The sequence below is a fragment of the Gorilla gorilla genome, chromosome 16 (assembly GCF_029281585.2).
Source record: "Gorilla gorilla gorilla isolate KB3781 chromosome 16, NHGRI_mGorGor1-v2.1_pri, whole genome shotgun sequence".
NCBI lineage: Eukaryota > Metazoa > Chordata > Mammalia > Primates > Hominidae > Gorilla > Gorilla gorilla.
Window position 1 is genome coordinate 15,619,216 of NC_073240.2, and position 121,896 is coordinate 15,741,111.

At 49.4% G+C, this 121,896-nt stretch overlaps 1 protein-coding gene and 1 pseudogene across 1 annotated transcript; both read left to right on the plus strand.

Moving 5' to 3' along the window:
• The first annotated feature begins 70,345 nt into the window (after positions 1 to 70,345).
• Positions 70,346 to 73,891, plus strand: LOC129531439 (alpha/beta hydrolase domain-containing protein 17A-like). Its single transcript, XM_063698382.1, has 3 exons — positions 70,346 to 70,926; positions 73,165 to 73,341; positions 73,424 to 73,891. Exons 1-3 carry the CDS (start codon positions 70,400 to 70,402, stop codon positions 73,647 to 73,649), a joined length of 930 nt encoding a protein of 309 aa, XP_063554452.1. The 5' UTR covers positions 70,346 to 70,399; the 3' UTR covers positions 73,650 to 73,891.
• An 11,261-nt stretch (positions 73,892 to 85,152) lies between these two features.
• Positions 85,153 to 121,378, plus strand: LOC134757348 (regulator of G-protein signaling 12-like; annotated as a pseudogene).
• The last annotated feature ends 518 nt before the right edge of the window (positions 121,379 to 121,896 follow it).

Sequence of the window (121,896 nt, forward strand, 5' to 3'; positions counted from 1 at the left end):
CTCATGCCTGTAATCCCAGCACTTTGGGAGGCCGAGGCAGCTGGATCACCTGAGGTCAGGAGTTCGAGACCAGCCTGGCCAACATGGAGAAACCCTGTCTCTACTAAAAATACAAAAATTAGCTGGGAGTGGTGGTGCATTGTATGCCTGTAATCCCAGCTACTCGGAAGGCTGAGGCAGGAGAATCGCTTGAACCTGGGAGGCGGAGGTTGCAGTGAGCCAAGATCGCACCACTGCACTCCAGCCTGGGTGACAGAGGGAGACTCTGTCTCAAAAATAAAATAAAATAAAATAAAATAAAATAAAATAAAATAAAATAAAATAAAATAAAATAAAATAAAATAAAATAAAATAATAAAATAAAATAAAATAAAATAGGACAGATTGAGACTGGAAACAGAAGTGTGTACCATAGCTTAATAAAAGAAGGAAGTAGAATTGTCACTTAGATGTTTGAATAAATGGTGCTGGTTATTCTCATTGTAAAAAATGAAATTTGATCCCAATTCCCACCATATACAAAAATTAATTCAACTTGGATTAAAGGCTAAAATGTGAAAGATAAAGTCACAAATTTTATAAGTCCATACAGGAAAATATTTTACTGCCTGTGGGGTGGGGAGAGATTTCTTAAACAAGACACAAGAGGTACAAATAGGACACAATACACTGATGATTTTAACTACATTAAAATTGAGAAACACTGTTCTGCAACCATGGGGAAAGTGAAAAAAGTATGTTGCAAAGAGAGAGAGAATAATTGCAAAACATATGATTGACAGTAGATTTGTACCAAGAAAGTGCAAACATTCCACATACCAGAAAGAAAAAAGAAAAGAAAGTTCAGTACAAAAACGTCATTCGGGCATTAGCTGGTGCAACTGGACACATTCGTGTCCTATAATCCAGCCTTTCCACCTGTTAATCTATACTCTAGAACATCTGGTATGTGCAACTAGAGACATGTACAAGAATGTACACAGCAGTGTGTTTCATGGGACCAAAAAAACTGAAATCAATGTCTACGCCCAGCAACAGCAGAAAGAATAAGTTGTTTCCTGGAAACACGGCGCTTGCTCTGACATGAAGCAGCCTCAAGGTCTCTCTGACTTTCCTCCCGACTCCCAGGATCTTCTATCTCTCCTGAAGCACAGGATGAGGCTGTTCCCTGAAGTTCTCTTATCTACCTACAAACAGGACCTGCCAAAGGGAAACACAACAGCCTGAGTGTTCATGACCTTGACTCATGTTACAGAAAGACTGACTTTTGTCAACACACCTGATCTGGGGCCCAACAGACTTTGTTCAAGACCATTGTATGCTCTCCAAGCCCATTGAATCTCCCTAAAAATCGTCTATCTTCCCTCTCTTTTTCATCTATGGAGGAAGGTGCGTCACCTTCTGAGTAATCATTCTCCTGCAATTCCTCTGTGCTATGGACATTACAATAAATGTTGCAGGTGTTTTCTCCTACTACTCTGCATTTTGCCAGCTGATTTTCAGGGACCTTTCAGAGGAGAAAGTATAAGTTTTCCCTTGGTCTCTACAGAGTCATGTGTAGCACCTCCATAAAATATAATATTGAAGTAAAATTTAATATATTTTAGCTACAAATATCAAACATTGATGATTCTCAAAAACATGTTAGTGTTATTTGGGGGAAAAACAAGTCATAGAAAAATACACTCAGTATGATTCCATTTATATGAAGTTCAAAACAAGCCAAATGTAAACAATATATTATTTAGGGATAGGAGTTATAGGTGTCAAACAGTTTTGTGTAAAAAAAAAAAAAAGGAGATGACTAACCCAAAATTTAGGATTGTTTTTCTTTCAGGAAAAAAGCAGCAGCTTGTGACCATGGAGGGAAAAAGTGCTGGGAAAAGCCCTCATCTGTGGCCAGGGGAGGCACAGGGATGGCATGGATGGCACTGAAGGGTGGACGAGATGCCTGGTACCATTGTATGGACGGGATGGATGGCACTGGGGTGTGGACAGAATGGATAGAACTGGAGTGTGGACGGGATGGATGGAACTGGAGTGTGGACGGGATGGAATGGATGGAACTGGAGTGTGGACGGGATGGAATTGATGGAACTGGAGTGTGGACGGAATGGGTGGAACTGGGGTGTGGACAGGATGGATGGCACTGGGGTGTGGACGGGATGGATGGCACTGGAGTGTGGACGGAATGGATGGAACTGGAGTGTGGACGGGATGGAATGGATGGAACTGGAGTGTGGACGGGATGGAATGGATGGAACTGGAGTGTGGACGGGATGGAATGGATGGAACTGGAGTGTGGATGGAATGGATGGAACTGGAGTGTGGACGGGATGGATTGCACTGGAGCGTGGACGGAATGGATGGAACTGGAGTGTAGATGGGATGGATGGAACTGGAGTGTGGACGGAATGGATGGAACTGGAGTGTAGATGGGATGGATGGAACTGGAGTGTGGACAGAATGGATGGCACTGGCGTGTGGACGGGATGGATGGAACTGGAATGTGGACGGGATGGATTGCACTGGAGTGTGGACGGAATGGATGGAACTGGAGTGTGGACGGGATGGATGGAACTGGAGTGTGGACGGGATGGATGGCACTGGAGTGTGGACGGGATGGATGGAACTGGAAAGTGGACGGGTTGGATTGCACTGGAGTGTGGATGGAATGGATGGAACTGGAGTGTGGACGGGATGGATGGCACTGGAGTGTGGACGGGATGGGTGGAACTGGAATGTGGATGATTGGATTGCACTGGAGTGTGGACTGAATGGATGGAAATGGAGTGTGGACGGGATGGATGGAACTGGAGTGTGGACAGCATGGATGGCACTGGAGCCTTACCCTGGATGATGAGGAACCTGAGCAGATACAGAGGGTGATTGGATATTGAAGGTGGGGGATACATTCATTCAGCAAGGCTCTTGCTAAACCTGGATTTCGTAAGGAAACGCCCACATAGGCCTAGGAGAAGGTTCAGGAGCATGGCTAACAATGGGGGAAGCAAAGAATTTTCATCACTGCACCTGCTGCTGGATGTTGAGCCATGGTCACTGAAAGGAAGAAGGCACTGAAAATACCATGGGCAGCCAGATGGAGGCTGGTTTTTGGAGTGGAAGCTGGCAGGTGACACTTATCTTGACTGAGAGTGTCTGGAAGACAAAGCCTGGGTGTTACCACTTCATCCCCTGTCCCTGTGCCAAGCTGAGCCTGACCGCAGTTGCCATTGGTGAATATTATCTAATAAACCCTCTTGAGAAAGTCCTCTCTGAACTCAGTCCACTTTCCTTCCATTTGCCCCCACAAATAGGCGATTCTGCCTGCTTGCTTCATGGCCTCCGTGTATCCATTCAGGATGTAGAGCTTAGAACTTCCAGAAAAGCAATTTCAAAGTAGATCAGGATAAAGATGACAGCCTTGACACTTGGCCTGAGATGATAAAAGAGAAGACGACGAGAGAAAGCAAGAGTGGAAACCTCTAGAAACTGAATTAATGGTTCTGTTTGCAGCATTGGTCAGGTTTTTCAAAAAAAAAAATTATGACATATTTCAAACATGTAAAAGAGTACCAAGAAAAAAAAACAAGAACTTCCATGTCCACCACTACATTCAACATGCCAACATTTAGTCATATTTGCATCCAAATCTTTCTAGGAAAGCTCTTTTTAAAGAGTGAGTAATTATGGCAAAGTTGGCTTGCATTCACCAACTCTTGAGTTTTATACTGTGCTACATGTCTATAACAATTTATAGTAGATTATAGTGCTTTACATTTCAAAATCAGTCATAACCTCCTCGGAATTTTGTTTTTTCATTCAACATTATAGGTGTTTATTTAACCATTTATTTTAATAGTGTATGAGTCTATTCTTGCACTGCTATTAAGAAGGACCTGAGGCTAGGTAATTTATAAAGAAAAGAGGTTTAATGAACTCACAGTTCCACAGGCTGTATAGGGAGCATGGCTGGGGAGCCTCAGGAAACTTACAATCATGGCAGAAGGCAAAGCGGAAGCAAGCACATCTTCACATGGCGACAGGAGAGACAGAGAGAGAGAGAGAGAGAAAGAGACAAGGGGGAAGTGCTACACAGTTTCCAACAACCAGACCTTGTGAGAACTCACTCACTATCATAAGAACAGCAAGGGGGAAGTCGGCCCCTATGATCCAGTCAACTTCCACCCAGCCCCTCCTCCAACCCTGCGGATTACAATTCTATATGAGATTTGGGTGGGGGCACAGAGCCAAACCCTATGAAATAGTGATACACAGCATCCCATTATATCAGTATACAGTCTTTTATTTATCCATTCTGTTAGGTTTTCTTTCTCAGTTTTTAAATCACCATCATTTTTGTAAATAGGAATTTTTTTGTAAACAAGAATAAATATTCTTGCATGTGTGTCCTTAGGAGAGTGTTTTAGATTAGTAGCCTTTAAGTATCTTGTTTTTCTTTTCCCAAAAGAGCTTTGGAAAGTGATGAAACCTCACAGTTTCCAAGTTGAAATCCAAACTTGTCATATATTTCATAATTTCCTACAAGGAGTATCTAACAAAAATATGTAAGACGTTTACACTAAAAAGTACAAAATACTGTGAAAGAAATTAAGAAAGATTTAAGTAAATGGAGAAGTATGAAATGTTCATGGATTGGAAGATCAAATGTTGGGAAAATGCAACTTCTTCCCTTCATTAGTCCATGACTCATAGTCAACTCATCCCTGTCAGAATTCAGGCAACATGTCTGTGTGGAAACTGAGCAAACTCTTTCTAAAACTTATGTGGATATGTAAAAGCCAAGAGCAGCCAAAGCAACATAGAAGAGGCAGGTGTTTGAAGGCTCTGTGACCACCTCCTGGTCTGGTGATTTGCTGGAAGGACTAACCCAGCTCAACATAAATCATGGTAAAGGTTGACTCCAGTAACAGGAGTCAGGAACTGGACAGGAGTCCAGTAACAGGAACTGCAGGAAAACGACAGGCTTGGGCGGAAGCTAGAGAGACCCGGGGCGGGTTTCTCAGCCCTCCCTCAGCCAGGGCCATGCTTTTCCCCACAGCAGAGAACCACAGGCGCCTATGTGAGATGCCTCCATCCCAGGAAACCCCTGCAGCAGTGGGACCCAGAGGTCTGCAAGGGCCCCATCATGAAACTTCAAGGCTGGCTGTGGTTCCAACCCTAGCCCAGGCCCTGTGCACAACATAAGTCTTAATGTTTATATTAGATATTCTGACAGCCGAGTCCATTTGACTGAGAACATTCCAGAATTTTAATTCTTGGAGTATGAATGAGAGTCATCAGTAAGGCTGCGAAGATTAACCCAGAACTAAGTAAAGCAGATTGGCTATTGTAAAAGGAAAATCTTGAGGCCTCAAAATTACTACGCTAAGGGAAAAGTCAAGCTGGGAACTGCTCAAGACAATCCTGCCTCCCATTCTATTCCAAGCATGCTTCTCTGCTCACTGAGATAGATGCATATTCTGATTGCCTCCTTGGGAGAGGCTTAGTAGAAACTCAAAAGAATGCAGCCATCTGTCTGTCACCTACCTGTGACCTGGAAGCCCCCTCTCTGCATGGAGTTGTCCCCACCTTTCTGGGTGGGACCAATGTACTTCTTGCATATACTGATTGATGTCTCATGTCTCCTTAAAATGTATAAAACCAAGCTGTGCCCGGACCACCTTGGGCACATGGTGTCAGGACCTCCTGAGTCTGTGTCACAGGCAGGCATCCTCCACCTTGGCAAAATAAACTTTCTAAATTAACTGAGACTTGTCTCAGATATTCTGAGTCCACACTATTCTCACCACCTTCTCTGATATCCAGGCCTACAAGGAAAGTGTGGTATGGAAGGAAGGGCATGCTGAGGTAAGGAAGGAAGGACATGTTGATGCCCTAATAGGTCAGTAGACCACAGAACCCAGGTGGAAAGCTTGGAGCAGGTCCACGTCTGTAGGATCAGACCCACGCCCAGGGTGACAATGCATTGCAACAGGGAATCCGGATGCAGAGGCAATTGACTATTCATATTGAAAGTAAGCTCTCTCACATCATGAACAAAAATCACTTCCAGAAGAAATGCAGAAGAAAAAACATGTCCATGAATTGAACTAGGTGACAATTCCTTACAGGGCTTGAGCCACATATGAAAAGATATTGAACTATGTAAAGACAAATAACTCCTGTGCATCACCTACAAATAAAAGGATACCCACAGAGAGAAGATGTTTGTGATACAAATATCCAACAAAGGCCTCCTAACCAGGATCTATATTTTTTAAATCAACATCTTACACATTGGTAAATGCCATGTAACCTGATAGACAAATGGGCCAAGGACGTGAACAGGTGCTTTCTGAAGGAGGGAACCCAAATGTCCATAGACATATGGACAGGGGTTCATCAGTCACCAGGAAAGACAAAGGACAACCAATATGACACCCCTGCACACGCATCAAAGTGACAAACACACAAAGTGGCTGTTGTGCCTCCTCGCCCTCCTTCCTGGAATGTTTCTCCAGCAGCTCTAGAGAGCCCAGACAGTTCCTCTCACTCTGTGTGCACCAGGGAGCTGCCTGGCACTGAAGCCAGTGTGATTCCTGGAAAAAACCCACACCTTCTCTCCAGTGATTTCTCCAGGAATCTGCTCATGGGACAGATCAGGACACGCTCCCTGTCAGACCTAGATTCTCTGAGCAACGCAGGACGGTGTGTCGCAACCCGTGGGGCTAGGTTCTCAGGACAGGCTCCTTCCCCTGGGAAAGCAGATGCAGCTCCTGAGCACGGCCCCCGCAGGCAGACGCTCTCCAGGACTAAGGAATTCCACAGCTGTGGCCCAGGCCTCCAGGGAGCAAAGAGACACACAGCAATTCCATGTGCACTGCAGGCCGCTGAAAGCGGGCTTGGCTGAGTTTCTCATTTCATCTCTTGTTTAAAATTGTCAATGATGAAAGATAGACTGATTTTCACTTTCCTTTCCTGCTGAGCACCATGAAAACCCCTGGGCATTTTAAGAAAGCAAACTTGGAAAGACCCCGAAAGATGGAAAGGGAAAGGCAGCCTGGTTGAGTGTCTCAGGAGCTGGACTGACTGGGTGGGAGCCCCTTGTGGCTTCTTCCTGTCTCAGGTAACCAGGCTGGGAGCCTAAGAAGCCAGCAGCCCGGAGCGCAGCCCACCACACACCTAGGCCATAAGACACAGCCCACTGCACACCTAGGCTTTATGACACACCCCACTGCACACCTAGGCTGTATGACACAGCCCACCACACACCTAGGCCATAAGATAGGGCCCACCACACACCTAGGCCATAGGACATGGCCCATCGCACACCTGGGCTGTATGACACACCCCACTGCACACCTAGGCCGTAAGACACGGCCACTGCACACCTAGGCAGATGCGCTTCTGTGAGCCCCAGGAAATGGTGGGGAACGAGCATCTTTGGCTCCGTAGAAGAAGCCCTTCCCAGTGTTCAGTGTGTGCCCACCCTGGGCCGCAGCTGCAAAGCTGTGCAACTCCCACAGGACACACAGAAGCTCAGCAAAGGCTCCAGTCGGGGGCTCTGTGTGGGGAAAGGACCTGAGACTTCTGAGTCTGATTCAAACCAAAGGTACCCGTCGTCTGTGCCAGGGATCAAGGGAATTCCAGCTCGAATCACCCACAAGGGATCGTACCATGGGCCCACGAACGAAGCTGGTTTTGCTCAGATCCCTGCAGTAATTGTCCGTTGTTCTTCTGGGGCATCTCACGGGCTGTGCACAACTCCAGCGCCAGGGTCCCTCCGCTCAGGCAATATTTGAGAAACTAATTGAAAAACCTACGTACACGGCGTCTCTGTGAATTTTCATTTTCACCCCTGCTTATCAGAGGTGAGGACTCGGGGCACAGAGCCTCTCTGCATTTATTACGGAGTCTCAGCGAGGAGGACGGTTTCAAGGTCAGGGAGAGCCCGATCTCCGATGATTGCCGCTGCCAGCCAATCTCCGGGCCCCACATTCCCAATCGGGAGCTCTCTCAAGCATGAACTATCAAATTATTGTCAATTCCGGCTGATTTTCTAACAGACAATGGAAAATCTTCGGTGGACTTCATATGTGATTTCTACCTGCTTTCTTCCTTATTCAACAATAACAGTGAAAGGTCACGGGCCTGGCATATGCAGTTAGCTCTTTGCTGTTTATTGAGTTTTTATGCTTGGTTTAAAACTGAATTACTGGGGCATAAAGTGAAAATGCATTTATGCCCTTCAGGAAAATCTGTACATAAAAATTAAATTACATTATGACAAGCAGAGAGAGCCATGTGGGACTCTCAGAAGAACTGATTAGGAGATCAAAGCGCCTGTGAGGCAGTGTGATAATTACTCGGCCTTGTCACCTTGTGTGTGTTTTTGTTATTTGGAGTCATCACCAGGGGCCTCCTCTTTCCCATCTTCCTGAGGATGCATTCCCTGTGGGTGCCCAGAGGGGCTGGCGACCTGCTGGAGGGGTTGGCACACAGGGCATTGTTAATTATGGGATCAGACCAGGCGAGGCAGCCAAAGAGACTCCAGGGAGAGCCCCTGGCCCCATCAGGCAGCTGTTTTTCCATTTACTGACCAGAGCCCTGCCCAGGAGCTCAGAAAAATACAACACCCAGGCCCTGCCCCTGGAGACTCCAATTCCAAAGTTCTGGGAGGGCGCTTGGGTCAGGCAGTGCCCAGAGGTAATGCTGGTGATGTCAGACGGACACTGAAGAACCCTGGGGACTGGGCAGGCTCTTAGGGACACGTGGCTGCAGTGCCAGGGCCCAGGCAGGCTGCACAACCCCCTGAGGCCAGCATCCAGGAACAGGTAAATAAGGTCAGAAGTCATTTTATCATAAGCTCATGTTTCAGAGTGGAGTACGGACCTCACATGGCCTTGAAGATAAGAGGAAGTGAGCTTTCTCCCTGAGGATGTCTGGGCAGGGATAAGGTGAAGGCCTCCAGCCCCAGCCCCAGCCCCAGCCCCTGCCTCAGCCCCAGCCCCTGCCTCTGCCCCAGCCCCTGCCCCAGCCCCTGCCCCGGCCCCTGCTCTGGCCCCGGCCCCTGCTCAGGCCCCTGCCCCTGTCCCGGCCCCGGCCCCTGGCCCGGCCCCAACCCCTGCCCCTGCCCCAGCCCCTGCCCCAGCCCCTGCCCCAGCCCCTGCCTCAGCCCCAGGCCCTGCCCCTGGCCTTTCCCCAGCCCTAGCCCCTGCCCCAGCCCCTGCCTCAGCCCCAGGCCCTGCCCATGCCCCTGCCCCTGCCCCTGCCCCTTCCTGCACAAGGTCATTAGCTTCCAAAGGGCCTCTCAGATGCGAACACCCTACAGGCCTGCAGGCATTTTCAAAAAGCTTTTCATAGGCTTCCTCCCTTCAGCACATACTTGGGAACCCTCTGTCTGTAGGGACCCTGAGCATCTCCACCAGCCCAGAAGGAAGGAGTTACCTTCATCTGTGGATGCCGGGGGCCGAATGTTCAGACCTGCCACCTCCACTTGTGGTTTCTGTGGCCAGAGCACAGAGCCTGAATGATCCAGGGGACATCGGCCCATATTTCCACGGATGGTCACTGGCCTCCTGCTCCACAAGGCACAGAGTTGGCGGACTCCTCCTGCTCCCAGCACATGGAGGGGCCCCTGGTCCCCTTCTCAACTCCTCTTCCACAGTCCCATGAGCAAAGTAGGCAGGAGCCCCTGTCGGTAGCTGTGGGGGCAGGAAATAGCATCTGGAGGGCCTAGCGCCCCATGTGCCGGCCCCGGGGACCGCAGGAAATAGCACCTCCGGGGCCTAGCGCCCCGTGTGCCGGCCCCAGGCACCGCAGGAAACAGCACCTCCGGGGCCTAGCGCCCCATGTGCTGGCCCTGGGGAACGCAGGAAATAGCACCCCCGGGGCTTAGCGCCCCGTGTGCCGGCCCCAGAGACCGCAGGAAATAGCATCTGGAGGGCCTAGCGCCCCATGTGCCGGACCCGGGGACCGCAGGATATAGCACCTCCGGGGCCTAGCGCCCTGTGTGCAGGCCCAGGGGACCATGAGAGGAGTGGCTGATGCTCAGAACCTTCTTCTTCCCTGGGTTATTTGGTCTTGAAGTTTTGTGTCCCTATCACTTTAATCTGTGTTGCGTAAATCTAAATAGGACGCCAAACATTATGCCAGGGCCGCGGGTGCTTAAGACACCTGCAATTTGAAACGTGCATCGAGGTAAGGTCGTTTACAGAAACACGTTAGCAAGGGGCAGTCTCACGGCAGGCAGTGAGAGGAGCGAGAGGAGGCCGGTGACCCTAGCGTTCAGCAGCCGTGCTTTGGGAAACAGGATTTGCCCAGCCTTCTCATTTTATGAATAAAACCAGGCCCGAGAGGAGTGGCCTGAGGCATTGGTCCTGTCTTCCTGCAGACAATAGTTTGGAGACACAGCTACTTCCCGTGTCCTGACTGGGCCGCCCACAGCCCACACAGCCGGGCACGCACACGGGAGGGGAAACTTGCTGAGTCCACGCACATATGTGCCATGCTGCCTCCAGTTGCTTTTCTGAAATGTGAATGACTGTCAGCGATCTAACCCCACTGGCCAGGCCGCCCACTGAGACACCATCTATCGGCCTGGGCCTTGGCCTCCTTCCTCGGCCAGTGAGACCCAACATCAGAGAAAAACCAAATTGCAGGACTTTGCTTTTCCCTCTAAGAAAGGCTGCTGTTTCCCAGTAACAGGATGACTCTGAAAGTGAAGCTCTTTCTTGGCGGACAGAAGACTTTGCTCACTCCCTCGGGTACAGCTGTACAACAGGATTCCACCACCCACGAAGCATGTCAGCTCCATGAGGCTGGCTCGCTCCTGGGGCCTTCGATCGAGGGGGAATATTTCACCCCTTGCCTGGCATATTAACCGATCTCCGCCTGGCCTTTCTGAGGAGTTTATGACTTGGAAATGACTGTGGTGCATTGACTCTGCATTCACTGAAATTAAAGCAGGGCTGTCTGGCTAGAGCTGAGAATTAGTTATGCAGAAGGGTTTATTCCAGGCTTCTTAGAGGTTTACAGGTGACTAACTCCTCACCTGTAACTGGCAAACTTGTTGCAGCAAAAGACAGGTATTAACACCTTGGACAGATTCCCATTTAAATCCTGGCATAGCAAGGATTCACCAGACATTCAAGACACCAGTACAGATGGGAAAACAGGTATACACATGTGCAGAATTCTGGCTCATACTCTGCCCCAGAGCTAGGATGATCATCAGTGTTGACAATGATGACAGTGATGACAGTGATGGTGATGACATCATTTCTGTAGGTCCCGATGTCACTGGTTGGAAGATGTATGCATCTGCCCATGGCTTCTTGCCCATTAAAGCATTATTAAAGCTGGCCTTCCCTTTCTTGTTGAAACTCAGACACACTCAACTGTGATTTACACTCATTTATTTTGATTTTTTTTTTTCCTGAGACAGAGTCTCTCACTGTCACCCGGGCTGGAGTGCAATGGCACGATCTCAGCTCACTGCAACCTATGCCTCCCAGGTTCAAGTGATTCTCCTGCCTCAGCCTCTGGAATAGCTGGGGTTACAGGTGCCCACCACCATACCTGGCTAATTTTTTTTTTGTATTTTTATTAGAGACGGGGTTTCACTATGTTGGCCAGGCTGGTCTTGAACTCCTGACCTCGTGATCCACCCGCCTCGGCCTCCCAAAGTGTTGGGATTACAGGCATGAGCCACTGTGCCCGGCCTACGCTCATTTATTTTAAATAAAAATTAGCATGATTTGATAGCAAAGTCAGACAATGTTGGTGCATAAAAAGAAAGAACTGAGGGCTGATATCTCTCATGAACTTAGATGTGAAAATCTTCAACAAAACATTAGCAAATTGAATCCAATGACATATAGAATTACGCAATGAGGCTAAGCAAAATTTCTTCCAGGTGTGCAAGGCTGGTCCAATGTTCAAAAATAAATCAATGGGGCCACCACATTAGCAAACTGAAGAGACATCCTGCAATGACACCCACTGATGCAGAAAAAGCACCCGATAAGATGCAACAGCCGCATTTATGATGAAAGTTTTTGTCAGGTTAGGAATACAGGGGAATTGACTTGACAAATTGCACCTGTAAAAATCCTACAGTGAACACAGTGAGAAACATGGGAACTTCTCACTTCCCCCCGAGACTGGGAAGGAGGCGAGGTGGTTTTTCCTCACCACATTATCCTAGAAGCTGTCACAAGTGCAACAAGGTAAGAAAAATAAATAAAATTTAAAAACCGCAGAATTGCAGGAAGAGTCTCAAATGAAATGCTGCTACCTGGCCTTTCCCTAATGCTCCCATCCATCACTGGGTCCCCTGCCATGAGTTCCAGGGGGCAGCTTGTGGGGCAGTGGCTCCTGACTGGAGAATGAGGAGGTTTAGGGATAAAGGGAGTCCTAAATGTGGCACACTCAATCTGCTGAAATCACCACTGAAGGCTAATTTTTAATCCTGGGGTTTGGCATCAGCCTGCAGGTGTAAGGATTGAGCTGCAGCCTGTCCTAGAGTGGTCCCTGTCCCTGGAGTCCCACCTGCATCTCAGGGTGTGTGCCAGGGCCTCGGGCATTTCCCTGGATGGAGCCTGGGGTGGGGTTGGCCAGACAAAACTGATGGGACAATCTGGTGTCTTTATCTAGTGGACAGCAGGCTACTGCAGTGCTGGCTTCACCTTGAAGGGGCCATGGGACGCAGACCAGGGCACATGGAGAAGAATAGCATCTGGACAGACACGTGGGTCAGGAGCGGACAGAGAGTGAGGGCTGGTCACTGCCAGTTGTCAGGAAGAATAGAGTCAGCCCGGCCGCAAACTCTTCAGCAGGTGTGTGTGTGTGTGCACAGGTGTGTGTGTGAGCGTGAGTGTGTGGGCTCTAACCTGTGTTTGTGTGCATGTGAGAGCATGTGTGGGTGTGATTGTGTGTGAATATGTGTTAGCATATGTGAGCAGTGTGAGGTGCATGTGTGTTCCCTGTGTGTGTGTGTGAGCGTGTGGAGCAAGCATGTGTAAAGTGTACACACAGCAGCAGGAGAGTGGCCACCCAGAACCCTTCTCTGCTGAAGGGACCTCGTGCCAGGTGGCTGCTGAGATGTCACCAGTGCCAGCCCTGGTGTGAGCCACTCGCCCCAGGCCCGGGTAGCTGAGTCCCCTGTGGTTCTGTGGAGGGCAGGTACAGGGTCCACAGAGGCAAATGTGACCAGTCCAGCCCAGGAGACCTACAGCTGGGGCCAGAGAGACACAGACCCCAACCACTGGGCCCAGTCCATTTGGGCAGAAGCCTGGCGACAGTCGGATTCTCCCAGCGCACTCACAGAGCACAGGGCTGGCTTGAAGGCCCATGTGGCCCCACACCATTCTGTACCAGTTCTGTCCCTCTTCTAGAACATTCTGCTGGTTCCCTGGACCCAGAAATTTCATACCCAAACATCTTCCCTGAGGACGTCCCACCTTCCCACTGCCACTTCCACCTAGATGTTCACCAGGAGGCTTAAGTAGGAGTGTCCAAACCAGCCCCTGACCCCACAGAACCACAACACGTGCAGCACTACATCCAGAATAACACCTGTGTTCTTCCTCTCCAGGGATCAGAACCTTCCAGCCATCTCACCTCCTCTTCTGGCCACACCACACTCTCATCAGTGCCTGCAGACCTGCCTGTGAAATGCATGCAGGGTCTGACCCTTCCACCCGCCCCACTGCCCTGCCCTGGCTCAAGCCCCCTCGGGGCTCCTGATTGTATGGCTGCAGTGGGTTTCATCTTGCTGTGGCCCCTTCAGAAACCAGCCACACCCTCCTCTGCTTAGCACCCTCCCAGGCCTCCGTTTCTCACCACTCCCAGGGCCGAGCAGAAGCGCCAGCCCTCCCCTTGACCCTGCTCAGCCCTGCTTGCTGGAGCTCCCTCACCTTGGTCCTCTCAGTCCTCCTCCTCCTCCATCCTCCCCAATCCCCCTAGCCAGCTGAGTAGCCTTCTCAGTGTCCCCGGCCCCATTCGGCACCCCTTCCTTCAAGGTTCGAGCTCCCTTCCCATCCTCTTCAGTTTTAGGCCAAATGCACCTTTTCAATCCCCCCACCCCATCAAAGACTCCAGCTCAGCCTGCTGTGTTCTCCTGAGAACCTTATGACTATCAGCTGTTTGGTGTGTCACTTTATCAAATGCTTGTTGGACATATGTTGTGTCTGTTTCCACCAGAATCCAAGCTCCTTAAGGGCAGGGATTGTTATGGGTTTGTTCACGACCACATCCTCAGCGCCTGGAAAGGTGATGGGCACGGAGCACACACTCGTGACACGTGCCGGGTGAACAAATATTTGCAAGCATGACTCACCATCCTCCTCCCGTGGCCGGGTATAGTCATGTGCCTTGACGTAAATAACTCAATCCCCAGCACCTGAAGGGCATTTTCTTCTCTTTAAAGATTTCAGTGTCTTCCATATTTCTAAAACAAAAACAAAAACAACACTCCACCTAAAAAGGCTGCTATGAAGCCGAGGGCAGCGGCACACACCTGTAGTCCCAGCTACTCAGGAGCCTGGGACAGGAGGGTCTCTGGAGTCCAGGACTTCGAGGTTGTAGTGTGCTGTGATCGCACCTGGGAACAGCCACTGCACTCCAGCCTGGACAACAGTAAGCCTCTGTTTCTAGAAAGAGAAAAATGTTGTTGTTAGTCTCTTTTTTCTTTTCTTTTTTTTTTTTTTTTTGAGATGGAGTCTCGCTGTCGCTGTGTCACCCAGGCCAGAGTGCAGTGGCGCGATCTCGGCTCACTGCAACCTCTGCCTCCTGGATTCAAGCAATTCTCCTGCCCCAGCCTCCTGAGTAGCTGGGATTACAGTCACCCACCATCACGCCTAGCAAATTTTTGTATTTTTGTAGAGACGGGGTTTCACCATGTTGGCCAGGATGGTCTCGAACTCCTGACCTCAGGTGATCTGCCCACCTCAGTCTCCCAAAGTGCTGGAATTACAGGTGAGAGCCACCGCGCCTGGCCTGTTGTTAGTCTCTTTTGAGCGCTACCTCGGACCAGGGTGATGAGAATGGCTCTGGACTGGATAATTTCTCTCTGGAGGTGTTTGGTGTTTATTCCCCTTGACTGTGGCAGTGGACTTTAATTATGCCAGCATTAACTGTTGTGTCAAGAAGGGAAGAATGAAGAAGCACTCAGGCACCATCCTCCCCAACCTTTCAAAAGCAGTTGACCTCTGCGTGAGCTGACACCTCCAAACAAGCCTGAAATTAGTGGACATCAATTGTGCCAAAAACAAGGGGAGATTGTTTGCGACTCAGGCCTGTTTGCTTTAAAATTCACTTTGGTTCCCTGTCAAACACGCTGCACGGGGCGTGAGCCAGGCCTGAGTCTTTGAAGGACAGGCTGTCATGCCGGGTTCCAAACCATTGACTTTGTCAGCTAGTGACTTGCAGAGGACCTGAATGCACAGGGCCCCTGGTGTCTTTCTTACCCTCTCTGAGACATAACAGGATGCCACAATGGCCAGGTTCAAAGTGGTGTTTCCAATTATTTTCTCTTCTATAGTCTTAGATGTGCTATTAAAGTCTATCTGCTCATCGATCCCCTCTCTCCACTTTCAACATTTCCTAATTGCCTCATCAAAACTCCTCGACGATTCATTTTGTTATTTATTTAGTCACCAGGCTCTGCTTGTGCAGGTCTGATGCATGAGGGATGCCTGTGTGCCTGGGCACTGCAGAGGGGAGAGGGAGGAAGGAATAAGAGAGATAAATCCAGCCTGAACAGAGTCCAGAGACCAGTGAGGAAGGAGCAACACCCACGTGCAAAACTCAGAGTTGTAAAAGGTGAGTCACCCGAACCTGGGCTCGAACCAAGGCCTATAGCAGACACGTGGGGGATCCTACAGTCTCCCTTCCCACTGGGAGCCCAACAAGCTGTGTTGGTGAAATTGGCCGTGTTCATCCAGGTATCACAGAGCCCTGGTTGGCCCAAATCTGTATAACTGGGTTTGGGTGAAGAATTATTAGATAGCCCTGGGAGTTTCTGGGAGAGAGAAAGAAAGCAGATGAAACTTTATGAAAGTTGAGCTGCTGGATCAAACCAGTCCTGAAGCTGTTTATCCTGCCTGCATATTTTACTTATTGAAGATAATACATTCCCAGATTGTCAGTTTTTTTTTCAAGATTTTAGTAAATTGAAATCAGGAGCCCTAACAGGTACACTGATAATCCCAGGAGACTTGAGGAGTCAGGAGCCCTGACAGGTACACTGATAATCCCAGGAGAGTCCTTTTCCCTCTTTGAACCACAGCAGTCCCATCTTAAACTTGGAAATGAAACCTGCTTTGCAGCTTTGGTACAACAGTTATGGAGGAGGTGGTGGGAATTTCTCAGTGACATCTGGTGCATTGCACTTGATGAATGGAACCAGCTCTAGTGATTAAAGCTTCCCTTTACGCCAAAGATGAGTTCCTGAAATGTTTCACATGTCATGGTTTCTCTGTTGTTTTTAAAAATTGGTCAGTCAAATTTTGTCAGCACCACCTCAAGGGAACTGATCTTTATTAAAATGTACTTAAAGGGAGGGTACTATACAGATTACACACAGGTGTGGGCACACAAGCATCTTGTTCCACACAGTCTGTCTTTATTCACTTACTTGTTGTGCATTGTCCTCCATCCTCGCCAGCCAGTGTCAGGAAATCATGTTACTGTTTTAACACACATCTTTAGTCTATTTAAGGGCTCTTGCTAAAATATGTGTTTTTGTTTTCCATATGTGTATTTTATATTTGTAATAATCAGCTTATCTAAAGCTCATGCTTGCAACACTGTCTTTGAGATCTGTGTGCTCCATTACGTCCTGTAAGACCTTTCCCCTGCAACATATCTGAGGAAGTGCCTGTCCACTCTGCAGGGAGAGGTGGTCCAGGTGCCCCGGGACTACAGGGGTGGGGAAGGGATGCCACAGCTCCCAGGACCACAGAGTCCATTCCTGCCAGCTGTCCAAGTGTCCTCCCACCTCTGTCCTCAGCACCACCCACATCACCTAGCTCTATGGCGCCTGCCAGGTGAATGGGACCCTGGAGAATTCCCTGGAGACATCACTCCCATTTCTCCCATAATGAACACGCATCTGGTGTCGGCTTTCTCTCCCTTACAAAGCCTTTTTACATCACTTCCCCCCTTTCTCCATTTAAGCTCCTATTTTTATAAGTTTTCTTTTTCTTTCTCTAGCTATGGATTGTGTATTTATTCTAGATTTTGCAAATAACCTCTCCCAACTTGCCACCTGCCTGGCGGATTTGTCCACAGTGACCTTGGCTGAACCACCCCATCCTTCACTGTCCGGCAAACGGACTCAGAGCAGAACACAGGGCTCCGGGGAGCTCGGACGTGATGGGATGGGTCCTTCACCTAGCAGGTTCTGAAGGGCTGGGTGAATGGATCAAACAGGCCTTGGCTGAGCCCATCCACTGCAGCTGATCCCCATGGGGGACCCGCTCTGCCGCTGGAGCCCCGATGGTGCTGAAAGCCTGAAATGCTGGTGTTGCCCCCGACTGGCTCTCCCGTCCAGCTCCTGACTGGCCTCTGATGCTGACCTGAGTCTGGGAGCACAGTGTTCCCACCCAGGCATCCTGACAGCATGTCAGGCTTGAGCTCGCCCTGCCCAGGTGTCCTGTCTACCTCTGCTGCATTCCCTCCATCTCTGCCCAGTGGTAACAGTGCCACGCCTTGCTATACCTCGGCAGTGCCTAAGGGCAAAGGAAAAATATGATCTCTGCCAGAAAATCCCAACAGATCCTCCAACAGACCCACACGGACAGCACAGAGACACAGGAGCAGCTGCAGATAACCGCTGTATAGACTCTCCAGAGGCAAAGGGAGGTCCCTTGGTGGGAGGCGCAGGTGCAAGTAAGAGAAAGGAGGCCACACCAGCACCACCTGCAATGCGGAGAGACAGAGGCTGGCAGTGGGTGCAAGAGAAGGACCGTGGGGGCCGGGCTGGGGTCCCAGCCAGCATGAGGGTGACATGGCTCTCGCCCCCACCATCTGCACAGAGGTGATCTGCATGGAGAGGCACTGAAGCTGAATGAGACAGTTCGGTTCTTCATTCTCCTTAGGCCTGTGAGAGACTGGATCTGGGAAGTGAGGATGGTGAGTCTTGGCTGAGCTGGTGCTGAGGCCTCACCTGTCAGTCAAAGGAGATAGGGCAGACCCCAGCTCTGCTGAGGGAGGAGGAGCCATTGCCCATGGAGGCGACCAGCCTCGTTCCATGCCCCTCGTGTGAGCTCCAGGAATCAGGTGCGTCATACTTGCTTGTGGGTGAGGGTTGCAAGGCAGGACCCTCAGACCCTGCAATTGAGGCAACAGCTGTTGCACACGGGCTCCGTAGGAGGACTGGGGAGAGGCCCATAGGCAGAGGCACAGGGAGCTGTGCAGGGCCCTGAGGTGGCTTCCACCAACACCTGCCGAGGCAGGGCTGGCACCACTTGAGTGCCGTACTGCACAGTGCATCCTAGGCTCTGGGCATAGGGGCTGGAGCAGGGACAGAGCAGCTGAGACCCTTACCAGGGGAGCTTCGTCCCAATGGAGAAAGGACATAAGATGCACATCCCTGCAGCATCTGTCCAGCGGTGACCCCTGCATTGTGGAAAAGAAGAGAGCCCAGGACAAGCCGAGTGAGGATGCAGGCAGCCTCCAGCCTGAGCAGAGGCCTGGCAGGTGCGGGAAGAAGCTGTGTCAGAGAGAGACTGAGGCAGAAGGGCACAGAGCCCAGAGAGGCCATGGATTTTATTCTGGGACCTATGAGGCACCCTCAGGGGCGGGGGACAGGGAGCTGGGGCATCACTTGTGTTTTAGAACAACCCCTCTCTCCTATTGGGGAGGGAGGACTCCTCGAGTCAGGCAGGCTGGGATGGGTGCACCTGACCCATCCAGGTGAGGGACATCAGGGGCTGCAATGAGGGGTAGAGGCTGAACTTGACAGGAATTGCTGGAGGAGTACGGGTGGGGTGGGAAAGAGAGAAAGTGAAGAAAAATTCGGAGACTGAGCCTGGACAGGGGACAGGGCTTGGAGGATGGAGGTGGCTTTAACTCACGGGGTTTAGGGCAGAATTCAGACCGGATAAACAGTGTTCCAGAGGGTCAAGCTGCATTTCTTTGTCTAAAAACCAAGATTTGTTTGTTGAAGGATGCACGTGTGTCTACACAGTTAAGATACTTCAAGGCGGTTACGCTCAGGATCATTAGGAGCAGAAAGGGCATGTGTAATAACATTCTGAATTGAGAAAAAAACAGCTGGTGAGGTATCCAAGCAATGACAATCACTCCAGGAAATGTTCTTGTCGGATCTAATTCTTGCACCTAGGAGTCCTCAGTGACCTGGTTTTTTGGGAAGATGGATGAATTTTCTTATCTTAAACCCTAGGCCAGCCCAGACAGACATTCCCTAACAGGCTCAGCACTAAACAGGGCCTCGCCACCCTGACTCCAGGGAGAGGCTGCTTGAGAAAGAAGGCTCAGTGGCTGTTTCCAGCCTGAACAGGAGCCCAGTCTCTCCAGGAGGGTCCCAAGGGCTCCCTCGTTCTGTAGGGGATCCCCCTCTTCAGGGCCCAGGGCTGCCATTCTGGAACCTCTACAGCTGCCTGGCCTGTCCCAGAGGCATGTGAGGGAGAAAGGGTGGGAGGCAGGCCCAGGGCAAAGCTACACAGGCCACCTGCGGAGGAGAGAGGTCTGATCTGCTGGGACCCCTGTAGTGCCAAGTTTGGGACTTGCCCCTTTAAGAAAAAAATGACTGTCATGGAACACTTCAGGAGGACCCCGAAAATCTTCCAGGGGCTTGAGCCCTCCCAGCCCAGCAGGATCCCTCATGGGACCCACCGGCTCTACCACCTCCTGCCCCAGCCCACCATCCTCCCACCAGGGACTGCAGCTGGCTCAAGGTCTTGCCCCTTTGGCCATGGACAAACCTGGCCAAATACCGTGGGTCTGCCAGGTTGCCTCCCAGGTCATGCCAGACCCCAGGGTGAGGTGTGTTGACCTACTGATGTAGTTCAGCTCTCAGGCTTTAACCCCTTGGCATTTGGCAAACAAAGAGCTGGACAGAAAGCCTGGGCTTCCTCCAGAGGTCCGTGGTAAGAGGAACACAGTTTGGTTCTGAGAATGTAGCCCCAGGGAGCTGACATGAAGAGCCCGGCCATGCAGGCCCTGGCAGAGTTAATGAGCATCCACCATGGCTCCCTGCCTGTGCTGAAGGCTCCTCACTTCTCAGCAGTAGCAGCAGATGCCTGGGAAAGGATGTCAGGGTCCAGGGAGCTTGATGGCCTAGACTCAGGCTTACAGCGACTCAGGGCTCAGAGCTCGGCGCCTTCCAATGTCCCTGTCCTGCACTCAGGACATTAAACAGAGGCTGCTCCTCCCTGGAAATCAGGAAAGAAGAGTGTCTGGGCAGGCTGACTGCTGGTGCTGGGAGGAAGGAGGGCAATCAGCAGCCCTTGCTCAGGACGGAAGCTCCACCAGCCTGGTTCATTGCCTGACAGTAGATGCAAAAGCTCAGAAAGTGCCAAGTGCAGGTGTGTAAATATCAGGGACATTGTTCAGTGCAATTTAACAAACCTTAATTAAGTGTCTCTCTGCAGACATCCCACTAATCACCGGGTTAAAAAGATGACCAAGGCCCTGCCCCACCATTAAGGTGAGCATAATCTGTCATCAGCCTTCTCATCATGGTGAGAGTTAATATGCATTTACAATGAGCTTTCTCTAAACTTAAGAGATGCCTGATTGATGCTCCTGGGGGAGGCAGATGAGGGAAGCTTACTGGGGACCAAGTTTCCTGCCTCCCTTCCCCGCTGTGCTCTTTGCACATGGGCATGGGAGGTGTCACCTGTACTTCCCTCTCCCACCCCAGGCTGCAAGGGCAGAGGAGGACGTGAGCTCAGTGGTCTCCTGCACTTGTGCCTTCAAGGTCAGCAATGCCTGATGACAGCTCACCTCCCCTTCCTTCGACCATTCCCCTTTCCTGTAGTCTCAACAGTTCCTCCCAGGGTGCTGCACCGAGTCCTGTGCCCAGAAAGCCGAGGACCGGTGGCTTCGTGCAAAGGTGAAACTGTGAGACCACCATGTCCTGCTGTCAGGACCCCCGCCCCTTGGGAGTTTACTTAGGACCCCAGAGCTTCTTAAGGAGATATTTATCCTCTTCGATATTTTAATAAAGAATGTCTTTTGTTACTCAGTGTTTCTTTAACATTATTTCCTCAACAATCTGCTAATTTTTCACTAGGGTCCCACACTTTCCCAACGACTTGCTGTATTGACTCCTCAGATTTTTCAATTGAGTAACCGATGAATTAATAATCCCAAATAATAGATGGCATTACAGAGTGTTAATGCACCTCTGTGGCATAAATGAAAGGCAGTGTCTATTCAGGGAAGGGGAGAGGTCTCCAAGCTTATTAATTTAGCAGTCTAAATGCGAGTCAGAATTTCAGCCTGAATAAACATCGGGAGTTTGTTTAGGTCCCTGAGGTGTTTGAAAAAGTCCGCTCTCGAAAGGCTGGCTTCAAAGCTTTTAACCTCAGCTTAATTACCATCTGGCTCACTACCATTTGACTTCCATTAATCCAGATTTGTAGCAATTTTCCTGCTGTCATTCGTCCAGGTTAAGTGAGTTGTATTTTTTAATAATTGTGCCCTAGTGATATCAGTGCAGATAAAAGAGATATGACGTTGGCTGGGAACCATTCTGTTATAACCAGGCTTTCTCCAGACCCTCCTTCTTCTGGGTCCCTGGACATCATTCCAACATTGTATCACTTTAAAAACAGAGCTTTGCATAGCTAAATAACCACACACACTCACACTCACACACACGCACACACGCACACTCAATCGCACACATGAACACACACACATGAACACACATATACACACAGTCACGCACTCGCACATACATACAGACATGCACACACACAAACACACATGCACACAGACTCAGGCCCATGCACGCACATCCATGCACACACACACACACACACACACACACACACACACTCATCCACGCTTTCACAAGTGCAAGCGAATCTGGGGAAATCTGGTTAAGATCAGTGGATTTTGTCAATATTGACATCCTGGATGTGATGCTGCTATATTATAGATATGACCACTGAGGGAAAGAGGGGGAGTCCCTGGGATCTATCTGTATTACTGATCACAAATACCTGTTGATCTACTATTACCTCAAAATGAAACATTTAATTAAAAATGTTGGTCCTCACACCCTGAAATGTGATCCTGATGAACCCATTGCCTTATAAATTTCCCTTGGAATTCTTCCAAAAGTAATTTCAATAGGTCCTTTGAAGTATAAAGATACACACACACACACATATATATATATGCATACACATATATATATATGCATACACATATATTTTATGTTTATATTTATATTTTACATAAAATATATATAGAAAGATTTGCATTGTAGCTTTTACTCATTTATTTCTGCGTGACGTTGTACAAAAGTAACCAAACAAAAGTCTCTGTTCTTTGAGACATTCCAGATGACTGGAAAATACTTATCGAAGTTTTTTTCTGAACAGTATGTATTCCATATGCAAAAGGAATTCCTGGATCTGTACTCAAATTCAAGTTGGCATTTCTGTTCATTTGCATTAGAAGAGGGGTTGGCAAACTCTAGCTCTCAGACCACATCCAGCCACGGCCACCTTGTAAGGGCTGTTTTCCTGGGACACAGCCCCACACATCTGCTTCTGTATGGCTCTGGCTGCCTTGAGAGACAGAGGAGGAGGAGTTGCTATGGAAACCCTTATGGACTGAGCAGCAGAACATATTTACCATCTGACCCTTCTTAGAAAAAGTTTGTGGATCCCTGCATTAGAACATCAACTCTTACCAGCCTTCTGAAAATTCCCTTTTATAGATTTCCTAATGTTCTGAATAGACGAGACTTTAGCACCTTAGGTTTACCTCCTACCAGTGAAATACAGGATGTGGGGAGGGGCTGGGCTCCCTCACTGCTCACCTGCTCAACATCTGCTGTCGATGCCACCTGGAGCAGGTGCAGAGCCCGGTGCTCATTGCCCTGAACCTGCTCCATCTCCTCCTCTGGACCTCCGAGCATCTGGGCTTCTACACCTGCCTTGGAGGCCTACGTCTCCATCAGGGACTTAGAGGGCGCATGACAGAACAGAAAGGAAGAAGGGAGCAAAACAAAACAACGCTTTCTACTCAAAATGTGGTTTTGTCTCCAAATTCTAAAATACACAAAGAAAACTAATTTTGAGAAAGACGATAAACAAAGAATAAAAAATCAACCCATTAATAGACTGTAGCTGAACGTTTTTGACAGATATTTCAAATAAGTGCATTGGCAATGTTTAAAGAGATGAATGAATGCATAACTTCCACTTAAAAATGACAAATGAAATAGGAATTTTATGAAAATGTTTCAATTAGGAAATGTTAGAAAAGGAATATAGACAGGAATGTGACGTTCCACGGGTCAGATAAGCATAGTCCCCTATGGTCCCACAAGTAAAATAGTGAAGCAAGAGATTCAACGGATGCTTTCCCCCAAGAGGGCATTGCAATAGTAAAGAAAATAGTGCTGAGAGACATGGAGGAGAAGCTCATGGGAGGGATGATGGAGAAGCGGTGGCAGAGCCAATGACTGAGAGCTGTGCCACAGTGAAGACAGGTGTATACCCTCGGATTTAAAGTATGCTTTGAGTATCTACGATTATAAATAAGAATAAACCCACTCCTACAGGCATGAAGTGAAACTACAGAGCATCAAGGATAAAAGGACAACATGAAAATCTACCCAGTAAAAAACAGATCACACTGAAAGAAAGGGAGAGAGACTGACAGCCGAGTTCTCTTCAGAAATCATAGAAGATGTCTGGTTCGAGTTAGTGTTTGAGAAATAAAGAAAAAAAAATCAAGAAAAAAAGAAATAGGCTGGGCGCAGTGGTTCACACCTGTAATCCCAGCACTTTGGGAGGCCGAGGCAGGTGGATCACCTGAGGTCAGACGTTTAAGACCAGCCTGGCCAACATGGTGAAACCCTATCTCTACTAAAAATACAAAAATTAGCCAGGCAAGGTGGCGCGTGCCTGTAGTCCCAGTTATTTGGGAGGCTGAGGCAGGAGAATGGCTTGAACCTGGGAGGTGGAGGTTGCAGTGAGCCGAGATCATGCCACTGCACTCCGGCGTGGGCAATACAGTGAGACTCTGTCTCAAAAATAGCAAAACAAAAGAAAAGAAAGGGAAAGGAAGGAAGAAAAGAAAGGAAAGGGAAAGAAAAGAAAGAAAGAAAAGAAAAAAGAAAGAAAGAGAAAGAAAGAAAGAAAAGAGAAAGGAAAGAAAGGAAAGAGAGAAATCATAGACGATGGAGGAGTTCAAAGCAGCATTTCCAGGGTGCAGAGGGAAGCAACTGTCACCCTAATGTGCACACCAGCCCGAGTCTTCATCTGTGTACGTTTTGGTCATTTAGAATGACAAAATTTATAATCTATATAACATATTTTAAAAAAACTATGAAAAGGATGTACTTTAGTGAGAATACAAGTGAATGCAGAAAAAAAATATACTGTAGAATAAACAAAAATCAAGGAAATATGAAGAACATTAATCAGAAAATACAAAATAAGGTGATGGAAATAAGCACATAGACACCAGTCATAACCAGAAACACAATCAAATTAGACTCTGCTGGGAAGAAATAGACACTGTATGCATGAATAGTTTTTAAAACTTCACAAGAGAAATGAGCAAAACAAAACTACAAAAGGTTTAAAAATAAAGGGATTGGAAAGACATGTCCTGTAAAAATTAAAGTAACAATATTAATGTTAGACTAACCCAGATTCAAGATATGTAAAAACAGGGTTAAGGAGACAGAGTAGGTGATGACAAATGGTGTGAACTATAAGAAGGTATTAGGACTATAAATTCATATTTACTTAATAAAAGCTTCAAAATATATATAAAAACCTCAAGAAACTACAAGAAAAAGTGCATGTACTCACTATCATAAAGGATGAGTTTAATACATGCTATTATTTTAGGTTAAGCAAATAAAAGATAATTGTACTACTGAAAGCTTGAATAAAAAAATCAACAAACCTTCATCAAATAGACAAACAGGGGACACTATCCAGGGTCATACGCATATGTGTGTTTGTGCATGTGGTGTGTGTATCATTCATAGGTCTGAAACATTTATAAAAAAGTAATACTGTAATAAATACTACTAATATTGCAATATTTTAATTGACATGTTTCTCTGATTATTATGCAATACACAAAAGATAAGTATAGAAAAACACACTTTTGGAAACTTAAAAATGTGCTTCTAGATGGCACAGATCATAAAAAGAAAAATAATAATGGGAAATAAATGTAATTACACCTGAGAGATAATGAGTGAACCATCTCAAAACCCTGGTGTTATGTCAGTTACGCAATACTTGGTGGGGGATGCACAGTTTTACATGGATTTATTAATAAAAATAAATAAATGTTCAACTCTAGGATGTAATAAGATCAAAATCATCTGAAGAAAGAAGGGAATAGTAAAGACAATAAACTACCGCACAAGGAACCAATAAGAAGCTTCAACTAATGCAATTTTTAAAAGAAAACAAACTTCTGACAAACATGACTGATACAAAAATAGAAACTAACTTACAATAATAAAAAATTGAATACCACTTAAAGAGGGTAGAGATGTTTAAAACTCAGAAATTACTAGGAGTGACTTTAGGCCAATAAATCTCATTGGCTGAGCATCAGAAAATCAATTAAAATCAGAATAACAAAACTACTCACTCTTCTCAATATACAGGGAAACAAGATACAATTTAGCATTCACACATGATAACACCTAGCAAACTTCTCAGCAATCATAAACATACTGCAAATATCCTATTTAAGGGTGAGACTATAGAAGCATTTATGTTGCTGTTAAGAGCAACAGAAAGCCATTTGCAATGGCTTCTTGAACTTTAACACCAACTGGGAGTGGGGAAGGGAGGTTCTGGCTAAAGGATAAGACAAGAAAAAGAAATATAAAAGCTGGGAGACTTGGAAACATTGAATCATCTATGTTTGTAGGCAATGAATAATGGAAAATCCTAGTGAATCTGCAATTCAAAATAAGAAGTGAATAAAAAAACACTGCTGGATACAAAATCAGTGCACAAAATAAAAACGATTCCTCTGTACCACTGGTACCAAATTGGAAACTGTAATGGAGAAAATTCAGAACATATTAACAGTATCTTTCCCAAAGTAAGACGTGCTGATGCTAGTTGGTGTTTAGTGGAGGAGTATTGCAAGGAATTCGTCATCCGGAAGGTACCTCCTTGTTCCTGCCCAATTCTCTCCACCGTTTCTTAACCTTTTTTAGTACTTATAGTTGTTACTGCACCTGAACTACTCTTAAATATAAAGAATAGTTGCACTTGAACTTCTCTTACATGTAAATTTGTTGCACAGAATAAGATGTTTAGAGCAAAATAAAACCTGAATATTATAGGGCTCTGAAACACGAGCCTATGAAGGGTTCTATGAAATGCTGTTTGCTCCTCTTGCCTGGTGTGTGTTATCGTTATTAACTTAGAATATTTACAGTATCAATAAAGTACCTAGGCCCAGGAATAAACTTAGCAAAAATGTGCATGCCTGCTATGGAAATAATAACAAAATTTATGACCAGCATAAAAGAAGACCAGTTGAAATGGAGAGGTACACATAGTTTGTGGATTAGAAATCTCAGTCTTCTAAAGCTAGAAAACTGAAACATAATTCCAACAGTGTTTTCATGGGACTTGGCGATCTTGTTCCAAAGTCCATGTGATAAAAGTAAAAAGCAAGAATGGGCAAGACCATGGCAAAGGAGATGTGATCATCAGAACTCTGGGCTACAGGGCCTCTTCTGGTCAGATACATGGTCCTGGGGTGGTCTGGGGCAAGAGAAATGGGGGTTTGCAGTGTGTGAGGTTAGGTAGAGGGTGTTTGGGGTGTGGCTTGGTTGGTTTGCCTGTGAAAGGCATGCTCACCAGGCTTTGGTGATCTCAGGCCAACCAGGAAGGCCTCTGAGATGTCAAGCCATCGTAAAATGCAGAAAATGAAAGAGTGAAAGACACGATTCCTACATCTGCCAAGACCAGCCTGAAGCTCAGGGAGGCGGATGGGGAAGACTGGAAGGGATTCCCCATCAGAAAGTTAGAGCAGGTCCCGACAAGGCAAGGGGTGGCTGGTCCAGGGTGAGAGCTGGGCAGGAGGGGAGAAGGGAACACACAGTCTCCATGGACCCTGAGGCCAGGGCTCTCAGCTTCGGCTGAGGGATGGGACATGGAGTGGGACAAAAAGAGGCACCAACATCCACCCTGGTTGTTTGGCCTCTCAACCGAGTAGCCTCTGATTGAGTTCAGAGGAGGTTAAGTTTTGCCTGCACTGGCTTGGAGGAGGCAAGCTGCTATGCTCCTCTGATTAAATATTCCCCCTGCCATGTTCTGATCTTTCAGATGTTGCAGGAAGCCGGAGGTTTATTCCATGGCCAGGCTTCCATGGTCCCTGGTTGTGTTTGTCCGTGGGAAGTGGAGATTTTTCTGTATCATGTCCAGCTCCCAAATGTACCACCCGAATTCCCCTTTCTCCTTTCAACTTGATGTCTGGGGCTGTGGAATCTGCCCTTCTATTCTGAGCTGGAACCATTTTCTGTGAAATGATGACCATATCACTATTTATGGTTATTCCGTTTGAGCCAACTTATTAACAAGCCAAGCAAGTCTCAGGAATAAAATCATGAGAAGAAAATTGCATTTGAAAATTTCCCTGAAGATTTACAGGTCTCTGACACATGGGCCTGAAACTTCCTGGAACTGTCAAGAGATGAGAACTTTAACTCTGCGCTTGGAAAACCTGCCACCATTAGTAAAATGAAGCCAGGCCCAGAGCTAAGCTTCTTGGTGCAGGTGCACCCTCCCTTAACATTTTACCCTCACCTGGGAGAGGCAGAATGAAGTGGACAGCTGTTAGAAATCTGAGGCTACACTCCAGAGAAATGGCTTCATGCATCTGGAAAATCGTGGGGGGTGGGGAGCAACGTGGCCCCCCAGTGTGACTCAGCACAAGGAGTGACCCGCAGCCGTGAGGCGCACATGTTTCACTAACATTCGAACCCACTTCCCCGAGATGGGGGCAAGCCCAGTGAGCAGAAGCTCATGGCCCCAGGCCTGGGCATCAGGGTCCTTGCTTCAGTTGCCTCCTCTTAGCCCCACTGGTGAGTAGGACTTCCTTCTCACGGGTTATGGGGAATGGCCGGACACAGTGCCTGTCATGGAGCAGATGAGATCAGGAGGGGTTCTTAGCCGCAGAAGCTCACAGCCTGGAGGAGGGGGACACTGCCTGCCATGCACGGCTGCTGCTCGAGCAGCTGGGCGGTGTGGGTGATGCTTTGTAGGAGCAAGAGGGTGGAGTAGGCAAGGCGCGGTGGCTCATGCCTATAATCCCAGCACTTTGGGAGGCCCAGGAGGGCAGGTGGCCTGAGGTCAGGAGTTTGAGACCAGCCTGGCCAACATGGCGAAACTGTATCTACTAAAAATACAAAAATTAGCCAGGCATGGTGGAGGACGCCTATAATCCCAGCTACTCAGGAGGCTGAGGCAGGAGAATCACTTGAACCCGGGAGGCGGAGTTTGCAGTGAGCCGAGATCTCGCCACTGCACTCTAGCCTGGGAGACAGGAGAGAAACTCTGTCTCAAACAAACAAAAAAAAGGGTGGAGTGACCTGGTTTGTTCAGCAAAGTGTGTTTGGCTCCCTTGAATAATTCCCCAGGCTGGCCAGGAACTGAAACCCAGGGGTCAGGGATAAGCAGAGACCACGCCTGGTCCTGTGACGAGGAGCCTTGTTTGTGGAGGGGCTTTTCTCCCAGGGAGGAAAGTGAGGAGTGCGGCTGTGAGGCCAATCGAGGCCTCCTGTCTGCCGTGTGGGCCCAACGGACTTTGTCCCAGGCCAGTGTACATTCTTCAAGCCCACTGAATTCCCCTAAAAGTCACGAACTATCCCCTAAAACCATCCGCACTCCCCCACCCTCCTTTCCCCTAGGAAGAGGGGAATGCAACCATCTGCGCCGCATTGCGAAAGGGGCCACGACTCAGGGTTCTCCCCCGTGTATGCCGACAGATGTGTGAATCTGCCTTTCCTCAGCTGACTTTCAGCAAACCTTCAGAAGGCTAAGGGGAAGGTTCGCTTGGCCCCTGCCCCTGGCTGTGTGTCTGCAGTTTTCCTGCATAGAACTTGCCTTCTCTTGCCAGAGCTGCAGCCATGGTGAAACGGACGGCACTGGTAGGCTGTGTGGGGGCTCTCGGACAGCCCGGCCAGGGTGCCAGGATGACACCAGGACACTGGGTGAATGGGCTGAGGCTCTGCTGATCAGCTTAAGTTGGTTCCTGGTGTGCCAGGGCTCACTTAGCTGCTGCATTTCAATGGACTGACCCTGAGGGACCAGCTGGTGGCCTCGCGGAACTCAAGTTACAGGTACTGGCTGTAGAAAGGGTGACGTTGGGGGCAGAGGATGCCTTGGGGAGCTGCTGGCTTTGGAGTTGTCCCCACCGTGTCTGTCCAGAGCCGAGGACTACGAGGCGCAGGGAGGCCGGCAAGCTTATCTAGGCCACAGCTGGCTGCAGGCACCCCTGCAGGGAAGGGGCCAGGAGGAAGCACCCTGTGACCCAGCATGTCTCCTCCTTTGAGCTGAGCCCCTTGAATGATCCTTGGTCCTAGAGTCTGTGTCCAGGGAACTTCCCAGCCCACAGCCGCTCCAGGAAAAGAAGTCTGTCCTGGAGCCTCAAGGGTAGGGGGAGCTGCCAACAGCAACTTCACTCCTTTTCTTCTTTTAGACTCTCCTTGGAGGATGAGCAATTTTCTTTCTTATTTTTTTTCTTATTCTGATTAGAATAAACAAATGTGTCAGCAGACCCCAAAGAAGAAAGGGAAAATGCAAACATCCCCTGACAATGGGCCCTGAGTGTTGTCTGTGGCAGCTGTGAGCACACCTGGCTTCTCAGATTTCACAACGAGAGGTTACCCCCCAAGATCAGGCCACGGGTGTCTGTGAGCACGTTCACTGGCCCCCCCAACCACCTCACTTCAACAGCACCTGCTGAGAGTCCGTGCCACCATCCCGTTCTGCCAAATTCTCCCTCCTCTCCCTCTGACTTGTGTGATAGGTTTGTTCCGGAGCAGAGACATCTCCCTCCTGGAACCGTCTTCTTCTCCACCGCAAGGCCAGACTTGGGTGCAACCCTGTCAAAATTCAGCCTCCAACAGCAGCAGTGCCTTGTGCTAAAGCAGTGCTGAAGTTATAGACAGAGCCTCAGACAAAGAGGGAGAATGCCAAATAACACCATGAAAGAATGTTCTGGAAGGTTTTGCCATTTATCTAAGGGGCTGTTTTCAGTCCCAGGATAATCCCCATGGTGATGCCATCGTGCTCCCTTCTGAATGGCCATAGGGATCTGCACACCAGTGCTGTCTATGGCTCCAGGACGCAGGGCGAGGCCTCACCCAGAGGAGCCACCACCCAGTGTGGAGGAGGGTGCTGCCCATAGGTACGAATTCCCCGTGGCCTGCAGGACACCACCCCATCCTTGTGAAGCTCCCCTTGACCTCCACCGGCCCTCACCCATTACCCTGCCCTGCAGCCCCCGGGGCTGGCCACGCCCTCTCATGGCTGCACAGGCACCTGTGCACTCAGTCACGCTCAACTTCGCTAGGAGGGACAAAGCCTGGGTCCTCACTTCACACAAGGCCCAGGATCCCCCCCTCATGGATGTTTAAGGATGGTGTAGGTTCCTCAGGGTGAGCCAAGAGTGGATGGGGTCAGAGGCAAATCCGCAAGTCCTCAAAGACCCAGGAGAGCCGCTTCCTAAAAGCAGCCAGAACAGTCCAGGGCTCAGAGTGCTGGGTGATTCTCCCCTGCTGGAGGATCTGCAGGGCACCTGGAGGGGGAGAAGCACCTGAATGCAAGAAAGGACCTCAAAAGGGGAGAGAAAAGAAGAGCCCCACTTCGAAGTCACCCAGGAGGGAAAGACTCTTCATTACACCCCAAGTGACAAGTGACAAAGGAGCTTCCTCCTACCGGGTGATTATTCTAGAGAGAACCATAAAATGCATGTTTCAGAATGAATGCAGAGTGTGTGTAAAATGACAGCCCCAATGGCTGGCGCTGTCGGACAAGGCGTCTCTACACTCAGGAAAGAACCTGCATCAGGGCGTGCTGCTCCGTGAACACCTGTGGTCTCTGAGGGAGGCTCCAGGGCATGGGCTCCCCTTGGCCTCTGGGGCGCGAGGGGCATCTTAAACACTCAGCCTCTCTTGGAAGGGAGATGTGCGTGCAAGAGGCTAAGGGCTCTGTGCTCTGAACAGCTTATCCTCCTGCTCTAAATGCTCAGGAAGACACTGAGCCGTCTGAGATCTTGGGATTCAGGATAATCTGGTTTTGCACCTCAGTCATTTAGTTCCATTTATGCAGGGGGTAGACTCATTGCTTGAAAGGAGACTGCCCTGAACTGCAGCCACAACCGTGAAACAGCCCCACCCTGATTCTGGAAATCTCTGCCTTCCAGGATCCTTATCTGGGGCTCGACCTCACTGGACCCCTGTCTGTTGACTGAGTGCCTGCTACGGCAGGTGCAGTGGCCGGAGCTCTTCTGGGGCAGGGGCAAGACTGTTGGCACCCTGCTTTCCGGGAGCCCCCACACTCTCCCTGCAGAAATGCTTAGTGTTGTTCACCATGTTCTAATCAACTCACATTCAAGGACAATTTGCATGTGATCAAATGCACCCAAGTTAAGAGGACAGTTTGATGACTGCCTTCCCTAGTGTCCTCATGCTGTCTTCCCTCTGTGTATGTGTCTCTGTGGACAAATTTCCCCTTTTTCATAAGGACGTCGGGCATACTGGATTAGGGCTCACCCTAGTCAGCTCATTTTTTTTTTCATGAACGTTGACATCCACGTTGCCATTGCTTTTAGACATTTCCATCAACCTAAAAGATTCCTTTGTGCCCCTTCCCAGCCACCCAAGCCCCCAGCTCCAGCGACCACGGGTGTGCTCTCCAGCCTGGGGAGATACAAACCTGCCTTTGTAGGATGTCAGATCAGGCAGTGAGCATTCCATACATGCTTTCTCTCAGTATAAGTGTCTGGAGACCCAGCCATGGGGTCGCGTGCACCCTCGCCCACCCCGTTTACTCCTGAGACAGATTCTGGTACATGAGTATGTCAGCTGATCTATTCATACTTCTGTGATGGACGCCTGAGGGACTTGTGGATTTTTCCTTTTAGGAACACACTGCTGTGAACTTTTCTGAACACAGCTCTGTGTGGCCTTGTGTTCCAGGTACTCCTGGGGAGAGACCTCACCAGGGAATGTCTGGGTCATACGAGGTGCAGGCCAAACTTCAGAGAAGTTTCCAGACACAGGGGCTCTACCCATTTCCCTCCCTCTAGCAGTGGCTGAGAGTCCCAGTTACTCCACATATTCACCAGCACTGGGGATAATCTGTCTCTCTTATTTTTGCCATTCCAAAGGGTACATGATGTGTTCTCACGGGGGCTTTAATTTGCAATCTGATCATGACTAAGTGTTGAGTGTCTTTTCCGGGGCTTTCTGGCCAGTTGCATATCCTCTTCTATGAAGTTAATCTTTGTTTTTGGAAGCTTTCTATGGAATGAAATTAAAAGATGGCTTTATGAATCTGCCAGAGCTCCTGCAACAAAACACCCAGACTGCCTCTCCTCAACAGCAGAAGGTGCACCTCCCCCAGCCCTGGAGGACAGATGTCTGAGATCTGTGTCTACAGGGCTGATTTCTCATGCGGCTGTGACGGAGAATCCATCCCAGCCCCCTCTCTCTGGCTCGTAGACGGCCACCTTCCCCTGTGTCCTCACACACTCTTCCCTCTGTGCATGTGTCTCTGTGGACAAATTTCCCCTTTTTCATAAGGACACCAGACATATTGGATTAGGGCCCACCCTAGTGACCTCATTTTGTTTTCTTTTTCTTTCTTTCTTCTTCTTCTTCTTCTTTTTTTTTTTTTTTTTTTTTTTTTGAGACAGAGTTTTGCTCTTGTTGCCCAGGCTGGAGTGCAATGGCGCGATCTCGGCTCACTGCAACCTCTGCCTCCCGTGTTCAAGCGATTTTCCTGCTTCAGCCTCCCAGAGTAGCTGGGATTACAGGCATGCACCACCACACCTGGCTAATTTTGTATTTTTAGTAGAGATGGGTTTTCTCCATGTTGCTCAGGTTGGTCTCACACTCTCGACCTCAGGTGATCCACCCGCCTTGGCCTCCCAAGGTGCTGGGATTACAGGCGTGAGCCACCACGCCTGGCCATGACCTCATTTTTACTTGGCCTCCTCGGTGAAGATTCTATCTCTGAATGAGGTCACATTCTGCGGTGCTGGGGGTTATTACTCCAACATTTGAATTTGAGGGAACATAACTCAACTATGATGGTGACCGAGACCATAGTCCCAGGTGGGAGGAGTCCCGGGTGGGAGGAGTCCGTGCCCACAGGCGCTGGCACTATTTGGCTACACGGACAGCATGCCAGCCCAGCATCATGGAGCACTAAGGTGACGGTTACGGGGCTCACCTTCTGGCCTTCAAGATCCAGACGACTTCATCGAGGGCCTCACGCTCCTCTGAGTGCCCTTTCTATCCCAGACCCCTTCTGGTTGGTCCCATCACTCCAGAGGCAAACACAGTTAGCACCTGTGAAGGTGAGTGGTTCAGGACTAAAGAGTGAAAATGCCATCTGGGAAACTCGATTTTTAGTGGAATTGAGGTTTTTGGCTATGATCGTGGTTCCTGACTGCCCAAGTGATTGGATCAGCCTTGAGGATAATCAAATCCGGGAAGGTGTGTGTCAGCCAGTCCCTCTGCCTTGCTGCCAGGGCTGCGGGCTCCTCAAGGTCTCAGGAATAACAGGGCCCCAGGGCCTGTCTCCTCTGCAGGGTGAGGCCCTCAGCCCAGAGGGTGTGGACTGGACTGGCAGGCACAGGGCAGCAGGACACTATGGTTTGGAACCTGCAGTGTCCACCTGGCCCCCCTCAGGTGGGCAGAAATGGCTGCTATTCCCCTTGGGTCAGGGAGGAACCTAGTAGGACAGAAGCCATCCCCACTGCCTGAAAACCGTTTTCCTGACTTGCTGAAGGCAGAGACCTAGGCTTGATTTTAAACAATGCAATTAAAAATTCCACCTCTGAAACATGGTAATTGTAATCTGTCTCATCTCTAAGTGTAATTACTTTAAACTCCAATTTTCCCTCAAATATGCATTCTAATTCAATTTTCCTTTTTTTCTCTTCTTAACTAAATCTATTATCATTCCCTCAGTTAAATTATGCTTATTTAATCTTTGATGAGACCTTTTGCTGGCAATCAGATGTTTTAAATTAATGCCCTCAGGCCTTGGGGAGTGTTGGGGCTCAGCTCTCCTAGCCTCTAGGGGAGTGAAGAGGGTGCGGAAGATTCCTGGGTCTCTGCCTGTGGGGGCTTCCTCCTGCACCTCCTGCACCTCCTGCCTGTGGGGTCCCCACCAACCACGTGTTCCCTGGGGAGGAGAAGACAGCCTGTGAACAAGACGGGGACTCCCCTGGGGTTAGACCTTCAGGGGAACGGAGCCCGCCCCAGCCTTCCAGTTACCCCAGTGGAGAGGCCCAAAGCACATCACCTTCCCCGACCACCTGGAAAATGGTCGACCTCTACAGACCCCCTGCAGCCTGGGGTCCCTCAGAGGCAGACCTCCCTCAAAGGAAAAATAATTCTTGCAGAATCCTATTGTTGACCTCAATAATTCTCATTAGAACACCATTTGTTAGGCTTAAATCCCTTCAGTTTACAGCTTTTCTGCAGCCACTAAGTCGAACTAATGTATGAATTAAATGCAAAAATGATCGGCAGAGTAAAACAAAAGCCATCCCATCCTAATCACACCCTTAGCTTAGAGACTGGCAGGGTTTGAGAGAAAGGAATTGTTTCCAGGGCAGGAGGCGGTCTGGGGCTGCTCTTGGCTCCACTGCCCTGAGTAGGATGCCAACCCACTCCTTCCTTGCCGGGTGCTTCTGCTGAGAAGCTGTGTGCTGCAGCTGGGGGTCCCTGGCCCCCACACCTCCTCCTTCGTGCATGGGCACCTCAGCTTGTAAGTTTCCCACTGGTCCCAGCTTAACCACAGCCCCGGTACGGGGAAGTCTTCAGACACCGGGGCTCTCTGGGGGATGGAGAATGAGTTAACACAGACATATGAGGGCCTCCTGAGCCCCTCAGCACCTGCTCCTCTCCTGCAAGGGTGTCCAGAAAAGGAGGGGATACAGGTGCATTGGGGGCTGCTGCCTGTCTAGGCACCTCCCACATTACATGGGGCAACTCACATTCCAGCATTTAGTGGTTGGGTCCAATCTGCCCCCTTGTCTGGGAGAAGACTGGTCCCAGGCCTCGGGAATTTACCCAGTGCCCTCCTGTGTTACAGGCAGGCAGCCTGGAGTTCAGGTCACCTGTTCCCAGTCACTCAGGCTTGCAGCTGGGTTCCGGCCTCCCTGGCCCTGGATTGCCTTCCTGCAGGGCAGTGTGAGGGCTCAGATGCCTGGAGTCCCATGGACGCAGCTCAGTGGGGACTCACTGGGTGACCCCCAAGAAAGCCAGGGGGGACAGGGATGCAGAGGCAGACCCAGATGATTCCTCTAGCCTCAGCTTCCCTGACCACAGATCGGATCTCCTGAGAGTGACCATGCCCAGCACCATGCTCAGCACAGCAGACCCCCAATGAGTTCATTCATTCATTCATTCAGTCACTCATTTCTTCACTCCCAGCTCACTCAAGGGAGCCAAATACCAGAACATTACTTCCAGGCTCTTTACCATCCAAGTGTTGCTAATGTAGATTCCATTGTGTCAGAATCTAAGGATTTATTTAAAATAGGCTAACGTTTCTTCTTGCTACTTCTATAAACACAGAAGAGTCACAGCAGGGTCTGGAGAATCTGACACCATTCCAGGGAGAATTCGGGTCTCTGCAGCCTCACTGGTGGCTCCTCACAACTTGCCTGGTGACCTGCGTGCCTCGCTCAGCAGCTCTGCCATTTAGTGCTGTGGCCAACGTGCACCTCAAGAGCTTGCATGGGCCACCATGCTATCCCTGCATCCCTCTGTTCCTGAACCTCCACACTCCCACAGCCTCCAGGAGGACTGGACTCGCCCCAGCCTTGCAGATGACAAAGGATAAATGTGTTGTCCCCCTCCATTAGCCACCACAGGCTAATATGGGGGAAATGCCAGAGAGCAAATATGCACCACCCAGTTGGACAGGGGCGCTGGGAACAGCAGCGAGTGTGAGTCACCGCAGGGCACGTGAGAGTGGCCCAGCATGTCTGCTGCCTGAGGAGCTGCAGGTGCTCAGCCTCACCCATGCCCCTTCCTGGAGGAGCCCCAGACATCCAGGAGGGAAGGCTCTGGGACAGGCCAGAAACTCAAGGTTCAGGTGGATGTTCCTCTTCAGTTTTCCTCTTAAAGCCTTCATGATGTGATAAGGCTCACCCAACTGCTCAGGGGTGACCTCCTTTATGGAAAGGCAACTGATTGCAGGTGTTGAGCAATCTATAAAATACCTTCACAGCAGCGTCCCAGGATGCCGGGCACCACAGCCCAGCCAGGTGGACATGAGACTTGCCACCTGGGTCTACCGCCTGTCAGCCTGACACCATGCACCTCTATATACATCTCCCTAAAACATACCTAGTTCTGGCTGGGTGTGGTGGTTCACGCCTGTAATCCCAGTACTTTGGGAAGCCGAAGTGGGTGGATCACAAGGTCAGGAAATGGAGACCATCCTGGCTAACACAGTGAAACCCTGTCTCTACTAAAAAAATACAAAAAAATTTGCCGGGCATGTAGTTCCAGCTACTTGGGAGGCTGAGGCAGGAGAATGGTGTGGACCCGGTAGGCGGAGCTTGCAGTGAGCTGAGATAGCACCACTGCACTCCAGCCTGGGTGACAGAGCGAGACTCCATCTCAAAAAATAAATAAATAAATAAATAAATAAATAAATAAATAAATAAATAAATAAAAACTGTATCTAATTCCCAAACAAAGACGATCCCCTAACATCATAAAAGCATTCTGTGTACCCCTGAAAACTTGCTCACCCTTTCCCAGAAGAGCTCTGGGTGATGGTTCCTCTTCTCCATGACATCCTGCAGCACAAATGCTGTGATATAAAGTAACAATGCTTAGAAACTACGCTCTGAAGTCAATACATCTTCTGTAACACCTTAAGGGGAGAAGAGAGGGAAGAACAGATTTGCTTTGTGTGTGTGGTTATGTATTCATACACAAAAACACATTAATAATAAATAAGAATATTTATAATTTACCATGATGACAGTTACAGTTCTTGCCTCTGTGATGGGCCCGGAGGGCACCGCTGGAGCTCACAGCCGCCTTCTTCTCTCCCATGCAATGCTCCCTTTCCCCTCGGCAGTCATGTCAGTTGGTCCTGCTTCTTTATCTGGTGGGGAGATCCAAACCTTCATTCCTGAAGGGTCTGGGCCATTCGTAGTTCTGCCTGGATTGGGTTGTTGTAATTTCTAATGGCAGTATTAGGAGACACCCTGTGGGATCTCCTGTTTGTAGACACACTCTTTCTTACCTCCCCGTGGAACAGCGGTCAATTTCCCCTTGATAATCTGGACCGATACCCGCAGCCAGGATAGAAATTCCCTTCTGAGCCTGTTGACTCAGAGACATGAGGAGTCCAATGCAGCCAGGCAGCAGGCTGAACTTCCAGGACAATAATATCATTGTTGTGTCTCCTAGTGGAAGCATTTCTCCCTCTGGAGTAAGACTTCTAGGCCAGCAGAGCATAAAGTCATGTGAACAGGAAGCAAAAAAATTTGCTAGTAGGTCACTAGGGGTGATGGCGAGTGGCACCCTTCCATTTCCACCCCTTGGTTCCTGGACCCGTGAGTCCTGGCTATGGGAGAGACAGCAGCACATGCTGGACACTGATTCAGAACATGCACAGCCCAGGAGACCTCTCCCGGCCCCCGGAGGTACCATCACCATCAAAAGGCCATTCCCTGGCTCTATCAAGCCCACTACTCCAGGCTGAAGCATGGTAAGAGCAGGGAATTCCATGAGCAGGGGCCCATGGCTGCTCTTCGGCTGTGAAGTGAGTGCCTTGACCAGGAGCAATGCCCTGTGGAAAAGTCCTCCTCCAAGCCCAGAGACGGCGGCACTCCCAATAAAGCTGCCCTGGACTTCAGCTCAGGCTCCCACACACACAGCGTCCTCAGGCAGAGAGCTCTTTCTGCTCAGCTCCCAGGACCCATGGACGTGACTTCACAGGCTTCTGTGATGGGCTGCATCCCGCCGGCAGGCTCCTGAACACAAGGGGGCGCTCAGACTTGAACGCTGTCATGGAGGTCACTTCCTACCTGAAAGGAATAGCAGGGCGATGGCCTGGCTGGAGAAAGAAGAAATTAAGACGTGGTGGGAACCTCATGAACCCGTTAACACGTTAGAAGACAACAGAAGATTTAGGAAAAAGGACAAAAGTCAGCAGCTGAGCCTGCCTGTTCCTGCTGTGGTGCATTTTGTGCCTGGAACTTGTTGCTGAGTCCACGGCATGGAGAGGCAGATGGAGCAGCCGGCCCCCTTAAGTGCTCGTATCCGCATTACTGCAAAATTTACATGTAGATATCATTTTAATTGCAAAAACACACTAACCAGCACATAAAATAATTAAAAGTGCTTGGTAAATTGTGACATCCCAATACTGCACAGTGAAAACTGATTATTTAAATATTGAGTCTAATTGTCACTGTAATTCACATTCAATAGATGGCCAGACATTGTTCAAATGAATGAAAATGTTCTATAAAATCAATTAATTATGTCAGAGCCACACATCACTAACTTGCTGTTAAACTATCATCATCTATCTGGAGGAAGCCCAGGCGGAGGAGTGCGTTCCTTCTGCACCTCATGGTAACATGTTTTCAATACGTGCACATTGCACTTGCCCAGAGGGACCTGGGGACTCTCTCTAACCTGGGAGCAGATGGCAGAATGGCGAAGGAAGGGCTGTGAATTTTCAAGTTTCTGTCAGATGAGCAAAAGGAAATGGAAATTTCCTATAAATATTTACCTTTCCACAGCAGCAGGAATAACAAGACCTCAAATATTGTTTGAGGCCAGTGAAACTGAGAACGTGGGGACCCCTCGCTCGAAGGATGAAGCATTTCAGGTCAGTGACAGCAACGCATTAACCCAGGGGTGCGTCCTTCTAGTGCAGGGCCCTGTACACTGCAGGAGGAGTCAGTTGACCAGCTACGAAGGCGGGCCCAGCAAAGCTGGAAAGGCCCCACAGGGCTGCTGAGAATCTACCCGAGGGTACCACAGATGCCCTCATTCCATCAGGGCCCAAGGTGCTGGGTTTTGGCGTGTTGGACTAAACACCAATGAAACTGTACAATCTTGTGCTTATGTCTGTGTGTGTGTGTGTGTGTGTGTGGAGATTTGTGTGTGCAGGCCTGTGTGTATGTGACTATATGCGTGTTCATATGTGTGTGTGAGTGTACACCTGCGTGTGTGTGAACATATGCATGTATGCGTGCATGCCTGTGTGTGCTTTTGTGTATGTGAGTGTGTTCATGTGTGTGTGCACCTGCGTGTGTGTGAATGTACGTATGTATGCGTGCATGCCTATGTGTGCTTTTGTGTGTGTTCACGTGTGCATGTCAGTGTGCACCTGCGTGTGTGTGGCTGTGTGTGTTTGCATACCTGTGTGTGCGCCTTTGTGTATGTGTGTTCATGTGTGTGTGAGTGTGCACCTGCGTGTGTGTGAATGTATGCATGTATGCGTGCATGCTTGTGTGTGCTTTTGTGTATGTGAGTGCATTCATGTGTCTGTGTGAGTGTGCACCTGCATGTGTGTGGCTGTGTGTGTGCATACTTGTGTGTGTGCCTTTGTGTATGTGCGTGTATGTAAGTGCATTCATGTGTGTGAGAGTACACATGCTTGTGTGTGGGTCTTTGTGGATGCCTGAGTGTGCCATGTGTGTGCATGTGTGTTGGGGAGCACTTGGGATGAGGGTGTGCACTTCTGGAATGACTTGTCAGTGGCCCTGCTGGGTCCCGTCTTGACCCCACCTCACCCGGCCTGGCTTCCAGGTGGGGCCCTGCTGCTTGCTGAGCTCCTTCAGCCCCGGCCAGTCCTTCACAGGTGGAGGGAGCACCCGCTCTCCAGGCCTGGTTCCATGGCTTCTGTCCCTGTGACACCTGAGGCAGACCCTGGCCCCAGCCAGGCCGACCTCAGCGGGGGCTCCAGCCTGCACCCAGGCTGGGAAGGCCTGTGAGCTGCTGGGCTGTGCTGGTGGCTGAAGGGACCCAGGCCATTCCCCCCAATGTACCTGCCCTGCCCTTCCCCGGGGAGAAGCGTCCGTCCTGCTGGAGGAGCCCCGGGGCTGTATGGCTGTTCTGAATGCTCAGGGACAGGGTCTGTCTCCTTCCTGTGGCCTCCCACCAACAAAGCTCTGCCTCCCTGTTCAGGGAAAGCCGGTACCTTGTTTGAAAAAACGGATTTTAACAACATATTTCTCACAGCCTGCTTCCCATAGATCTCGCCAGGATTTCTGGTCACTTCTTGGATTCAGAGAACCTTCAACAATGCCGGGAGTGGATTTGGGCGCCCCTCTGCCCACTGGGGAGGAATGCCTCACGTCAGGGCTGGGTGCCCACCACCACAGGCCACCTGAATTTGCCCACATGAGCCCCTCTGGTCTCGCGGTGACACAGAGCTTCAGGGAAAAGTCAGCAGACAGGAATAGGAAGCAAGGATCCTGCCCCATCTGGGGGACACAGCGTGGGGACCTGGGGAGCATCACCCACCTGGCTGAGCCTGGGTTTCTCCGTCTATGTGAAGGTGTCAACGAGGCCTCTCACCCAGGCCCCTCCTGAGGACGCAGCCAGAGTGTCCTCTCATCCCATCATCATGAACCCCGAGACCACACCTGTGAAGGGGGCCCCAGCCCAACACTGAAGGACTCCAGAACCCCCAGAGAGCAGAGACTTCACCAGAAGCTCCTTTCTTTAAAAAAAAAATCCCTTTTAAAACATTTTCAGCCACGTGATCAAAAGTAAAATTTGCCCATCTAATTTATTAAACTTCCACCCAAACTTAGACATCAAATGTTTTATTAATATTTTCTATCATCCCTAGAAGTTAAACCAGCCATGAAAATTACCTTCAACAGAAAAAAAAAGTTGAAAATGTATTCATTTATAGGAGTTGCAAAGTGGCCCTCCTTTGGCAATTTAATCAGAAATGATTGAGGTATGCTCGAATACGTTTTCTCTGATACAAATATTAAAATATTTAATTAATGTCAATCAGGCCTGGAAGAAGGAACTGTTCACAGCAGCCAGTTACCCAGAGCAGCTGCCAGCCGAGCCTCAGGCCCAGGCTCAGTGCCTCCTCCCCGGAGCCCCCAGGCAGAAAAGGAGAAACCACCCTAAGGCCACCTGCAGGCCCCTGGCAGCCCAGAGCACTCCCGGATGTGATGTGTCCTTTGTGGGTGACAGAGCTAAGGAGGTACCTGGGCACGCCGTCCACACCTCCCTCCCTTCCATCCTTCCTCTCTCTCTATTTCTCTCTCTCCCTTCCTAATTCCTTCCTTCCTAATTCCTTCCCTCCCTCCCTTACTTCCTTGCTTCCTCCCTCCCTCCCTTCCATCCTTCCTCTCTATTTCTCTCTCTTGCTTCCTAATTCCCTCCCTCCTTCCCTTCCTTCTTTCCTTCCTTCCTTCTTTCTTTCCTTCCTTCCTTCCTTCCTTCCTTCCTTCCTTCCTTCCTTCCTTCCTTCGTTCCTCTTTTTAAATTATTGTTGACTTTTCTTCCAGGAGATCTCATGTTGTAGACTCTGGGAACCCAAATACTAAGGGTGTGGATATTTTCAACAAAAATAATAATGCCCTCCCAGGGCTGAATTGAGCTTCATGGGTTGCTATGACTCAAACACCCCTGCGTCTGTGAGCTCATGCTGTGGGAGCCGCTGCCTGCGGGCTCCAAGTGACAGGTGGGTGTGCCCAGAAGGGCCTCTGACTGGCTCACAGGTGTCTCCAGGCAGGGTACTGGGGGTGGGGGGTGGGGGTGCCCAACACGAAGTGCATGTGGGTGCCGCAGCCCATCTGGTCCTGAGAGCGAGGCCAGCCCATCTGTTCCTCAGAGTGAGGCCTGCGCCAGGCTGTGTGCAGTGGTCTGCGTGAAAAACGCAACAGACACAAGCAGGGGCTTCTGCAAACTGTAACACCCCTGCCCGGGCATGTGGGCAGCCCTGCACGGATGCTCTTAGTGTGAAGTTGTCCTTGGTGTGCAGCAAGGCCGGGAGGTGTCCACAGAGTCAGCTCTCCAGGCCTCTGCTCCTCCATCCAGGACACCAGGGCCAGGCCTGCAGCCACAGCGGGTCTGGGAGGTTCTGAGGAGGCTGCTGAAGGGGGGCCTCTGACGCCGTGGGCTGAGTTTAATGTACATGGAATTTGGCATGCTCTCCAGGCGTGGGGACTGGTGGGGGCCTGTCTACTTCTCCTGCAAAGCTGGGCCCTCGAGGACCCTGGATCTCTGTCTCCAGAGGCACCCAGAAACTTCTCCCGCAGGGCACCTGGGTGACAAGGCAGGTGGGAGGGACACAACATTTGTGCAGGACTTTAAGGGAGGAATTATTTTCTTCTGGAGTAATTCCCATTATGTTCCCATCTCACAGCCTTCTGCTTGGTATATGACCTGATGTCTTCTCTGCATGAAATGCAATAAAAAGGCAGTTTCCCACATGTCCTGTCATTTTGTGATTTCCGTCATGGAGGCACAACAGCTCCGTGCCTGGGCTAATCCTCAGTGGAAATAAAGCATGGGCTCCTTGGCACCCCTCAGCCCTTGGAGTAGCTCCTGGGAACTGAGGAACAGGCAGATCGGCACCTGCCTCGCCCCTCCCCAAGCAGCCGATACCCCCACCCAGGTGTCACCCCAGAGACCAGGCTCGGACAGACTCCTCATGCAGCTGATATCTCCGCCCTGGGCGTCACCCTAGAGAGCAGGCTCAGACAGACTCCGAATTATCTCTCACTCACATTAACAAATGCCCAGAGGTGACAGTACACGCTCCTCCACTTCCCATGAAGCCTCCTAGCAATTAATCTCACAGAGGTGGGGAGGAAGCTCTCGCTGATGGCTGTGGGTGGGAAGAGGGGAAGGTCAGAGGATGCTGAAACCCAGCCTACGTTGGGGTCGCAGCTACCCACAACCCAGAGTGGGCTGGATCCACACAAAACTCCCAACAGCCTGGGGACTTCTGGGTGCCAGGCGTGGTGCCCACAGCCTTTAACACAGGTGGCCTCCACCCTTTTTACAGGCCAGAAAACTAAGGTTCAGTGAGGTCAGGTGGCTCACCAGGTCCCAACGAGATCTAGTTTTACACCTCACTCAGACTCAGCCTTGTCCAGCCCCAGTAACCTATGAGTTCGCCACCACTCAACATATTCGTCACTGGACTCAGGGCCCCCTTGGCCTGGCCAACCTTCTGGCCTTCCTGGCACACCACAGAGCCTCAGGAGCCTCGCCTCACTGGGCCTTCTGCCCACCCCTCCACCCCCACGTCACCAGGTCCCCAGCTTCCCGAGCGCCTCCTCACTCACTGCCTGTGTGAGCCTCCAGGACTTCAGGAAATTCCACAAACTGGGGACCTAGAGCAACAGATATGCCTGCTGCCAAAGTTCCAAAGGCCAGCAGCCTGACATGGAGGTGTCCGAGGGCCATGACCCATCCCCAGGTCTGGGGGAGGACCCTTCCTGCTTCTTCCAGCTTCTGGTGGCCCCAGGAGTCTCTGGGCTGCACAACTCCAGCCTCTGCTGTGGTGTGGCAATTTCTGTTTTGTTTTGTTTTTTTTTTTTTTTTTGATACAGACTCTCGCTGCTGCTCTGGGCACACTGCCTATGGGGGGCCCTGCTCTGCAAGGAACACATCTCTGCTGACGCTTGAGTAAAGTTGTCTAACACCACCAGCTTGCTCTGGAATTCTTTTCTGGGTGAAGCCAAGAACCCTCCCTGACTAAACCCCTGTTTGGGGGCTCATCTGCCCTGCATCAAGGTAGTCAATGAACGCGCACATGCACTGATATGGCTCAGCATTGATCTGCATCAGTGAGTATGAGTCCTGGGGACCATCTCACCAGACCAGCATCTGGGTGGCAGGGGATGCGGTCCTGCAAGGCATCGTCTGAGTGGACAGAGGGAAGCAGCACTCCCTGCGTGGTCCCTCTAGGTGCGTGTGAATCTGCAGTTACCTCAATAAAACCCCCAATTCAGAAACACCAGAAACATGCCCCTGGCATCCCTTTTGGGGCCCAGCATGACACACCAGGTGCTCAGGCCACTCCCCACAAAGTGGCAGCCAGCAGTAGGCCTGGGGGCCCTGGGACCTGCTGCACTCAAGCAGCCACTGCCTTTGCCTCCTAGGCTATGGTCATCAGATTAACAAATATGAACAGAGGGTTCCCAGGTGAATGTGGGCTTCAGGTGAACAACGGACAGGTTTCTAGACAAGTATAGCCCAGACAATAATTGCAATATCTGGGACATACTTACACTGACAACAATGGGTTGTTTATCTGAAATTCCAGTGTCCTATATTTTATTTGGGGATCCTTCTCTTGTTTCCTGGGGCACATGTTCCAGTTGGGGATCTGGACAATAGCAAATCAATCAGCAAATAAACACAATTGCAAGCAGTGGGGATTCTGCAGGAAGGACTTCACCTGGGCAATGAGAGAGAGAGAGACAGAGAGAGAGAGAGACAGAGAGAGAGAGAGAGAGAGAGAATGTGTGCATGCACCCGAGCTTGTGTGTGTGGTGTGCATATGAGTGGAGGGGGGAGCAGAGGCTGCCTGCACCTGTCTGCTGGGCAGCCCACCAGGGCAGACCCCTTTCCTCCATTCCCAGTGTCACCTGCAGATCCTGGACAGGCTCAGCAGATGTTCCGTGAATGAATAAAGTGGTGATTAAAGAGCCTTTTGGACTGGCCGTGGTTCCAGCAGAAGCCACCCTGATGAGCTGAGCTCTGCCAGGCTGGAGGATGCCAAGGTGACAACCACATCAGGGGAGACAGCTACAGCAGTGGGATCTGCAAAGAGAGGTGCTGGTGACCACTGGGTGCCCTGAGCCCCAGCACCCCAAGCTGGTCTGCTCTCGGGCACCCCAGCCTCACTCTGCAGCACTTCATCCCCAGTCTCACTCCGCAGCACTTCATCCCCAGCCTCACTCTCAGCACTTCATCCCCAGCCTCACTCTCAGCACTTCATCCCCAGCCTCACTCCGCAGCACTTCATCCCCAGCCTCACTCTCAGCACTTCATCCCCAGCCTCACTCTCAGCACTTCATCCCCAGCCTCACTCCGCAGCACTTCATCCCCAGCCTCACTCTCAGCACTTCATCCCCAGCCTCACTCTGCAGCACATCATGCAGCCAGCCTCACTCCGCAGCTCCTTCATGCAGAGATGCCCATTGCCCAGTGGACTTGGCCACCTTAGTAAAGACAGCAGCTCTGCTGCATCCAGGTCCAGCCCAGGGTCCTGATAGGGGCTTCCAAGGGAAATGCTAATGGCCCATCCCACCAAATAGCACTTTCTACGCTGCACTCCACACTGAAAATTGCACTGCTGGAGATGGACCTGGGAGCAGCCTGCTCTGTCCTGGGGCTACGGCCATGTCCTGTGCAGCAGCCCACACTGGATGCAGGAGCTGGAGCGGTTGTGCCAGTGTAGACACTTTTACGATGGCTGCAAAGAAGATCAGGGTAGGACACTGGCTGCAGCTCCATCCTCATGGTGAGACAGGGGCTGGGCTTCCAGGGAGCACAGCTGCTGTCTGGGATCCTGTGAGCACTGTCTCCCTGTGGCATATACGGAATTGAGGCTGGCCACCCTGGGGGCTTCAGCCTGGCATTTGGACTCCGATCCCTTCCTAGCTCAGCTCCTGCCCCCAGATCTGCCTGAGTTCGAACCCCAGCAGTCTCTCATGTTCCCTCTCTTCAAGTTCTATGTTCAACTTTCCCATGTGAAACCTGCCCCTCCAAGCCCCTGCTCTCTGCTGAGTTTTAGGCCGGTCTTGGGCACCAAATGATTTGCTCTGTGGGTACAGCCGGGAATTCTGAATTGTCCTTATTCTCGTCAGCACCTCCTGCGTGCCAGCTGCCTCCACATTTGTATCCGATTCTCTCGGCCACCCAGTAGAGTTGCTATCACCCCCAGCCCCAATTTTCAAAGGGGAAAACTGAGGAGCAGTCACTGTAAATGGCTTACCAGGGTCTCAGCTGACAAGCAAGAAAAACAAAACTCTATATGCAGTGCTCTCCTCCCACCCTCCAGATGGCAGATGGGTCCCGACGCCTCACACTGGCAGCAATTCTGCCCCCAACTGAAAAAGCACCCCAGGGGAGATGCAGGCCTGCCCTCCTGACAGCCAACTGACAGGAGGGGAAGACCTGTGGTTAGCACTCTGGGGGTGCCGCGCAGGGAGGCTCTGAGCAAGCCCAGGTCCCAGGCTGTACCTGAGCCAGGCCAGACGTGATGTGGCCCAGGGAGGCCCCTTCACAGCAGCATGGTGGTCACAGAGGGCTGTGCTTGGCCAACCCTGGGGGAGTCCAGGGCCTGGGCAGAGGCACAGGGGCTCTCTGTGCACAGACAGGTGGGGTCGAGGGTGTGGAGGCCTTGGTGCCAGACCCAGGAGTGTGACATCATAGGAGCCTCTGCTGGGGCAGACCCTGGAGTGGACGGAGTGATGATGGGGACAGCAGTGTGTGATGGTCACCGAGGGTCAGCCTGGCCGTGGGGACAGCAGTGTGTGCTGGTCACTGAGGGTCAGCCTGGCCATGGGGACAGCAGTGTGTGCTGGTCACAAAGGGTCAGCCTGGCCATGGGGACAACAGTGTGTGATGGTCACCGAGGGGCAGCACCGAGGGTCAGCCTGGCCATGGGGACAGCAGTGTGTGATGGTCACCAAGGGGCACCAGTGATGGTCACCAAGGGCCAGCCTGGCCATGGGGACCGGGAGGGGAGAGTTCACTGCCACTGTTCGTGCAGGTGCCCAGCACCTCTGCTCTCAGGGTGGAGAGGAAAAGTGAGAAGTCTATGGCACAGGTGCCACGGGGAAGAGGGGATTTGAGACTGGAACCAGACATGACCTGGCCACGCCACCCTTGCCGCAGGCTCACGTGCTCACTTTCCAAACTGACACGTTCTCTAACCTGCTGGGCCTGGCTCTCCTTGCCTCTCCTCCTGCTCTGCTGAGTGAATTCCAACCTCTCATATGGGTGTGACCCCCTGTTGAAACGCTGCTGTGTCCATGGAGCACATGATTATTTTAATTAAGAACACATCGTGGAATGAGGCCACTGAGGTCCACACACTGTGCCTCCCAGCACTCACCTCCCCTGCCCCCAAGCAGGTGGGTCTCCCAGTGGCACTGCCCAACCCCCTGCCCTGTCACACACAGAACACATGAGGTAGGGCATGCCTCACGCCCTGCCAGGAGCCCGCCTCAGTTTTCCCCCTCTCATTTGCAGGTCTGCATTGGGAGAGGGACGCCCGTGTGCAGCCAGCCTGAGCCCCAGCACTCAGCTCCAGATTAGAGCCTGCAGCAGCTGCCATCCATCATGCTTGCACTGTGGCCCATGGGCTGGTGATGGCCGTCCACTCTCGGGGCCCAGCCTGGCCGGAGCCCCAGTGAGAGCAGTGATTGATTAACAAGCACACACCGAATTACTCTCTGTAATGGTGATGAATATGGCTTGGACCTCGCTGGCATTCACGGTTGTTTATCCATTTTTAGATCCAGGGAACAGCAATCAAGCTCTTCTGCTGGCTGCTGGCCCCTGCGCCAGCCCTAGGGTTGGGGGCAATGCCGGCTTCCTTTCCAGGGCTCCCATCTGTCTTTGGGAAGCAGAGGAGGGCAGGGCAGTGCTCTGTTTCTTCCTGGAAAGGAATCCTTCCAGCGCAAGCTGCCCAATGTCAAATGGGTCCACGTGGAGAATTCTGCAGTCACACACACAAGCCTGCTGCAGGGAGAACCAGCCTCCCCGGGCCCCGCGTGAGGGTGAGCTCGCTGTGCCCACTGACCTGGCCCTCCTGGGATGGGCACTGCAAGGCCCCTTTGCACTGTCCTGGTGGTCCTCCAGGATGAGATGATGTCCCCGTGCTGGCCTGGGCCATCCCCTCTGAACCTTCAGGCTTCCCAGGCTCATAGCAACAGGGTCCTTGTGGCATCGTGGATAGAGCATAAGCACATATGACCACACTGAGGCAGAGCCTGGGGCTCCTTACCCAGGGTGAGTCTGGCTGTAAGGTTCAGGAGGGTCTCCCCGGGTGGGTAGGTGTGTGACCTGAGATTCAGGGGACTTTGCCTCTGCCCCCCTCACCTCAGTGTATGTGGATTCCTGCACCTACTCAGAAATGAGTCCCCAGCCCTGAAGCTCTGTGCTGGAAACTGGTGTAATCCGGGTCACAGAACAGACTGAAGTAAATGCTTCATTGGGGCCTGGAATACAGCCAGGGGTTGTGGAAGTAAATGGGATTTTCAGACACGTGGAACAAGATACACAGGCCTGGAGTGGAAATGATTAGTGTAGGGGAAGCAGTGAGAGGGGTGCATCCTCACAGCACAAGCACGCAGGCAGCCAGCCCTGATCCAAGACTGAGGGCCAGGCGTGTGTGTGTGCATGTGTGTGGATGCCTGCATATGTGTGTGTATGCACTCGTGTGTGTGCATGTGTGAACGTTTGGTCACGTGTGTGCATGTGTGTGCTTTTGTGTGTGCATGTGTGAGTGTGTGCTTGTGTGTGTGTGTGCTCATGTGTGTGTGTGTGTGCCTGTGTGGTTTGTGGGGTGGGGGGACAATGGTGTCTGGCCTGAGAGTAGACTCACCATTGCTGAGGACCTAGGGATGGCAAAAAACATCACAAACCATAGCAAAGACACTCATCTTCAGTCACCATTGAGGAGAAATCTTCCCCTCTTCCCAGACTGACGAAGGCATCAGGCTTACCACGTAGCCCTGGAGCGGTGTGTACCAGACTTACCACGCAGCCCTGGAGCAGGGTGTGTCAGACTTACCACGCAGCCCCAGAGTGGGGTGTATCAGACTTACCAGGCAGCCCCAGAGCGGGGTGTATCAGGCTTACCACGCAGCCCTGGAGTGGGATGTGTCAGACTTACCACGCAGCCCCGGAGTGGGGTGCATCAGACTTACCAGGCAGCCCTAGATCGGGGTGTATCAGGTGTACCACGCAGCCCTGGAGCGGGGTGTATCAGACTTACCATGCAGCCCTGGATCGGGGTGTATCAGGCTTACCACACAGCCCTAGAGCAGGGTGTGTCAGGCTTACTACGCGGCCCTGGAGCGGGGTGTATCAGGCTTACCACACAGCCCTGGAGCGGGGTGTATCAGGCTTACCACACAGCCCTGGAGCGAGGTGTATCAGGCTTACCACAAAGCCCTGGAGTGGGGTGGGAAGCCGGTCCTCCCAGTGTGAGGACAGTGCACTGTGTTGGCCTTTCCTGACCGACAGAGCAGTCTCCTGACTGGCTCACACATGTGCGGTTCCACACAGCACCAGCCTCTGCCCCACGGCCTCCTGGGGCTGGAGCATCCTCACGGGAACAGCCACACACATCTCCAGCTCCCATTTCTACACCAGAACTGCCCTGGACAGGCCCAAGTCCACTTCCTGGTGTGAGCCCTTTCTGTGGTCAGCAGCCCAGAGATCAGGCCCCACATCCTGCCCCCACTTCCTGACCCAGACTCTGTGGTCCAGGGGTCCAGGGGTGCACAGCTCCTAGAACCTCCACCTGATATCTAAGCTTGCTCTGTCCTGGACGCCTCAGGGAGGTCCTGTGGTATCCAGGGAATCAGCACTCTCTAGAGGTGTGATTGTAAAAGAACCTTAAAATCACAGGACTCCGAAGATGAGAAAACATCCGAGAGGGCACCTGGACATGCTGGTTTCAAAGGTGGCCAGGGTCCTGGGTGGGGCCTTTGAGAGGACAGGTGGCCCTTCTCTGTATTAGTCCCTTCTCACATTGCTATAAAGAACTGGCTTTCTTTAGTTGAGACTGCGTAGTTTATAAAGAAAAGAGGTTTAATTGGCTCAAAGATTCACAGGCTTTGCAGGAGGCATGGCTAGGGAGGCCTCAGGAAACTTACAATCATGAGGCAGGTGAAGGGGAAGTGGGCAAGGCCCTCACAGGGTCGATCGGGGGACAGACAGAGAAAGGAGGGGAAGTGCTACACAACTTTTAAACCACTAGATCTCATGAGAACTCACTCCTTATCATGAGAACAGCAAGGGGAAAATCCTTCCCCGTGATCCCATCATCTCCCACGAGGTCCCTCCCTCCACACTGGGAATTACAATTCGTCATGAGATTTGGGTGGGGACACAGACCAGACCCTGTCTCCCTCGAACCAAGCACAGTCACACTTTCTGTGCACAGTGTTAGAGTTCTGCTTAAAATTTCATTTACAGAAAGTAGCTGGCTTTTACTTCCTATGGAATTGTGACAGGCAGGATATAGCTCAGGTAGAAGAAGAGCATCCACAAATCTGTGAATGTACCACACACCACAAAATTGTTCACTTTAAAGTGGTTCACTTTGTGTTACGTGGATTTCACCCCTTTTAAAGAAAGAAAGAAAGAAAGAAAGAATGAACGAACAGCATCCAAGCTGGAGTCCAGCTCCCTGCGTTATAGCCCCAGGCCTTGTGCTGGAGGCATGAGCTCAATGCCTGGGGAGGTGTTTAGGGTATTTCTCCACCCAGGTCCTCCAGGGGACCATGGGGTTTGTTCAGAGGTGAGCAGAGTGAAGACAGGATGCAGAAACAAGAGGGCTTGGGACGCAGAAGTGGCTAGGGGTTCCCTGTGGACTGCTATGCTCAGGGCTATCGTTCATCTCGTTGAAGATCTGTTTTACAGGTAGGGAAACTGAGTCACAGGTCCAGACATGCTCAGCCACTCTCAGGGTTTAACCTGGACCTTGGAAATTGCAGGGTGGGTTCAACCACCTCCTCCTATGTCTCTTTGCTGCCAGCTGCACCTGAGACCTGTACAGCCTCAAGATGCTCCCCCAAGCAGAGGGATGCCCAGCAGAAGCAGGGAAGCTGACGGTCTGGTCTCCAGCTTGTGGCAGTTGAGGGACATTGTGGGGCCTCTCCATGTGTCTGTTGAATGAGGTGACAGGTTGAATGAGGTGACAAGTGTTTTGCTTGGAAGGGTTACCTATGAGGCATAGCCTTTAAAAAATAAAGCAGATGTGAATAATGATTGTGCTTGCTGTTGAATGTCCCTTGCACTCCAGAGCAGGGATCCCGACCGAGGCACACTGTGTCCTCAGTAAGACCCTCTTTCTCAGCCCGTGTCTAGGTCATAAGAGGATGAGGCACTGAAGTCCTCATCCAACTGGTTATAAATTATTCCACTTCTTCCAAAGATGTATTTCCTTCTTAGAACATTATCTTCAAGGAGGAATAAGGAACACTACTTATCTCAAAGCCATACAGGAAAACATGATGTATGAAAATCTGGATCAACAAAGCAGATACATGTAGGGAACATTATTCAACTTGGAAAGAAGCAAGAAAATCTGTATCTTCAAGAGGGCACTCATAGATTTCCTTCAAAGGCAGCTGTCCTGTGCGTGCAAATATTTATTTAAAATTTATATATTCCTTGAAGATGAAGCTGTGGTGGGGGAGTGCGGGGTGTGGTGGTGATAGTGGATACTGATCCAGTATCAGAAAATCATGGACCTATCAATAGGATAGAAATTGCTTTCCATAAAACTTTTCAATGTGTCTCTAGCACTTGAAGAAAGGCAGAGCTGGCATGACTGAAGCCACGCCGTTGGTGCAGACAGCCAACACAAGGAGGAGCCAGCAGGAGCAGAGAGCCACCACCAAGGAAGATACAGTAGGAGCAGAGAGCTACTACCAAGGATGACTCAGCAGGTGCAGAGAGCCACCACCCAGGAGGGCCCGGCAGGTGTGAGCAGCACGGAACCAGCTGTCTATACTGCAGAGAGGAGGCAAGACTGATAGCCCCAAGACAGGCCTAGAGGGAGGAATTCAGCTAGGGGGAGCCTGGCTCTGGAATTCTCATTTGGTTTCCATGTCCATACAAAGCTCTTTGTAAATAGTCTTCCAGGAAAGCTGGGCTCTGCATGCTGAGTCTAGAAAGAGACCCTGCCTGGTGGATGGAGAAGAGGCTGCCCCTGTGGGGGGCCGCCTTTGCACCTGCTCAGTTCAGAGGTTCCTGGGCCGCCCAGCTGCCTGCTCTCTGAGCTGCTAAGGGGTATGCTAAGGATGGGTCAAGGCCTTCCAGCAAATCAGAGAGGGAGTGGTCTTGGTAACCCTCAGGGTCTGAGATGTCATCAGGTGATAAAGGGCAGGAAGTCCTCCCAGAGCATGGAGGAATTCCAGCGACAGGCATTGTTCCTTCCTTCATTCATTCGCTCAGCTATTTATTAAACAACCCAACAGCGATGTCAGGAGAGGGGAGAGCACAAAGTGAGATGGCACGTGCGGCTGCTGGTCCTTCCCTCAGAGCCCCCAGCACCTCCTGCATCCAGGGAAGGTGGTGCGATGCCTGGGATCCCTGGTCCATCTGAAGGATTCCCTGCTTCTCTCTCCATCAGCACCTAAGGCATCTTTATCACGACGCCCCAAATCCACACTGAGGGTCCTCTCCCGATCATCCAGGGGACTCCTCACAGTCCTGGAGCACTGCCACTGACTCCTCTTCTCCACACTCTCTCCTCTGTCTTGGGATCTGCTCATTGGAACCTTGGCCTTTTCCAAAGCCGGTCTCAGGTCATCCTTCACATTTGCACACTGCACGAGACTTGCTTGATAGGATCTTTCATCTTCACGCACACACAACACACACACACACAGACCGATGCACACTCTCTTCCTCTTCAATTAACTGATCAGGACAACTCTCCACTGGGCTCTGCCGTAGGCTCTTTAGGACTCAGGAATGTCATTAGGGCTCTCCTTCCATCACAAGAAATCTCTCCCTCTCTCTATTTTCAACATGAGCCCGGAAATCCCTAGCAAGAATGTATAATAGTTTAGCGTCTTCTTGCTGGTAGGCATTAAGATTTGCATCCGGCCGGGTGTGGTGGTTTACGCCTATAATCCCAGCACTTTGGGAGGCTGAGGCGGGCGGATCATGAGGTCAGGAGATTGAGACCATCCTGGCTAATACAGTGAAACCCCGTCTCTACTAAAAATACAAAAAATTAGCGAGGCATGGTGGCAGGCGCCTGTAGTCCCAGCTACTCGGGAGGCTGAGGCAGGAGAATGGTGTGAACCCGGGAGGCAGAGCTTGCGGTGAGCCGAGATCTCGCCACTGCACTCCAGCCTGGTGACAGAGTGAAACTCCGTCTCAAAAAAAAAAAAAAAAAAAGATTTGTGTCCTAAGCAATATCGTGCTGAGCATTGCTTCCTAGACATTTCTATGCACCTGTACATGTAGCTCGGTGCGGCGGGTTTGCAGCCTGCGTTCTGTCTCTTCATTTCCATTTCTCAAAGTGGAATCGCTTAGCTCATGTGCTGTCACTTTTTATATCAACAAGCAATTGTTTCCAAAATGACTTTGCCAATCTAGCCTCATACCAAATGTCTCCTGGTGCTCCTGTTCCCCTGGAAACTCCCCTGAAATTAAATTATCCCTGGTTAGAAATGACCGCCAATGTGCGACGGCATAATGACAGAGTCTCATTGCATTTTGAGCTGCCCATTCTCCGGAAGACGCATATCCTTCAGATGTTCATGGCCACGTGTGTGCAGCTTCTTCTGTAAATCAGCCATGCACATCGCCTATTTGTCTCTCTCCTCTCACTGATTTATAGGAGTTCTTTATTTATTCTGAGTGTTAATCTGGTTCCTGTTTTATATGCTGCAATATTTTCTCCTGCATGTAACCTGTCATCTGCTTCGTTTATGGTGGCTTTTTTTATAACACTGTTGAAACTTTTTACATAACCAAATGTTGCTTGTGACATCCGGGTTTAAAGTCTTGATTTAGAAAACCTAACCCATTCCACACTTATGAGAGAGTCTCCTTAACATCTTCCAATGACTGTTCGCTTTGTTCTTGTTCCTTTTAGAGCGTTCATATCTCTGAACTCCATTTGGGTGATGTCTGACTTTATCTCAGGCAGCCTCCGGTGGGAGGCAGGGAGGGTCTTCCTCCTGTATGGATGAGGAGACAGTGGCTCACAAAACCCTTTTTTTTTGGCTGGGCACGGTGGCTCATGCCTATAATCTCAGCACTTTGGGAGGCTGAGGCGCATGGATCACCTGAGGTCAGGAGGTCGAGATCATCCTGGCCAACATACAGTGAAATCTCATCTCTACTAAAAAAATACAAAATTTAGTTGGGCGTGGTGGTGTGTGCCTGTGGTGCCAGCTACTTGGGAAACTGAGGCAGTAGAATTACTTGAATCTGGGAGGTGGAGGTTTCAGTGAGCCGAGATCGCACCATTGTACTCCAGACTGGGTGACAGAGTAAGACTCCGTCTCTCAAAAAACAAAACAAAACCGAACAAACCCCCTTTTTTTCTTATTTTCCCAAACCATTTAGATGGACTAATCAGAAGCAAATGGAAAGCCTAGAGCAGAGAAGTCTGTGTCACTGCCTTGTGCAAACTGAGGTGGGGCTGAGGGCATGGAGGCTGCACCTCCCAGATCCCCTGAGTACAGGGACATCCATCCACTGCACCTCTCGCTGGCCCACAGCATTGAGGTCACCCTGCCCCCCACACAGTCACAGCCCCTGAGACCGGCTCTGGCTCCCCTCTTCTTTGCGTGGCCTGAGATGGTCTCAGCAGAGCTGCTGTCCACCACTGTCTTCCACATCCTTAGCTCCATGGCTGATGGACTCGCTGTGTCCAGTTCCTTCACATCCACCCAGGCACCCACCCCTTCATGCCTGGCTGGATCCCACAACTCTCCTATGCGTGTTTGGCCAGAGGGAAGTTCTGGCCCCCACTTACAGGGCAGATGGGAAGCCTCCAGGGCGTGAGTCCTAGCCCTTCCTGGCCACGGCTCCATCCTTCTTGGCTCTGCCTCCTAGCCAGGGCTGGGTCCACAGCCACAGAGGGCCTGTCTCCAGTGTCCACTGGGGGAGGAGGTAGCAGGGAAAAGCAGGTTCCCCAGGCTGTGCCCTCTCCTCCCTGCCATCCCTTCAGTTCAGGAAGGTGCCAGGGCTCATCCTTGGGACACAGACTCAACACAGAGGGCCCAGCCCTGGCATGTGGACACACAGGACCCCAGGGAGACCCCCTCCCGCAGCATCCCAACCGTAGTGCGTCTGTCCATGAACACAGGTTTTGGCTTCAGTTTCCCCTTCTCAGAGAAACACTGAGCAGAGGTGGTCATGCCTGCTGCTGGGGAAATGGAGGCCCGCGGCATGATCAGGCAGTCGAACTGTTCTGCGTCGGTTGTCCGGGCTTTGCTGCCCAAGGACGGAGCACAGGGAGCCACGTGTGGACCTGAGCCAGGCGTGGACCTGAGTTGGGTGTGGGCCTGAGCCAGGCAGTGTCCGGGTGAGTCCCACGGGTAGTTTGGACACTTGACGATATTCGGCCCACAGCGGACCCTGTTCTTAGACCGCCAGGCTTCCCACTGGAAGACAGAGGCAGTGTTCCTGCAGCTGGGGTGGCCGTGGGGTTCCCTTGGCTCTTGGGGGGCAGCAGCCAGGCTGGGCTCAGTAGGTGCCTCCTGAGCACAGGTGAGCTAGGGGTTCCAGCTTCTGCCTCTGAGTCCCTTTGACGTCTGCTTGCAGCTTTACACTCAGGGCACTTGGCAGAAGGAAGGATGGAAGGGGGTCTCCCTCATCTCATGGAGCAGGCCACAGGCCCATGGGGCTGGAGACTCTGAACCCACAAGCGCCAACAGGAGCCTAACCCGTCATTCTGACGGCCCCTGCTTCAGGGCACACACTCCTGTCCGCAGAACACACGGCTGAAATGCAAGGTGGTGTGGGACATGAGGAGGCCTCCCCACAGGCACTAGGCCAGGGCAGGCTTCCTGGGAGGTGACCAGGGACAAGAGCAGCTGGAACTCAGCCCCTGCCTATCTGGGGCTTGGGCGGGCACACAGGGCGGGCACTGCTCAGTGGATCTTCTCATTCCTGGGGGAGCTGGAGGGAGCCCTGCCAGCCCTTCTCCTGCCCATGAACCTCGGGATGGCCTGGGGCTGGGGAGGGACCATGAATGGAAGGCCCCCTTGCACCATGACCCTTTGCTTGAGGGGAACACTGAGGTCCACAGAGGTCTCTGTGACCAGGGCCAGCCCCTCAGGGATGGCCAGGTCTGCAGCCTGGTATAGCCCTGAGCTTCTGGCCTGTCCAGGGTTCTGCCCCCACGTGCTGCAGGTCCGAGGTCTGGGGGGAACCCTCCATGAATCTGACAGATGTCCCCTCCTCCCCTCCCCAACCCAGCCTCCCAAGGAGCCAGTGAGGCCCTGGTTGGAAGCCAGGCCCTGGTTGGAAGCCAGGCCCAGGTGCACGCCGGCGCCACTCAGCCGAGGTGAGGGGCTAATGGGGACAGATTCCAGGGTAAGAAGAGAAACAAATCCATCTGCCTCCTAACCTGGCTATTTCAATCAAAATCTGCAAAAATCACATAAGGGGGCTTCCTCTTGGAGCCTGCCTACGGGAGCCTCTGGCCAGCTGCTAATGGTCATGAACCAGCCCCACCGGCCTTCATTACAGCCAGCTGTAGCCCACCCACTGCCTGGAGGCCCTGCCGGGCAAGTCCTCACCACAGCCTGGCCCACCTCAGCTCGGGGGTGGGGTGGGGGGTGCCTGGGCCACAGCCAAGAAGGACGCTGCCTGGAGGTGAAGCCTGCAGGGGGAGGGACATCCCTGTGGCCCTGGCAGTGCCAGCATCACCGCACATCTGGGCCTGAGCCCCCACGTAATATCCACCATGCTGGAGCCAGAGGTGAGCAATCCAGGGCAGCCTCGTCCTACAGAGCCCCGAGTGGGACTGTGAGTGCCAAGAGTGAAGCCCACACATCTGCGGAGGACGGGATGGAAAGAACCCTGGTGCCCACCTCCTGCTCCACCCCATTAGCACTCGCACAGCCGGCTGCCAGGTACAGAGTGGACCGCCCTCCACGTGGTGGCTTTAGGCTGCAGGTTACATTTGTATCCTGGTATGGTGAGGCCAACAGGTCAGGAGATGGCTGTCACTGAAAAGATCATTTATTACTCACAGATCCAGAGAATGAGGCACCCACACCAGGCAGGGCCACATGGGGATGCTCCGGGGTGGCCATGGGCAGAGGGAGCTGGGGGAGCTGTGGCAGAGCTTTTCCTGTGGCTTCCCGCGAAGAAACACCAGGCTGGGCAGCAGGCTGAATGGGTTCAGAGCTGGGGAGTTTGAATGATTCCAGCTGGCTCCAGGCATGGGGGCTGCCCCTAGTTGGTACCTGGCCCTGGTGATGCGGGCAGGGACCTGGTGTAGGCTCTGCTACAGGAGGCAGGTGGACTGCGGGCTCTGGGTTGGGGGGTTTGCATAACAGGAGAGTCCTTTGCCAGCTCTGGGACAGGCTAACTTGGGCTGGAGTGCCCAGTCCCTCCCTGGTCAGCAGCCCCCATCCCCCCAGGTCCATGCATCATACACGGAAACAAGGATACCTGGTTAATACCGCACCAAGGGAGGGCCTCTCCTCTGGCCTCCTTCCGCAACCCTAACAGCGATCACCTTGCTTCCTGGCTAAGGCCAAGGGGGCTGTGTCTCCAGCTCCTGCCACCCAGGTATGGGTCTGAACCTGCTGCACAGCTGAGCACATTGTCCTCTGAAATAGATGTAGGGAGGGCAGTGTTGGCGGGGGCTGGGCTGTGCACCTCCCCTTCATCCAGTGCATCCGCAGAGGCCAAGCTGCTCCAAGGATGCTGCTCAAGTCACAGTCAAGCCCGAGGTCAGGATGCCAAGGTGTGCAGCTGCAGTGGTGACCTCAGAGAGCCTGCTGGCCGGGAGGGCAAGAGAGACTCCTGCTAACATGTGCACTCCTCAGAGAAGACGCCATTCTAGACCCTTCCACAGACAACCGTGGCCTGGAAATCCTACAGGCATGAATGCTGGCATCCCCCTCTTTCTGACACCCTCCCCGCTGTGGGGTGGATGTGCGGGTGATGGACGGCAAGGTCCACTCGCCCACTCAGGACCTCCTGAGCAAGGAGATCCCTGATGCCCTCCAGGCCCTGCCCACGCCACCTGGGATAATGACGGGTTGCTTTTCAGTTGTCTAAAAAAACAAATTTTTTTGCAAATCCCAATCCCAGCAGGCTCTCTCTCATGTGGCCCAGTTAGTGAGTCCTTCCTGTTTATAGAATAAAAACCCCCATTCATGGATAGAATGCCTCTTTGGAGTCTGTGATTTCTGGGTATGGCAATTGCAGTCCCAGCCTTGGGAGGGTGCAGACCTCGGGCCTTCAAATGTGGCTGCCCAGTTCCAGTAAAGTCCAGGCTGGCCTGAGGCTGGGGACTGTGTGTGCTTGTGGGTGCCCCCATCCCGGGGGGCTTGTCCCTGCCGTCAGTCAGGGCCTGGTTCTGAAGCAGATGGAGACTCCCACATGCTGTCTGGTGTCTGCAGGTGATGGTGGTGGTCAGCTGGCCCCTCAGGAACACAGCCTACCCACCGTGGTGGCCCTGCCTGAGACACAGCTGGACCAGCTGCCCCCCAGCCCACCCGAGTGACATGGCCTTGCCACCAACCTGCATGCCACCAGGCAGAGACCACCCACCCATGCCCTGTCTTCTGCCTCTTCAGTCACCAACCACAGGCCTGTGGCCATGAAGCAGGTTGCCCTGTGCTGCCTAGAAGGCAGGAGAGAAAAACTGAAGTCCCAACCCCTCGCTGACTCCACGGGGAAGAAGCAGGGCCAAGATCAGAACACGGTTTGGGGACACAAGTCTGTCTACATGTGGGCAGGGGTTTTCCAGAACCCCTGTCCACAGAAGGTCCAAAGGCCCCGTCTGCCTCGCATGAAAAACACTAGAATCGTCCAGTGCCCAAGAAGCAGCAGCAAGGTCTCTGGAAGACCCTGAGGTCACTCCTTGTCTGGCCACTTCTCTGCAGCCTGGCCTCTTCCTCATGGCCATGAGGGGACAGGGGCGACCCCCAGCACCCTGGACAGCTGGCAGCCCCCACCCTCCACCCAGCCAGTGGCCTCAGTTCCTGGAGAACCACAGCCAGTCTCTTCCTGGAGAGGCCTCGGTCAGCCAAGGGACCACTCCTCATCTGCACATCCCAGTGTGGGCTCACACGCCAGCCTTGAGCAGCCTAGACCAGAGGGCACTCACTGTGTAACTTTCTCCAGAGGAGTGTTGATGCAGTTAAAATTGGATTTCTGCTCTGATTGATTATCTAATATGATAGAAAAATATATAGTCTGGGAGCAAATTTAGATTTCAGTGAAAAATTAAACTGTTATACCAAGTTGCCCACTGAAGAATTAAATGCATTCTCTATGTAATTATATCAGCAGATTGCAGCAGCGATAGGGCTGTCACTCCAGCTGCCTCTCCAGAGGTGCTCAGGACAACAGCCACAGACGGCCAGCACCACCTCCCAAGGCTTCCGGAAGACAGAGGCCCTAACTGATTTCGTTGGCATCTTTTCCATGGAAAGCCTGCTGTCTTTCTCTGGGCTTGGGAGAAGAGACCAGCAAATACCCTTCCTCAGAACCTCTGAAATCAAGTGGCTCCAACATCTACAGGTGGAAATGAAGAAAGAACCAACACGGTAGGAATTGTGGGCTTTCAGGTACCCAGAGGCATTTGGTGTGTGCTAAGTGACCCACAAAGCCAGGAGAGAAAGCCCTCCTTAAGTGACAGAGCCCAGGGCACCCTGCCCCACAGAGACTCAAAGCCTTAAATTCTTACCATCAGCAGCCTGGAGGCTCCTCGATTTGTCATTTCAGTCATTAGCGGTACAGTAATTAGGTTTTGGGGTTTTTTCCCAGGCCTGGAATGTAGGATAGATAGCAGAGATGAGTTAACATAATTGGATTCTGGATGAGTCTTTTCCTTCTCCCTTCGTCATCTCTAAGTGAAAGGCTCCTGGTGCCTCCCCCTCTGCCTCCCACACTTACCATCCCCAGCCACTCTAATCTGGAGCACCTGGCCCCACCTTCCCTCACCACCTCCTGTGGGGCATCACGCCTACTTCACAGACTGGGTTGGGTTCCGTGTACTCCTTTGTAAAACTGTGAATACATGGAGAGATGAATGTAAAAAATAACAATATATGGCTGGGGATGGGTGAAGACATGAGGGAAGGTGGCCATCACAGCCATTCTCAGAGACCCATCTCTGGTTTGACTTGGAAGGCGGCCCCTTCGTGATGCTGCTGCGGCCACAGCTGGGACATAACACCTGGCCACTCCCTGCAGTGACTGGAGCCACTCCTTGTTCCAACCACACAATGGCTTCTGCTGCCTCTAGCACTACCTGAATGGGCTTTGACATGAAAAGAATTAGGGAGGATTAGAAGAAATAAGACACGCCACAGCTGTCTGTGTGCCTCACACATGCACACACACATGCTCTCACCATCTGAGAGGGCACCTTTTCATGCCAACCAACACCAAGGAGTGGCTAGAACATTTTAACATTGCTGGAAACACACTTGGAGCCCTGGGGTTCACACCCACCTCTCTGGGAAGGAGCCCAATTTCTCAGGGGACACAACAGGGAATGTGCTGGATTGTCTTGGAAAGGTGAGAGGCAATTAACCACGAGAAGGCAGGTCCTTCTCTTACATCTTTTATTAATCCTCTGCTATTGTTTGCTCAACAAATTGCTCTGATTGAGGGTCACAGGGAGTTCAGAATTGCTAGGCAGCTCTCAGAAGTGTGGTTGCCTCCTTCTGACAACTTTCCCCAGGAGAAACTCCTGAGTCTGTAGGAACCCAGGGCTCACATGGACTTGGTGCCTTTGGACTCGCTCACCTTTGTGAGCAAAATACTAGGATGGGTAAGGCTCACTGGATTCTAGCCTAGTGCTAGATAGGAGCATAGAGTCAGAGAGAAGCAGCCAGTACGATGCCTGACTCCCGGCCTCCCCACTGGCCCGTGGCTGGACCAGGGCTGAAGCCTGAGACCCTTGACCACAGCCTGGTGTTTTCCCAGGACCCTGATTCTGCTCAGTGGGTTTAGCCAAAGTGTGCCTCAGTCACTGTATTAGGGTTCTTCAGGGAAACCGAACCAATAGGATATACATATAGAAGGAGATTTTTTTTTTTTTTTGAGATGGAGTTTCACTCTGTCACCCAGGCTAGAGTGCAGTGGTGCAATCTCGGCTCACTGCAAGCTCTGCCTCCCGGGTTCACGCCATTCTCCCACCTCAGCCTCCTGAATAGCTGGGACTACAGGCATCAGCCACCACACCTGGCTAATATTTGTATTTTTTTTAGTAGAGACAGAGTTGCACCATGTTAGCCAGGATGGTCTCAATCTCCTAACCTCGTGATCCCCTCGCCTCAGCCTCCCAAAGAGCTGGGATTACAGGTGTGAGCCACTGCACCCGACCAGAAAGAGATTTTTTGTAAGGAATTGGCTTATCCAATTATGAAGGCTCACCACCTGCTGTCCACAAGCTGAAGACCCAGGAAAGCCCTGGTGTAATTCAGGGTGAGACTGAAAGCTTGAGAACAGTGGGAGCTGGTGGTGTGAGTTCTAGTCTGAGGGCAAGAAGAGACTGATGTCCCAGATCAAGCAGTCAGGCAGAGGAGCAAAATCTCTCCTCCTATGCTTTGTATTCTCTTCAGGCCCCCAAAGTATTAGGTGATGGCTCCCCACAGTGGGGACAGCCATTGCTTTATTAAGTCCATCCAATCAAACGTTAGTCTCATCAGAAACCTGCTCACAGACACACCCAGAAATGATGTTTCACCAGTCATCTGAGCACTCCAGGGCCCAGTCAAGTTGACACATAAAATTAATGGTCACTGCTACCTAGTTGAAAGACAATCATGATGATGTTGTTGGTGTTGATGGTGATGGTGATGGTGATAGTGATAAAGGTGGTGGTGATGGTAATGATGATGGTGATTATAGTGATAATGATGGTGATCATGGTGATGATGGTGCTGCTGCTGATGGTGGTAATGATGATGGTGATAGTGACAGTGATCATGGTAATGGTGGTGGTGGTGATGGTGGTGATGGTGATCATGGTGATGGTGATGATGGTGATGATGATGGTGATCATGGTGATGATGGTGGTGATCATGGTGATGATGGTTGTGATCATGGTGATGATAGTGATGATCATGGTAAGGATGATGATGGTGATGATAATGGTAATCATGGTGATGATGATGGCGGTGATAGTAATCATGGTGATGGTAATGATGATAGTGATGGTGATGATGATGATGGTGATGATGATGGAGATCGTGGTGATGTTGATGTTGATAGTGATCATGGTGATGATGGTGGTGATGATAATTGTGATCACAGTGTTGATGTTGGTGTTGATGGTGATAATGGTGATGGTAATGATGGCGATGGTGATGATGGTGATGGGAATGATGATGGTGATAATGGTGATGGTAATGATGGCAATGATAATGGCAATCATGGTGATAATGGTGGTTATTATGGTAGGGATGGTGATGATAATGGTGATCACGGTGTTGATGGTAATGATGGCGATGGTGATGATGGTGATGGTAATGATGATGGTGATAATGGTGATCGTGATGATGGTGATGATAATGGTAATCATGGTGATGATGGTGGTGATTATGGTAGGGATGGTGATGATAATGGTGATGGTGATGGTGAGCATGGTGATGACGGTGGTGGTGTTAGTAATCACGGTGATGGTAATGATGGTGGTGGTGATGATGATGATGGTGATGATGATGGTGATGATAGTATAGCAGTAATAGTACTGAGCCAGCCTTTAATAGACATAGACAGCTCAACCTTCATCAAGTCCTTCTTACACCACATCCAATCTGTCCCCGTAGCATGCACCAGGTGGACACATTCTCCCACATAAGAAAACAAGGCACAGACTGGGCCCTCTTCCCCTCGGCAGCTCTTCTGAGGTTCACAGTGGTGATCTTCACCCACCTGAAGCTCCCCCTGGTCCCCACTTCCCCGTGTCCCACTGTCTCCACTAGCCCTGGGTGGCCTGGTCCTGCCACTACATTGGTCGCCCTCCTCAGAGCAACTTTCACTCCAAGCTCCTTCTCACATTCATTCATTCATTCATCAGTTGGTCAGAGGAGATCGGGGAGAACAGGTGAGGCCCCAGGGCAGGTGTGGGCAGGCCAGGGCTTAAGCGCATGTGGCCTCCCTGGCCCAGCTGTGATGGTCCCATCCACGGCAAGACCACTGTGGAGTGACCATGTGGCATGGGTAACCGTTTGGACTTTGAGGCCAGCCTTTGCTCAAGGCTCCCCTAGAGCTGAACAGCAGCAGAGCCATGACATCCCCATGTTACGGGGCTGGCCGGCTGCTTAGGGCCCTCTGCAGACCCCCAAAAGGTAACAGCTTGCAGAGCTTGAGGCCTCAGTGCTCTTCCCCTCTGAACAAAAAGGGATCCATATTGAAGTCTACCCACAAACACACACCTTCCGCATGCTCAGGGACACTGCTGAGGAAGCCCAATGCCTGTAAGGCTGACCTGATGCTCCAGAAGATCCAGGGCTGTTCACCCAGCACAGGTGGTAGGTAACTATTTGCCTGCCCTGCTTCAACACAAGGAACCCCCACCCCTGAGCCCACCAAGCCTCCCAGAAACCAAGTCAGAAACGCTTTCTCAGGAGCTGCCACACACCCGTAAAGCCGGAATGAACAGATTCCATTCAGTTTCCTAAGAGAACCCACATTTTACAGGAGACCCATGGTGTTAGCTCCCTGATAAAATGTCCTCCATGGCTCCCCAGGAAAACTTGTCTATAGTTGTCAGTAAAATAAACAGACTGACAATAGCAGGTGGTGGAGACAATGAACATTCCCAGAGTCTCTGATTTTATTGGTAGAATCATAAACTGGCAGAAAGCTTTGGGAAACTCTTAAGCATCATTCCCCAAAGGTGAGCATCACCTGCCACATGACTACCAATTGCATTTCTAGGCAAAGTAGACTCTTGAACGTGAACTAGGGGATGTGTACAAGAACCTTCCCCTGTGCTTTTTTTTTCTTTTTTCTTTCTTTTCTTCTTCTTCTTCTTCTTCTTCTTTTTTTTTTTTTTTTTTGAGGCGGAGTCTCACTCTGTCACCCAGGCTGGAATGCAGCGGTGTGATCTTGGCTCACAGCAACTTCTGCCTCCCAGATTCCAGCAATTCTCCTGCCTCATCCTCCCGAGTAGTGAGATTACAGGAGCTCACCACCATGCCCAACTGACTTTTGTATTACTAGTAGAGACGGCGTTTCACCATGTTGGCCAGGTTGGTCTCGAATTCCTGACCTCAAGTGATCCACCCGCCTTGGCCTCCCAAAATGCTGGGATTATAGGCATCAACCACTGCTCCCAGCCCCCTGTTCTTCATAGTAGCAAAAACAGGATCAACCACTCAGGCACCTGCAAACATTTTCTAAAAAGGATCAGATTGAAAATATTTCTGGTTTTGCAGGTCCTGTTGGCTCTGTCACAATCTCTCAACTCTGCTCTGCAATGCACAAGCAGCCAGAGACAATGCATGCAAGACTGTGCTCCAAGACAACTGTGTTTACAAAGACAAGAGGCAGCCAGGTTTGTCCCTCAAGGTGTCACATGTCAGCCTGTGATGTATGGAACACAATGGTCAAAACAAATGAAAAACAGCCTTGTAATGAATGTTAGCAATCAAATATTTAGTGAAAAAGTACAATTGCTCACTACATGTTACTCCTTCCTAAAGTTAAAAACTGCACAAATCCAACAATATAACACATGAATACATATTTAGAAATACACATAAATGGAATAAAAGTACATACAAGGGAAGAATGAACACTGCACTAAGGCAGAGTTTGCCCTTGGGGGAATGGAGACATCTGGGGGTGGGTTAAACAGGACCATATTCTTAGACAGATGTCATGATCAAGACCCTAGCAGGGACTTAGGGAAGTGTGTTTATGGGCTCTTCTTAGATTACTGCAGACTGGTGGATCCTGTTCTTTGTACTTGAGATGGACCAAAAAGAGAAAGAAAGGCAGGAAAGAAGAAAAGAGGGAGGGAGGCAGGGAGGAAGGGACTGAGGAAGGAAGGAAAGAAGGAAGGAAGGAAGGGAGGTGGAAAGAGCGAAGGAGAGAAGAGGGAGAAAGGGAAGAAAGAAAAAAGCAAAATAAGAGAGCAAGAGAGAAAAAGAGGGAGAAAGAATGAAGAAAGGAAGGAAGAAGTGAAGGAAGGAAAGAAGGAAAGAAGGAAGGAAGGCAGGAAAGGAAGGAAGGAAGGGAAGGAAGAAGTGAAGGAAGGAAAGAAGGAAGGAAGGCAGGAAAGGGAGGAAGGGAAGGGAAGGGAGGGAGAGAGGAAGGAAGGAGAGGAAGGAAGGAAAGGAAGGAAGGAAGGGAAGGAAGGAAGGGAAGGAAGGGAAGGGAAGTGAGGGAGAGAGGAAGGAAGGAAGGAAGGAAGAAATGAAGGAAGGAAAGAAGGAAAGAAGGAAGGAAGGAAGGGAAGGAAGGAAAAACTCCAGATAAAATAATACAACAGGACAAAGACTGGCTGGAGTGGGGATAGGACTGCCCTCAACAGCAGGCAGTGTGAGGGTGGCCTCCGCTTATCGGGTTTTCAGCAGACCTTCTGTTTTGCCGTGAATTCCTCTTTGGTCTCTCACTCAAAGCAAGAACAAGAGACAGAAGCTAAAGACCCACAGCCCCAGGGAGGTGGCCTGCAAGCAGGAGTGCTGAGCACAGTCCTCCTGATGGCCATCTGCCCAGGAACAAGACTCCTGGGCCTCTGGGTCTCTGAATGAAAGGGCTCTCGCTTGTCACTGTCAAAATGGGCTGCGCAGCTGAAAAGAGCCTGTCTCTTCCTCATTAGGATGCGTTTTTATCAGCTAAGTGCTTTTCAAGGGCTTAAAATGCCCTGAGACTCTTCAAAGGCTGTGGGAGGGAAGCCTGTTTTGCCTTTCTTATTTATCAGCTGTTGGGGTATCGGGGGGCAGGAGGGTGGCAGCTCACAGATTGCTCAAGGTGTCATCTCACTCTGCGGCTCCAGCCTCCTCTCCCCGCCACAGTTCCACTCACAAGAAAGAGACAATACGAACGCATTTCTTGGGCCTATGTGTTGAGTCAAAAAACAGCCATAAATGATAATAGTGGTATATCCTCAGATTAGGAAAACATTTTAGACTTTTCAAAGCCTTGCCATGAACATTGTCTTCTTAATCCTGACCACAGTCGGGGCAGGGAGAGGCAGCACTGTGCTGGAACTGGGTCACATGGACCATGAGAGCAATGGCAGAATTTCCAGGAATTCTGTGAGCTGATTGCTGAATTTAGCCCATTAAATCACATAAGCTTACAATGAAATAAATTGTACTAAAAACAAGGCTAATGGAGTTTATAAAGAACTTCTACAACTCATCATCAACAAAAGCCAAACAACCCAATAACAAAACGGGCCAAGAACTTGAACAGACATTTCTCCAAAGCAGATCTACAAAGAGAGGGTGGGTAAATGCAGGTGGGCATCACAGACCATTTTTCTGCCAACCACAGACTGAATAGACGGCAGTGGTCCCATAAAATTAGAATACTGGGCCAGGCGTGGTGGCTCACGCCTGTAATCCCAGCACTTTGGGAGGCCGAGGTGGGTGGATCACGAGGTCAGGAGACCGAGTCCATCCTGGCTAACATGGTGAAACCCCGTCTGTACTAAAAATACAAAAAATTAGCTGGGCGTGGTGGCGGGTGCCTGTAGTCCCAGCTACTTGGCAGGCTGAGGCAGGAGAATGGCAAGAACCCAGGAGGAAGAGCTTACAGTGAGCCGAGATCCCACCACTGCACTCTAGCCTGGGCAACAGAGTGAGACTCCGTCTCAAAAAAAAAACAAAAAAAAAAACAAGAATACTGTGTTTTCACTGCACCTTTTTCAGGTTTAGATAACAAATCCTCACCCTTGTGTCTGAACTGCCTGCAGCATTCAGTACAGTCCATGCTGCACAGGTGTGTACCCTGGGAGCACCAGGCTGTGACACATTGCTTAGGTATGGAGTAGGCTGTGCCATGCAGGTTTGTGTAAGTCCAGACAAGGACTATGATGTTCAGACAAGGACAAAATCCCCTGAGGATGCATTTTTCACAATCTGTCCCTTTCATTAAGTGACATGACTTACATGACTTTCATGACTATACATGAAAAGATGTTCTACCTCAGTAGTTGTTATGCAAATCACAGTCTCAAAGAAATACCACTTCGCACCTACTGGGATGATGTTCATCAGCAAAACAGACAATTGCACATGTTGGTGAGGACGGGGAGACATTGGAGCCCTCGCACTTTGCTGGTGAAGATGGAAAACGGCAGTCTCTGCAGAAGACAGGCAAAGAGTCATCTGTCGACCCGGCCATCCCACTCCTTCCTTGGCACATGTCCAAAAGAATCGAGCCCAGGGACTCAAAAAGGTATCTCCATGTTCACAGCAGCATTCGCCACAATAACCAAAAGGCGGAGACAGCCCAGGAGTCCACCAGTGGGTGAATGGATAAACAGCATGTGGTCAGCACACAACATGGAAGTATTCAGGCACAAGACAGCAGGTGACAGCAGGGATAAACCTTTTCCACTCCACATGTGGAGCAAAAAGGCCCAACACAAAAGGGTAGCTGTGGCAGGATTCCACCTGCATGAGGCTCACGGGAAGGAGAGGCCAATTCACAGAGCCAGGACGGAGAATGTTGGTTGCGGGGGCTGCTGCAGGGAATTCACAGAGGCAGGATGGAGAATGATGGGTGTGGGGGCTGCTGCAGGAAGGTCGTGGAGAGTGGGTGCTTAATGGGGACAAAGCTCCAGTTTGGGAAGACAATAAAGTTGTGGAGATGGAAGATGGTCACAGTTGGACAACATGAGGAAAAGCCAGGCACAGTGGCTCATGCCTGTCATCCCAGCACTTTGGGAAGCTGAGGAGGGTGGATCACCTAAGGTCAGGAGTTCGAGACCAGCCTGGCCAACATGGCGAAACCCCATCTCTACTAAAAATACAAAAATTACCCAGGCATGGCGGTGCATGCCTGTAATTCCAGCTACTCGGGAGGGTGAGGCAGGAGAATTGCTTGAACCTGGGAGGCGGAGGTTGCAGTGAGCCAAGATCATACCATTGCACTCCAGCCTGGGCCGGCAGAGTAAGACTTAGTCTCCAAAAAAAAAAAAAAAAAAAAACCCACATTAGGAATGTATTGAATGCCACTGAATTATAACTTAATTGACAAAATTTGCATTATATATTATTGTATATTTTATTATATATAATATTACTTTTAAAATTATATATTTATATGGACTATATATCATGTATAATGTGTTGTACTTAAGTAATTATACCAAAAAATTACTATATTTGCTTTTTTGTAATCTGCTGTTTTTCTCTTCCTAATATAGCATGAATGGATTTCCACATTAAATATTTTTTGGCATTATGTAATACATTGAATGTGATATATATATACACACACACATACATGTATTCTGTATACCCACAAAGCTAGATAGAAAATATATGGTATACACACACACACATACACATTTACACACATTAAGTTTAAATGCAGTCATCCCATCCCACCAGTTCCTGTCTTTGCAGTGCATCTTACCATGACCTGCATCCTTGGGGTTGTTCACATCTGTGAGCTCTTGTGTATCTGTTGTATCTGGACTCTATCCTCCAGCAACCACTGACCCCACAGGCTCTGCAGAGACAGGCCAGTGCTGGACTCAGGGACACAACCTCCTTAGAACTCCAGTTCACCTACCTCCTCCTTCCAGGAATATATGTTTTATAGGAATGTTGAAAAATCAGCCCGGGTTACCCAGAGGGCAGGGAGGTCCCCACCCAGACCCGCAAGCTGTGGAGGCCTCTGGGACTTCCAGGTGGTAGCCGTCTATGTTTCAGAGCCAGCAACATTTATATGGAGGCTCCGAAGACTCACACAGGACTCACTGTGAACAGCAAGATACTGAGTGATGAGCGTCTAGCTTAACTTGACTCACGCTTGTGTGCTGAGCCACACACAATTACTCCCGTTGAACCGTTGGCTGACCTGTGCAGATGGCATGTTCACACAATACATCCTCATACACAGAACTTTGCACTTTCATTTCAAAGAAATAGGTGGTGTCCTAACTGAAGGAAACATACGTATTCCAGGAAAACTTGAAAGTGCAGAATTGTACACAAAATAGACATCACTCAGCAGTAATTCCGCAGTCTTTCTTAACAGCTGGCATATACTCTTAGAGGCTTCTTTCCATAACAATATATCATGTCCCCCTAAAATTGGAATTGTGTTTTCTATCTTGTTTACAACCAGGTTTTATTAAATTTTTCTCTTTACAAAAAATAATATATATATATACAAAAAAAAATGTACATATACAAAAAGAATATATGTATATATCTTATGGGAAACACAGAACAGCTAAAGAAAAAAACTAAATAAAAATGATTCTAAGGATTATTTGGGAGAATTTATGTGGAAGGATATTTTGGAGAAAAAGTGAGTAACAAAAGAGACTGAACATCCTTGGTAATTAAATGCCTTAATCAGCAGGCTGGAGCAAGTTCGGGGTCCTGGAATGGATTGGAAGAGAGGCTTTTAGAATTTACTTAGAACTGCCCGCCCCGCGCGCTCCTCGCGTCACTTCCGGGGCGGTGGTGAGAACGAGGCTCACTTCTGTCCGTGGGGGCAGCTGCGGCGGTGGCGCTGCAGGAGGCCGGGCAGGGGTGCGGAGGGACCGACGGACGCATGGGCGGGCGGTCGGGAGCCATGGAGCGCGGCCCTGGGGCCCGGGGGCGCGGGCCGGGGTGGGCTTCCCACGGCACGACATGGAGACCTGTGGTTGCGAGGCTCCCTGGGGCTCGGCTTGGACCGCAATGGGGCTGGGCCCTGGCCTCCTAACGGGGCTGCTGTCTGGGGCGGTAGCTGGGGGGGCTCTCTCCCCCCTGCCCGCGACTCGGAGCACCTCCACCCCTCCCATGCCGGGCCAGGCCGGGCGGCATTGTTGGCGGGGGCCCCGGTGGAGGCCCGGCCCGGGCGGCGCCCGCCATGAACGGGCTGTCGCTGAGTGAGCTCTGCTGCCTCTTCTGCTGCCCGCCCTGCCCCGGCCACATCGCTGCCAAGCTCGCCTTCCTGCTGCCGGAGGCCACCTTCTCCCTGGTGCCTGAGCCCGAGCCGGGGCCCGGTGGGGCCAGGGCCGCCCCCTTGGGGACCCTGCAGGCCTCCTCGGGCTCACCCGGGCGCTGGAAGCTGCACCTGACGGAGCGTGCCGACTTCCAGTACAGCCAGCGCGAGCTGGACACCATCGAGGTCTTCCCCACCAAGAGCGCCCGTGGCAACCGCGTCTCCTGCATGTATGTTCGCTGCGTGCCTGGTGCCAGGTACACGGTCCTCTTCTCGCACGGCAATGCCGTGGACCTGGGCCAGATGAGCAGCTTCTACATTGGCCTAGGCTCCCGCCTCCACTGCAACATCTTCTCCTACCACTACTCTGGCTATGGTGCCAGCTCGGGCAGGCCTTCCGAGAGGAACCTCTATGCCGACATCGACGCCGCCTGGCAGGCCCTGCGCACCAGGTGAGGGCGACCCTGGGGGCAGCTCAGCCTGGGCACACCCAAGAGGGGACCAGGCCGGGGGCCGGGGGGCGGGCTTCCCTGGGAGGAAGGTGGGCGGCCCTGCAGGAGGGGAGCCACAGTGGATGCACAGGGCCAGAGAGCCTGACAGGCGAGCTTGGGTGTGCAGGTGCCGCCTCCACATGGCTGAGGTGTGGCCAGGCGGTCCTCCCACACCCTGGCCTGTGGAGCCAGGCTCCCTGGGAACCCCTGGCCTGAGAATGGGAAGGGGCTGAGCTTGTCCCAGGGGCGTGGATGCCACCCGGTGGGAGGGAGTGGGTGGTGGTCTGGGGGTCTGTGCACGTGTGGCTGGAAGCCCATCGGCTGAGACAGCACTTGGGGCCAAGTGAGACGAGGCTGCTGCATCCAGGTCCGGAGGCCTGGCCCATGAGGCCCTGTGGCTGCGGAGCTTGGCCATCCTGGGGCAGGGCCTACAGGGTAAGGTGCAGACCTGCAGCACACATCCGAGGTCTGGGCCAGCCTCGATTCCAGATCCAGCCCTCCTAGTCATCCACGTCCCCAGCCCTGCGCTTGCCTGGGCCCTTCACCGGTGTTTGAGCACCACCCGGGCCAGTGCTGCTTTGGACGAGGAGACCCGGGTGGGCCTCTGGTGGCTTTTCCTGCTCTCCATCCACTGGGGCTGTCTCGTCCTGGCCCTGCCCAGCCCACTGGTCTGACCTGCTCCCACAGGGACCAGGCACAGCTCTGAGAAGTCAGAGACCCTAGGGAGGTGGGGTCGTCGTTGCCTTGGTGATATGCAGGCAGTCCCTGCTGTGGGCCTGGGAGCTGGTCCCCTGGCACCACCCTGGCTCTGGGGGCCTCCCAGCAGTGTGGGACGCTGACACCAATCACCACTTCATGCGACTTCCTTGGCCCCTCCTGTCTCTACTGCCTAGGCCACTGGCAGAGTCACACCCGCCATGGCCACCTCTGAGCTCTGTCTGCTCGGCCATCTGTCCTGCTGCCACTTTGTCCTGCAGGAACCTAGGCCCAGAGCTGTGAGGGGGAGGCCAGAGCATGCCCAGGGCCTCCACTGGGGATGTGTCCTGTTCGTTTGAATGGTGACATCCAGGTGGCAGCTGGGGGCTCCTGCCTGTAGCAGGTGACAGGGCTGGGCTGGCTCAGCACACTACTGACCATGGCTGCCAGTGAGCAGGCCAGGGAGGCTGAGGCAGAGCTGGGGCCACAGGCACAAGCCAGGCAGCATCCTTTGGGGCATGGCTGAGTGGTGAGCTGTGGAGTGCTGCCAGGAGGCTGGGATTCCAGGCCAGGGACGGGGACAGCCCTGCTGGTGGAGTCCGAATGCCAGGCAGAGGGGACGCACACCTGCCCATGCTCCTGCCTTGCAAGAGGGCATCTGCCTGGGATCAGAGCCTAGAGCGTGTGGGAGGAGAGTTGTGGGGTCCCGGCATGGGCAGGGTGGCAGGTGGGTCCTGCGTGGTTGGGACTGGGCACAAGGAGGCCTTGTAACTGGTGCTGGATCAGCTGGGTCAGGGACCACACACCAATGACCTGGGGGTGGGGGTGGCCCTGGGTGGGAGCTGGTGGTGCTGAGGTGGCCGAGGACTTGTCCACTCCCAAGGGAAGGTGCTGGTGGGAGGGGGTGCCACCTCCGCAGCCACCACCCTCGATGCTGACCTGGGTTGCACTGGCATCTCATTGGGCGTGGGGACTCCAAGAGTCCAAAATTGGGTGGAGACATTTGGGGACACAGCTGCCTGAATTCCTCATGGCCAAGGGGGTGGGCAAGGGCTGCAGGGAGGAAGAGTGTCCGCTGTCCTGGCCAGTGCACCAGGAGCGGCTTTCTAACCCGGGCAGGAAGGCGTGAAGCATTCAGGATGTGCGGGCCACACAGTTCCCAGTGTGCACCTAGGGGTGACCAGGAGGAGGAGAGGCGCCAGGGCCTCCCCTACCCCCGCCCCAGGGGCACTCCGTAGGCGGGATCCCTGCAGATCCTAGCTAGGAAACGCCAGTGAACTGCAGCGCAGGGAACGGGGCGGGGCTGCTGGCTTCGCCCACCGCCGCAGTGTTGGGGGCTGGGGGTGGCCCTCGGGACTGGTGTGGAGCCTGGGCCTGACCCACTGACTTGGCTGAGTGGGGAGACGGGAGGGTCGCATCCGGAGCTGGGCCCGGGGACACCCGCTGGTGGGAAGGGTGCACGCGCGTCGGAGGCCGCGGCTGACCCTGCTCCGGCGCTGCCAGGTACGGCATCAGCCCGGACAGCATCATCCTGTACGGGCAGAGCATCGGCACGGTGCCCACCGTGGACCTGGCCTCGCGCTACGAGTGTGCCGCGGTGGTGCTGCACTCGCCGCTCACCTCCGGCATGCGCGTCGCCTTCCCCGACACCAAGACCTACTGCTTTGACGCCTTCCCTAAGTGAGCGGCCCGGTCGGGGACGGGGGCGGGGCGGGGCCCGGGCCGGGCGCGAAGTCTCACCCGCTCCACGCCCCTCCTGCAGCATCGAGAAGGTGTCCAAGATCACGTCGCCCGTGCTCATCATCCACGGCACGGAGGACGAGGTGATCGACTTCTCGCACGGGCTGGCGCTCTACGAGCGCTGCCCCAAGGCGGTGGAGCCGCTGTGGGTGGAGGGCGCCGGGCACAACGACATCGAGCTCTACAGCCAGTACCTGGAGCGTCTGCGTCGCTTCATCTCCCAGGAGCTGCCCAGCCAGCGCGCCTAGCGGCGGCCCCAACCGGCCGGACCTCAGCAATAAGGCGGCCCCCAGACCTCACCCCGCGCCGGCCCCCCAGGGGCTGCATGTGGACCCCCCGGGCGACCCAGGGGACCCCGCCCTGACCCAGGGGCTGTGGACGATGTACAGGCAACAGAGCTACGCACTCCTTTCCTTTTGGAAGCAAGAAGAAAATACGTGAAAACGGAAATTAAAGATTTAAAATTAAAAAAAAAAAAAAAAGAATGTACTTAGAACTTCCGAAACCATCAAACCCCAAATATAAGAGAACAGAAACAAATACAGAAGTCTACCCATAACTCACACGGGCTGCCACAGGAGCTTTCTACTCCAGGAGAAAAAGGAATTCAATACGTTGTCTTGAGCTAATTGGCAAATGATTTAGATCATCAACTCACGGCTTACCTCAATGCAAACTTCCTCTGGGTTAAAAAGAAAGACCCAGAAGTCCTAGAAGTATGTGTAGGCAACAATTTCTAGAATCTTGGGGGGCCGTGTAGAAGACTATTATAATAAGCAGAACAAATAAATAGAAAAAAATAAAAATACACTACAAAAAACAGACACATTTGGCCAAAAAAAAAAAAAATGCGATTTCAGCATTCATCAAGGGGACCATCTGTTAGTCATCACCTTATCAGTGTCCCAGTGCACATGTTTTTAGATCTCGAGACGTTTCTGTTACAAGAGAAAGCTTTATCTGGCCCCAGTGGAATATTCTTCACAAGACTGAGGTATATTTGGCAGTAGTAGAATGTTCTTAAGGCAGTCGAATCTGATTTTCCATTACTTCATGTGAAATGTTTACGTCTGAGTTCGCAAACGAGGTGATCTGTTTCTTCTCAATCATTTTAATTTTATTCTCCTTGTCTGAATTTGGAATCATGGTTGTGTTGAGTTCATGAAAGCAAGTGGAAATTTTTTTGTTTGTTTGTTTTTGAGAAGGAGTCTCACTCTGTCACCCAGGCTGGAGTACAGTGGCACGATCTCAGCTCACTGAACCTCCACCTCCACCTCCTGGGTTCAAGCAATTCTCCTGCCTCAGCCTCCCAAGTAGCTGGGATTACAGGCATGCGCCACCACATCCGGCTATTTTTTTTTTTTTTTTTTTTTTAGTAGAGACGGGGTTTTGCCATGTTTGCCCGGCTGGTCTCGAACTCCTGAGCTCAGGTGATCCACCCTCCTTGGCCTCCCAAAGTGCTGGGATTACAGGCGTGAGCCACCGCGCCTGGCCAGTAAATGGAAATTCTGTGTGCCTATCCATTCTTCTGATCACTATGTATAAAACAAGCTTGTTCAACCCACAGCCTGTTGGCCCCATGCGGCCCAGGATGGCTTTGAATACAGCTCAATGCAAATGTGTAAACTTCCTTAAAACATAATGAGAATTTTTTGAAAATTTTTATTTAGCTCATCAGCTATCGTTAGTGTTAGAGTATTTTATGTGTGGCCCAAGACAATTCTTCTTCTTCCAATGTGGCCCAGGGAAGCCAAAAGGTTGGACACCCCTGATGTCTTTGCTCTTAAGTACATGAAAATAATTTGCAGCTTAATTTTTCATAAAGACTCAATAGGGTACTCGTCCTTTTAAGGGAAAAATGCCATGATTGCATCCTCCATGTCCTCCTTGTGGTCACAACATCTAATCTGGGGGTGATTTTCCATCTATCCATGTATGTGTGCTGGAGCCCACCGGCATGCAGAGAGAAAGAAAGAGAAAGGAGAAGGAAGGAAATAAAGAGACAGGAGACAGCGAAGAAACCAGCCATTTCATGGGAGACCCCACTGTAATGTTGGATGTGGGGAGTTTTCTCTCCTTGCTTTAAAATTTCTGTGTTATTCTCCCTCCCCAGGTCCTGGATTTTGCCTGAAAGGGACTTGGATTTGCAAGAAATTCATTTACTTATTTTTTTCTCAAAAAATGAATTTATTCTAATCACCTTAGAAATTAAGGTTTATTTTCATTTTCCAATTTCCAGTGTTGGATGTTTAGTTAGTTTTTTTTTCCTTTCTGTTACATGAGAAAAGTAATTAACCTCTAGGTACAGATTTGGCCACATCTGCTGGAGTTGCACCGCGCTATTCATTTTCATTTTGCCCACATCTGCTATCACTGATTATACACGGTTCATTTTCATTATTAAAAATTATTATTATTGTTATAGGAGTGTTTCCTTCTAGCCCTAGCTCCAGTGTGTAATTGAAATTTTATTGTATCTTGGTGAATGTTGTTTGTGTGATTTCTATTTCTTGAATTAGCTGAAGTTTTTTTGGTGATCTTTTAAAAACATTTTTCAACGCTGGGAAAAATGCATGAATTCATTCCTTTAACGAATATTTACCAAGCATTTACTGTGCACTTGTGGAAAAGTCCTCGTCTGTACCAAGCTTGATGCCATCTACTGCTTCTTTCCCTGGTTCCCCTCAGGGCAGCTTTGACAAAGACTGGAAACGTTTGGACTGTCCCAGCCAGGAGGATGCTGTCTTACACAGTGGGTGGAGGCAGAGGTGTTTCCAAAGAGAAGCCATGACAAGTAATTATTCCGGCCAGATGCCACGAGTGTTGCAGTCAACACGTCCTGCCTCCACACCAGGAATCCTGCAGCCCTGGATAGCCTCACTCCATGTTGATCTATAGAATCTCACATAAACTGTTAGTCAAAAGAACCTTAGCACCTTCTCTGACCATGTCCATAAGTATTTGAAATGGAAGTTGAGGTTTTCTGTGGGATTCAAGGGAGTTGCCCAATGTGTTGAATTCAGCATCGAAAATGAATGCCTGGTGTCTTCCAACTGGTGAACTCTTCATTACCCAGGCCTAGTGATTTTGTTTCATACAAGATAATCACCCTGAACGTGCGAGTTATAACTGCCCATCTCAATTTTTAAACTGGGTCATTTGCTTAATGTTATCTTTTCTAAACTCTACTCCAAAAAGGCTTTCTTTAAAAAAATCTGTCAGCATCAATATTTCTCAGTGGGAGGGGTGTGGTTGAAGCATGTATATTTTGGGCATAATTGCTATATTTCACACTCCTGCTGACAACTTCTCTTACATTTTTATGGCTTTTGACTTTCTTCTTTTGTTTTCTCCATTTTATACATAAAAAGTTTTATTTTAATCTACTGCAATGAATTTGATTATTTACACTCAATTTAAAATTTCTGTTTGAGGCCACCTTTATGGTTCCGAAATCTGCAGGTAATGTTTCCATTTGTAAATTCACAAATAAGGTGGTATTTATTGTAACATCTCTAGGTAAGTTAAGGAATTTTGAGTTTTGTATTACCCACACCCCTATCTCATTATTAACTATACCTGGGATTGATTTATTTAATGTTAAGTGTCTCTTTTTTAAATGTTTTATTTGCATTAAACTGTCCAAGCACATGGCACAGTTGTTGAGCCTTACGTCTCATAGATGTACACTCTGATTTATGATCAGACATCGCATTCCTTGGTGGTTTACCTGGGACAGAGGCGGTGCCTTGGCCTGGGAGCCCCTCTGGACAGAGTCCACCCTGTCTGCACCCCTCCTGGGTGTTATTATCAGAGACAAGTAAGTCCAACAGAAGAAAAGTTACAAATGAACACAGAAAAATATCAGCAATGTTCCCCCCTGGTTCTTTCCTCCGCCTTTCCCTTCCCTGGTCCTGTGTCTCAGTGTTGGTCACATTACGAGATGCAGGATCGCATCCCAGCTCTCCTCCCCAGGTGCCCCGCACACCGCTCCCTGACAGCAGCTCCCTCCCCAGGGGCTTTGCACACCCCTCCCTAAGAGCAGCTCCCTCCCCAGGAGCTCTGCACACCCCTCCCTGAGAGCAGCTCCCTTCCCAGGGGCCCTGCACACCCTGCCCTGACAGCAGCTCCCTCCCCAGGGGCTCTGCACACCCTGCCCTGACAGCAGCTCCCTCCCCAGGGGCTCTGCACACCCCTCCCTGAGAACAGCTCACTCCCCAGGGGCTTTGCACACCCTGCCCTGAGAGCAGCTCCCTCCCCAGGGGCTCTGCACACCCCTCTCTAAGAGCAGCTCCCTCCCCAGGGGCTCTGCACACCCCTCTCTAAGAGCAGCTCCCTCCCCAGGGGCTCTGCACACCCCTCTCTAAGAGCAGCTCCCTCCCCAGGGGCTCTGCACACCCTGCCCTGAGAACAGCTCCCTCCCCAGGAGCTCTGTAGATCCCCCTCTGAGAGCAGCTCCCTCCCCAGGAGCTCTGTAGATCCCCCTCTGAGAGCAGCTCCCTCCCCAGGTGCTCTGAACTCCCCTCCCTGACAGCAGTTCCCCACCCCAGGGGCTCTGCACACCCTTCCCTGAGAGCAGCCTTTTCAGGTACCCTGGAAGGAGAAGCGTCCAGAGCCCAGAGTTTCTCCCGGATTTCTTGGTAGTGCTTCCTCGCTGGAGCCTTAATGTTGGGCTGGGGAATCAGATCTGGCTGCATTTTATTATTTTCAGGAAGGATTCTCCCTCCACAGCTGGCTTGGATATGTTAATCTCCAATACTAACACCCAGGATGATTCTGGAGGCCGTCTCTGCAGGGTGAGTGGTGTAGTATCCAGCCTGGGGACTTCTACCCCAAGTGTGCTCCCCTGGGACACCAAGTTTACCCAGAGGTGCCCAACCTGGTGAGAAAGGAGACAACATGGGGCCAAGACACCCTCGTTTCCAGCTCTTCTTCTTCAGGCCTCCCTGGGAAAGCACCTCCCCATGGTGTCTCCCTGTGGCCTTTTGGGTATGACAGAAACCACCACCTGCTCTGGCCTCCTAGTGCCTGAGGCTTCTGAGCCCCCTACAGAGCCGCCTCCCACCCGGGAGCCCTGATGGGCCTCCCTGTGTGCCCTCAGCATGCTGGTGTGGAGACCAAGCACGTGGTTGATTCCATTTCCTCTATTGCTCTGTCTCCTGGACTCAACAGGAAACTGCATCTGGTCATTCCCTTTCCCCCAAGGCCAGGCCCCACATCTGCACACAGTGTTTTCTGATTCATATTTAAATAACTCTTTTGTTTTGTTTTCTGAGTCTGTTTTCTTCTCTCATGACTCGGCTTCACCAAGAGAAGAATGTGTGCCCGTGTTGTGGGAGCTGTTTCCTCTCATGTCTGCTGGAGACCAAGGGAAGGTTCTTGTCAGGCCCTGGCCTCCTCCCACCAGTGTCCATCAGAAGGTGGCACTTCCAGGACCTTCCACAGTGGCTCCGCCTCTCCCATCTATACCTGGGTGCTGGAGAACCACAGCTGCCATCTGCACCTGGGGCCAGGTGGAAGGGGGATCTGCCTCTCCCATCTATACCTGGGTGCTGGAGAATGACAGCTGCCATCTGCACCTGGGGCCAGGTGGAAGGGGGAGCCCTTTTCCGACTTCCCATTGCCTGCAGAGGTCACTGAAAGACAAGCTCCCATGAGCCGGGTCTCCATGGCCCTCACCCCATCACCATCTATGTTGTGGAATTGTGTGGTCACTCTGAACCTGCCACTGTTTACGGCACCATCAGCTCCACAGAATCTGCATTTCTATGCAGGAAATCTGCAAGGGGGCCTTGGGCCCCGGTCTCTCTGCCTGTGCCACCCTCCCTGAGATGTGGGCTCCAGGCAATGGGCCTTATGGAAGAGGGAGGCCACCTCGGCAGAGCCAGGGGAGGAGGGGAAGGTGGGCTTCTCCACCCATCTGGTCCCCTGAGGGGCTGCCTCATGGCTCAAAATGACCTCATCATGGTTCTATTTCTTCCCCAGTTGCCAGCTGGGGTGGCCGCGGAGCACACACACCTCTGCTCCCATCCCTGGTGTCCAGACCCACGTAGGCATTGAGACTCAGGAGCGCAGGGGTTTTCTGTTCACAAATTTAAAGGAATTAATGATAAAATTCCTAATTGTTTTTTAAAAATACTGTTTGTAAGTCAACTTTTCTTCAGTGCACACACTGAGCATATAAAGTCTTAGAGTCAATCATTATCATGACTTTAAATACAAGTTAAAGAAGGCAATGCACCACATCCACCTCCTTTTAATTTTGCTGCTATTTGGATGTCTTTGATCAATTTCAGGGTGGGGGGAGTACTCCCAAAGTAAAATGTAGTAAAGACTTTCTTTTTCCTAGAGTAATTTATTTGAAATCATTAAAATCAACAAGTTCACAGTTGTTACCTCCTAATGGTTATTGAGCCTGATTCTGCCTCCTAGAGATTGTCATTTGGAGGGAAATCAGTCCTCCTGTCCCTTCAGCTTTACTGAAATTCAAGGTCAATGCACGTTGGCTTTATCTGAGGATAGGAGGCATTTCCAAATTGCCCCAGAGCTTAGGTTCAAAAAATGTATAGCTTAATTAATAAAAATCATTGTTAAACCACACAATTAACATCTTAGCCCAAAACTAAGCCTGTAGTGAAACTCCTAGTTGTGCTAATGGATAGACTTAGTAAACCTTCATTGAGTCTCTACTATGTGCCAGATACATGTTATTATTACTATTATGTCTATTGTTGCCAGATGCAAGTGTTAAGGACAAACTGCCTTTGCCCTCACAAAGGGCTACCAAGAATATCCTTAAATAAAATAAATCGGCATTTACCAAATAAGAAATAAAGGTGAAAACAAGCACATCAATTATGTCCAGGTGTCAGGGCAGCATACAAAAGACTTCTGGCCACCTATGTGAGGTTGTCAAAGATTACAAAGCATCCTCTGGCTCCCAACCAACCTGTGTGTGCAGGAATCCAGCCTCCCTAGTTCCCACAGGTGCTGGCTGGGATGCAAACTGGGCAGGCAGATTACAGGTACCACTGGCATTGTAGAAACAGTGCTTAAAAGTGAGTGGCCACTCTACCGATTCCACCCCCATGGACTTGCCCCAAGGAAGTGGTCAGAAAAGTATGAAGGGTTGTGTTTGCAGTGCTTTCTCATTGAAAAGTTAGCAAGCAAGGGCCATGCTCACTCCTGTAATCCCAGCACTTTGGGAGGCCGAGGCAGGTGGATCACCTGAGATCAGGAGTTCGAGATCAGCCTGGCCAACATGGGGAAACCCTGTCTCTACTGAAAAAACAAAAATTAGCCGGGCGTGGTCTTGGGTGCCTATAATTCCAGCTACTCAGGAGGCTGAGGCAGGAGAATTGCTTGAACCTGGGAGGCGGAGTTTGCAGTGAGCTGAGATCATGCCACTGCACTCCAGCCTGGGCGACAAGAGCAAAAATCCGTCCCCACATGCCCCCACACAAAAAAGTTAGCAAGCAAGGATGTGTCCAGCAACAGTGCAGTGGCCACACAGATGATGGTGCACCCACATAATCCAGTGCCATGTGGCTCTTGGCAATGGCGGAGCACCCATTCATTGACATCGGAACATGTGTCTCGTACAGCAAGTAAAAAGGAAAATGATCTATGAGATTGTGCCCAAAATATAATCGACATTTTTATGGGAAACTATCTATGTATCTACCCATGCAAACACACAGAAACCAAACATCTGAAATTTTATCCACATGAGCTATGACAGTCTTGGCTTACTTCAGAGCAGGGAAGAGGGCTCACCTGGACAGAGGGTGAAGTGTGCCACTGTCCTCTGGAGCAGGAGGGCTGGAAGGTGGAAGGAGAAAAGCCTGACTATGGAGTGAGAGGAGAAAAACGGAGGCCATTCACAGGTAGGCACCATCATGGTTCCCCACTGCAGAAGACAGAGCAAGTCCAGAGGAAACCATCTGAAAATACCAACTATGCCCTTCTGGGTGCTCCTCTGCCAACTACGCCGTCCTTGGAAATGAAGAGGGGTTGGGTGTCATCCGTCTCTCAGGAAGATAAACTCAGTGCCCTGTGCTCTGTTCCCATCCCATGCTGCTAGAATTAAAATCACTATGAAGCATCAGACACTTGGCAGGTGACAGCATCATACCCCCAGCCAAGTCCCCTGCAAAGGGAATCTCCTCCCTTCTCCACCACGCCCCATGAAGCCAGGATCCTTTAAGCCCACGTGGAATGAGAGGACAGACTTGATGCATATTCTTTTCCTCCAGTTATATCTCTTGGAAGTTCTCTTATCAGCACCTTTTGCTAAACATATGATAGGGGACAACCCAAAAAAAATGGAGGAAGTGAACTGAGACATGAGCCCCAGCAAGGAGGATGTTGGCTGAGTCCACAGTGCCTCACAGAGGGATTTTACCTGCTACTCGAGGTGTAAAATGACTCTGTAAGTGGTCTCTGTCCTCACGAACTCTGCAAATCACTGGGAAGCAGAGAGCTGTCCACTCAAGTGGACACTCTGTAGCCAAAGCTGAAAACGTGTTCCCTTCTCTCTTTCCATCCTTACTGTGTCAATCTCTGGAGTCCCTGCAACCCAGCAGAGGATTTGCAATGGGATTACATGACAGCATCAGTGTGAATGCCTAAAGCCATCAAATAAGAAAATGCTAACTCTGTACCAGAGTCCACGTCAATAAGCCCACTCCCATTATCAAAGTCTTGTGGATTTTTTTGTTTATTTGTTTTAGTTTTTTTGATGGAGTCTTGCTCTGTCTCTCAAGCTGGAGTGCAGTGGTATGATCTCAGCTCAGTGCAACCTCTGCTGCCCGGGTTCAAGCAATTCTCCTGCCTCAATCTCCTGAGTAGCTGGGATTACAGGTGTGCACCACCACACCTGGCTAATTTTTGTATTTTTAGTAGAGACAGCGTTTCACCATGTTGGCCAGGCTGGTCTCGAACCTCTGACCTGAAGTAATCCACCCGCCTTGGTCTCCCAAAGTGCTGGGATTATAGGTGTGAGTTACAGTGCCCGGCCCCATTATCAAAGTTTTGGGGAGAAACTAAAACCTTTTCAAGTTAAGCTCTCAATACCAAAAGAAAAAGGTCCAAGAATAAATTTTGTTATTAGTTACATATATGTTGATTAAAACCCTCTCTCAGTCCTCATTCTCGCAGTCTTCCCTCGGAGGCCCCAAGTCTGGGTGGTGGGATTCCCAGGCAGCCTCTGGGGATGGGAGTGGGCCCCTCAGGACCTCAGAGGCTGGGTTTGTGCCATTCTTTAGAGTTTTGTCTCATTTTCCAAGGTGTTCTGATCTTGGCCAGGGAAGAGGGATGTCAGTTATGGAATCCCATCAGAGACTCCAGCACTGGAAACTTATGCCGACTTTACAGATGTAGAGACTGAGTCTTGACGAGCTTTGCAGCATGGTGTCTCAGTAGCTGACCAAAGCCAGGCTCAAACTCCTGCCTTCCTGACTCCAAGCACTGGTTCTTCCAGTCCTGCAGCAGCTCATGGATGGGGTGCATAGGGCCTGACTCCAAGGACTGGTTCTTCCAGTCCTGCAGCAGCTCATGGATGGGGTGCATAGGGTCAGAGGGGCCCACATCGGCACTCAAGGGAGCCAGAGGAATGTTCAAGTCCAGGCTCTAACAGAAACCATCTTGAACCCCTGCACAGATGTACATAAGCAGGAGTCCTTGGTAACTTCCCCTACATGCAGGATTGTGACATTGGCGACTTTTTACTAAAAGAAGGACTTATTCCAATATCACTCATTCGACCAATGTGGCATTTGTCTGTTTTCCACTCACTGCCCTTGGCCAGGTCCTGAGAAATATGGAGTGGAAAGAAATGGCCGTCCTCAGATGACTCACAGGATGGTGGCCGGCTCTCAGGACGGCCACCCTGCTTCCAGTGCAAGGGAGCCCACCACCCTGTAAGCATGCATCTTTTGTTAATGTTAAGGTTTTTTGATATTCATTTCTCATGTTTCTTATGCCAAGTTCGATAACCCCATCTTCAAAATCTGGTGCTTGAGCCACAGGCATTTCCAGTGGCCTGAATGAGAGTGAGCCCAGGCGAGAAGCACTGGCTGTGGGCCAGGTGGGGTGAAGACCAGGGGGAGACATCCATAGAGGATGATGTTGATGAAAGATTTGACTCAAAGAAGACACATTGGTCCCAAACACAGGAGCTGTGAGCCATCCGGGGCTTATTTCTTTGAGATACAGGAAGGGGAAGCAGGCTCAGAGCTCCACATTTAAACCCGAGCTTCAGTCCATTCCAAGTGTTTTATATGCTCAACAAATGCTCTTTGGTAAAGAAAAATTCTCCTTTAAAACAGGAGGTAAGGATTCAGAAATCATTTAACACTCAATCCAATTCAACTCAACAATGAGGAAGTGAATTTCCCCTGGCAGCTGCAATCACCATCCCTAGTGCAGAGAGGAAGCCTTTCCCCCGGTCCCCTGAAAGGCACCAAGTGGCCTCCTGCTGGTGGAGGCTTCAGAAGAGCAGCATCTGCTCGTGGGATCTGTGTTGGAGCTCTCGTATTTATAGCTTGTTGCTGTTTTGTTTGTTTGTTTGTTTGAGACAGAGTCTTGCTCTGTCACCCAGGCTGGAGTGCAATGCTGCGATCTCCGCTCACTGCAACCTCTGTCTCCCGGGTTCAAGTGATTCTCCTGCCTCAGCCTCCCGAGTAGCTGGGATTATAGGCACACACCACCATACCTGGCTAATTTTTGTATTTTTAGTAGAGATGGGGTTTCTCCATGTTGGCCAGGCTGGTCTTGAACTCCTGACCTCATGATCCACCCGCCTTGGCCTCCCAAAGTGCTGGGATTACAGGCATGAGCTACAGCACCTGGCCTATAGGTTGCTGTTTTAAAACTTCCAGAGAGCTTCTATGTGATCTAAAAAATGTTGAAAAGTCTCTGTGTAAAGACTGCATTTGCCGGGGCAGAGTAAGAAGAGCAAGGCTCTTGGGAAGAGAGGAATACAGGCAGCTTCAGGAACAGCTGGATCCAGACACAAAGCCACCCTCAGCCTTGGCTTCCAGCAGCACCCTGCTTTCTTCACTGCACAGGGCAGCAGCATCCTCACACACAGCAGGGTGGGGCTGACAGTTCCTGCATTTGCACCTTCAGTTTTGGCTGCTGGAGCAACAACATTTACCACCAAGGCTAAACCACCTTGGAAGAAAAACTCGTTGTCCAAGATTGAGTGAAAGGCTGATCCTAGGGCCATGATGCCACGGTCAGGGCCAGGAGCATCCTGCTCCGGAGTATTTAGGAGGGGCACTCACCCAGCTTCTGCAGAGTGTGAGCTGTGGAGGAACTGCCCACAGCAGCGCCCCTGGAGGCTGCCTCCCAGAGCATCACGCTGACCACCCTGTATTTCTAACCTGCTGAGTCCTTGGGTTCCCCAGGAAAAAGTATGCAAGAATAGGGAGCTAAGAAAGTGTATTTTATTTTATTAAGGGTCAAAAAAGTAAAGCAGTCTAGATACATTTTCCATGAAAGGATGGCCCTGCAACCTCTGTGAGCCCTGCCTGCAGAGTCCAGGCTCCCAGCGTGACAGCAGACAACACCAAGGGTGCCCCAGCCCAGCACATGCAGCCGGATGACACTTCATGTCTGCAGTGTACGAAGGCAACACCAAGGGTGCCCCAGCCCAACACATGCAGCCGGATGACACTTCATGTCTGCAGTGTATGAAGGCAACACCAAGGATGCCCCAGCCCAGCACATGCAGCCGGATGACACTTCATGTCTGCAGTGTACGAAGGCAACACCAACGATGCCCCAGCCCAGCACATGCAGCCGGATGACACTTCATGTCTGCAGTGTACGAAGGCAACACCAAGGGTGCCCCAGCCCAACACATGCAGCCGGATGACACTTCATGTCTGCAGTGTACGAAGACCAGGAGGTGTCCAGTGTCACATCCAAAATGAAGGAAGTTTTATCCAAACTATCGCTATGGTTACGTCAAGGCAAAGGGTGTCTTAGTTTGAGCTGCAGTCACTAATTACCATAGACTGGGGGCTGAAACACTAGGCATTTATTTCTCTCAGATGTGGTGTCTGGGAAGCCCAGGATCATCACAGTGCTGACTCGGTGTCTGCTGAGGGCCCTCTTCCTGGCTTGGAGATGGCACCTTCTCGCTGTGTCCTCAGTGGCAGAAGGGAATCATTTATCTTGTGTCTCTTATTCCAAGGGCACTAATCCTATTCATGAGGGTTCATGACCTCATCACCTTCCAAAGGCCCCATCCTCAAATAACGTTACATTGCAATTAGGACTTCAACAGAGGGATCTGGGGATTCACAATCATTCAGTCCATAATAGATGGAGAGAAAGAAAGGGAGGGAGGCAGGGTAGGGTGGAGGGGGCAGAGGAAGGGAGGAAGGAAGAGGGAGGAAGAGAGAGAGAGAGGGAGGAAGAGAGAGAGAGGAAGGAAGAGAGGAAGGGTGGGAAGGAGAGAGAGATGGTAACTGGGTGGGTGGGGTGGCTCACGCTTGAAATCCTAGCACTTTGGGAGGCCAAGGCGGGTGGATCATTTGAGGTCAGGAGTTCGAGACCAGCCTGGTCAACGTGGCGAAACCCTGTCTCTACTAAAAATACAAAAATTAACTGGGCATGGTGGCACAAGCCTGTAATCCCAGCTACTCTGGAGGCTGAGGCAGGAGAATCACTTGAACCTGGGAGACACAGGTTGCAGTGATCCAAGACTGCCACTGCACTCCCACCTGGGTGACAGAGGGAGCCTCTGTCTCGAGAAAAATAAAAAATAAAAATAAAAAATAAAATATTATCTGAAAGAGTATCTGAATCCAGGACTGAGGCTGTAGGCAATCTGAGAAAGTATCTTGGAGGAAGGAAAATGGGAGGAAAAGAACATTGTGTGAAGGAATTAAGAAAGGTGACTCAAGGAAAGTGGGGAGGCAAGGGTATCCAGATAACATTGGCCCCATTGGTCCTGGGTTGATATGACAGGGGTGAGGAAGGGTCCTGGAGGGAGAGATCCTGGGGGTAGCAGCAGATGCTGCAGGGTCTCAGAAACCATGGCAGGCACTAAGAAGACACGTGGGCTTCCCTCCACCTCATGGACAAGGACCTACATTTATTCATTCTTTCCTACATTTGACAAATTCTTACTGAGATCTTATTAGGCGCCAGGCACTGCGTTTGGTGCTGAATATTCAGGAATGAGCACAATGGGTCTGGTTCCTACCCTCCTAGAGATTACAGTCCAGTGGGAAAGACTGACAGTGAACATATTAATATGTTACAGTTGGGCCAAGTCTACAAAGGATAGGGTATGATAACAGGTATGATGGGTGGTTCCCTAGGGAGAAGTTTCCCTAGGGGGTGACGGTCACCCAGACTGCTGATGGGTGGAGGCCTTCCTTGCCAGCTCCCTGCCAAGCTTTCGTCCTGGACATTCCTGCATTCCTCTGCACTGTCCCTTTAAGAGGAGCATCTCTTCCCTGAGCAAAGGCGGTTCGGGCACACAGCCTGAGCCTGCCAAGGTTGTGAGCCATAAATCAACGCTGGCACTCCCTTGGCAGTGTGCTTTCCTCTGAGCTGTCCAGATGGCAGGCAAGCCTGGGGCTCCAGGGGCAGCCAGGCACTCAGGAGCATGGAGGAGGACAAGGTGGGGACACAGCTGGGCCCCAGGCTCCTGATGGCAGCTGCCCACTTCTGTCTAAGGGCCCCAGGCCAGGGAAAATGCCAAAGTCCTTCTATTCTAGTCCCAGGGACCTTCTGACACCCAAGTCAGTCTAGCATGGGGCTGTTGGGATTATTGTTCCCACGCCAGCCAGGGACCGGGGCCTCATAGGCATCCTCTGAGACCAAGCATCTTGGATGACCTCTTGGGATCACAGTCTGCTCTAACATTCAACCTGAAAGTTCTGCCTGTGGTTTGACCTTCTTTCCTCTTGCTGTAGCCGAGGTGTCTTCTTTTACCCTGCATGACAGATGAAAGACAGTAGCTCCCCATTTAGTGGGGGCTTTGGGACTGTGTGATATCTCCCTCCGCCTTCACTTTAAGCCTCCCAGAAAAGCAGGATAAAAAGATGCTTCAAGGTCAGCTGGAGAGATGGAACTCTGCCCTCTTGGGGGTTGCCATCCCTCTGCCACCCTCACAGGTGCTGTGACAGAGGGAACATGTGTTGCTCCTACCCCAGAGGACAGAGACAACATCTTAGCAGCCACAGCCCCACAGAGCTGGGCTCAGCAGGCCTTGACAGAACTGGAAAGGCAGCCGCTCTCCTGGGCCTGGGCCTGGCCTGAGCCTGGGTTGTGGGAGGAAGGGTGGAAACAAAGCCTGTAGACCCCTCCCAGAAAGGAATCAACAGGCTTGACTGCTCTCCCCATGCTCACTCCCAAACAGTAGAACAGTGGAAAATTCATGGGTTCCAGAACAATAGAGATTTCCTGGGATGTCCTTGTCCTCAGATTCTCTGTGAGAAGTCAGAGTTTACAAGTCCTTAGAGATTCTTTCTCACACACTCATCATACAGATGAGGAAACTGAGATGCAGAGAAGTTCACCCAGGTCTTTTTCAGGTTGTTTTTACTACACCACATTTGCCACATGAACAGAAACTCCCAGAGCTACCACTAAGCAGGATGTATTAGACTCTAAAGGTAGTAGCATAGATGGAGGTTAGATAACAAGTAGAACTTTCTCAGAATAGTAGGTCACAGAAGAAGATGAGAAGCAAAGTAAAGAAAGTGCATTCTCTAAAACAGTGGGGTGGGGGTGGGAGGGATGGAGCCAAAGAATCGTGTTAGAATTTTGCAAAAAGATAGAAATATAGAGAACACAGGAGAGGGAGCTGGCATAGAGCCCAGAGCAAGGACAACTGGGGTGTGGAGCTTCTGGGGTTCTTCATTCAGGACCCCTAGATTTCATCTGTCCCAGGCTTCTGGGTATCACCAGTAGTTTAAAGTCAGGCCTTATCTGGGCTGATTCTCTTGGCTTTCTCCTTGTTCTCCTGGGATGGCTTATCTGGCTGCCAGAGTCATTTGCCGTTTCTAATTTGTGTTTAAATTAAAGTTCCCACAAACAGAGGTTTAATGTGCTGTTACCAAGAACTCCCAGGCCCCCTGCAGCTCTGGGAAGTTGAAGGGGCTGGGGAGAAGAGGTCAGTCTGTGCGCATCCCATCGAAGCTGATCCCACTGGCATTGGACCTGGAGTGGACAGCCCAACTAAGTGTCTCCGTCCTTGCTGCTCCATCCAGAATGGTGATGACAGGGGGCAGGGCAGGGAAAAGCATGCTCACAAAGGGCCTGGGACCAACATGCCTGTTCAGGGGCTCCTGGGTGGCTGTTCACCCTTTTTCAGGATGGTGAGGAGAAGACAGGGGAGGTGGGTAATGAGAAGAGGGCAGGGGGTGGAAAATAAGGAGAGAGCAGGAGGCCCCATTCTTTAACACTTGTGCCTGGCACTCACTGTGTGCCAGCACTGTTCCTGGGCACCTCATAACTACAAATTCAACCTTCTACACAACCTGTAAGGCAGGTGTTATTATCATTAGCCCCATTTTTATAGATGGGGAAATAGAGGCATGCCCAATATCACACAGCTAGTAAGAAGCAGATCCAAGGAGTCAAGCCAGTGCTGTCTAGCTCCAGATTCCCAGTGCTATGCTGACACTTAAGCCAAGATTCATCTGTCACCCTCCCAATCCCTTGATCACAAGGTGAGGCTTCTCTTTGCCAGAGAAACTGAGACAAAGTGAAGCTCCCATCCTGCTCCCCAGACCTTCACATCTCTGGGTCGTAGTCTTCTCATCTGTAAAATGAGGATAAGATAGTAGGAGGGGTTGAGGGTTCGGGAAGGTTTAATGAGAGAGCTTGTCAGTGACCAGCACAGGGTAGGTCCCCAGCAGTGGCTGCTTCCTTCTCTGTAGTCTAACCATGAGCCTTCCTGCTGTGCCTTCCTGCACTGCCTCTTAACTCTACTTTCAAAGGAGCTAGAGGCAGTGATCCTCGACCCTTAAAGAAAACCCTCAGGAGAGTGTTGTTCCTCATTCATTTGTCCAAATTCTCTTTCTTCCTCTGGGAAACCCTGAAAAAGAGGGATAATAAAGCTGAACTGGAGCCCCAACCTGCTCTGTCCCCACCTCCCCTGCACCCAGGTGAGCCAGTCAGGGCGGCAACAGAAAATAAATGACACATTTGAAAGGGTTTCACTGAAGTGTTTAGTGATGTGACAGTTTCTAAAGGCATAGACCAGATGAAGAAAACTAATAAGGCCTAGTGTGGCACCAGGATAGAAATATCTCTACCAAAGCCCGATGCCAACTGGGGTCATGGGACACAGGAGAGAGGCCACTCAGCAAAGCTGTGACCATAGAGGAACCACAACCACCAACAGAGCTTCAGGCAGGCAAAAAGGGGGGCTGACAGGGAATGGGGGAAACAAATACCCTGACTCCTCTCTCCCCCTTCTCAGCCGGGACCTCTATTGGCCGAGAGATCAGGGGCCCAGGTGACACAGTCTGCAGAGGTCAGCCTCCCTGGGCAGAGCAGCACAGAGAACACAGTGGGTCAAACAGAAAACCATCCCCATCCCACCCCACCCGCGAGTCCCTGCTCTGATACCAAAGCCTTCTCTCTGCTGCTTTATTGCCACCACTGTCACTGCCTGCAGCCAAACAGTGGCTGACAGGGAAGGAGAGTCAAGACTCCTTCAAGGCAAATACTCCAGCTCACAGGGAAGGTGGGATCCAGGCAGAGGGCAGCTTGAGGGAAGAGGGCTGTGTTTGAAAGGCAGCAGGGCAGGGACTGCCCACTCCCAGCATGGAGAGACAAAGAGAAGGACCGCACTGGGGGTGAGGATGTCAAACGGTGATAGAAAATGACTCTCTTTCCTCGGCATATGATACAAATCACTGTGGATCTTCCTTCCTCCTCCCCTCTCTAGACCTGGAGCCCCTGTGGGGAAGGGATTTTGTCTTGTTCATCCTTGATATCTAGCACAGTGCCTCTTAGGGGCATAATCAGAATTTATTGAATAAATAAGCAAATAGCTATGTAAACGAATGAACAAACCCATTTGCAGCTCACATGCACGGCCCTGGGCCCTGGTCAGGGAGCACTGTTGAATGAATGACATGCAGCATTCCTACTGAAGTTTTATTTCAATCAGTTCCATCATCTACCACCTCAAGTTTCCTTTCAGCCACTCAGTCAGGGGCCACACAGCCCACGTTTGTCTCCACGCTGGCCAGAGGCTGTGCTTTGATAGCACCCACTCAAATGTGCAGTGATCTCATCTAGCTCCTCCTGATGGAGGAATAAGGGGAGTAGCAAGTGACTTCGTTTCTCACAGCAGCCTTTCTGTGAGCTCTTTCTTGAGAGAAATCTTGATCCATGGCAAACCATCTGTGGTATTCTCGGCTGTAGCCCTTGGCGGGAGATGGGAGGAGGGAATGACAGTGCCAAGGAGGCAGCTGAAGGATCATCACCCTGGGAGCCACAGCTCTGGCTTGCTTTTTCCAGTGGGCCATAAAGACTGAGGGAGGCAGGCGGAAGCAGGGGCACCAGACTAACAAACTAGAGTTTCAAGTGTAGTCCCCATGCAAAGCCCACCCGGCGAAGTGGTTAGACACAGATGCTGTGGCTGGGCTCAAGATCCCTGTTCTACCACCTACTGGCTGTACAACCTTGGGCAAGATACTTGATTATCATGCCTCAGTTTCCGCATCTTAAAAAATGTGAATAACAATAAAGCCTACTTCTCATGGTGGTGAAAAAGTAGATGAGTTAATAGTTGAGATACAGCCAGGCCTGGTGGCATAGGCCCATAGTCCTAGCTACTCAAAAGGCTGAGGTGGAAGGATTGCTTGAACCCAGGAGTTCAAGACCAGCCTGGGTAACATAGCAAGATCGCTCCCCCTCTTTTTTTTTTTGAGATGGAGTTTCACTCTTGTTGCCCAGGCTGGAGTGCAATGGCATGATCTCGGCTCACTGCAACCTCCACCTCCTGGGTTCAAGTGATTCTCTTGCCTCAGTCTCCGGATTCCAGGGATGAACCACCACACCCAGCTAATTTTTGTGTTTTGCATTTTTAGTAGAGATGGGGTTTCACCATGTTGGTCAGGCTGGTCTCGAACTCCTGACCTCAGGTGAGCTGTCCACCTCGGCCTCCCAAAGCGCTGGGATTACAGGTGTGAGCCACTGCGCCTGGCTGCAAGACACCCATCTCTCTAAAAATGAAAGTTTTGAACTATTTAGGAGAGTACATGATCCATGGTAAGCTCTATATAAATTTTGTTACATAAAATTAAGGTTCTAGTCCCATAAACTTTTTTCTGTAATAAGCTGCTCAGCCTTAGATACCTCTCATATTTGCTGTGAGAAGTGAACAAATGCATGTGAAAACTGTAATGTGTTTATAATTTTTATTATTTGTCATCAAGATCATGTAAGAGACCTGATTTAGCAGAGGGTGAAGGGATGTGAAAGGGGCTGTCAGTCATCAACTTTTGATTATCTGCCTTGTTAACGTCCCCTTCTTGTCAACATCATCAGTTCTTTGGCTTGTTCAAGTCTTTTGTTGACAATATCCAGGCCTGTCATGGTCCCTCCCACACACAACGGGCCGCACAGCAAGGGCTGGAAGGAAAAAGCCTTTGAAAGCAAAACGGGTCCTTTCCTTCCTTAGCCTTGAAGCGGGAATAACCACTAGACAGAAGGCTGTGAGGGAGGACTCTGGCACTTCCACTGTGGCCGCTTTGCCTTTGGGCAGGAGGGGAAACTGATCAGCTCCCTCTGTGGTAGGGCCGCAGGAAGAGATGTTGGCATTTGTTATGAAGTGCTAGGAATAAAAACACATACATGGCCGGGTGCAGTGGCTCACGCCTGTAATCCCAGCACTTTGGGTGGTCGGGGCGGGCGGATCACAACGTCAAGAGTTTGGGACCAGCCTGGCCAACATGGCGAAACCCCGTCTCTACTAAAAATACAAAAATTAGCCAGGCGTGGTGGCGGGCACCTGTAATCCCTGCTACTCAGGAGGCTGAGGCAGGAGAATCACTTGAACTCAGGAGGTGGAGGTTGCATTGAGCTGAAATCATGCCATTGCACTCCAGTCTCAGCAACAAGAGCAAAACTCCATCCCAAAAACAAACAAACAACAACAACAAAAAAACAGAAAACAAAAAAAAAACAACAACATAAAACCCATACACACATACTTATCCCAGTGTCCAGAGCAAATGTTCTGCCACTTACTGCTATGGGTGTGATTTCAGATAGCTACTTAAATCCTGAGTTTCAGTTTTTCTCATCTTCAAAATGGAAATATTGATGCCTAATTCAAAGGGTGAAAATTAATGAACTATAGAAACCCCTTGGTGTATGTCTGGTCCAATAAATGGTAGCTCTTATTAGCTAACATTTTGTAATATCTGCCCACTATCTCCTCCAAGGGATGGAGAAGTAATGCTGACTTCCAGACTAGGAAAGATAGTGGTAGCAGAAAGTGATTTACAACTCTGACTTTTTTCACATTTTCTTTCCAGAGCACATAGTAAGTTCTTGTTGGTTCATTCATTCATTGAACAGTGTTTAGAAGTTTGAACAAGCTTGAACAACTTGCCATCATTTTGTTCACTTGTATTCATCTTACTCTCACCACTGGAACTGCAAGGTCCATGAGGGCAGAGGCAGTGTCTGTTGCTGGGTGATGATCTCCATGGCTTTTCCAGCCCTGTCCTCAGGAGGGATTTGCCCCCATGGTGAAGAGGCTCAGTTCTGCACACCCAGTGGGCTTGAAATCGAGCTCCACCCTGTCCCTCAGCACATAACTTACCTTCCTTGAACCTGTTTCCTCGTGTTTAAATTGGAATAATAGTAACACATATCTCAGAGGATTGTCACATAGATTACACTAAATAATGTGCATAGAGTCCTTCGCATACTATCTGGCCCAATAAATATTATTATAGTTATTCCGTGATCTGATGTAATCAGTTTTTTATTTTGAGACAGAATCTCATTTTGTAGCCCAGACTGGTGCACAGTGGCATGATGTCAGTTCACTGCAACCTCCGCCTCTGGGGTTCAAGCAATTCTCCTGTCTCAGCCTCCCAAGTAGCTGGGATTACAGGAGTGTGCCACTGTGTCCAGCTAATTTTTGTATTTTTTAGTAGAGATGGGATTTTACCATGTTGGCCAGACTGGTCTCAAACTCCTGGCCTCAAGTGATCTGCCTGCCTCAGCCCCACACAGTGCTGGGATTACAGGCACGAGCCATCACACCTGGCGTGATATAATCTTTTTAATTTGAAATATCTGGTCTGAGAAGGTGAATTAGAAAGGATGACAGCAAAACTGCTATAACACAAAGGCCCCAAAACACAGTAGCATATAGAAAACAGAAGTTTATTTCTCACTTAGTCTGGGAGGAAGCGGTTCCAGACAGCAGGCAGCTCTGTTCCTCCTAGTCAGTCAGGGATGTGTGTTCCTTTCATACCTTTGCTTTGTCTTCTCTTAGGGATGTCTTTTCAGTTGCCTTGTCAAACCTGTCTCAGGCACATATGCCCAGCTCATGAAAGAGAGAACACAAAGGAGAATTTACTCAATGCCATCAGGCTTTGAGGACATGCTCACCTCACATTCCCCTGTGTCTACACCTGGCAACAAGAGCAGCTGGGAAATGGAGTGTCCAGCTGGGTGTCCCTCCACCCTCGTGCAGCAAGGAAAGAAGAGATTTTAGTGGACAATGGGCAGTCTTAATCCAGGGCTCAAACCCACACCTGAGCTGTCCTCTTCCTCTTCTCTTCCTAAAGGAAGGGAAATAAACTCTACAGCCCAGAAAACAATGTGACCACCCATCCCCTACCCAATCAGGTCCCTGCCATTCATCCCAAGATCAGCTGTCTTGGGAAAGTGGCTTGGAAGCCTCCCTCCAGAAAGACCACCCTTCTGTCCATCTTCTTCACATGGGTGGATGTGAGAAGTTTCTGTCCCCACTGCCTGCCTGCCACTCCCTGTCTCAGTTTCAGCTCACGCTCTAGCCCTTTGTTCCCAGTCACCAAGGGTGACTACAAATGCGGGGGAACAGGAGGACCTGAAACAGTCATGGAAATTGAGACTGGGACACAGAAGCCATGCTCAGAGGCAGCCTAGGTGAGGGTTCTGATGCCAGGAAATCCAGCTACTACTGTGTAACCTAAAGCGGGCATTAAGCTCTCAGAACTTCAATGAACTCTTTTGGAAATCGGGATAAGAAACCCACTTGTCAGGGCTGTTGTGAACATCAAATGTGATCACGTATGTACCTAGTACATAGTATGCCTTCAATAAATGGTAAGGCAAACCCAAGGCAAATTGAATTCATATCCATTACTCTGACCCAGCCTTTGCATAAATTCTTTTTTCTTCTCCTTCCTTGTCAATGCATGGCTCCCTCCCTCTTCTTTACTTCCTATCCTCATTCCCCTACCATCTGAACCCTGATCTGGAATCTCTTTTCTCAGGAAATCTTCCATGATTGAAAAATTCCTGCTTGGCCCCTTCTCACTGCAATACTCTATCTTCGCCCATCTTCCATCTACCCCATGGTCCTGGCCCAAGTTTACACGTGTCCCATCTCTCCCTTCAAAAAGCATGCAGCAATGGAAGGGCTTTAAGTTTGTCATCAAGCAGATCAGAGTTCAGATGCCAACTCTGCCAAGTTCTAGCTTTAGGACTTTGTCAGATCACTTCCCCTCTTTGAATCTCTGTCTTCCCAACCCTCTGGTGAGGTCAAGTGTGTGTGGGCTGGTACATAAACGATATTTAATCTCCTCTGCTCTACCCAACCTCCCCCAACTCACACTCCCAGGACTAACTCTCTACTAAAGGGAGTTATTAGACCAAGAAAGTAATTCTCCCATTACCAGCCCCACTCCAACCCTGCACAGGCAAAAAGAAGTGACTTCGAGTCTATGGGTCTTGGAGGGACCACCAACCCAAGATCTAGAGCAGAGGAAGGACTTGGATATCCCAGCTTCCAGGGTCATAGGATCTCTCCCCAAGCCCTCATATGCAGCCCCAGTTGCAGGACTAACTTCAGGGATAGGAGTGAAAGGGTTGATCTGATTCCAATCTTAGCCTGTAAGTAGTAGCTCACCTGTGCCTCTATTTTCAACCTTCCTAGATCAGAAGAGCAACAATATCAATGACAACTAATGCTTACATAGTGTTTCCTATGGGATAGGCATTGTTCCAGGCTCTTCGTACATATAACTCGTTTAATCCTGACACCAGTCTTTGAGCTAGGTACTATTAACCCCGTTTTACAGACAAGGAAACTAAAGCCCAAGGGGTTAAGTAACTTGCCTAGGTCATATAACTCACATAAGGCATGACCGAGATTCAAAACCAGGCCGTCTACCTCCAGAATCCATCCTGTTAACCACTCTGCCATAAAAAGAGCTAACATTTACTGGCAGTTTCTATGTGCCAAGCACTGTGGAAAACACATGGCATGTATTTCTTCTAATTCTAAATAACCCCCTGAGATAAGTTCTACTATTAGTATCCCTGTTTTACAGGTCAAGAAACTAAGGCAGAGAGAAAAGTTAAGCAACTTGCCCTGAGTCACACAGCTAGATATTAATAGTTTCAGAACTTCTAGTTGTTTTGCCTCAAATCCCACCTCCCCACCCCTGCTCAAAGCCCCTCCCCTTCTAGGTGGGTTGTTTAGTTCCTATCACCAGTTCTTCACAAATCGGCTTTACCCCCCACAGCCTACAACCCTTGTTCTCCAAAACTCCTGTTGACCTCTGTCCCTTTCCCTTCCCACTTTCTCCCTAGTCCCTCTGCTCCCCACAAGGTCCCCCAAACCATTCTGTCTCTCTCCCTCTGCTCCCCACCCACCCTCCCCCACAACTCCTGCTGAAACAGATGAATTTCACCAAAAAAGACCACCAGACTTTCCCCAAGCAGGCCCCCACTGTGCCTGATCGCACACCCCCAGGGGAGGCACCACAGTGGCTAAGCTGGAGAGCCAGAAATAAAATCCTCATTCTACTTCCCTGCCCCCTCTTCCCATCACTCATCTGGGAATCCAGGGTGAAGAAGGGAGCTAAAGTGCAGAGCATTCATTTAATATTAACAAATTGAAATGAATTCTTTTAATGCAAGTTAACTTGGAGCGGCCCCTTATTAATAGTAATTTAGATTCATACTTGGGAGACGCAGGGACAGGAGCTGGGCCAAATGTGCCCAGAATGTCAATGTGACTGGGGAACTGAAAGGGGAGGGGCAGCAGTTTTACTTCTGCCCAGTTGGGTTCTGTTTCCCTGAGAGAAATAGACAGTCACTGGAGGCGGATCTTTGGGAAACACAAATTACTCTTGTAAGTTTATTTTTGTTACTTCAAGGAATCTGAATAGTTTGAAGCCATGTCACACCATTTTAATAGTTTATTTTCACAGTAATGCTAAAAAGAAGAATTTCCTCAGAGCTGGGATTTACTTCAAACCCTCTCCTAAGCTAAACCTTACTGACCAAAGGGACAAGTCCCCAGGCCAGCTTTCTACCCTTCTTTGTTCAGAGCTAGAGCCAGAGATCAATATGGGCTTCCCCAATCCCTGCCCTTTCTACCTTACCCAAAACTAAAAGGAAGAATCAACACTGTGTGTCTCTCTGAGAAGTCTCCCCCAGGAGGTAAAAGACCAAAAGGGCTGACTCCTAAGCTAAAAGCTTACATTTAAGGAAGAAAAACAATCTGCCTGCACTTTTCTTAGAATTTAGGGAAAAGATGAGAATTCAAAATTCAATTTCATGTATCAGAGTTCTCCAGAATACAGCCAAGTGGAAAGAACTTAGTTCCAAATGAAAAAGTTGAACAGAAATTCTGCTCTCACTCATTTTGCCAGCTTGGAGGTCAGACTGGAGGTGTCCTGAACTAGAACCAGAGCATAAGTTCTGACCCAAGAAGGACACTGTCTACTTCCCAGGCATCCCTCCTTGGCTGGGAGGAGAGGGGAGGATGAGTCCGTTGGAAGTTGAGAATTGTGGAAGTTGGGGATGGGAGTTTTGAGATGGAGGAGGCAGGAGCGTGAAGGAGGTCAGGGAAAGGCAAGTAAATCTACTAACCATTGCAGTTTATAAAATAAAAACCTTAAAAATGGTTTAACATACAAAAGTTAAATTTTAAAAAGAGGTCAGGTTTTAAAGAAGGTAAAAAGCCTCAAATTTAAACATAATAAAAATGAGGAAAATACACAAAACATTTCAGGCAAATTGTTCTTCAGAAGAGGAGAGGTTGGAATTAATCAAAAGACCTTTTTTACACACACACCCCCAAGAGTATCCCAAACAATAAATTCATTTACAAAACAAAAAGAGGAATCAACACAAAACCTCATCCACATACAGAGAAAAATAAATTGTGGTGATTCTGTAACAGCTGAAAAACTAGTGAGGGAGGAGAAAAATGAATAAACTCTAAATCCATTAGGTGATATTTATAAATAGCAAAGTTGGAGGATGGAATGGAGAAAGGAGTTGAACTTATCATTAAAGAAGTAACACATGTGAAAACATAAGGTGTAGCTCATCCCCAAAGAAAAGTAAACTCTCCATAAAGTAGCAAGTATAGAAATTTATTGAAAAGGAGGAAAGTACCACTCACCCCCCCAATGTAAGTGTATTAATTTGAATTAAAATTTTCTCCAAATCTGAGATAGGTTACACAAAAGAATACAAAAAGATTTTTTTCTTTCAACCAAGAGGAAAAACAAAATCCGATTTAAATTCACTAATGGGACAGGAAGGGAGGCTGTGGTTTGCAGGTGCTAGTAAATGGGGTGAGGGTTGTGAAGAGTTTGAGGGGTAGAGGACCAGCTTACCTCGCTTTGGAGCTGCGGCAGCCAACAGGAATGGGCAAAGGAATCTGCTGGTGTCTGAGTGATAGGGGAAATAAGGAATAGGGGATTCGGGTGCCCCTAGACGAATGAGGAGGATGGAAAGACTGGGGGTGCCCATCTCCCCTCCTCTGCCTGCCTCCCTCCCTCTGGTACCCAGGCCTAGAGAGCTACTGAAAGTTACAAATTGCTTCCATCATTAGCTCATCCCGGGCGGCCTGGTCATTGGCCAGCCCCTGGCCACGTGGTCCCTCGTACCAATCGATCGAATTTCTAGTCGCAATTCTCTGTCTGTCCCTCAGCTCTGGGGAGAAAGTGGGGGCTGTGGCGTGGGGGCTGAGGTCCAGTTTGGGGCGGGGTGGGAGAGGAGTCCTTGAGTATCCTGTCCCAGGGCCAAACCCTCAGAAGTCCAGTCTTCAGACCTCCTTGAGCTGACTTCCACCGATGGAGGGGGATCTTCAGGGCGCCTGCTGCATTCTCAGGACTCCTCTTCAGATCCTAGTTTGGACTCCTCCGGGTTAGAAAGGATGGGCTCAGTACATCTGGTGAGGCAGGCAGGTCCTCGCTGCAGCACAGAATGATCCCATGGCCCTCAAGGGGTGGTGTCAGCTGAAAGTTCACTGATCCGTGAGCCCTCTGCCTCCCTCCTCCGTTGAAAGAGCAGGGTGTGCCTCACTTCTAAAAGTCCTGGGGCTCCTGCAAGAGGACACAGCTTTCCAGGACAGGTGCAAACAGGGACGGTGTGAAGCTGAGGTGGAGACAATGCGATCACGTGTGGCACTGGCATATCCCACAGAAGATGAGGTGAATGTGCGTCACCAGAGGCATATGGGGTGATGGCAAAACCAACAATGGTGTCCAGGCATGTGCCCGGTGGAAAGGGGGAACAAGTGGCCTTTCTCTGAGTGCCAAGGGAACTCAAAGAAGACCTGGGAACCTGGACGGGGCCTGTGCCTCAGTCCAAGCCACATTTTGAAATGCCTGCCAGAGGATCACAGAGGTTTCTGCAACATTCACCCCACCCCAACGCCTCCACCGCCCACGTAGCCCTGACACAACCTTCCCTGCACCCAGCCCCAACCCCATCCCCAGGCCCAGCCCAGTTACTTTGGTTTCCTGACATTCGTTACAGCCAAAAGATTCAGGGAATCAGTCCACCTATGAGCAGAGGAGAGGATATCCCTCATTTGTGAGACAGGACGTGCAAAGGAAATGGGACACCACCTGTCCTAGAAGACAAGGCCAGTCATGATCATCTAGCGCTCATTCTAGGCAATCCACCCACCGATGAGGTGAAACAAGGAGACCAAAGAAGCTTCCCTGTCTGAGACACGCATGGAAGCCAAGTGTTCCAGGCTTATCAGACCTGCCCAATCCAGCAGAAACAGGTTTGGAGAGAGGAAGAGTCATGTCGCGGATCTCCAGAAAGTGTCTCCCTGATGGACTGGGAAGCGATCTTCGTAGAAGTTATTCAGCCAGACCAAGAGGCAACTAGGCCCCTCAGAAACAGGGGAGACAGAACAAGAGGGAGGAAAGAGCAGAGGCCAGAGCCCAGGCAGGTTACAGGACTTTGCCACCGCCACGGGCATAAGGGGAGGTGTGCGAAACGCGTGACTTGTCCAGAGAGGCCAGCATTCCAGGGACAGGGATTGTTGCCATCTCCCATTCCCAGCTTCCTCTTCAGAACTGTATCGTGGTGTGGCTTCATTGCTCAGAGAAGAGCCGTGCAGGGGTACAAACATCTTCTTGGAGGTGGATCTGCTCCTCTCCTGCCGGACAATGAGCTGCTGTGGGGTTTTGTCCTGGGCTGGAGTGTGGTCCTCTTGATCCTAGAAAAGAGGCCGCTCAGGATGGGGATGAGACTTCGATTGCTCCGGGACAGACGCATCTCCTCACGTGATCGAGGGCTTCACAAACCCAAAGTGGAACCGCCCTGAAAACGATGGACAACCGGCCACGGGACCCAGGCAGAGACGCAGAAAGAGGCTCACCAAAGACTGGCCGACATGCAAAAAATCGCATTTTGGCGAACAGAGCACATTCGTCCAAAGACACATACGCACACGGGCATACACGCACAGACTGACAGAGAGAGGGAAAGAAACACACAGAGGGTGAGAGACAGAGAGAGAAGAGAGAATGGGAGACACACACACACACACAGTCCTTCAGCAGTGGCACAGAAACACACTCCCAGGCAACCCCTGAGGCTAATAGTGGAAAATATGTATCTAAGAATACACTTGGAACAGAAATGTGAAAAACCAAAAGTAAGAGATATTATGAAGGATCAAATATAAAATGACCTAGTGCTAAAGAGGCAACAAAGAAAATTGTAGAAGAAAATGACAAGAGGCATTGTGCCTTAATGAGTTTGTGCTACTATATAAGAAAATACACTAGGCTGGGTAATTTCTGAAGAACAGAAATGTATTTCTCACAGTTCCATAGGCTAGAAGTCCAAGATCAAGGTGCCAGCAGGATTGGTGTCTGGTGAGGGCCTGGTCTCTTCATCCAAGATGGTACCTTGTGCACTGTGTCTTCAGGAGGAGATGCACTGTGTCCTCACATGGCAGAAGGCGGAAGGGCAAAACACGGGAAGCCCACTCCCTCCAGTCCTTGTGTAAGGATCCTACACCCATTTGTGAAGACTCTCCCTTCATGACTGAATCACTACCTAAAAGCCCTACTTCCTAATCCTATGACATTGGTGATTAATTTTAGGGGGACACATTCAGAGCATAGCACCCTATATTCAATTTCTTAAAAAATATTTTGTTGTTTTGCTTTTCTGTTTTTCAAATGGCTTAAAGTGCACAAAATTGGATTAATTATAATCCTTGGCTCATAGCACACACCTTGGCTCCTATTTCACCCTTGTCTGTGCCTGCGCCTCTGTGTAAATGTATTTGAACAATATGGTAATCACTTGTGAACTTACAACACAACCAAAGAACTAGGGTTCTGACCCTAACATCTGCTCCTCCTCTGTCCTTTTTCCTGATTTTCACCCTTCAGCTCGAGGGTAACTACTACCCTGAATTTATGTTTAGGATTCTCTTCCTTTAAAAAAACCACATTGTTTTATTGCATACATATGCTTACCCTAAATGACATGTTATTTAGTTTTTAAGGGTATAATTTATTTACCCATTCTCCTATTAATTTACCCATTCTCCTATTAATGAACAGTTGGCTTATTTCCAGATTTTTGCTATTATGAATGGCATTACATGAGCATTTTTTTTTTTTTTTTACTACTTCTGGTACATATGGGCAAGAGTTTCTCCAGGGCCTATGGTAGAGGAATTACTTTGCCATAACATATGAGAATGCTCAAATTTATAAGATAATCCAAATTGCTTTCCAAAGTGGTTGTTCTAATTTAAACTCTCACCTCCTGTATTAGTTTGAGATGATCTTGTTGATCCGCAGTCTCTCCACATGTGGTGATATGGTTTGGCTGTGTCCACACCCAAATCCCAGCTTGAATTCTATCTCCCAGAATTCCCACATGTTATGGGAGGGACCCAGGGTGAGGTAGTTGAATCACGGAGGCCAGTCTTTCCTGTGCTGTTCTCATGATAGTGAATAAGTCTCATGAGATCTGATGGGTTTATCAGGAGTTTCTGCTTTGGCTTCCTCCTCATTTTCTCTTGCTGCTGCCATGTAAGAAATGCCTTTTACCTCCTGCCATGACTCTGAGGCCTCCCCCACCATGTGGGACTGTAAATGCAATTACAGTTCTTTTTCTTTACACCTCTTTTTCTTCTCAGACTTGGGTATGTCTTTATCAGCAGTGTAAAAACAGACTAATACAGTAAATTGATACCAGTGGAGTGGGGTGCTCCTGAAAAGACACCCAAAAATGTGCAAGCGACTTTGAAACTTGGTAACAGGCAGAGGTTGGAACAGTTTGGAGGGCTCAGAAGAACACTGGAAAATGTGGGAAAATTTGGAACCTCCTAGAGACTTGCTGAATGACTTTGACAAAAATGCTGATAGTGTTTTGAACAATAAGGTCCAGGCCGAGGTGGTCTCAGATGGAGATGAGGAACTTGTTGTGAATTGGAGCAAAGGTAATCCTTATTATGTTTTAGCAAAGAGAATGGCAGCATTTTGCCCCTGTCCTAGAGATTTGTAGAACTTTGAAATTGAGAGTGATAATTTAGCGTATCTGCTGGAAGAAATTTCTAAGCAGTAAAGCATTCAGGAGGTGACTTGGGTGATGTTAAAGACCTTCGGTTTTATAAAGGAAGCAGAGCATACAGTTTTGGAAAATTTGCAGCCTGACAATGTGATAGAGAAGAAAATCCCATTTTCTGAGGATAAATTCAAGCTGTCTGCATAAATTTGTGTAAGTAACAAGAAGCTGAATGTTAATCCCAAAAACAATGGGGAATATGTCTACAGGACACGTCATAGGTCATCACAGCAGCCCCTCCCATCGCAAACCCGGGGCCTAGGAGGATAAAATGGATTTCTGTGCTGGGCCAGGTTCACTGTGCTGTGTGTAGCCTAGGGCCTTGTTTCTCTGTGTTTCAGCTCCTCCAGCCATGGCTGAAAGGGGACAACATAGAACTCAGGCCATGGCCCTGAGAGTGCAAGCACCAAGCCTTGGCAGCTTCCATGTTGTGTTCAGCGTGTACATGCATAGAAGTCAAGAAATGAGGTTTGGAAACCTCCACCTAGATTTCAGAGGGTGTTTGAAAACACCTGGATGTCCAAGCAGAAGTTTGCTGCAGGGGTGGTGCTCTGATGGAGAACCTCTGCTAGGACTGTGCGGAAGAGAAATGTGGGGTCAGAGCCCCTATACAGAGTCCCTACTGGGGCACTTCTTATTGGAGCTGTGAGGAGAGGGCCACTCTCCTCCAGACCCCAGAATGGTAGATTCACTGACAGCTTGCACCATGAGCCTGGAAAAGCTGCGGACACTCAACATCAGCCCATGAAAACAGCCATGAGGTGGGCTATACCCTGCAAAGCCACAGGGGGAGAACTACCCAAGGCTGTGGGAGCCCACCTCTTGCATCAGCATGACCTTGACGTGAAACATAGAGTCAAAGGAGATCATTTTGGAGCTTTAAAATTTGACTACCTTGGTGGATTTTGGACTTGCATGGGGCCTGTAACCCCTTTGTTTTGGCAAATTTCTCCCACTTGGAACAATTACCTGTACTCCCATTGTATCTAGGAAGTAACTAGCTTGATTTGGATTTTACAGGGTAATAGGCAGAAGAGACTTGCCTTCTCTCAGATGAGACTTTGGACAGTGGACATTTGGGTTAATACTGAAATGAGTTAAGACTTTGGGGGACTGTTGGGAAGGTATGACTGGTTTTGAAGTGTGAGGACATGAGATTTGGAGGGGCCAGGAGCAGAATAATATGGTTTGACTATGTCCCTACCCACATCTCAACTTGAATTGTATTGCTCAGGATTCCCATGTGTTCGGGGATGGAACCAGGGGGAGGTAGTTGAATCTTTAGGGCCGGTCTTTCCCATGCTATTCTTGTGATAGTGAATAAGTCTCACAAGATCTGATGGGTTTATCAGTGGTTTCATCTTTTGCTTCTTTTGCCGCCTTCTCATATTCTCTTGCCACTGCCATGTAAGAAGTGCTGTTCATCCACCGCCATAACTCTGAGGCCTCCTCAGCCATGTGGAGCCCTTAATGCAATTAAGCCTCTTTTTCTTCCCTGTCTCAGGTATGTCTTTATCAGCAGTGTGAATATGGACTAACACATTTCGTATTGTCAAACTTCTTAATATTTGTGGAGAGAATAGATGTGTAGTATCTTGTGCATTTCCCTGATTACTAATGAGGTTGAGAAAATTTTTATGTTTTGCAGGCTTTCTCTTTTGTGAAATCCCTATTAATGCCTTTTCCCAATTTTCTGTTGGGTTGCTATTTTTAAAATTAGAAATAACTGTCATCAATCTAAAAGCTTACACATGGCGGATCCCTTCCCACCAGTTCACAGTACAAAGTAACTCCTTGCTTGTAGAAAACATTATTATTATCATTATTATTTTTGAGATGGAATTTGACTCTTGTAGCCCAGGCTGGAGTGCGGTGGTGTGATCTCGGCTCACTGCAACCTCTGCCTCCCAGGTTCAAAGGATTCTCCTGCCTCAGCCTCCGAAGCAGCTGGGATTACTGACACGCACCATGGTGGCCTGCTAATTTTTTGTATTTTTGTAGAGATGGGGATTCACCATGTTGGCCAGGCTGGTCTCGAACTCCTGACCTCAGGTGATCTACTTGCCTCAACCTTCCAAAGTGTTGGGATTACAGGCAGGAGCCACCACACCCAGACTAGAAAACATTATTCAATAGCAAACAGTAGCAGTATGCTTGGGGGTTTTAGGATTGATTATTTTCAAATCTCTAGAAAAGCTCAATGCATTACCTTAGGCTATAATCTCAGGGCAGAGTCTCATCTGTTAACGGGGTGTTGCTCTAAGGGTCCTTCCAGCTGTCAGATTAATGGTTTCCCATGTTGAACTGCTCCATGTCACCCACCCATCCTCGGTTTTGTTTGTTTATTTTTACAGAGACGAGGTCTCACTATATTGCCCAGGCTGGACTTGAACTCCTGGCCTTAAGCGATCCTCCTGCCTTGGCCTCCCAAAGTGCTGGAGTTACAGATGTGAGCCTCTGTGCTCAGCCCATCCTTGGCTGTTCAAGTGTAGAGGTAAGTAGTAGATGCCAAGTTTACCTCCAGGTCAGAAGGGGCAGATGCCCCAGGGCAGAATCATAACCATAATCAGGCCTCCCACTGCATGAAGACATTATGTTCTGAAGCTTAAACCTGGACAAAGGTCTGACCAGTAGCACTGTGTTCATGAATGTCAGGTCAAAAATTTAAAACTGGGATTATCCAGAAGAACCTGGTGGATGCAGTTTCAGTCTGCAGTCCAATGGTCAGCCACAAAAACAGGCTACCTGTTCTTTCTCTTTACCGTGGAGTCCTTGATGTGAAAATCGAATGACACTTTCTTGCTTCTGGTGTGCTTCCATTTCTTCTTCATTTTCCATAAGTAGTTTCCTCTATCCCACCTCCCAACAGGCCACAGTCAATTCAGGACATTTTAGCTATGAAAATGAGTCTGCATAACATGAATTTAGAGGCCAGACAGGGTGGATCATGCCTGTAATCCCAGCACTTCGTGAGGCTGAAGTGGGGGAATGGCTTAAGTTTAGGAGCTTCAGACCAGCCTGGGCAACATGGTGAAAAACCCTATCTCTAACAAAAAATAAATAAATAAATAAAAATAAGCCATGTATGGTGGTGCATGCTACTAGTCCCAGCTACTCAGGAGGCTGAGGTGGGAGGATTGTGGGGCCAAGGAGGTCAAGTATGGAGTGGGCCAAGATCATGCCACTGCAATCCAGCCTGGGTAATGGAGTGAGACCTTATATCGAGAAAAAGAAAAATATTTAAAGGACAGGCTGACTTTCTTGTTACAAGACAATGCTCATTTGCTATTCCATAAATCCTAGAGCAACTCTTAAGAATTATGCTAAATCTACACTACCCGTGCTCTATAAATGGAACAACAACACTTGGATGATATCAGAGCTGTTTACCGCATGGGTTACTGAGTATTTTAATCCCACTGTTGAGACCTACAGCTCAGAAAAAAAGATTCATTTCAAATACTTCAGCTTTTTGACAAAGTACCTGGTGACTAAAGAGCTCTAATGGAGATGCACAGGGAAACGCATGCTGGTTTCATGCCTGCCAACACAACATCTATTCTGTAGTCCATGGATTGAGGCATCATTTTGACTTTCAAGTCTTATTATTTGAGAAATATATTTCATAAGGCTGTTACTGCCATAGGTCATGATTCCTTTGATGGATCTGGGCAAAGTCAATTCGAAACCTTCTGGAAAGGATTCACTCTGATAGATGCCACTAAGAACATTCATGATTCACCAGAGGAGGTAAAAATAGCAGCATTAATAGGAGTTTGGAAGAAGTTGATTCCGACCCTCATAAATGACTTTGAGGGGTTCAAGACCTTAGCAGAGGAAGTAACCACAGTTGTGGTGAAGATAGCAAGAAAATTAGAATTACAAGTGGAGCCTGAAGATGTGAGTGAATTACTGCAATCTTTTTTTTGTTTTTTGAGATGGAGTTTTGCTTTGTTGCCCAGGCTGGAGTGCAATGGTGTGATCTCTGCTCCCCACAACCTCTGCCTCCTGGGTTCAATTGATTCTCCTGCCTCAGCCTCCTGAGTAGCTGGCATTATAGGCATGTGCCACTGCATCCGGTTAATTTTGTATTTTTAGTAGACAAGGTGTTTCACCATGTTGGTTAGGGTGGTCTCGAACTCCCAACTGCAGAAAATCCGTCTGCCTCAGCCTCCCAAAGTGCTGGGATTACAGGCATGAACCACTGTGCCCAGCCAAATTGCTGCAATCTTAATGGAAATAAATGGAATTAGATGGAAAAATGTTTAGCCTGGGGCTCAGGATCGGCTCTCCCTTTACTACAACATTCGCGTGCAGGGCACCAGGGAATCAGAGAATTCTACACTCGACTTTGACCTTGTGGGTTATTATGGCAGTATATTTATCATAATATACTGTGAATATTTATCAAAGTAGGAGAATAGAACATATTTAACTATTTGTTAGCTTCATTTATATCTCATAATTATTTAGACATAAAGCAAATGTGGGCTGGAATTCATGTTCTGATTTTTTGTGGCCTTGAGCTAAGGAAAAGGGACCCAGGGAAATGGGCTTTTTATGCTTGGATGGCTTCATGAAATCCCCAACTTCTTTAGCTTCTGTGACAACTCAAGATTGTTACTAAAATCCACTTTGTATTATCTTTAAAAACCAAGGGATATCATTTCTGCTTATATAATATATATTATAATACATATTATATTATGATAAAATATGTAATATAATATAATTAATATAATATACTCTATATTATATTATATATTATTATATAATGTTATATAATATATAATTTATATTATATAATAATACATACTATATATAAAATAATATATTATTGTTGCTTATTATGAATGAGGAAAGAAAGTGGTTTCTTGGGATGGAATCTACTCCTGGTGAAAATGCTGTGAACATTGTGGAAAGAACAACAAAGGACTTAGAATATCCCATAAACTTAGTTGATAGAAGAGTGGCAGGGTTTGAGAGGATTGGTTCCAATTTTGATATAAATTCTACTGTAGGTAAAATGCTACCAAACAGCATAGCATGCTACAGTGAAATCTTTTGTGAAAGGAAGTCAGTCAATGCGGTAAACTTCATTGTCATCTTATTTTAAGAAATTGCCACTCCCTTTCCAGCCCTTAGCAACCACCACCTCGATCAGTCAGTAGCTATCAACATTGAGACAAGACCATCCAGCAGCAAAATGATGATGACTTACTGAAGGCCCAGATGCTGGTTAGCATTTTTTGGCAATCATGTATTTTCAAAGTAAGGTATATACATTATATTTTAGACATAATGCTATTGCACATTTAATTGACTACGGTAGCTTAAACATAACTTTTTTTTTGAGATAGAGTCTGGCTCTGTTGCCCAGGTTAGAGTGCAGTGGTGCAATCTTGGCTCACTGCAAACTCTGCCTCCCAGGTTCAAACAATTCTCCTGCCTCAGCCTCCTGAGTAGCTGGGACTATAGGTGCGCACCACCATTTTTGTATTCCCGGTAGACACAGGGTTTCACCATGTTGGCCAGGCTGGTCTTGAACTTCTGACCTCAGGTGATGCACCCGCCTCGGCCTCCCAATGTGCTGGGATTACAGGCATGAGCCACCATGCCTGGCAACATAACATTTATATGCACCAGAAAGCAAAATATTTCATGTGACTTGCAAGAAATTTCGTGTGACTTGCACTGTTGTGATATTCACCTTATTGTGTTACCTAGAACCAAACCTGCAATATCTCCAAGGTGTGCCTGTATCCCTAGAAGCAGAGCTGGAGTAAGGACTTGGGTGTGGGTGGTTTATTTGGGAAGTGATTCCAAGAAGCAAGAGTCAGAAGTGGGAAGAGCGAGCCAGGCAAGAAAGAAAAGCCAAAATAATGGCATACTATTGAGGCTCCTGCCATGCAGTTTTTTCTGCAGGACCTTCTGAGAGGCTCCGGAAAGTTATCCAGAACTGTTCACCTGAAACATGAGCCTGAAGCATTTGTCCACCTGTCCCACACTGGTTGAGGTCTTCCCCTGAGGCTGTTAACCTGCAAGTGTGTCTGGGCTGTATTTGTGCTCAGGCAAAATCCTACAATAATGGAGATGCCCTAGGGCAGAAAGTGTACCTTGAGTTTGCTGGCAGCACAAGGGAAGCCTGCGCTTCCATGGAACTTCCCATGGTGGCTGAGACTGAATGAAAGGTGAGCTGAGAAGACATGATGCAGGCGCCATTGCACTAAGCAATCATAGCCATCGATCTGGGCAAGAGGACCCCAGCCATGAATCCTGCACTTGAGAAGGTGCCTCTCTGGCCCTCCACTGACTGTACCCTGGCCCACCCAGAGCTTCACCCTCTCTTCTAGGGCACACCCTGGGCACTCAGGGCCCTGGCGAAATGTGCCTGAGCCTGCATGGCCTCTTCCCTGGGTCCATTTCAAAGTGCAAACTGTGCTTGTCCAAATGGTGCCCAAGGGTCTGCTTTCTGAAGGGGTGAGAATTGTAGATGGAGCTTGCATGGGGCCTAGGAAGTCCCCCACACAGAGGTACGCAAAGCTTCTCAAGTGAGGACAGGGCTACCTACGATGAAAGAAAAAAGTTTAGCCTGGGGCTGAGGATCGGCTCTCCCTTTACTACCACATTCCTGTGCAGAGCACCAAGAAATCAGAGAATTCTATGCTCGACTTTGACCTTGTGGGTTATTATGGCACTATATTTATCGAAATAGGAGAATAGGACATATTTAACTATTTGTTAGCTTCATTTACAACTCATAATTATTTAGACATAATGCAAATGTGGACTGGAATTCAAGTTCTGATTTTTTGTGGCCTTGAGCTAAGGAAAAGGGACCCAAGGAAACGGGCTTTATATGCTTGGATGGCTTTGTGGAATCCCCAACTTCATTAGCTTCTGTGATGACTCAAGATTGTTACTAAAATCCACTTTGTATTATCTTTAAAAACCAAGGAATATTATGTAGATCAGTAGTTAGAAGGTACTTGACTCAAAATATGTATGAACCAAAGGATATAAATGACTAAAAGCAGGAGGATTATTACCTGAAGTGGTGGAGGGTTGATCTCAGGATACGACCTGTGAGATCCTTCCTCCTGGCTCAGTGCTGGCTGAACGGGGGGCAGGAGAGCACCAGGAACAACACATATCTGGGACAGGAGGGAATGCGGGGAGGAAGGAAAGAGAAATAGGCCTTTTTATCTTTATTGATACATGACAATTATGCATATTTGTAGGGTACATGTGATATTTTGATACATGCATACAATGTGCACTGATCAAATCAGGATAATTTGCATATCCATCACCTCAAACATTTATCATTTATTTGTGTTGAGAACATTCCACATCTTTCCTCTAGTCATTTTGAAATATATAAGTTATTGTTAATGATCATCACCCTACTGTGCTATTGAACACTAGAAATTTTTCTGTTCCTTCCATCTAACTGTATTTTTGTGCCCATTAACCAACTTCTGGGAAGGGCAAAAGAGTGGGTGGATGAAAAGGGCCCTTTTTAAGGAAAAGTAAATCTTACAAGAAGGGAAGACATCTTAGGAGAAAAAATAAAAAGGTGGACCATTGGCTTAGAGTAGGGACTGCAGAAATTGAATGGCAAAGAAAAAACCAACTTAGCGATGTGAAAATACATCTCAATGTCATTCTTTTCACAGGTCCAGTGCCTGATTCTTTTGGGAAGCTGGATATGAAGTCAGAATCTTTCTTTGAGTCATACATTTTCATGATTATGTTTATGATTGAATGATAGCTGACAATTATTGAGAGCAATTATTGAGGATAATTATTGAGCTTTCACAAGCCCTTTTCAAAGGTCTTTACATATATTTTCTCCACTTCTGATTGTCAGATATTCTTATTATTCCCATTTTGTAGATGAGGGATGCACAGGCATAAAGCCTCTGTGGAGGCAGAGAGCAGCTACGTAACCTGACCATGGCCCAACAGCAAACAAATGATGGGGCCACATGCAAATCCAGGCAGAACCCTTCTGTTATATGAAGCTCAATGTTTTCTTGTTTGCAGCTTGTTATGAATACATCTATTTGCAAATGAGTTTTGAAGCTACTTTAAAACATTTTGTGGCTGTGCGTGGTGGCTGGCACCTGTAATCCCAGCATTTCGGGAGACCAAGGTGGGCAGATTGCCTGAGCTCAGGAGTTTGAGACCAACCTGGCCAACATGGTGAAACCCTGTGCCTACTAAAAATACAAAAAAAATAGCCGGACATGTTGGTATGCACCTGTAATCCCAGCTACTCTGGAGGCTGAGGCAGGAGAATCACTTGAACCCAGGAGACGAAGGTTGCAGTAAGCTGAGATCATGCCACTGAACTCCAGCCTGGACAACAGAGTGAGATTCTGTCTCCAAATAAAAAATAAATAAGATTGAATTTTGAGCTCCTGACCATGTCCCTAGATTGTACTCATATGTATTTTGATGTCTAATAAGATTTATTCTCAGTGCATTTTTTAAGTGAAAGTATTTATTGAGCATCTACTGTATATCATGTGCTGAGATAGGCACCAGTGGTGCAGGGAACATATGGCACAGTCTCTGACCTCAGGTAACTTTCACTCTCATACATATGTATTAGGACACAAACAGATGTGTGAATATAAGATAGTATGATAGATATTGCAACAAGTAATTATTTACTGTAAACCTATTTTATAGGATTTTAAACTTAAACTACTTTCACCCTATTTCCAAAAAATGTATTGCATAACTTTAAATAGATTCTCAGTTTGAAATCATCTTACAAACTGCAGTAGCATCTGCTGGTGAAATACTGCTTTGTATCTATTAGAATAGTCCAAACAATTGGGAGAAAACTGCATTATTAGAGCTGTAAAAGTTACTGTTGAGAAATCTCAGAGAAGAAGAGGAAGTTCTATGGTAGATGAATAAGATGACATCTAAATTGTTCTCTTCAGCTACTGAAGTTCTGTGGATATCTCACAGCACAAAGTTCAAGTGTATGCCCACAGCTCCTCATGCCACAAGATGTGACACCTTTCCAATCTCTTTTTGCAAACGTTCCCAATTATGTCTCTTTTAAGAGTACTTTTTATACCCACATATTCCGGATTTTGTGGTGCACACAAAGACAAGATGGGAAGGGGCTTCCATTTGTTGATGCCAGCTGCTCTATGGACCAGGCCCTGCCCATGCATCCATGTTGGTTCTTTTATCCCCACATCAGCCATAGCCCATAGGCATTAACTGCCATTGCACAGATGAGGAAATTGAAAGTTTAAGAGAATATGCAATCTACCCAGAGTCATGCAGCTTGTGTATGTAAGGGTTGGAATGAAAATCCAATCTGTGTGAGTCCCAAGTCCCCTTCCACCATATGGTTTCCATTTCATTTTGCAATCATCTTGGCTGGGATATGTCTGCCCTAAAAGATAGTAAGTAGGAATATTTGTCTCTATACCTTAACCTGACATCCATGGGCTTGCTTTTTGTATTTGGAGGTGTCATAACATTATAATAACAATTTGATTTTATTTGAACAGTGGATATTATACTACTCAGTCTAGAGATTTATGACATCCCAGTCTAAACTGGATGATAGCAGTGAAGCTTCTTCAAGGAGACAAGTATGAGTAATAAAGTAGTAATAAGTTGAATTTCTATGGAGTTGCTACTTCTGAATTAAAACTAGTTGAGGTTAAGTAGATATTCAAAAATATTGCTATAATCTTCACTTAAATAATACAAACATTTATTATTTTTTACATATTTATTTATTTATGGAACATAGATGTAATTTTAAAACAAAATCTTTGCAAATTGTATTAAAATATATTAAAAACATAATACATTATCACCCAATAGGGTTTTTCAAAGTAACTCAGTGTTAGTTTAAAATGTGAAATTCAATCAGTATAATTCACCATAGAATACAGTGTGTATGTCAGTATAATGTATATATCAAAATTGGAAAGAAGTAAATTTATCTTTGTTTTGTAATAAGATGAAATTAAAATTTTAATGAATTTCAACTTTCATTTTAGATTCCGGAGGGTACCTGTGCAGGTTTATTACATGGGTGTATTGTGTGATGCTGAGATTTGGGGTATGAATGAAGGTGTGAGTGCCTGTTTTGAACTTGCACCGAGAGCAATCTCCCCTGATCAGCAGATGGTAAACTAACTTGAATTACACTTGAATTTTTTAATACAGCAGGTCACAAAGGGCAAATTGTGGTCCAGAGACAAAAGTGCTCGATGGTCTAAAATGAGTCTGCCATATCACTGAGGGTACAGGTCTTCACACAAATATATTTCAGAAAGGGGTCAAACCCTTGTTTAAAGATAAATGTAAGCTGGGTGTGGAGGCACACGTCTATAATTCCAGCTACTCAGGAGGCTGAAGCAGGAGGGTCCCTGAGTTCAGGAGTTTAAGACCAGCCTGGACAACATAGGAAGACCGCATCTCAATTTTTTAAAATGAGAAAAAAATAGATAAACTTAAGCATATTAACATTTTAAACAGTTTATTTAAGCAAACAGAGATTCATGGATCAGGCAGCTCCAAACTGAAAGTGGCTGGAGGATCTACTGGAGGTGTTTGTAAGGAAGGCTTTTATAGGGTGAATATAGAAGTAGAGTAGAGAAATTATTTGATTGGCAAATATGTGGGCAGTTGCATTATTTGAACTATCCTGGTGGTAGGTCTCTCATTACACAGCTAATACTCAGCGGGCCACTTGTTGGTGGGCTAAGCTTGTTTCATTTTGTCTATGTAGGAACCCTGACCATGGGAGCTATCTCAGCCTAATGCTCTCCCTTTATGAAATTTTACACCATCTTTCTGTATCAGGGTAAGTGGCGATCTTCCCCAGGAGGGTTCTTACCACCCTGTTTCCCTCAGCAAAATGAAACTGTCCCTTTTGCCTCTGTAGGCAATCTTCTGAACAAGGCATTCCTAATATTCTTATCTTATTTTATCTTATCCTCTTCTCTGTACCTTGTTTACATGCTTCTGGAACACTTGTGTGTCTTGCACCCATCTCCTGCATTATTTAGGCAATCCTAAAAGAAGACCGCTAGGATGGATTGGAAGAGAACTGCTGGCATATTGAGCCCTCTCGCTTTGTATCTGGAACTTTCATAATTACCTTAGTTCTCCATGCCAATTTTGCACTTATCTTTGTTCTCCACTTCAAAATACATTTACCTCTGACAGCAGCTGAGTTCATAAAAGGGACCTTGTCCAGTGGTACTTATGAGGCAGGAGAAATGATATAGTTAAAATTATAAACTATAATCACTATATAGTTATATATTATATATAATCACTATATCACTCCCGGGTTGAAGTGATACTCCTGCCTCAGCCTCCTAAGTAGCTGGGATTACAGGCATGTGCCACCACACTCGAATAATCGTATATGTTTTAAAATAGGAATAGATTTTCTCAGTTAAATGGAAGGGAAATGCTAAGGAAAGAGTGAGATTTGACTTGATAATTATGTGTCTGAATGAATCAGCCAATTAATAAAATGAAAACAGGCCGGGGACAGTGGTGCATGCCAATCATCCCAGCAATTTGGGAGGCCAAGGTGGGCAGATCACTTGAGTCCAAGAGTTTGAGACCAGCCTGAGCAACATATCAAAACCCCGTCTCTATAAAGAATACAAAAATTAGACAGGTGTGGTGGCTCATGCCTGTAGTCCCTGCTACTTGGGAGGCTGAGGTAGGAGGATCACCTGAGCCTGGAGATGTAGAGTCTGCAGTGAGCTGTGATCATGCCACTGCACTTCCAGCCTGGGTGACAGAGTGAGACCCTGTCCCAAAGAAACTAAACTAAACGGAAATGAAAACAAACACAAGACAAAAATTGATGGACTTATTTTAACACTTAGCATGATGAACACACACAGATAACAATACTAACCCAATGGGTTTTTGTCAATCAAACTCATGGTCACTAGTCTAAAGGAAATAGGAATAATGACTGTGAATTAACAACCATTTACAACATTAGAAATACAAAATACAAATTATCATCAGATATATCAGACTCATAATTATTTGACCTTTTAAGAATTCATCCTGCTCTCCATAATGAATAAGAAAATATTGATAACTCTTGTTTCCCTTAATTTAACCCTTCGTGTTCCTGAATCTCTGAATTTGTGTTTACATCTTAACACTCTTTTTTTGTAATTATTTTCTGCAGCTTTTTTCTCTTCACTTGAGGCATCTCCTATATTCTCTTTACACTTTTCCACAAATGACTCATTTTTTTTCGTAAGCTTCATTGATGAGTTCCATGTATGTGATGATAGTGTAACGATAAATTATCCATGTGGTTTCCCTCCAGTCTTGTTCATTATTCAAGTGACTCTCCTTGGTTTAGCAACAGGCTAGGAGGTATCTATGACATTTTGTTCAGGTTAAGCAGGAAGAAGAAAACAAAATCTACATTCTCTTTTTTATATTTTAAACACAAGACAACAAATAATTTGGAAGGACCCATGATTAGACAGGGAGGATTTTATGCTCCTTCAAGAGTAATTGAGATTGTTTAATTGTATGGAGGAATGAGCATATCTCAAGGGGAATCGAGAAGATATAATATTTGGATGACAGAATCATTAAGAACCGGCTTTGCACCCTGGCTACACCATTGCACATAGGAAATATTAGGGTGCAGTGGTGCACGCCTGTAATCCCAGCACTTTAGGAGGCTGAGGCAGGTGGATCACCTGAGGTCAGGAGTTCAAGACCAGCCTGACAAACATGGTGAAACCCCATCTCTACTAAATACAAAAAATTAGCTGGGTGTGGTGGCACATGCTTCTAATCCCAGCTACTTGGGAGGCTGAGGCAGGATAATCACTTGAACTTGGGAGGCGGAGGTTGCAGTGAGCTGAGATAGTGCCATTGCACTCCAGCCTGGGAAACAAGAGCGAAACTCTGTCTCAAAAAAAAAAAAAAAAAAATCACTGCCCCACCAACTTTTTCACATAGGATGATTAAGGATTCCACAACCCATGCTACTTCTAGGGGCTCCTACACCTGCCACACCACACATATATCTTGACAGGGCCTGTTATAGAGAAGAAAAGGCCCAGTAAATTAATATCACAATCATTGCCACATACCCACCAAAAGACTCGAATTAAAATTTTGACGAAATTAAGTGTCAAGAAGAATGCGAAGATTTGGGAATTATCAGACATTGTAAGACTGTCAGTTGGTGTGTTAACATTGGGATGAAACCAATAATACCTGGTAAAACTGAAGATATGTTTCCCTGTAACGTGTGATTTCACCTCTTGGTTTATACTGTATGTAAATACACACTAATGGTAACCAAATAGAAATACAAACATGTTCACAACAGCATCATCTGTAACTGACAAAAATGAACATAACCCACATGTCCACCAACAATGAAGGGATACACACTGGTGTACTGTAGTTTTATTTATTTTTATTTTTTATATTTATTTTATGTATATAAATATAAATTTATATATATTTTTTGAGACAGAGTCTTGTTTAGTCGCCCAGGTTGGAGTGCAGTGGTGCGATCTCGGCTCACTGCAACCTCCGCCCCCTGGGTTCAAGCAATTCTCCTGTCTCAGCCTCCCCAGTAGCTGGGATTACAGGCATGTGCCGCAAATCCCTGTAAATTGTTGTATTTCTAGTAGAGATGGGGTTTCACCTTGTTGGTAAGGCTGGTCTCAAACTCCTGTCCTGAGGTGATCCACCTATCTCGGACTCCCAAAGTGCTGGGATTACAGGTGGCAGGCACTGCGCCTGGGCTTTTTTTTTTTTTTTTTTTTTGAGACTATCACTCTATTGCCCAGGTTGGAGTACAGGGCGCGATCTTGGCTCACTGCAACCTCCATCACCTCCCAGGTTCAACTGATTCTCCTGCCTTAGCCTCTCAAATAATTGGGATTACAGGCACACACCACCACACCTGGCTAATTTTTTTTTTTAACAGAGTCTAATTCTGTCACCCAGGCTGGACTGGAGTGCAGTGGTGCAAACTTGGCTCACTGCAACCTCTACCTCCCAGATTCAAGTGATTCTCCAGCCTCAGCCTCCTGAGTAGCTGAGACTACAGGCATGTGCCACCACACTTGGCTATTTTTTTCTATTTTTAGTAGAGATGTGGTTTCACCATGTTCGCCAGGATTGTCTCCATCTCCTGACCTCATGATCCACCTGCCTTGACCTCCCAAAGTGCTGAGATTACAGTCATTAGCCACCAAGTGGTCTAATTTTTGTAGTTTTAATAGAGATGGAGTTTCACCATGTTGGCTAGGGTGGTCTGGAACTCCTGACCTCAAGTGATCTGCCTGCCTCAGCCTCCCAAAATGCTGGGATTATAGGTGTGAGCCATCATGCCTGGCTGGTGTACTGTTTTAATAGAATGCAGAAACAATGCTAAGTGTGAATCTTAAATACTTAATATTGAGTAAAAGTGCCAGATGCACCAGGATACAGACTTTTACTCCAATTATGTAAGAGAAAAACCAGGCAAAATCAGACTTTACTTTAGGCATATAAAAAATGTATAATAAGGCCAGCCATTGAGGTCAGGAACTCTAAACCAGCCTGACCAACATGCAAAACCCCATCTCTACTACAAATACAAAAATTATCCAGGCATGGTGGCACATGGCCCATGCCTGTAATCCCAGCTACTTGGGAGGTTGAGTCATGAGAATCGCTTGAATCTGGGAGGTGGAGGTTGCAGTGAGTCAAGATCATGCCACTATACTCCAGCCTGGGTGACAGAGCAAGGCTCCGTCTCCAAAACAGAAATAAAATATATAAAATACATAATAAAATTATAAAGAGAACCAAGGAGAGGATGGCAGATATCCACAGGTAATGTGGATATCTATTATATCTGTTACTAATAAGGGGAAGGAAGACTTTAGGATCAGTTAGGGGCATACAGAGGACTTCTCGGTGGTAATAGTGCTCTATTTCTTCACCTGGATAGGTATCACACAGACGTTTATTTAATAACTGATGTATCCATATCTTTGTTTGCATATTTTAAAATAAGAATGAAATAGAGGAAAGGAAGGTGAATGGAAAGAGATTTCTCCATTCATCAAAATTTTAAAGTCATGTTTTTCCTCAGGTTCTTCTCCAAGCTCAGTCTGAAATGATGAAAGCAGCCAAACATGGTGGCTCGCACCTGTAATCTCAGCATTTTGGGAGGCTGAGGCGGATGGATCACCTGCGGTCAGGAGCTAAGACCAGCCTGGCCAACATGGTAAAACCTCCAATTTCAACATCACTCACCCAGCAAGTCCCTAGTTACATGTACGGAGCCCGGCTGTGCGCGTGGAGGACGGGTCCTCTCTCTCCTGTCCCATGGGGACTCCCCTCAGGGCTGTGCGTGGTGAATAAGGGCAGCAGATGCCTTGTGGCTTCTCTACAGCTTTGCTCTCAGAGACAGTAGGAGCAGGTTGTCTATGAAACATTCAGATGGATTTGCGAGTCCCTGAAGTCATAAAGCTTTCTTATGTTTAGCATCCACAGATAAACAGAAAGGTGTGTCAGTGAAACAGAACACAGCTGTAAATTCCAGCTCCAGAAACCACTCGGCTACGGTAATTCCCCACCCTGGCCCACCCTGTGCCCCGCTCCTCTCGCTGTGGCCCCCGCCTGCCCTGCGCAGTGCCCTGGTGCTTCCTTACCGCCTGCTTATCACTGTGTGTCTCCCCCACGCTCCTTGGCGGGGTCTCTCTCGTCCCTGCCGATGCCCAGCTCCCTCTTACCTGTGAAGGACTGGCTTTCTTTTCTTCTGAGGTGGGAGTGGTTGTGCCTTAAATGCTATTCTTGTTTGTAATCTTTATCGTTGCAATGGTTTTTCTGCAATGCATGTAAATTCTGTATCAATGCAATCTATTTCATAGAGCCTTCTACTCTCTAACTAATGCATGATGTATTGTCGTGTATTGAAATGAAAGTAGAACTTTGACTTTCCTTCTAATGCAGGGAGAGGAAAGAACACTAGGCAAGTCTAATTCTATTAAAATAAAAGGAGAAAATGGAAAAAATGCTAGGGATCCCCGGCTTTCACAGAGAGAAGAATCTATTGCAAAGATTGGGAAAAAAAATATCAGAAAATTAATTTGGACGAAGCAGAGGGTATGTGAACTTTTTAAAACTTCCACGTTTTTAGTAAATGCACAGTTAGTTTCCAGTATAGTCAGTAGATCTGCTTTGAGCTGTCAGCATCTGGGTGACTGCGGTCCGTCCCTGTGGCCTGGAAGACATGTTTCTCCCGGGGGCAGTCTGTGGGCTGTTGGGATCACTTCACCGAAACCCCAGTTTTGAGACTGAGTGCCAGGCCTCCTAGGGCGTCAGGGGCAGCTGATGTGAGCAGCACTGTCTGCCCTGAGATGCCAGAGGCCCCCGCAGGCTCTGCCTCCCTCTCACCCCAGCTCCTCCCTATGGCCCCGCCACTGGCTTGTGCCAGGGTCCCCAGCGTGACTGGAGGCACAGTTAGCATTAGAGAGTCCACCCCAGGCAGAGCTGGGCACCCAGGTGAGGGGAGGTGGAGCACACTGGCCTGGAAGGACTGTGGGCTTGCTGAGCTCTCTTGGCTACGGGGTCAGTGAGGAAGGTCAGCCTGCACACCCCTGGCCTCCAGGAGAGACAACAGGCACACTGGAAGACTGAGATGGAGAGATGAGTCCTTTCTTGAAGCTCCTTTTTCTCCAGAAGTTTATAACAAGGAGAAGCATTGAAAACAGAGTCAAAACCAACAGCTGTCACCGTGACCTGAATTTTCATCCAGGGCGTACTTGCCAGTCCACCTGGCGTGTCACGGCTTTGTCACAGCTGGCTGTGGAGTCTGACCTCATGGTAAAACTAAAACACACCTCCAGCCTTTGTTGGCCACCAAGCACAAGTAAATCACGCGCCCTCTTTAAGGCTTGTATGTTTCTGAGAACCAGTGAAGTCGGAGATTTGAGATTCCTTGTAGTTGTTAAAAACTCCGAGTGTAATTCCAACGCTAGAGAAAGCCCAGTTTAGATGCCATCTACCTCGAATGGTGGCCTTGGGGCCTGCTACACTAGAAAACCCAGCCCAGGTAAGAAAAGGAGAGTTCTGGAGGAGCCAGCGAAGAAGCTGGAGGCGCCTGCAGGCCCCTGCAGTGGCTGGGCAGTGGGAGGCCCAGGGGCACCCGTCCTGGCCCCTCGGGGCTGTGGAGCTTCAGTGGGGAGAGGGAGAGCACGTGTTGCCCCCTCTGCCCTAGGCCTGGGAGGACCACCCTCTGCCCAGAGGCAATGACCCCGAGAGGCAGGCGTGGATTTGAGGGTGTCCCTTCCCAGACCACCCGTCTCAGGTCCTTCCTCTACCTCCCCTCCTCGGGTTCATTCTGCTCCTGACTTTGAGGACTGCAGCTGCAGCTGGGACCCGGGGGGGTGCCTCAGATGCTGACCAACCGGAGGAGGGGGCCAGTGCTCAGAGGGCCCCAAGTGTTAAATTGAAAGCCCAGGCCAGAGAGTCCCACAGTTTCCTACTCAGACGGCATCAGCGCTTAACCGTGTTGAGTCAAGCGTCTCGTTTGTTCAAGTCTGGACCTCACACAGTGTGGTTTTTAGGGAGTACACAGCTTTTTCAGACTCCTGAAGACAGAGTATGCTAGAAGCCCCAGGGCTGTCCCTTCCACTGTCTGTGGGAAGATAGTGTGGATGGAAAAGGGCTCTTGTTGACCCACAGCTGATAGGGCGTTAGGACAGCCCAGGATGAGAGCTTTCTAGAATGTTCTGCTGTGACAGTCATTAATGTGAAACTCTCTAAAACACGGTCACTCTGGGTTTTCTTCCAATAGAGTTTTTTGAGCTTATTTCCAAAGCTCAGAGCAACAGAGCAGATGACCAACATGGGCTGCTAAGGAAGGAAGACCTGGTGTTGCCAGAGTTCCTCCGTTTACCTCCTGGTTCCACAGAACTCACCCTCCCCACTTCAGCTGCTGTGGCCAAGGACTTTAGCAAGAGAAGCGCCACAGACAACGGCCGGGAGAGCGCCTCCCAGCTGGGCGAGCAGTGGGAGCCGGCCCCGGAGAGCAGCGACAGCCCGTCCACCAGCCCGGGCTCAGCCCCCAGGCCCCCTGGACCTCCTGGGACGACCCCCCCTGGGCAGAAGTCTCCCAGCGGGCCCTTCTGCACTCCCCAGTCCCCCGTCTCCCCCGCGCAGGAGGGCACCGCGCAGATCTGGAAGAGGCAGTCTCAGGAAGGGGAGGCCGGGGGCATCCAGACGGTGGAGGATGAGCACGTGGCCGAGCTGACCCTGATGGGGGAGGGGGATATCAGCAGCCCCAACAGCACCTTGCTGCCGCCGCCCTCCACCCCCCAGGATGTGCCAGGACCTTCCAGACCAGGTACCTCCAGGTTCTGATCCCTCCACCTTGGCCCTGTCAGCGTGGTCTGCTCAGCTTCCAGTCAGAAAGGACAGTGGGCCCCCGGCTGCCACTGTTTGCTGGTGGTCTCCGTGACCCCCTCCTCACCTGCTGGTTGGGGGCTTCCTTGGCCCTCTTGGAAAGGAGGGGCTCGTGTGGCCCCAGGCCGGTGTCTGTCACGATGGTCCCCCCGAGGCGCTCCGGGCAGGCATCCTGGTGTCCCGAGAGGCTCTTGCAGGAATGATACATGGCAGTGCCTGCAGCCAGGTCTGGGAACACCCTGGGTGAGGCCTGGGAGTTTCCGAAAATGGAGGCATTCCTTTCCAAATCTGGACAGCGATCGTTTTTAGTGTTTCTGTCTCAAGACTGGAAAACAATGGCATTTGTCTTGAGTGAGGAAGTGAAGCCCGCTGTGTTCATAGCAGGAGAGGGCTCCCAGACACAGGCCCGTCCTCGGAAGAGCCTTGAGAGTGCAGCTCGGACCCACCGGTGGCCCCCGTAGCAGGTGGTGTGGGTGCTCGGGAGTGGAGGTGACGTCAGCAGCACTCCCTGACCGCAGGTGTCACGGGCATTTCTCAAAGGAAGCAGGGGATTCAGTGAGTGTGAAGGTGAACAGGATGGCCTGGCAGCAGGGATGTTTCCGTGAGCCACAAATACCAGAAACTGAGGCGAGGCTCCCAGCAGCCGGTAGGGAAAGGTGTTTCCAGGGGTCCGAGGGCCGTGGCCTCCGTGGCCTGCGTGGCCATCCCCTGGAGAGAGGAGCCGCTCAGGGTGCGCATTATGGAGTGTGCTCAGGGGTGCATGGACACCTCTGCTGTGGTTGGCTGCTGGGGGCGATGGGAGCGCCTCTCTGTCCTGTGCCCTGGTCCAGGATGCTGACAGCAGTGAGAGGCCTGCCGTGGGGTTTGGTCTTGTCAGACCTGTAGCCTGGACCCCGCCGGGGGACCAGGGAGTGCACGTCTGTAGATCTGTACGTATCTGGGCCTTTGGAGGCCACGTGT

What these genes read in the sequence shown, in the direction of transcription:
- LOC129531439 (XM_063698382.1), top strand. Translation starts at nt 70,400, where the DNA reads ATGAACGGGCTGTCGCTGAGTGAGCTCTGCTGCCTCTTCTGCTGCCCG. An exon ending in TGGCAGGCCCTGCGCACCAG is followed by an intron (nt 70,927 to 73,164) that starts GTGAGGGCGACC and finishes CGGCGCTGCCAG; the next exon opens with GTACGGCATCAGCCCGGACA. An exon ending in TGCTTTGACGCCTTCCCTAA is followed by an intron (nt 73,342 to 73,423) that starts GTGAGCGGCCCG and finishes CCCCTCCTGCAG; the next exon opens with CATCGAGAAGGTGTCCAAGA.